Source organism: Malania oleifera, chromosome 10 (assembly GCF_029873635.1).
Source record: "Malania oleifera isolate guangnan ecotype guangnan chromosome 10, ASM2987363v1, whole genome shotgun sequence".
NCBI classification, from domain to species: Eukaryota; Viridiplantae; Streptophyta; class Magnoliopsida; order Santalales; family Ximeniaceae; genus Malania; species Malania oleifera.
Window position 1 is genome coordinate 11,560,674 of NC_080426.1, and position 144,179 is coordinate 11,704,852.

General features: G+C 37.4%; 2 protein-coding genes and 1 non-coding gene across 3 annotated transcripts; 2 read left to right on the top strand and 1 right to left on the bottom strand.

The window, feature by feature from the left end:
• Positions 1–32,297: 32,297 nt before the first annotated feature.
• Positions 32,298–33,178, top strand: LOC131167060 (uncharacterized). Its single transcript, XM_058125827.1, has one exon. The coding sequence runs from the start codon at positions 32,551–32,553 to the stop codon at positions 33,121–33,123; it is 573 nt and encodes a 190-aa protein (XP_057981810.1). The 5' UTR covers positions 32,298–32,550; the 3' UTR covers positions 33,124–33,178.
• A 580-nt stretch (positions 33,179–33,758) lies between these two features.
• On the bottom strand, positions 33,759–90,366 carry LOC131167062 (SAC3 family protein A). The gene is made up of 14 exons (XM_058125828.1): positions 89,921–90,366; positions 89,710–89,781; positions 83,141–84,001; positions 73,733–74,170; positions 70,842–70,943; positions 68,953–69,050; positions 50,094–50,271; positions 42,305–42,799; positions 42,036–42,176; positions 41,776–41,835; positions 41,012–41,142; positions 35,437–35,570; positions 35,095–35,330; positions 33,759–34,240 (listed from the first exon to the last, which is right to left on the bottom strand). Exons 2-14 carry the CDS (start codon positions 89,767–89,769, stop codon positions 34,139–34,141), a joined length of 3,036 nt encoding a protein of 1,011 aa, XP_057981811.1. The 5' UTR covers positions 89,770–89,781; positions 89,921–90,366; the 3' UTR covers positions 33,759–34,138.
• A 33,899-nt stretch (positions 90,367–124,265) lies between these two features.
• Positions 124,266–124,372, top strand: LOC131167223 (small nucleolar RNA R71). The gene has a single exon (XR_009140077.1). It is a non-coding gene; the product is annotated as a small nucleolar RNA R71 (small nucleolar RNA).
• Positions 124,373–144,179: the final 19,807 nt, after the last annotated feature.

A 144,179-nucleotide genomic window follows, 5' to 3' on the forward strand; every position in this document is an offset into this window, starting at 1 on the left:
ATGGTTTATAAGCAAGCACAACAATTGGAGGTGTTTGACAGTCTCTCGCCATATGCCTGGGCTGATGACATTTATAACAGACAATTTCCCTAATCCGACACTCTCCTAGGTGTCTCCTGTAACATATGAGACAAGAAGGAGGCAAATGTTTGCCATGTACTACCCGATCTCCCACTCCCTATCACTATTATCCTTTGTTATCTTGCCTCCTCCAAGGTCCTCGGCTGGATCCTACCTGGAAATTTGGAGTCACGATCCTCTTTCCCTGACTCTGTGCTGCGGTGCCTCTTTGCAGGCCACTTTATCCACTACCTCTACAAATGTCTGGACCCGAAAGCCTATAACCCATTCAAAAAGACTCTGTCTCAGACCCTACTCAAACTTCCTCTCCTCATCCGGTACCAAATACGGAACAAACCGAGACAGCTCAATGAATCTAACTGCATATTGCTGTAGTGTCATTGATCCCTGCATCAAGTGCAGAAACTCCGCTGCCTTCGCACTCCTAATAGTAGAGGAAAAATATCTCTCGAAAAAATCTCCCTAAAGCGGCTCTATGTCACCGCTACAGGGTCGGGTCTCTGCTCCTCCAACAGTCTCGCTGATCTCCACCAGTGCTTTGCTTCCTTAGTCAGCTTAAATGTCGCAAACAGTACTTTCTGCTCATCTGTATATGAGAGAACTGCCAACATATCCTCTATATCCTGGACCGAGTTCTCAGCCATAAGTGGGTAAGCTCTTCTAGAGAATGATGGAGGTCTTATACGCGTGAACTGCTTAATCGTGCAGCTCCGCTCTGCTGAACCTCTATCCATCTCTACCATCACCTGTTGGGTGACACTATGTAATACAACATCAGGGTCTCTGCCACCCATATTGGAAGGCTCTGCATCGTCCCCTCTAGCCTGAGCACTACTACTCCCTGAATCCATCCTACAAATGGTATAAAACCATCTTAGAACTCTATCATCATAGCTCACTAACACACCCAGCATACTAAAACCCACAAGATATTCCGCTACAAACATTTCTCTTAACATTCTCAATCCTTATTTAAGATTCAATCCTACCACTTAGAAATAAGAACCGGTGATAGTATCCATGGTTTTCTAGAAGTCATTACCCCAGGAAAAATACAAAAACAACCACGTAACTCCTATTTTTAAGTCGCAAGATAGAACCCTAAATTCCAATCTCATCCTCTAACAACAACTGACTCATATCTCATTAATATCCATTCTTATACTCTGGTATTGTATTCCCCTGTTTACTAAAGTCTGTAGAACCTAGTAACCTAGACTCTGATACCAAACTGTGACGCCCCGATTTTTCATACCAATTTTTTTTTTCCATTATAAATAAAACATACCTGTCACATATCGGCCACATCAATACCTCTGATACCATATATACATAACTCAACCTGAAGTGAGTACGAGGTACACAGTCATTCTCATATACACAAACCTAACATCAGAAGTTATCATATATATACGTACCACAATGAATACACATACCAGAGTACTAATTCATCCATAAATAAATGTCTAACACATTCCCAAAAAGAAATACAAAATGCTCTAGGGGAATCCTCCATCCCTAACTTAGAACACTCACCCTGTATACGTAGGGTATCAACTTCCCTCTATCTCGGAGCTCTATCACCAGGTCTATCTCGGTTTCTTAAAATATTTAAATGATTAGGTGAAACACATCTCAGTAAGACGGAATAAATTATCTATAGTGTGTGGCAGTATAAGTTTCATTATATCATAACATACATTTATTTCAGTGATAATATCTTTTGGGAATACACCAATTCCACATTCATAATCATATAGATATAAAACACAAACTTTCATAAGCTTTTAATTCAATTTCAAAATTCATTCACATGCAACTCATATTTACTAGCGAAATTCCCGAGAATAGGGGAGATCATACGCCCATACATGTAGCTCCCCTTTGCTTTGATATCGTTTGTATTCTTACCTAATTAACTTGGGTTTGGCTACAACGGATACTTATCAGGGCACTCACCTTACTCAGTATGTAACGACTCGAAGAATAATGGTATTAAGATAGTAAAAATAAAATAGAAATGGAAACAGAAACAGAAGGAGACAGTAGAAATAACTGAGGAATTTAATCAAGGACTCATCAACGAATACAGGGGATTCATCGACAAGGATAACATAGGGTCTTGTCGACGAGGGTATGTATCGTCGACGAGAAAATATCGAGAGAATTTTTGGGCTACTCTGAATTTCGTTGACAAAGGGGAGAGTTCGTCGACGAATTTTGTGTTGACCTCATCAACGAGGTGACGTGGCTCGTCGACGAATCCCAATGTATAAATAGGGCCAACTTTCATTTTTAGATGAAAACCTGCGCAAAAGCTCCTCCTTCTCTCTCCTCTATGCCCCTCCTCCCTTCTCTTTAAGATCTCGAGTCGATTTTCTGCCGATTCGATGATCTGAAATCACCACAACGCTCCTAGGAAAGTTCTTTACAAGTCTGCCGGAGCGAATCGTTGGTGGGGCTAAGTTAGAAACCACCATAAATCCAGGGTAAGACTTTCTACTCAGTATTTGGTTATTTGATAGTTGTAGAAAGCGTAGTACGTGTAGTAATATTGAACTTTAGTTCTAGGAAATGTAGTTTTCAGGGTGTTGAACGGGAAACCCTGCGGGTGCGGGGCTGTTTGTTTTAAGAGCTTCTCAGGACTCAGGTAAGGGGATAAACTAAGTTAGTAATTTTATGAAAAATATGTATATTGTTACAACATTTGATTTCAGGAAAATAAATATATTTATATATGATTTATATTTGGGAAATACTGTTGAAAATGATGGTATGTTAGAAATATGAAAAACCTATTTTGTGTGGCATAAGTAGAAATTATAATGAAAAACTATTTTCTGGGAATGTGTTAATGATACAGATTTTTATAAAGGAAAACCGGCGTATGGGCCAAGATTTTGATATATTTTCCGGTGTACGGGCCGAGCTATGTATATGATTTGCCAGCGTACGGGCTGAGCTATGGATATATTTTGCCGGCGTAATGGTCGTGCTATGTATATGATTTGCCGGCGTACGAGCCGAGTTATGGATATGAAATTCCAGGGTACGAGCTGAGCTATGTATATGATTTGTTGGCATATGGGCCAAGCTATGGATGTGATTTGTTCGCGTACGGGCCGAGCTATGGTAAAATGTGAAATACCAGTGTACGGGCCGTGGTTTTCATGATATACGTATATATGCAAAATGATATGATTGATTTGATAATTAATGATATGAAATATCGATGTATCATAGTTTTAGGATATGTTATATGATATCAGAACCTAGTTGGCTTGGTCTAGGCTAGCACTTGCACGGTACCGCTGCTATGTGTCCATGGTCATCATGATCGTGATATTTGTGTTAACGCCGTTGTACGGAGTGGTGTGAGATTGGATGGTCGATGTGGTTTTAAGAAGTGTGTGAGCGTCCCTGGTGTATGGATCAAGTCTGACAGACCCATCGGACTTACAGACTATACTTTTGGCATGGTAGTGGTCGGCTAACCATTGTCAAGTCTTACCTTCGGGCCACACAACCCAATCATGTGGGGGTAATACATGACAACAACCAGCTAACCTACTAGAAATGTTTTTGTATTATTATTTATATGAGATGAATTATGCTATGGAAACCATTATGTTCTCACCCCGAATTTCATAAACATTTCAGGAGCCCCTAATAAGAGAGCGGGTAAAGCCCTGCTGATCTATTACGGTTGATCTGCTGTTCCAGAAGGGTAAGTGTTTTGATAGGGTCGGATGTATTTTGTGCGATGGCCCTAAGACATCTTTTGGGTTGTGTACTGTGTATATATAAATATAGTGGTTGTAGTAACTCTGGTATTGTGATGTATGGTATAATGAGATGTATATGATTGTATGTTTCCTGCTGCTTAGGCTTCCGCACTGTGTTTCTGATGTATCCTTGGTACCCACGGGTCCAGGTGGATATGATCTGCTAAGTTTTGTGATATTGATTTTATTATATTATGGAAAAAATATGGAAATTAAGTAGGTCGTCACACAGTAAGCCCTCAGGTGGAGTGTTTTATTTCAATTTAATTATTTATGTTATTAACTCACGCTATTCCATTTCTCATTTCCGTTTCCATTTCAATTTCATTTCCATTTCACATCTAGCACATGAGTGTCCTCAGTAACCGATACATCTGCGTTTGTGACTCATGGCTACCCTGAGGATATTTTCTACGCCATGCTTCATCCCATGGTCGAGGTCACTCTCCATACTCTACTCCATGTTTCCCTCCATGGTTAGGGTTGTGCGGTATGAAGGCTGGATCTAACCACAGTTGGCCTACCTGGTTAGATCAAAATAAACATACCATATACTCGTCTGTAGTACGAATGACCTACCATATACCTTGATCCAGACTCAGGGGGAAACACTACCTTTTTTACTGGCTCATTCAAACTGTCATGCCACACGCTCCATGAGTCCGTGTGGTTGCACTTAATCACCACTAGCAACGGTACCGTGCTTATTACAACAATACATCAAGGTATTTTACCCATGAGATTACCTAAGGATACGGGTTATTACCCGCCCATACAAGTACCCCTTTGCTATGATACATTAGGCAATCCAAAGGTCAGAACTAAAGCATATCAGAGCACTCCCCTTACTTAGTAAGCCCTCAAGTGATAAATTAATCTCGTACTCACACAGTTCATACAAAAGTTTACCGACAAAAGGCTCCCAAGAATAGGAAAATATACCCGCCCATACAAGTAGTTTCCCTCTGCCCTAGCACGTTATGCAGCCTACTGCTACGCTTGATACAACCAGGGCACTCGCCTTTCTCAGCAAGCCCTTGGGAAAAAAGTTTACCTCACCCAAACGTAACATGTTCTACTAGCATAAATACTGATAATATCATAATACATTATTTTGTTTGCCATTATTCTGCATCTCTTAACTGCTCATGTTTTCACCTTTTACTTTTCATTTCATTTCACTTTACGTGACTCTTTCTCATTTTACATTGTTCACATTTCACATTTCATTTCCCTTTCATTCATTTCCATTTTCATTTCATTTCATTTCATACCCAGCATCTTTCAGTTGTTTTATCCAACATTTTTCAGTTGTTTAACCCAGCCTCTTTCAACTGTTTTACCCAGTATGACCATTTTGAATTTATGGTTATGCCTTTTGGTTTGTATAATGCACCTGCAACCTTTATGGATTTGATGAACAGGGTCTTCCGTGAATATCTAGACCAGTTCATTGTAGTATTTATCGATGATATCCTAGTGTATTCTAGGAGTGCTGCAGAGTGTGAAATTCATTTGAGACTGGTATTGCAAGTGCTTAGAGACAAGGGATTGTATGCTAAACTGAAAAAGTGCGAATTCTGGCTTGAACAGATTGCATTTCTAAGGCACGTAGTGTCAAAAGAAGGTATATCAGTGGACCCGAGTAAGATAGAAGTAGTAGTGGACTGGATAAGACCGAAGAATGTTCAGGAGATCAGAAGTTTTCTGGGTCTTGCAGGTTACTACCATCGATTTGTTGAAGGGTTCTTCAATTTAGCAGGACCTTTGATGAAACTCAAGCGAAGGAGCGTGAGGTATGATTGGACGGATGAGTGCGAGCTGAGTTTCCAGGAGCTGAAACAGCAGCTGGTCACTGCTCCAGTTCTGACTTTTCTATCCAGCGATGATGGTTTTGTTATTTATAGTGATGATCGAGAGGTGGATTTCTCTATTGATCTACTTCTAGGTACAACGCCTATCTCTAAAGCACCGTACCGAATGGCGCCAACAGAGTTGGCTGAATTGAAAGACCAGCTACAAGATTTGCTTGATAAAGGTTTCATACGACCCAATGTATCGTCGTGGGGAGCCCCAGTGTTGTTTGTAAAGAAAAAGGATGGGTCCATGAGGATGTGCATAGATTACAGAGAGATTAATAAAGTGACAATCAAGAATAAGTATCCTCTACCCCGTATCGATGATTTGTTTGACAAGCTCCAGGGTACACGGGTGTATTCCAAGATCGACCTCAGGTTAGGTTACCTTCAGGTAAAGGTGAGAGCAGAAGATGTATCGAAGACGGCTTTTAGGACTAGATATGGGCATTATGAGTTTTTGGTTATGCCATTTGGTCTGACGAATGCTCCTGCGGTATTTATGGACTTGATAAACAAAGTCTTCCACCAATACTTAGATCAGTTTGTTGTTGGTTTTATTAATGATATACTGGTCTATTCGAGGAGCTATGAGGAGTACAAGATACATTTGAGGCAGGTCTTGCAGATGCTCAAGGAAAAGAAGTAGTATGCAAAATTCAGTAAATGCGACTTTTGGCTCGAGAAAGTTATGTTTTTGGGGCATGTTATCTTAGGAGACGAAATTTCTGTAGATCCCAGTAAGATTAAGGCGGTAGTGAATTGGGCTAGACTGAGGAACGTCCAGGAGATCAGGAGTTTCTTGGGGTTAGCCGGTTATTATCGTCATTTTGTCGAGGGGTTCTCAGCTTTGTCAGGACCTTTGACACGATTGACGAAGAATAATGCTAGATTTGAATGTGACGACAGCTGTGAGTAGAGTTTTCAAGAGCTGAAGCAGAGGTTAGTCACAGCGCCAGTCTTGATCATCCCGTCTGGGGGTGAGGGTTACACTATTTACAGTGATGCGTCCTTGAAGGGACTTGGCTGTGTACTGATGCAGCATAGTAGGGTGGTGGCATATGCGTCTATACAGTTGAAATAGTAAGAAAAGAACAACCTTACCCACGATCTTGAGTTGGCAGAAGTGGTACACGCATTGAAAATTTGGAGGCATTATTTGTACGGTGAGTAGTGCGAGATTTTCTCCGACTACAAGAGTTTAAAATATTTCTTCACCTAGAAGGAATTGAATATGAGACAGAGAAGGTGGTTAGAGTTGATTAAGGATTTTGATTGTACTATTAGTTACCACCCAGTGAAAGCAAATGTGGTAGCTGATGCACTGAGCAGAAAGTTTGGAGTATCAGCGTTGACAGCTAAGGAGATCCAGCATCCGATTATTATGGATCTGGAGAGACTCGGTATAGAGTTAATGGAGAGTAATACTCCAGTATGTATCGCCAGCCTAGTGGTACAGCCTACTTTGCAGGAAAGAATAAAAGCTGCCCAGAAAGAAGATCTAAAATTGGTAGAGGTAATGGACAGAGTGCAGAGTGGTTAGGGAGATGAATTCTGCATTTTAGATGATGAAACTTTACGGTTCCGTTCCAGACTGTGTGTTCCTGCTGATGCTGACATTAGGAGGACTATTTTAGATGAGGCTCACAGATCTTTGTATACGGTTCATCCCTGCAGTATGAAAATGTACAGGGATCTGCGACAGTTCTACTGGTGGAGTGGAATGAAGAGGGAGATTGCTGAATATGTAGCCCAGTGCTTAACGTGCCAACAGGTAAAAGCTGGGCACTAGAGGCCGCAGGCCAGTTGCAGCCGCTATTTATCCCAGAGTGGAAGTGGGATCATATATCCAGGGGTTTCATTTCAGGGCTGCCGTTGACATCGCATGGCCAAAACGCAATTTGGATGATAGTAGACCAGTTGACTAAGTCCGCCCATTTTCTTCCTATCAAGATAAGCTATTCCCTTAACCATTTAGTGAAGATTTACGTTCAGGAGATAGTTCATTCTCATGGAGTTCTAGTGTCTATAGTGTCAGATCGAGACCTGCGTTTCATGTCATGGTTCTAGAGAAGCTTACAGGAAGCTTTAGGGTCTTAGCTATCTTTTAGCACGACATTCCATCCTCAGTCAGATGGGTAGACTGAGAGGACGATACAGATACTAGAAGATATGCTCCGAGCATATGTATTAGATATTGGGGGTAGCTGGACTTAGTTCATGCCGCTAGTAGAGTTCGCCTATAATAATAGTTACTAGTCCAATATTCGTATGACACCGTTTGAGGCACTATACGGTAGGAGATGTCGATCTCCTTTGTATTGGGACGAGATGGGTGAGCGGTGATTTGCGGGACTAGAGTTGGTATAGCAGGCCTACGATAAGGTTCGGCTCATCAGGCAAAGAATCAGTGCAGCTTAGAGCCGACAAAAGAGTTATGCCGATAATCATCGCAGGAATTTAGAGTTTGATGTGGTGGTCACGTATTTTTGATGATAGCTCCTTTAAAAGGAGTTATGAGGTTTGGTAAGAAGGGTAAACTTAGCCCTAGGTTTATCAGTCCATTTGAAATTTTAGAGAAAGTGGGGTCAGTGGCCTACACACTAGCTTTACCACCTACACTATCCAGAATACATGACGTATTCCACGTATCTATGTTGAGGAAATATGTCCCATATCCTTCTCATATTATCAGCTATGCTAAGTTAGAGCTCAGTGACTCGCTAGTTTATGAGGAGGTACTAGTGTAGATTCTGGACAGAAGGGAACGAGAATTACGTAGTAAGAAGATTCCTTTGGTAAAAGTTCTATGGAGGAATCATGCAGTAGAAGAGGTTTCTTGGGAGCTTGAGGAACAGATCAGACAGAAATATCCGCAACTATTCCAAGAAGCTTAAATGTAATTAGAAATGTAAGTAAAATATGTAATGTTTCTTGCACAGGTACATGTAATGTTATAGGCAGTATGAGATATTTAGTTTTTGGAAGAATTTTCTTTTAGTATATGTAATCTCCCAGAACTTGAGTTCTAACCACAGTATTCCTCCACCATAAGTGAGGGTAAGTAATAAAATGAGTAGACCATTTTTCCTAAGGGATGATAAAGTATGTGAGTGATAAATTTTGAGGACAAAATTTTATAAGGGGGGGGGGGGGGGAGAATGTGACAACCCGAATAAATATGAAATTTAAATAGTAAAGAGGAAATGAAATACCCAAAGGACTCATCGACGAACATAGGGGATTCGTCGACGAGGGTAGAAGAGAATTCGTTGACAAAGACTGAATTTCGTCGACGAAAAAATACCGAGAGAAGGATTCGTTGACGAGTGATGTCGCTCGTCGACGAATTTCCCTATTCTATAAATATCAAAATCCGAGTTTTAACTTTCCTATTAAGCTAACTCTCTCCTCTCTCCATCTTCCCTTCGGTCCTCTCTCTCTCTCTCTCTCTCTCTCTCTCACATTGATTTTGGGCCGGATTTACACCGGATCGACAATCCGAAGTCACCACGACGCTCCTAAGGAAGTTCTCTCCAAATCTGCCGGAGCGGATCGTTGGTGAAAGTAAGTTGGAAATCATCCCTAAGTTGAGGTAAGGCTTTTTAAGCCAAATTTGGTCTTATGGTAGTTATAAGAAATGATGTACATGAAGAAATACTAAAATTTAATACTGAGAGTTTTCAATCTCAGGGTATTGATTAGGAAATCCTACGAGTGTGAGACCAGAGTTTTTAGGGACTTTCTCAGTAGTCAGGTAAAGGAATAAACTAAAACAGTTACTTTCTTACAAATTATTGTTATTTATAAGAAAAGTTATTTTCAGAAAAAGCATATGTTATATTTGTATATTATGGATGAAATGTATGTTTGGGAAATATTGTTATTATGTTGAAATGTATATGTATGTATGAGATGCCAGAAAATTACGATTTTAGAATAAGAAGTATGATTTTATCCAGCGCATGTGTGACATGAATATTATTTTATGTGAAATGTATTATGATATGAAAGATTTTATAAGCAAAGTATGTTTTCAGGTATTATGAAAAGATATGTTATGTTATGATAATTTTGACGAATACATGATAATTGATTTATTTTTAGAATGTATATACCTGAAATGATTCCAGAGCGAGGCCATGTAATTATGTTATGTTCGGCACGAGGCCGTAATTATGATATGTTTGACATGAGGCCGTAATTATGTTATGTTCGGCACAAGGCCATAAATATGATATGTTCGGCACGAGGCCGTAATTATGTTATGTTCAGCACGAGGCCGTAATTACGATATGTTCGGCACGAGGCCGTAATGATGTTATCTATGATCATGTACTATATGTTTTTAGAACCCGGATGTTAGTTTAGTTCAATTCAGGGGTTTGGTACCATAGCTTATAAATCAGATGTTTATGATCAGATTAGTGCTAACCACCCCACGACGGGGTGGGAGATGGATAGTCGATGTGGCTTTCAGAAGAGTGTGGACGTCCACCTGGTAGTCTAGACCAGGGTGTGACAGGCTCATCGTACTTACAGACATTTTTGACTCTGTAGTGGTCGGCCAGCCATTGTCGGGTCCCGCCTTCAGGCTGCACAACCCGTTATGGGGGGTAATACATGACATTAGCTAACTATTCATCCTGGGTATATTTTCAGTATTACAGTTATAATAGATGTTTTATGTATGTTATGATTTATTAACAATAGTATATGATTATCTAGTATGATATGATGAATATTTATAGAGTTATGAAATGTATTATATATGTATAAGTGCCTTAAATATTCATGTTGTCACACAACTGTATTTAGTTTATTTTCCCTTACTGAGAAATGTCTCACCCCCGAACATTAAATGATTTTCAGGAAACCTAGAGAGACTGGCAAGTCAGGGCGTCGTTGAGTGATTGGAGCTTCCCTACTAGAAGGGTAAGCGTTGAACTAGGATCAGGGGATTTTTTTTGTTTGATCTTAGTGTTATTTTTAATTTTTGGTGGTTGTATATAGGAACTGTATTTTGATGATATCATAAACTCTGGTATTATGTTTTATGGTTGTCCATTTGAGATTTTATACTTACTGCTGCTTAGGTTTCCGCTGTGATTGACAGGTGTCCCCGTTACCCACGGGTTCGGGTTGACTTTTCCATTTATTATCTTTCATTTTATATTAAGGAAATTGAGGTCGTTACATTATCTCTGGAACTTTGTATGTCATGATTTGACCCCTCATGACAGGGTTGTGCAGCCCGTAGGTGAGACTTAATTTGGTTGGCCCTCTAGATAAGTCAATATACTCTACACTACCTCAGTCTGGCCAAACTGCATCCACTCCTAGGCTCGGAACTGGCTGCTACCTCGTCAAATCGGCCTCCTCCACCTAGTGAACTGGGGAGTTGCATACTCTCCGAGCACGGTTGACGGTACCCACATACTATCTGAGATATGTGGTTGTACTCTATCTGTATATAGCAACAGTACCGTACTCTGTATTTTATATATATATATATATATATACTCTTTTACTGTTTTCATCATGTTTCCAAAATTACCATAACGCTATCTTTCTGTATTGTAAATACTGTAATTTCTGTATACTGTATCTGTAGCATCTTGATGCTATCTCTGTATATCTGTCTGTATACTCTGTCTATATACTCTTTCTGTATACTCTGTATGTTATGGTAATAGGAAACATGACATACTATAAACACTATATATATTGTTCTGTATAAAGTTGTAATATATACTGATCTGAGTAAAGCTGTAATATACTAATTTGGATAAATATTTGTGATATACTAATTTGTATAAAACTATAACATACTGATCTGAGTAAAACTGTAGTATACTGTTCTGGATAAAATATCTATAAAAACTATACAAGTTTTTCATCACATAAATATCTACTCAGGCCACACAAGTATTTAAAACTCATATTCTATAAAAATGGGTAATAAACTAGTACGCATATATGTGTAAAATCTTTAATAACATTATTAAAATTCCTAGCATAGCATATTTTCTTTACCTTAGCTCTGAAAAGCCCTAACTACATTCTGGCCCTATACCCGCAGAGTTCTCCACTCAACACCCTGAAAATCAAATCCCCCAGAACAAAACATCAGTATTTTTTCGTGTATTATATTTCTTATAACTGAGGGAAAGGCAAATACTGAATAAAATGTCTTACCTTGAGATTGGGACGAATTGAAACCAACTCCACCAACGATCAGCTCTAGCAGACTTGTAGAGAATTTTGTTAGAAGCGTCGTGGTGGCTTCAGATTGTTGATTCGGTGTAAAACGGGCTTGAAATCGAAGAGAGAAGGGGATGGAGTCGTAGGAGGGGGAGAGAGAGAGAGAGAGAGAGAGAGAGAGAGAGAGAGAGAGAGAGATAGAGAGAGAAGGGTTCTGCATTGATTTTTCATAAAAAAATCTGGGTTATCACTATTTATAGAGCCGGATTCATTGACGAGACACGTCACCTCGTCAACGAGTTCTTCAATAATTTTGTCGACGAACTTCTTCCCTTGTCGATGAATTTCAGTCTGTCCCAAAAACCCTTCTTGGTATCTTCTCGTCGACGATTCATAGCTTTGTCAACGAGGTCCCCTTGTACACTCATCGACGAATTCCCTGTGTTCGTCGATGAGGCCCTATGTAAGAATATTGGGTTATTATCTCCAAAGTGCAATTTCATCAACGAATGCAGAGCGTTCGTCGTCGAAGCCTACTGTCTCTTTCTATTTGTGTTTCCATTTCGCTCTCTCTTATTATTTAAATATCATTATTTTTCAGGTCGTTACATACTCTCTGAATAGGCTGGCAGAACTTTATCTGCAGGAGGTGGTACGACTCCATGGTGTCCTTATATGTATTGTTTCAGATCGGGATCCACATTTTACATCTCATTTCTATAAGAGTTTACAGGATGCCTTGGGATCGCAATTGATGTTCAATACGTCTTTTCACTCGCAGACGGATGGACAGTTAGAGAAGACTATTCAGACGTTAGAGGATATGTTGCGGACTTGTGTACTAGATTTTGGTGATAGTTGGATACGATATCTACCGCTTGTTGAATTTGCATATAACAACAATTACTAGGTGAGCATAGAGATGGCACCTTATGAGGCTTTGTATGGTCGTCGGTGTCGATCTCCGTTGTACTAGGATCAGGTAGGTGAGCGAAAGATACTGGGTCTAGAATTAATTCAGCAGACCTCTACAAAGGTCAAATTGATTAGGGAAAGAATTAAAGCAGCTCAGAGTCTACAGAAAAGTTATGCTGATACTCGTCGATGAGAGTTGGAATTCAAGGTAAGAGATATGGTATTCCTGAGAATCACTCCGATGAAAATGGTGATGAGGTTCGAGAAGAAGGGGAAGCTAAGTCTTCGGTATATCGGGCCTTTTAAGATCCTTGAAAGGATAGGTTCAGTTGCTTATCGAGTGGCTTTACCTCCAACATTATTCAGAGTCCATGATGTATTTCATGTGTCTGTACTGAGGAAGCACATACCAGATCCATCCCACGTACTGAGTTACGAACCTATAGAGATCAGTGATACCTTATCGTATGAGGAAGTACTAGTGCAGATATTGGATTGGAAAGTGCAGTAGTTACGGACTAAGGAAATACCTTTCGTAAAGGTATTATGGCGTAACCATATAGTGGAAGAAGCTTCATGGGAATTAGAATCTGAAATACGCCAAAAGTACCCATAGTTATTTGATAGTACATAGTTACATAGTAGTATAGATAGTATGGGTTGAATAATATGATCTTCGGAAGAGTCTTGTTATATATGTAAGCTTCCTCCGCCATATGTGAGGGTATGTAATGAAATTTGGGCCAAAGTCACTCTGTAGGTGACGGTTGACTCTTTTGTAAAGCGATGTTGTAAGAAAAGATTATGTGAGCAATGGTTAGTAAATTTCAAGGATCAAATTTTTATAAGGAGGGGAGATTGTAGAGACCCAAACTAGTATAAGCTAGGTTCATCGATGAAGGGTCATGTTCGTTGACGAAGTCCTTCAGATCGTCATCGATGAAATTCAGAGCCTCGTCAACGAGCAAATACCGAGTGGATCTGAGAAATATCTGGAACTTGAACTCGGCGATGAAGGGATGGCCTCGTTGATGAGCTGTGTGGTGGATTTGTCAACGAAGACGCCGCCTCGTCGATGAGTTGGACTTGGTCAAAGGCCTTATAAATATCCATTTAGTTGCTTAGAAGCTAAGTTTGCTTCCAAACTCTCTCTCTCTCTCTCTCTCTACCAACGAAATTCCTCTCTCTCTCTCTCTCTCTCTCTAAGATTCTTCGTCGTTCATCGTCCATTTCCAAAAATGGAGGGTACTGCGTGGATCAGAAGAGAAAACTCTACAATCTTAGTGAATCGGATCATAGTTTCGGAGATTTTTGGGTTTTTCCAAAAATTAAGGTAAGGATATGATTTCAGTTTTGATTGGATATTTGAAAAGTAGTAGAAAATATAGTAAGATTATATTCTGTGGTTTTTAGGTTTTGAGGATCCCGGGTTGTCAATTTGGACCGTATTTGTACGAAGTTTTGTTTTGAGTTTAAGGTAAGGGAAAATTGATTACAATAGCATTTTTGAAAAAATAAATCATTAAAAAGCTAGTTTATATTTATATGTATGATTTAACTGCTTATTTGTTAAATTCTACCGAGAAGAAATGTCGATTTTATGATTTTATGGTTTTTGGTAGAAACGAGGATTTTGGCGTATGATCTCCAAATTTTACGAAAAATCATTTATTTGTACTTATATTGTAGTAGGAGATGCTTAAATGCTTTACTTTTTCATTTAAATGATGTTTACTGAATTTTATCATTTGGCAGATTTTTGGACTAAACTCATGTGATATATGTTGAAATGGAAATGTATGAATTTCTATACTATTGATGTTGATTATGGGAACAGAGTTCCAATTTTTTTATACTGAGTATGTGAAAACAGAGGCCAGTGATACACCGAGCTGTATCAGTAAACAAAAAGGGGTAAACTGAGTGGAAAGACACCGATTTGAACCTAATGTGATTATCTGAATTTGTGAAAATACTAGAATTGCACAGATTACTATATTTTGCTATAAATTGTATATATGATACTGAAATCACAGTTTGTGGCAAAAAAAAGTTGAAAGAAACTTAAGAAAAAGGGGTTGAAAGATACTCCAGTTCGGGGGTTGAAATAAACTCCTAGGGCTAGGTACCGATGCTGGTAGTGCAACCATACATGCTTAAAATCAGTATGGGTGTATTAGATTGTCGACCTGCAAGGAGTTAGTAAGTTGCTGGTAAAAATAAACTAGGGGGCGGTCGGACTATAAAGATGCTCGGTTTTGTCTGCACGAACAGAACACTGTCAGAGGCAATCAGTGCACAACCCGTACCACAGGGTAAATAGGCAAATTGTCATACTAAGCTGGAGGTGTTCTAATAATCATATGCATGATCTAAGTACTTGATGTGCAGATATATGTTATATGATATAGTATTATAAACAAATGTTTCAAACGTATGAGTTTGTATGAAAATGTGCATATATGCAGTCACACACCGTTGTAACACTTTCTTCCTTAGTGAGAGGTGTCTCACCCTATTATACAACCTTTGTTTTCAGGTCCATCAGTACATCGGTCCTAGTAGCTAAAGGGCCTGTGGAGACTATTTTTGGTCTAGCTTACGTAAGCATTTGAATCCTGTACTAAACTTAGATGAAGTTCTTTTCTGGAGGATTTTAATAACAGGATTTATTATATGTCTGAATTTATGTAATTGTGGATGTATTAGTAAGCTCTGGTATAAGACTAACAGAAATTTCAATGGATGTTTATGTTTTTCCGCAACATATACATCAAAATTATGTATGATTTTTACCCGTATATCCCTGGTTAGGGCGGGTTGTTTACGTATCTTGAACAGGTACATGTATTTAGTATGCGTAAGTGACATCTGGGTCCATATATAGGGCTGGGTCGTTACATAATTTGAAATTAGGAATAGCTTCCCAAGAGGGGGGGTGAATTGGCTTTTAAAACTTTCTTTTAACTTCTTTTAAGAATCCTTAACTTCTTTAAACACTTAACCAATTCTTTAACTTATTTGTTTAATTTCACCAATCACACAACAACTTAATTAAACAACCAATTATAAGTCAAACAACAAACAACCAAACCAAGATATAAAGTATTTAGCACTTTGGTAATATAATAACTCAAGATGGTTGTTTGTTTATATTTGCCAAATTTGAACCAAACCCTGTAGTGAATGAGAATTTATGCTTGCTGATGTAAAGCCCTGTATAGATGAATCAAATCACTCTTTTCAAATATTTAGAACTCAAATAAACTCTTGGTAATTTTATCTTTAGGATGTTAACCAAGTAACGTACTCCCGTAAGGTTTTCGCAAGATATGGTGTCACCAACGTACTCTCTTTCGGTTTCCGCAACCCAAATCAAAATTAAACCTTAAGTTTGTTTGATTTTCCAAATATATGTAGTTTATATGATTCCCAAATTTTAAACCATCCACACAATTTAAATATGCTGAAAATAAAGAGTAAGGGAAGGAGAGAATGAGACGGAGATTTTTACGAGGTTCGGCTACGTCCTCGCCTTTGGCAAACCACCAAAGGATTCACTAGTTCAGTTCCATTGATGGGTGGAACAATACCGATTACAACACTCCTTGGTTAAGGCTAGAGCCCGCCTTCTCCAAACGATATTCCCTCGTTCGGTCACTCCTTACATAGGCTAGAGCCTGCCTCTCTAAGCAATATTTCCTTGTTTAGCCAACGATCCAAACAACCCTTGGAATCGTCAAAGAACTACAAGAAATAAGATATAATCTGTATACAAGTATACTCTTTTAGAGAGTAAGTTAGTACAATTTCAGCACTATGTACTTTGAATGTAAAATACCAATATGAAATACAATGAAGCTCAAGTGTAGAATTCACCAATATCCTTATTAGATAAGGATTAGAAATAGGAACTCAGAGAAAGAAGGATCAGCACTTCAGAATTCTCAGCAAAATAATTATTCAATGAGTGAACAAGAAAGCTTTAGAAGAACAAGAATACCAGCTTTACAAGCATATTTTTCAATTCTTGGATGAGTTTTGATTTGCAAAACCATGTATTTATAGGCTTTCAAACTTGTTTCCATGTTGCAAAAGTTTCCTTTAAGTGTTTCCCAAAATTTTAGAACGTTTGGAGCTCAAATGGCTATATTATAAAATATTAGAATTTTAAAAAATTTTCCCGTTGAACAGTGTTCAGTTGACTGAAATGTCATGGTCAGTCAACTGAAGTTTCTTAACCCCTTAAAAATATAGAACTAGATACAGGGTTAGTTGACTGAAATCAGGGTTCAGTCATTTGATGTTGCAAGTTCAGTCGAATGAAGTCACAAGTTCAGTCATATGAACCACTACTGCCTGCTGTATATTCTATCCAACAAATTTTCAGTCAACTAAACTTAATCTTCAGTCGTCTGAAGTCATCTGTTCAGTCATCTGAAGTCGCACCCGTGAACAGTGTTCAACTAACTGACAGTAGTGACCCATCTTCAGTTTTTTAATCATAACTTTTTATGTATAACTCCAAATTAGGTGTTCTTGGTTTCAAAAGAAAGTTAAGAAAAAATACTAAAACTTTCATGTTCATCACTTTTTAAAATAATGAAGTTTTGATAGTGAAAAATACACCTGAATACGGCTATATCAAAATTAACAGTAAACAGAAAAACCCTTTTTAGTGCTTTTTATTCCAAAAATGATTCTAACCCTTTTAAAATGATTTTTGACTTTATAAAATTATTTTACAGATATTTTAAAAGGTATTTAGGTCCAAGAAGTTAACCTAAGAGTTTCAAAATATTGCAAACTATATTTTAAACATTTAAAGTACTTACATGAAAACTCTTAAAACTTTTCTCATTCTTAAGTCTTCATGTTTTGTTTCTTCAAGCTTCCATCTTCTTTGAGCTTTATCACTTTGCCTTTCTTTGGATCTTTTAGTATTCCTTGGCTTTCAACAACTCATTCATGTCTTCATATTCTTCAGGATTTAATATATCATCTTTAAATCCATGCTTGAACTCTTTTAAGCTTCATTTGATCCTCTTGAACACTTTGACCTTTGCTTTCTCATATATAAGCCCTGAAATATCATTACTCACACAAATACATTAAATATCACTTGTTTGTTAGCATCAAAACAAGATAACAAGATTTTAAGCCTTGTAAGGCCAATATAATTATTATTTAATTAATGTAGATTTATAAATATTGGAATATTAAGCATTCTGAGGTTGAATTTGGGTTATTGAATTCAGGGTTTGGCTAAACGCCGCAGGTGTAATTTTGGGACCATGCAGGCATAGTTTAGAAAATTAGGTAAGGGTGTTAAATATTAGTTTAAATGTTAATTTGGAGTATATGGAGTTTGGGGAAGGTTATATGGGTATTATTTTGGGAAATAAGTTAATTATTCTAAGGAAAACACGAATTGCGGGATTTGAGTTTCAGGCGCCAGGGGCGTAGGATTTAGGTTTTAACGAAACTCTCAGTAAGTTAGGTAAGGGGAATAAATTATAGCAATTTTTTTGAAAATTTATGGTAGGAAATTTATGTGAAAATGAATTACAGTATTTTACTTGAAATTATTATGATAGAAATATCAAATGAGAAATTGTGTGGCTTATGATATATGCTGAAAATTATACCTGATGATGAGTGTTTTCTGAGAAAATGATGAAATGAGAACTATCGATGTGTTTACTGGAAACAATGAAAATGATATATAAATAGGTGTATAGAAATGATTTTTTTATGAAAATGGGAAAGTATGCATATTGATTTGAGTATGTTGAGAAGTATTGAAAAACGTGAAATAAGTTATATGCTAGTATGAGAATGAAATGAATGTGAAGTGAGATACATGTGTATTAATATGAAATGAATTTTGAAATGTGAACTCTAAGATATGTAAATTCTGTAATATGAATACTGAATTGTGAGAATTGAAATATGAATATTGAAATATGAGCATTGAAATGAGTATATTGAAATGTGATATTGGCAAAAATGTATGTTGAATTGAGAATGAGAAAATGAGAATATTGTAACGTGAATAATGCAATATAGGAATTGAAATACAATGATTGAGATGAGAGTACTGATAATAAATGCTGGGAAATGTGAACATTGTAAAGTGCGAAAGCTGCAATGGGATCATTGATATGTGATTGATGAAATGTCAGTACTGCATAATGATTGCGGGTATGTGGTAATGATAACCCTAATGGATGGATATGGAAACCCTAATGATAGGTTGTGATATTGAGCACGGTACCGTTGCTAGTGGTGTTAGTGCAACCACACAGACTCGTGGAGCATGTGGCGTGGCAGTCGACTAAATTGTTTAGTAGGGTTGTTGTGCCCCTTGAGTCCGGATTAGGGCTATAAGCCGGTCATTCGTACTACAAACGCGAGATATATGATATGATATTTTGATCGAACTGAGTCGGCCAACCGCGGTTAGATCCAGCCTTCGGGCTGCACAACCCTGATCATGGGGGGAAGCATAGCATGGAAAGAAAGATCCTCAAGGTAGCCATGAGTTAGAGATGCGATGTTTGTCACGCCCCGAACCCGCAAATGGGTCCCAGGTGTGAAAATAGTAACTTAACCTGTCTTTGTATCAATTAAACATATATGATACAATACTGGAAGAGGGTCTGACCCCACGGGGTATACGAAAGCCCTAAAAGCAACATACACATACACATCCATACTCATCAAATAGACAGTGGAAACTGTTCAATCTATCCATATAACATACCATACTAGAGTCTATACAACACTAGGATATACGTTCCCATAATTACAAAACATACTCCGGGTGTCTACAAAACCCATCACGACAACCCGATTACAAAACTCCTACCTATCCAAGCACTAACTGTAGCTAAACGAAACCCCCGCTTCCGGATGCTAGGATGTTAGTTTCGGCTACCCGAAGGACCTAAAAACATTTGTATATACATTCAGGGTGAGACACCTCTCAATAAGGAAGAAAGCATGTTATATCAGTGTGTGACATACCAGTGTTATTTTACGTAAAATATAACACCATATAATGCGATACAGTTTCGAAATATTTCCATACAGTTTCATATATAGTTCCAGTATTTTTACAAATCCATTCCAGTACATATGATACCCAAACATACGATTAGTGTCGTCACACTCAAGCAACCGATACCCTGTGATAACCGAAGCCTCATAGCGGTACATCGCTAATACAGTGTAGCTCACACCCATCGGTGACTAGCCGGAACACATTGGTGATATTTCACACCCTCGGATATAGAGCCGGACACTCTCGCCCACGGTAATGAACTGGAAGATGGCGGAGTGTATGGTAATTAGCCGCTACATAGTTGTTTCAGCGTACAGTAATTTTCCGCCACTAGCTTATTTCACAAAATCTGAAATCATTTTGGAACTCATGTTCCTATACTCATCAGCATACGATAATTAGTTGCCACTAGCTGTTTTACAAAATACTTGGAACAATTACATACAACCATAGATTCCACACTTATTTGATATATTGTAAATTATATCATTTTCCAACTCAAGCATACAGTTTTATACAAATAGGGATACGGTCACCTCAATAATATAGTTTAAATACCACATACAGTTTTCCAAACAAAGTAGAGATGATACACAAAAATCTCGATTTTTTTGAAGATTTTAACCCGAAAATCTTGCATTTTACCTGATAGATTTCCCCAAATAAGTAGTCAAAACATACATTCAATCGTAACCTACAGGTTTACCGATCTTGATTTCAAAAATAAACTGATATAAACAGAATCCCCTAACCTTAACCCGAAATCGAACCACGAACTCTACGGCTCCTAAAACTACGAACCAAGACACCAAAACCTAAACAACGCAGAACAATACTTCTTACAATTCGTACTACTACACATATTTCAAAACAGAAATAGAAAACGAGCCTTATCTCGATTTTGGATCAAAACCCGAAACTGCTCGAAACAAGATTCCGATCCACTATTCGCGAAGAGAATCCTGCCTTGATCTACACAGTAACGTTTGATTTACGAATCAGGCGACGAACAGCGAAGGAATCTAGAGAGAGTGATCTTTAAGTTTTAGAGAGAGAGAGAGAGAGAGAGAGGAGATTTTTTTAGATTTCTTAGCTTGGAAGTAAGGAAATTGATATTTATAGCCCCTTTGACTCGGCCGCCCTCGTCGACGAATGGCGTCCTCGTCGATGAGGTCATATAGATAGCTCATCGATGAGACAAGGACCTCGTCGATGAACCTGATATTATCAGTTTTCCAAAATTTCTCGGCTTCTCCTCGTCAATGAGTCTCTAAATTTCGTCAACGAGTAGCACCTAGACTTCGTCGATGAACTCTGCTCAATTACCAATTTACCTTTCTTTTACATAATTAATCCATATATCACAGTTCGGGTTCTTACAATGTTGGTACTAGATACCAAGGATACTCATGAGTTGGATAGTGAAATGGAAATGGAAAGTAAAAGAATGATAAAAATGGGCTAAAATGAGAAATGAAAGAAATAATGGAAAATGAGAAATAGAGAATGATAAACTTGAGAAATGGATTCGTGTAAGTTAATAATATAAATAATTGAGGTAAAATGAAACTCTCCACCTACGGGCTTACTGAGTAAGGTGAGTGCCCTAATAAGTATTAGATGTGGTCATACCTAACTGCATAATGTGTTAGGGCAGAGGGAAGCTACCTGTATAGGCGGCTAATCTTCTCTATTCTCAAGAACTTCGTGGGTAAATATATATTGAAAATGAATGAACCTGAGAAATGGTTTTAAAACTTATAAAAGTTAGTGTTGTATATCTATATGATTATGAGAATATATATATATATATATATATATATATATATATCAGTGTATTTTCTCAGATGAAATGATGATTTGAAAAGTAATGTGTGTTATAGCTGAACTCATATTGCCACACACTGTAAATAATTTATTCCTTCTTACTGAGATGTGTCTCACCCAAATTATCTAAACTTTTCAAAGAACAGAGATAGGTCAGGTGATAAAGCTCCGAGACCGTAGGGAGTTGAGACCCTGATACACAGGGTGAGTTCTTGGACTAGGGTGGTGTAATTCCCCTAGGGTTGTGTTGTTTTTGGGTATGTGATGGTAATGTATATATATATATATATATATATATATATTGATACTCTGGGTATTGTATTATAATAGTTATGTATATACTATCTTCTACTGTTAGGTTGTATAAATGAAATGACTATTTACCCGATACCCAATGCGGGTCGGGTCATATAGGTGGTAACAGGGTTGTTGACGTGGTCGATTTATGAATATTGTTGATGATATGTGAATATTTATTATTGTTTATAAAAAGAATTGGTACGAAAATCGAGGCGTCAATGTTACACCCCGAACCCGCAGATTGGTCCCAAGTGTGCTTATAGTAACCTAACATGTCTCTGTATTAATTAAAACATACATGATACAATACAATAAGAGGGTTCGACCTCGTGAGGTATACAGATGCCCTATACACAAACACATATACATCCATACTCATCAAACACACAGCGGAATATGGTCTTTCTATACATGTACAGTACCATACCAGAGTCTATACAAAGTTAGGATATGCGACCCTATAGTTACAAAACATACCCCGGGTGTATACAAAACCATCACGACAACCCGATAACAAAAACTCGTACCTAGATAGACACTAACAACAGCTAACGACACCCTCGCTTACGATGGCTAGGATGTTAATTACGGCTACTTGAAGGACCTGAAAAAAAATATTTGTACGTACATTCGAGGTGAGACACCTCTCAGTAAGGAAGAAAGTAGGTTATATCAGTGTGTGGCATACTAGTGTTATTTTACGTAAAACATAACACCATACAATACGATAAAGTTTAAAAACATTTTTATACAGTTCCAGTATTTTCATAAATCCATTCCAGTACATACGATACCCAAAACATACGGTCAGTTTCGTCACACTAATACGCAACTACGCTATGAAACCCGAAGCTTCATAGTGATTACATTGCCAATACGATATAGCTCACACTAATACGCAACTACTCCATGAAACCCAAAGCTTCACAACGATTACATTGCCATTACAGTGTAGCTCACACCCCTCGGTGACCAGCTGGGACACATGGTGATATTTCACACCCTCGGATATAGAGTTGGACACTCTCTGTAACGACCTGCTTAATTAACTGGGTTTTTTTATAAAAAAAAAAAAAAAAAATACAATGCTCTGATACCATACTAACTAAACCCAATTATCAACCTAAACAGCGAGAAGTAGAAATCACATAGACATAACCATATGTAAATATATATACAATACCAGAGTACTAACATGTTTCCCAAAATATACACATATATCTATTACCCAAAATACCCTTAACTATGCTGGGATATACAAAAATCCTCCACAATACTCACTTCACTAACAGGGCACTACTGAAGCCCTCTATCTGCGAGTCTGGTTTACTCGCTATTACTAGTGTGTGGCAAATGAGTTACAATATTATGAAAATCTATTTTCATATAATCATGTATAACTGAATATGTAATACAGTACAAGTGATAAAATCCACCACCCTTCCCATGTTGCTTAAACATAACAGTATTGTAGGTCACTATTCAAAATACTTCTAGTGTACATAAATATGTTCCCTATTTCTGTAAATCTGTATATACGTAATAGCAACTGAAAACTTTCCCTGTGGATAACTGAGTGTCATGATTTAACCCCTCATGATAGGGTTGTGTAGCCCATAGGCGGGATCTACACTGGCTCGCCGACCAGGGTAAATCACTATACTCCATCGATCTGATCTACCCACCTCAACTCATATCTGATGGGGAGCCTATCCACGTCAAAGGCTTAGGTGATCGACCTACTACCACGTATTATCTAAATAGGTGGTTGCACTCATAACATAAATATCTGTAGCAACGATATCGTGCTTTGTAACTGCATAGTCCAGTAGGGTCTGATACTATATAATATATTTCTATATACAACTATCTGATTTACCATGATTCTGAAATAAATGTCATAACCATGATACTGAATAAACTGTAATTGTAATCCATACGTCATGGTACTGAAAACTGTATAGTCATAATACCAAAAACTGCATAATCATAGTACTGAAATTCGTATAATCATGGTACTGAGATTCGTATAATCATGATACTAGAATTCGTATAATCATGGTACTGAAATTTGTAAAATCATGGTACTGAAATTTGTAAAACATATCTCCATACTATATTCATATTCTCAAGCCACACCATACTTTAATACATAATTTTCATAATTTAATAAACTGTATAATATTTTAAAATTACCTAGCATAGCATATTTCTCTTACCTGTTTACTGAAAAGCCCCTATGGTACACTAGCGTAACATCCGCAAGGCCCCTACATAACATCCTGAAAACAATATTTTTCAGAACAAAATATCAGTATTTCTTCGCTTACATCATTTTCTATAACTGTTAGAAGGCCAAAAATGGACTAAAAGGTTTTACTCTAAATTTGGGATGAAATCCAACTTTGTTTCACCAACGATCCACTCCGGCAAACTTACAGAGAACTTTGTTAGGAGTATCATGGTAGCTTCGGATCGTCGATTCGGCGACTGGTGGGGCTAAAATTGAAGAGTTAAGGGAGAGGGATCGTAGGAGAGAGAGAGAGAGAGAGAGAGAGCACTGAAAATGTGATAAAAATCCGAGTTTTCACTATTTATAGGGTCAGATTCGTCGATGAGTCCTTCAGTAAATTCGTCGATGAATCCTACCCTTCGTCAACGAAATTCAGAGTAGCCCATCGCTTGCTCAGTATTTTCTCGTCGACGAAACGGGACCTCGTCCACGAAATCTTGCATTCGTCGACGAAGCCTGGTAGTTTCCTGAAATTATATTCTCCAAAATGCAATGTCGTTGACAAACACAAAGCGTTCGTCGATGAAGTCTACTGCCTCTTTCTATTTCTGTTCCCATTTTCCTCCCTCTTATTATTTAAATACTATTATTTTTTGGGTCACTACACTCTCGCCCATGGTTTTGACACTGATACATGGTGCAGCGTACGATATTTAGCCACCACATAGTTGTTTCGACGTACGGTAATTAGCTGCCACTAGCCGATTTCACGAACCTAGAATCATTTTGGAGCTCACACTCCTATACATATCAGCGTACGGTAATTAGCCGCCACTAGCTGTTTTACAAAATACCTAGAACAATTACATACAACCATTCATACCACACTTATTTGGATTACGACAATTCATATCGCTTCCAATTCAAGTATATAGTTTTATACAAATATGGATAACTATCATCTCAATAATACAGTTTAAACAAAACAGAAAGTTTTCCAAACAAAGCAGAGATAATACCCTAAATCCCCAAATTTTTTCGAAAACTGTAACCCTAAAATCCCATATTTTACCCGATAGATTTCCCTAAATAAGTTACCAAAACATATATACAATCGTAGCCTACATGCTTACTGATCCCGATTTCAAAAAGTAATTGATATAAACTAAATCCCTTTACCTTAACCAGAATTCCAGTTACGAACTCTACAGTCCCCAAAACTATGAACCAAAACTCCAAAACCTACAAACCATAGTACAATACATGCTTACAACTCATACTACTACACATATTTCAAATCAAAAAGGAAAACCGAGCCTTACCTCAATTTTGGCTGGAAACCCAAAACTGCTCGAAATGAGATTCCGATCCGCTAGAAATGTAGAGAATCCTTCCCTGATCCTCATAGTAATGTTGGATTTATGAATCAGACGACAACCAGCGAAGAAATAGAAAAAGAGAGAGAGAGAGAGAGAGAGAGAGAGCTTCAAATTTTAGAGAGAGAGAGAGAGAGAGAGTGAAGATATTAAGCAAACTTAACTTGGAAGCAACTCATTTGGATATTTATAGCCCTTTGACTTGAGTGGATTCGTTGACGAATTGGCGTCCTCGTCGACGAGTCCGCCATTACCTTCATCGATGAGACGGTGGCCTCGTCGACGAGCCGGATATTTCCATTTTTTCTGAACCTCTTGGCATTCCCTTGTCGACGAGCCTTTGAATTTCATTGATGAGGAGCCACTAGCCTTCGTCGACGAAGTCTGCATAGTTACCTTTTTACCCCTCTCTTAATCAATTTAATCTATTTATCACGAATCGGGTTCTTACAGTCACACCCTGTGTATATCAGAGATATGTTATGAGCATGGTACCAGGGTCATAATGTGGAGAGAGGTGCAACCACACGTCTCGGTTAGAGTGTGGATATGGAAAGGTGATTGGTGACCTGGGTAAAGCACTCCCCAATGTAGAAATTTTGGGGCCCTATCCAATGTAGTAATTCTGGATGACTCGGCCTTCGGGTAGCCTTCGGGCACAGAAAGAGAAGGCACCATCGTACTACTATAGAGATTGCCTTAGCTATAGTCGACCAGCTATATGCTAGGTCCCGCCTTCGGGCCGCACAACCCGTCATGGTGGGAAGCATGTCAGAGTAGAGTATGTGAACGTGTGTGACGACGCTAGTTCTACAGACCAGGTTGCATCTTTTAGGCTTATATGGGCACATTTACTATAGAAAGGGCTATATTGAACCAACCGTATGTTAGTATAAAAGTATGTATTTTCATATATACATTCCAGTACAGTTTTAAAATGTCAGTTAAATGATTAATGTTAGTAGAGTATGTACATACGAAATCTCATGCTAACCACACACTGATAATAAAATAGTCCGTCTTTTAGAGAGGTGTCTCACGCTAACATACAAATGTACGTTGTTTTAGGTCTTTCGAGGGATTGAGCCTAGTGTGTTGTCGGGCTGAGTTTAGATAGTAGACAGTCTTTGTTAGAGCTAGTGAGATATTAAACAATGTCTGTCTCTTTTGGGGCATTGTAATAGAAAATTATGTTTTTAGTTATGTATGGATGTATATGGGAAACAATTAGAGACTCTAGTAAGTATTAAATGATGTATGTATTTTTCGCTGTGTATGCTTATACAGATTAGTATGGAACACCCGTTTTTCCTTATTTGGGCTGGTTGTATATGTATGGTATTAGAAAAATGTATGTTATGCACCTGGGTTGCGAGCAGTTTTTTTGAATTTTGAATTTAAAGGGTGGTTGGGTATTCGGAGGAAAACCTCCAAGGGACTATTATATATGTCATTCTGGGCATATATTGATAGAGAGAGTGATCATTTGTGAAGTGTATTGTGCACTTTGTGATTTCCATAGTGAAATTTGTATGTCATTACTTTTATTGATATAAGCTTTATCGAACCACGTAAATCTTATTGTTGTTCCTATTGTTTATCATTTTTATGGTTATGTTTCATATACTTGTTGTATTTATTTCGCTGTGCGTCTTAATTATTCGATCCATATTACAACATATACGCTTCGCGCAGTATGCATTGCTTACTTGTAAAAGTGTGTCCAAATTAATTTCAATATTTGCGTACATAATTAACTCAAAAAGAAAAAGAAAAATATTGTGAAGGAAATAAAATAATATATAATCATACACATATAATTAATGATAAGGGCATAGTTCTTACCTGATAACAATGATAATGATGATGAGAATAGACAAGTAACACGAAATTTGTCATTTAAAGGAAAAAAAAAAAAAAAAGGAAAAATTAAGTGTACATTGCAAGTACGGTGTTCACGCTTCTTGGCTTGTGAAAGATAATAGTTGAGTATAATAGAATACGAGGTACAAACGGTGTGTAGGTATAAGGTAGAAGATGGAAATTAATTACGAGGCATATCATAGATGCAATGTGGGGAGGAGAGAGGGATGGAGGGATGGGAGTGGTTGCTTTTGGTTTGACTGTTGAATATTGTTCATGTAATATTAATTGAGACATGAGTTTGGCGTTGTCCGTGTTGACACATACAAATCGTGCATGTAAAATTTTTGAGGAATAATTAATTTTCCAGTATGTATAAAGCCAGGGGACGCAGCAGAGAGGAGGGAGCACGAGAATGGAACTTTGTTGGCGTTTAGGCTTTACGGGATTTTGTTTTGGAGAAGGCAGCTTTTCAGCTTTGCGTACAGACGCACACGCATTCTCTCTGTCGTCAGCCCTTTCCTTTCTCATCATCAATCATCATCATCATTTTCCTGCTGCAGACTTTTCCTCTAATTTTAACTCTGCCCGATCTTCTTTCCATCTTTTTTCCTCCTCTCTTTCAACTTTATGCAATTATGCTCTTACTCTTTATTTAGAAAAAATATATATATATACTTAAATTTGTAAAATTTTAAATAAATTATATTATAAAATCATGTCAAATTTGATTTAAATTAGCCTAGATTTAAATTTAAAACTCAAAATTCATTCTTTCTGATATAATTTTTATCCTTTTATCAATCTAGTTCTCTCTCTCCATGTGAGGAGCTAGAAGTAGAAGAGTTGACAAAAATGTGAACAAAAAATGAAATAAAAAAAATTAGGTCTATTTCATTGTGGGAAATGTTTATCTTTCTCCTTTAACTTTTAAATAATTATAAAATACCATCTTACTTATGTGTTTTATTTTTTAACATTTGTGTAAAAAAGGTTAAAATAAAATCTTTTTATTATCTTTTAAATGTTGGAGAAGCGTTAAAAACAAGGCGATAATTCTATAGTTTAACACAAATTTGAAAATAAAAATAAAAAAGAATAGTTATAATCAATCTTTAGGGTTGATTATGATTGTCTATACAAGAATCAGAGTCAGCTTAATTGCCCCGTACAATGTGCCTACCATACCCAGCAAAATGTTCGCTCAGAATTCAACCAAGTACACTTCTGCCCCATTCAAATTGGGTTTGCATTTGTACACCTACCTTTTACCAGAAAGTAGCTAGTGGCAAGGAACAATTCATCAATATTGGATGCAGTGGACAGTCTGGGCTATACTAGCTAACCCCCCACCAAAAAAAAACCTGCAAAACTTTGACTTGCCATAGTTAACACAACTGGCAAGAGATCAAAATGAAGGGTCGATCTTTCATGACTTCCTATCGGGACCATAATTTGGACTTCATTCATATATTATTTATGTCATAAAATTGTGAGATGTAATTGGTCAAAGCAGATAATATAATACGTTATATGTAATAGTACATATGTTATACATGACTGCTACATACGTTATGTGTGATATCTAGTTTGCAAGTTGCCAAATAACCTTGTAGATGATCCCGTACTTCGGACACATAAATCCCTTGAAGTATTTTCACAAGATTTTATCTAAACTTAACAAGCTAAAGTGTGTTGGATTTATTCAATATTTTTCGTCAACAAAAATGTTTTCATTCGCGAAATGCAAATCTTAGATGCATCATTATACCATGCTAAACAAAATGATTCCAAATTTTCTTTGCAAGCTTGATTCGGGAAACGCTTTCAACAAATTAGTTGGGATTTTTTTTTAAAGTATTGTTGTTGTCGCCTCGCCTTTTTTTTTACCAATGATGAGTTAATTTCTGTAACATTCTCATGCAAAGTGAGTTATGTAGGAAATTTTTTGTTAAGTTTGGGTTACGGAGTAATCGTGCAAAGAGCAAATTGTTTCCTCTATAGCTTCATTGATAATGGACAAGAATCAGTTATTAATTTAAATTTTCAATTGAATATATTCATATAACATATCTAGGTCCTCCCCTTTAGGCCTTTCTTATAATTAAGTTGAGCATGAGATGATATTGTATTGCATTTTGAGAAACATTGGACTCCTTAGAAATTGACCCTTTATCCATTTGATAGATTAATCTTGATAAATAGTATTCCTTTTCTCAATGTCTTTTCCTTTAGTTGAGAGAATAAGAAAACTCAATAAACTTTTTTGTGACAATTTAATTTATTAATTAGCCGATGCCAAATATTTATTTCTTACAATAAGATAGAATATAGTTAATTGAGAATTAAATGAATAATTATTTCTTATATATTTTTAATTATTTCATTCAACATGTAATAAAAAAGTAATAGACATCTTGTTAGACGTCTCTCGGGAGTATATAGTCCAAGAGGGGGGTGAATGGACTCTTTTCGCGTGTGTAACGTTTTCTCTATAAAATGAAATTCGTGACAAGATTCAAACAATTAAATCACAACATACAATATATAAATCATACACAAGACAAATAAAATAAAGAGTAGGGAGAGAAAAGCTTAACATCAATAGTTAACGTGGTTCGGCACCATGCCTATGTTCACGCCTTAACACCAAGACAAGGATTCCACAATCCACTATCAATATTCCTTCACCGGCGGAGCAAGTCTTACAACTCGGGAACAAATCCCTACACTCAGAAACAAATCTCTACCCTCTCACAAAGAGTCTTCAGTTCACAAAGAATCTTCACCAACAACGGTTCACAAAGAACCTTTACACCAAAAAGATGATTGACAAAAAGAATGCTTCTTATTGAGCTAATGTCAAATACAATTCAAACCTCACACTAGTACACTACTCTCTCAAGGAATGATTCAAACAAGGTAAATGAATAAGAGAGATTGAGCACTTGTGAATGAAAAACAAAGATGCAGAGTGCTAAGTGCTTAGGTTTTGGATAAAATGATATTTTTCACCAATACGATCAATAATGCTCAAAACCATGTCTAAATAAGTCTAATAGTTTGTATTTATAGTCAAAACACCCTAACTAGTCATTATTGGACCGTTGGAACAGTTCCCAAACAAAACTAACCATTTTTGCCCATTAGGGTCATTCTACCCGTTGGACTCGTTGACTAGTACATGCATGCGACTCGTTGACTAGTGTTTTGCACTCGTCGAACGAGTTCCCTGAATTAGAAAAAGTCATCAACATGAAAGTTGTGAGATTTTTTCTTAACTTTTCAGGGACATCAAGATCGTTCCTTTTAGACTTTTCTAATTAAAGTTATGCCCCAAATACCGAAAAGTATTCAAAACTCAAGATTGCACTACGTTAGTTGACGATTGCTCTACTTATCCTTATCAAAAAGTCTTTTAATGACTTAAAACATTATTGGACAAAAGTATATGAAATATATTAAGTCTAATAACGTTTAATACTTGTCCAAGTAAGTTTTCCCTTAAATATAAGATATCTTGATTTATGAAAACACATTTGAAAGTTCGTTTCGATATCTTATATACTTAGTATATCCTTTATAAAAATATACTTGACTTTCTTGAGTTTTTAGAACATAAAATATGTTTTAACAAAGTTGGAACTAAGTATAAAAACGTTCTTAAAACTAGAATGTTAAAAACTTGTCCCTTTGAAAACATATTTTGAGTGTAGGATATTTTAATAAACTCTTTGATTTTAATTGTGAAAACTATTAAAGTTGAGTTTGTAACTTTAGGTGAAATCATATTTACTCATGCGTCCTAGTATGCATGCATTTACTTAACTCTTACTTAGAAATCATGTACGAAACAAAACTGCAAGAGTTACAAAATAGACTGCCTCAAACACTCCCCAAATACATATAAGACTACATTTAAGCTTCTTTTGGTTGTGCTTGGGTTCTTCTGAGTACGTGTTCATTTGATCTTCCTACTCGACGTCAATTCGATCCGATCTTTGCCTTTGATCCAAAATTTCATGAATGTGTCACTTGTACTTATAATAAACATGATTGAAAAACATTATGAACAATAAATAGATTAATATCATCAAAACACATTAAATCATGATAGTATAGCTACCAAGGCTAACACATCTCATGATGAAATTTAAAAATATTTTTTTCTTATCTATTCCTTATTATGAACTAATAAAATATTTTATATTATTATTCATTCAATAGTAACAACATAATTTCTTTTATAACTAATTGTAGTTAGCCTACTAAAATTAATTTATTCTTAAGAATAGATATTTCTCAAACCAAACATAACCTAAGTTTTTACTTTTTATAAGATCTCATTTGGATCAAGACTTTTGGTTGAGAAAAGGAAAATAAGAAGAAAATTCATTTTTCTTTATATTTTTTTTAATACCAAATACTACTAAAAATAAATATTTATTTTAATATGATTAGAAGTTGAGAAAAATCAAATGTAAATAGTATAAAATTAGATTTTTATTAATTAATTTAGCGTATTTTTTATTGTATATTTTACTTTCTTTAATAATTAAATATGAAAACATAAATTTCTTTATAATTTTCTTTTCATTTTTAAAAATTTTTCAAGATCTAAGCGAGCACTAAATGAAACTTTCGTTATAGAACGTGTTATTTTATTTTGATTATGAAGGAGTATGTATTTTTTCTAACACATTCTCAACTTGTACTACTTGATTTGAAAATGAGCGAGAAACTTAGATTCTGTTTCATTAAAAAAGATAATGTTTTTTATTCTAATTTTTGGAAAATTTAACCAACTTTTATTTTTATAATACTTATATAAAATGAATAGATATAAAAAAAAAAATGGAAGTAAATTGTAAACCACACAAATAATTTTTGAAAAAATAAATAAAATAAAAATAAAGATGTGACCGTGTGCGAGACAGGAGCAGTACAGAGAGAGAGAGACTGAAGGAGTGCCGCTGGCTTCTCTTATCCAGAGGAAACTGAGTAAAGACTCAAGTCTTCAATAGTGAAATTAACAAAAAGAGAAATGGCGATCCTTCCATCTCCGTCTCCACCACTGAAACTTCAGCTGATATCCCCATTCCCATCCCCATTCGCTTCCACCTCGCGCAGACCTCACGCGCTTCAGTCACCGCCCAGAGCCACCACCGAACCCTCTGGTCCGACGGACCAATCCGAACCTGAACCAAAGCCATCGGATCCAGACGCCTTCGAGGCCCGCCTCGACCAGGTCCGGTTCCGGTACCGGAGTGGGAAGGGCAAGAAAGCGGAGCGCCGAAAGAGCCGAAAATCCAGATCCAGCTCCGGCGCCAGCGTGTTCCTTCCGCCTGTGGCCCTAAAGGAGGCGGTGTCGAGGGGATTGAAGGTTGAGTTCGGATTCAGCCGGTATTCGGAGCGGCTGAACGGGCGAATAGCGATTCTGGGACTGACCGCTCTGGTGCTGGTGGAGGTGGCCACGGGGAAGGGCGTGATAAGCTTCCACACGCCGGCGGTTGTGTTGGTTCAGATATATTTTGTTGCAGCAGTTTCTGCTTTGTATGCGAAGTATGAGAAGGAGAGGATTAGTGTTTGGCCTCCATCTTCGCCATCAAAGGGATGATGACGAATTGATATTTCCAAAAAATAAAATACTATATAATTTTGTTGGAAGATAATTCAAGTTTTAAATTGTGGACCTGATTTTGTTGAATTAACGTCCTCGATTATAGTTTGATACTGCAAACATTATTTTTTATTTATGTTTTCTCATCGAGTACCCAGTGCAAGAATACGAAGGCAAAAGTTCACTTTATATTTATATCAAATTATTGATAGGTTACTGTGAAAGACATTGAAAATAGTGGGATTATTTTGCGTTAAAACGTTTATTTGAGAGAATATATTTGAAATTTTTAGTGGGCATTAGAGAGATTTGCATTTGAAAATGCTTTTTGGAAAGTCCATGAAATAGGAGTGCAGTAAGCTAGCAATTTCGGCAGAAGTGTACAAAGGAAGAATGGTTTGGTGCAATAGCGGAGATGCACATAGAGTCATCCATCAATCAAGAACCTTTGGTCCTTTTCCTGGCAACCAAACTAAATGGCCCTCAATTATACAAGCGAGAGACGACCCGTGTTTACAAATAAATTAGAAAAATTAACAGCAAAACACAAACCGAGTTAAACCCATATCAACAATCAGCACTGCAGGTGAAAGTAGAAAAATAACTGTGAAATGATTTTCTAAACGAATGCATTGAGCAATTAACAATACAAGTTAAATTTCCTTATTATTTTTCTTCATTTCTTGCAAGTATATTTACCATAACATCACCAGAAAACAATGAATTGAGGTTGCTCAGAACAGAGGACATCTAATCAAACACGACAGTTCAGGCATTTTTTTCACGGGAACTCTTCATTTCCCATTTCGCACATCCACAGATTATCCATCCCTTCACTAATATTACAGGCGGATCCCCACTGGCTAGACCATTTCTGAATTGACATTCAATCCAGTGATAGCATGATTTTCTTTTCTTGTACATAGGAGGAGCTGCGTTTGCGTGAATTTCCTCTATTTCCTCAATTTAAAAACCTAATACTTTCCCATACACTTGGATACAATCAACTAGACTAAGAGGATGTCCGAGTCAAAAAATCATTAACAGCAAGATTGGAATCTCCATGGGCCACTGCATCTTCTGATTCTGGCATGTAGAGACTAGAAGATGAAGCCTGCAAGTCCAAACATCACCAAATCAGCCATTTAATATTTTTCAAAACCCCAGGAAAACTCGACATGTATATATATATATATATAACTAAAGCTAAAACATCTGAGTGGCACAGGCGTGGCTCGTGTTAAACTAAATTGATTCTCCATGTTATATATGGAAGGTGATTCTTGGAATGTGATCGTTGATTCAAGACAACCCATCAAAGTAGAAACCCTCACTGCTGGCATAGAAAGCTGTGAAACATTTGCATGGAAAAAAACCCAAAAAAAAAAAAAAAGAAGCTATTTTACACTATCAAAATGCTTATGTAATATTTGGGAGTATAAATTTTGGCCATTGAATTAAAATTTATGTGAATTTGGAAGAAATTTAATATTACATTTTGCCAAAATTTACACAAATCCAAATTCAAGATCCAAAATTCATGCTCCCAAACACAGGGTTAGAGTCTTTAAATTTTTCCACACAGAGCTCTAACCCCAGGTAAAGAAGCGTTAGGCAGCTTAACACCAACATAAAACTTGTCAAGTACCTGATATGATCCTCTATCAGCCCATCACCTAGGATGTTGTCCTAAATCATATGAAATAACCAGGAAAAAAGAAAAGATTCATATAGCCCAAGTCCACCTAGAAACTTAAAAGACTCGCTATCTAAACAATCATATAAATAGCGTGATACGAACTTTTGCAACATCTCTTTCAATATCAATGCACAAGTAGAAAAGATATGTGCCTACAAATGACTGAAAAGCAAGACTAGGGATTTTCCTGTCTAAATGCAAAAACATTTTTGTCTCAATTTGATCCAGAACCCAATAGATGTGAGTTAATATCAGAAGATTTCACATACCTTCGTATCAAGCTGCGTCTCTCCAATGCTGTCTCCAACAAGGCATGCACCATGTGCCTTCAACCATTCCACACATTCCTCCAGTCCATCAGCATCCCTTACCTCGCTTCCTTCAACTGGGGACAAGACACTAATGAAGCCGAGGACCTTAGCAATGTATGAAACAGGAACCATGGGGCGGTATGAACGAGACATACATCTCACAGCTGCATAGCGCATCTTTTCAACATAAAGATCTGCCAAAAAATTTATGCATGAACTCTACATTCTTTTTGATATATTTGCATTTCATGATAAAACAGTTCGTGGAATTTGTAGATAATGAAAAAAATATAAACCCACCCATAAGACAGGTATTCAAGTTAGGAGCGGTCTTGTAAAGTCTGAAGAACATGACATAATTCCCTGAAGTGACAGCTGCTCGAACCGCAAGAGCATGTTTCACAGCTTCATCCTTTTTCGCTGTGTCTGACAATCTAATCACACAACAGAAAATGGTAAACAGATGACTGAGTTAGAATAAGCATGTGACAATCCCATTTTATTTGCAGTTTGCAAAGTCAAAGCAAGCACATGTGGGAAAAAATAAAAATAAAAAGAAAAAGAAAAAAAGAGGTTCAGTAAGAGCACTCTAGCAGTCCGGCTGCACTCAATTACTTTTTCAGAACTCATAAAGCATGACCCAACATCCCTTTTTTGGCTAGCAACCCTACAACAATATATGCAGCACCCAAGAATTTGCCTAGTAATTTGCCAGCCTGTTAGTGTCTCATCAGTCATCACTAGTGGCAAATCCATCAAGTGACTAGTGCTGAAAGGTCAACTACAATCTTCATCCCAGTATATTGGTGGAATTGCCAGGGCTCTACCCGAAAAAAATCCTGCCATAATCTCATGTTTCAGCTATGGTGCAACAATGTTAGCAGCATATTTTCCGCAATGTCACAAGTTGACCTTTCCTTTTCCGCACTCTTTTTAATCCCCTTGGGTTTTTTTTTTTTTTGGATAAGGAAACTTTATTGAAAAGGCATCAAGGGGATGCCAGCCCATGATACAATATGTAATATCTCAACTTCGCATCAAGATCAACCAATACCTTTATAAAATTGAGCAAAACCGGGTAAGATTCAAAACCAAGTCAACTCTCCAAAGTTTTAAATAAAAAACAACCATAACAAAAATCTCACCAACTCATCAATGTGGAACGAGGTTCTTTCATTAAATTGACCACAGAAACCCAGCAACATCATGAAACCAAAAGATTTTTCTTACATGTCTTATTAAGTAAATTCCCATACAGGTCTCTGGATTTCATCCAAGCTGACAAGGGTCACCTTCAACTTTCAAACAAACCTTGAAATGTTTAAAATACAAGTATGAAGATATTCAAGTGAATATTAGTCTCTGACATCAGAATATCTACATGACCACCCCCATATGTTTATCTTATTCATTGTCCTAGAAAATATGCCTATTATGCACTTGAGTTCCTAATCTTTTCACACACAGCCGATCCCAAGCCCGGGTAAAGGAGGAGGGTTGCGTTAGGTAGTTTGACAGCCAACGTAAAATTTTTCAGATTATTATGATATGAATCCTTACCCAATATTTGCTGGGGCATCCCCAACAAGCAATGTGTTGCTCTTTATACTACTCAAGTGTAGCGAAAAGTGGGTGAGAGTGGGCTAAGTCGTCACCCTGAAACGACGCGCCACGTCAGCATCGGGGCATGGTGTCAAATATGCGAGGGTTCCCACCTCATTTTGGATGTGGGTAGATAAAGAAGTTAATTCATGAGACTAGGATTAGATTAACTTGGAATATAGGGACACAAACAAGTAAAAGCATGGAAATTGTGGACAATGATTAGAAGAAAAATTAATATAATCTGCCAACAAGAAACTAAGTGGGGCTGGAGGAGAAGGCTAAAGAAATTGATAAATTAGGATTTAAACTTTGGTATATTGAGGAAAAAAAAAACAAAAGAATGGGGTAGGAATTATTATAGACATTATTGTAGACAAAAACTTAAAAAAAGTGTTGTTGATCTAAATAGTGTAGGGGATAGAATTATAAAAATCAAGATGGTCTTAGGCCAAGAGATAATAAATATCATTAGTGCTTACGCTCTCAAGTAGGCTTAGTATAAAATTTTAAGAGACAATTCTAGGAGGATATGGATAGTATTATACAAGGCATATCAGGGACTGAGAAAATATTCATACGAACAAATCTGAATGGATACGTTGGAATAGATAATAAAGGTTATGAGAGGATATAAGGAGGATATGAATATGGAGACAAAAATGAGCATAGGAAGATAATCTTAGACTTTGCTATGTCATATGATTTTATGACAATAAATACTTGCTTTAAGAAAAGATAACACTTAATAACTTTTAAAAAATGGACAAAAGAAAAGTCAAATAGATTTTTCTTAACTAAAAAGATGAATCATTTATCATGTAAGGATTGTAAACTTATCTCAGGCGAAAGCTTAACGACAAAACATAGATTTTTAGTATTAGATATATGTATTAAAAAATGGAAAAGAAACATGAAATAAACCAGTATACGGTGGTGGAACCTAAAGGGAGAAAACATAATAAAATTTAAAGGTAAAATGATCAAAGATGGTGATTGGACTATAGATGATGATATAGATACAAATACTCTTTGGAGTAGAATAGTTAGTCCTATTAAAAATATAGTAAAAGAGATTTTAAGTGAATCAAGAGGAAGATTATCGAATAACAAAGAAAGTTGGTGGTGAGATCAAGATGTCTAAAAAGTCATAAATAAAAAGAATTTGGTATAAAACATGGTAAAAATGCAGAAACATGAATAACTTTGAAAAGTATAAAGAGACGAGAAAAGATGTAAAAAAGATCGTTAGTGAAGCTAAACATAGATCATTTAATAAATTTATATGATAGATTAGATATAAAAGAAAGGGAAAGAGATATATTTAAACTTGTTAAGAGTTAAAGAAAGAAAGAGTAAAGACTTAGGTAATGTAAAATGTATAAGTGAGGATGATATTGTCTTGGTTAAGGAAAAAGACATAAAAGAAAGATGGCAAAGGTATTTTAGTAAACTATTTAATGAAAACCAAATATAAGGCTTAGACTTAGAATTGACATATGAGAAAAGAAAAACACTAAAAATATGAGATTTATTCATAAGATTAGAATTAAAAAAATTAAGTTTGCACTAAAAAATATGAAAAATGAAAAATCTATAGTACTAGATAAAATCCCAATTGAAGTTTAGAAATGCTAGGATGATAATGGAATTATATGGTTAACTAATTTATTTAACACAAATATAAAAATAAAGAAAATGTCAAATGAATGGTGAAAAGGCACTTTAATACATATACACAAAAATAAAGAAGATATTCAAAATTGTAATAATCATAGTGTAATTAAACTTATGAGCCATACCATGAAACTATGGAAAAGGGTAATTGAACAAAGATTAAGGCTAGAAATGAAGAATTCAAAAAATCAATTTGATTTTATGCTTGGGAGATCATCTACAAAAGCTATTTATCTTTTAAGAAGATTAATAGAAAAGTTTAGGGGAAAAAAAAAAGACTTGCATATGGTATTTATTAATTTAGAAAAAGCGTATGATAGGATACCTAGGGAAGTTCTATGGTGGGTTTTAGAAAAAAATGGTGTATATAATAGGTATATTAATATCATTAAGGATATGTACAATGGAGTAATGATTAGTGTAAGGACTATAGGTGGAGAGACTAGAGAATTTTCAATCACAATAAATGTACATCAAGGATATGTTTTCAATTCTTATCTTTTTTTCTTTAGTGATGGATCAACTGATTAAGAGTATCCAAAATGAGATTTCATGATGTATGTTGTTTGTAGATGATATTGTATTGATTAATGAAACTAGAGGTGGAGTAGAGTTAAAATTATGAAGAGAAATTTTAAAATTTAGAGGCTTTCGGATAAGTAGAAATAAAACAGAATATATGAAATGTAATTTTAATAATTAGAAGGAATATTGGAGACAAAGTTAAACTTGATGATGAAGAAATAAATAGCACTTATAGATTTCGATACCTTGCATCTATTATGCAAGCTAAAGAATAAATTGAAGAGAATGTAATGCATAGAGTTAAAGCAAGTTGGGTAAACTGGAGAAGTGTTTCAAGTGTGCTTTATGATCGTAGAATACCCTTAAAATTAAAAAGAAAATTTTATAGGACAACTATAAGACCAGCTATGCTATATGGATCAGAATGTTGGGCAACTAAGAAATAGCATATCCAAAAAGTAAAAGTTGAGATGAGAATGCTTAGATGGATGAATGACAAAACATTGAAAAATAAATTAAGAAATAAACATATTTGTGATAAGTTAGGGATAGCTCCTATAGAATATAAGATAAGGGAGAGATGACTCAGATGGTTTTGGTACTTGCAATGTAAGTCACATAATGCATAGTAAGGAAGAGTGAGTCAGTTACAACGAGGGGCTATAGAAATAGTAGGAGGTAAACTTAAAATAACTTGAAATGAGATAGAGAGTAATGATCTAATAGCCCTGAATTTGTCGAAAGAAATTTTCGATGATCACATAAATTGACCAAAAAGGATTCTTGTAGCCGACCTCACCTATTGGGACTTAAGTCTTAATTTTGTGGTTGTTGTTGTATCGTCCTAAAAAATCAATGCATTTAATAGTTTTCCCCAATGGGTATGTGTATAAGTCACTTGAAATAGTCCTGGGAATTGACAGAACTCAATCCAACAGGTCCAAAGTGCTTATCCTCCCCCATAAAAACCAAGCTTGAGACCTATTGATGCTAAGACAATGAGGGAAGAAAGCGACAGGAGAGAGAAATTGAAAAGAGAAGAATGATAGATGAGAAAAAGTGAACATGAGAAAGAGAAAGGAATGAGGAAATAGGAAGTTCAAACTCAAAATCTATTGCAAATTAAACATTTAGTTACACAAACCTAGAAGTTGAATTAAACTGACCCTAAATAAAGATTAAAACTAAAAAATTACCAAATTTTAACATCTAACATTCCCAAAACAGTTAAAGGCCCGTTTAGTTATAAAAAACACTTTTCATTTTCCATTTTAGTAAATTTTTCAGTTTCACAATATAGCAATATACTCAGCATTTGTAAAGAAAGAAGTCGTACTGCAAAAAAAAATATAAACAAAAAGATTTGGCAGTATTTGTTTGTCAAAATAGTTTTAGTTTTCATTTCTAATTTTTTAATTACAAAAATGTCACCTTATTTTCCAATTTTCTAATTATATAGAAGAAGTTAGAAAGCATCTTTTTTATTTCCTTCTAGATTTCTGATTTCTTAGTCTACATTTGGGAGCACAGAATATAGATCTTGAATTTTGATTTTTGTGGATTATGGTAAAATATAGTACAAAATTATATTGAGTTTCTTCCAAATCCACATAAATTCAAATTTAAGCCCCAAATCCATAATACCAAATACCACCTTATATAATTTTTAGAAAACTGAAAAATATCTCTTTGTAATTATTTCGAAATCTAGAAATAAAAAATAAAACCTGCTTTGCACAACTAAACAAAACTCATTATTTTCTACCTTCTTGGAAAACTAAAAAATAATTTAAAATTTTCATAACTTTATAGAAAACTAAAGATGGAAAATGTTTTCCACAACTAAATGAGACCTAAATTTCCCAAATCAAATTAAAATCATTATTTCTTAAGCTAGTGCCAAAACTAGGGTACTGTGCACGGAACTGCTTTCCAACAAAAATCATTTTAGAGAACCTCATCATGAATTGAGAACACATTACAATATGGTGGGCAGGTATGATTTAATAAGGAAGCTCAAAGAAGTAGGAAAACAAATAACAAAAAACAATTTCTGACTTGTGTTACTAACCTTGACATGGACGATAGAAGATCTCTGTTGTTATTAGAGTGCATAATAACACAAAGTAAGTTGTAAGCAGAAAACTCCATATAGCATCCCTCAATTCCTTCAGCATAAAGGGCTTTCAACTGGGACTGGCACTGCAAATCAAGGAGAAAAATGTTGAAGAATGATTTAGTCAGTTTCAAAATCTTAACAGCTTCCGGCATTCAATTAAATGAATTCCACAGCACTGTATTGAACATTATTTATACTCATCAAATTACAACCATGACAGTATTGTCAACCTAAAGATTAAGAATAGGTAGCAGAAAAAGTTTAGGTACGATGCAACACATGATTCCTCACTGCCAGTTAAGATGGGAAAAATGATTTATCTTACAGAGCTAATGTTCAGTGCTCCACTGTGTTTGACATTATTTGAAAGCATCAAATTACAATTACCTATGAAAATATTGTTACCTCTAAAATTCAGAATATGCAAAAGCAAAAGTTAAAATGCATAAACGAAAATTTTTACAGTACAACACATGATTCCTCAAAGGCCAATTAAGATGTTGACACTTGACACAGCATTCAGACAATGGTAAATTGGAAACAGTTTCTAGAGTAACTCAAGAAAATATGTGGATTTTTAACAAGCAAATCAATCAGTTTTTGTCCCAAAAAGATGACCATGAAAAGAATGGAACAGTGAAAAACAACTTCCACACGCAAAGTTGCAACCCATGACAAAGAAGAAAACTTTCAAATAACATATGGAGGCAGCCAACCTGATTATACTCTGGCAGGTCTCCAACTTCCAAAGCCAATCGAGCATGGGTCTCATAGACCTAAACCAGATATGAGGAACAAATAGCATATAAATACCCTCAGAAAACATGTATGACAACAGCAGGATATCATCTTCATAAAAACATAGGCATAATGCCATCTATATGGCCATATAACAAACATCCTGTAATATTAAAAAAATGTTATATTCACCCGCATGACCCATGACACATAAGGAAATGTCAACAATGAAATATACCTGGACTGTCAACTTATTGTGTATCCGTTGTACAGTTAGATCTTGACGAATAGATTTCAACTGATCACATTTATAAAGGTAATTCTTTTGAGAATTTTGAACCATATCTAAAGCCTTTTCCAACACTTCTTCAGGTCTCACCTGCAAGAAAGTAAGTTTTTCTGTTTCAGAGTGTCAGGTATACTATGAGCGGAAACCAAACAAGTCATAATTTCAAGTCTCTCTGACTCATACTATCCAGAGTGAAGGAATAAAGCAATGGCAATTACAGTGGAAGGATCAGGTGCAGAAGTAAGGCGCAAGTAGCGTTTCTCTATTTCCTGGCAGGTCCCCTTGACAGTGAGGGAATCCCAGTCAATATCTTCAACAGCCCTACTGCTACCATCTTCAAAGCCCTTGCTAAGCACCAAGGCAGTAGCTCTTTTGGTGTACAAATTTCCCACACCAACACCCTTTGGCCTAAAGTGATTGATTTCTGCTCGATGCCCATGCCCCTTTTCAAAACGTTTGGAGCGATTTTCACGTTTCTTTCTTTCCTCTGGTGAATTTGCAAGTGCCATTGCACCAGAGTAATATGCTGTCAAGCTCTGTTCCTTGTCACTATCACTAGATGCATCACCATCAGCAGCAGCGCGCAAATCATCACCAAGACATTGCCTCTTAACTGGCCTCTGGGAATTTTTATTTGCAGTCCTTGGTTCCGACAAGAGAAATTTTGTATTGTTCAAATCATCCTCCTTGCCATCAGACTTTCCACTTGAAAACTGCAATAGCATTTATTTAAAAAGGGAACTTAAAGAATGATCATTAACAAATGGGCAATCTCAATGTCCATTGTTGCAAATAGCCAGTGCAACAGAAAACAGTGGTATGGAAATTATGCAGACAATGCCAAGATCCTAAGTTGAATGAAACAGTGTGTGTGCATGCACATTTGTAGCAGGTACCTTTCTCTTTTTGAAGAAAAGGGAGAATATACAATAACATGATCAGCGTATGGACACAAATAAATAAAATAAAATTTGTGTGTGCTCGCACGCGCATACATGCAAGTGTGTGAATGTATGTTAAGACATCCTCCTCAGTTAACACTTAATTATGTGCTTTCCTATTTGCCTCCAATTAAATCATGTACTCTTCTTTACAATGCCTTTACTTACAAAAAGCTATATCCAAAAACATCCATTGCATGCCTAGTTTGTTCTGACTGACAGGGAAAAAAAATTATACCTTTTTGTTTTAAATCATGAAAATATCAAAGAAATGTTCAAGAAATTTCTGGAATTCAAAGATAGGATCACTAAGAAAAATGTACAACAAAAAATGCAAAAAGGAACACAAAAGGGCTCATTAAGGCCTCTGAAAAAAGTACAGAAAGCTAGTACAATTTCTAGTCGTGGTGAGAAACCAGTCCTTTCCCACACGAAAAAACAACTAAAAATTCTACTACTTCCAAAGCATAAAGGCTTTTTTTTTTTTTTTTAAAGGGTCCTTTGTGAACAACCTTTAAAGTACCAATTTCATCCTCATCAATTCTTTGTTTCACTTTTTAAATTTCCTTTGTATTCTTATGTGACTTTCCAACTTCAAGTTTCTAATAAGTTTGTCTTTTCTATGAGAGCATTAAAAGATGCGAACTTTTCAGTTCACAAACTTCAGTCATGTCGTAGATCCATCTTTGCCTTCCCCAATTTCACTTCAACTTCTCTTCGTGTTGTGTGCCTTTCCCTATAATTTTATGTCATGCATGCCTTCTTAGATGATCCAATATCTCACCACCCCAAATGTTATTGTTTACTGATGTCCTTAGGGGATCCTCAATTTCTGTAAATTTTTCTTCATAAATCAAGCATCGAAATTTGAACATGATTCAGAAATTGCTACATGATTCAGATACTTGAATAACATCATTATCCTATCCTCCTTCAAACCCCCACTCCCCATTTACCAAATGTCTCCTGATGTTTTAAGATTTGTGTTACCTTTTGGTTTAAGGCAACTATACTCCAAGATATAACAATAGAAATTTTTCTCCAGAATCATTCAATCCAAATGAGACATTTCTATACTAGAGTGAAACGCCAGTGAATTAAAAAGAGGAAAGAAAGAAAGAAAGAAAAAACCATCTTTCCACTCAAAGTGTCATTGTTGCTATCTTACAAAACCACATTTGTCAAATCACCCCAGCTTCTCTTTAGATATTATCTCTTCCAATGTCATGCCTAAGTTGAAGATAACCGCATTTTTAAAGTGTCCAATTGCAAGTACTTAACCCCAAAATACCATGGATTGTTGCAACCCTAGAATGTGGCACATTGAACACATGCATGTTCAGTTGAATGGACTTACAAGTTTTCTCTTGCATCATGATCATTGTCATATAATTATTTTTTACCCCCTCTTCTTTCCCTTATATGGTACCAAAAGGGATTTTTAAAATTCATTTAGAAATTTTTCATTAGACTTCTTTAAAAAATACACCGTGCCATGTAATTCTCATGATTAGGGCTGTTATTTTAAAATCTAATTTAGGAGCCTTATGTTTAATTGAGGAGTTTGCTTTCAGATATGGAGACGAAAGATATATTCAGTGGGTAAACAAAAAGCACTTCAATTACCTTTAAAAGAAAAGTAAACAAATGGATGCAAGCTTATGCAATGATGAAAAATAAAGGGAAAACTACAAAACAAGAAGCAATGGTATCGATAAAATGATAAATTTTCTGAAGATTAACGAAATATATGTATTTTGCACAATAATTTAAAGGTATGAAATCTGAAAAAGGATTGAATAGTTCACATGAAAGCAAAGTGTCATCAACAGGAACCCCACATCCTATTCCTACAGCTCTTCTTCATTGCAACCATGCATATAACAGCTCTCATCCCTAAACTAGCTTCCTTCATCAGAGTTCCTTCAACCTAGAATCCCTACACATGAGCTTCTCATCCTCACCTAGAATTAAAGTGTTATCCCTGTACCCTAACCCTCTTCAAACCCTTGTTTATTAAGTATGAACCAACTGGGTATCAAGAGGGACATGTATGGACCAACAAAAAACGCTTTGTCTTCAAGGAAAAAGGAAGACCTTTGCACATAACTGAAAAAACTAACCGTCGCCTCTTCTGCATCTCTCTGCTGAAGGAGGAACGATGATGGTTGTTGAAGGAAATGTGCCTCTCCTTTTTCTAATAAACACCAAACTGATGGTGAAGACTACAAGAACACCCAATCACTTCATCGTGATTTGACTACAAGTGAATCCTTTTGGTCAATTATATCAGCAAACAGAATACCAGTTAAGGAGCTATACAAATGATCTATGCTCCTGATGGAGAAGAGGTTGAAGAAGTTTTGGGGATTTTGGGAACCAATACAGAGATCACTGGAGGAAAGCAAATCAAACAACCTAAAGCGGATGTTGCGGTGCTTCCATTGCAGCTTCTGAAGTGTGGGGAGGGACCATGAACAACAGTCACTTTTCACAACCAGCCCATTATGATGAAATTCCTCAGGGAACCTCAAGATGTTTGCCCTCCAAAACCTCCCAGCTCTCCTTAAAAAATGTCATCGTGAATCCATCAAGGCCTAGAGCTTTCTCTTTACTATACCAGTTAAGGGGCTATTCAGATTATCTATGCTCCTGATGGAGTAGAGGCGGAACAAGTTTTGGGAATTTTAGGAAACAATAAAGAGATCAGTGGAGTAAAGCAAATTAAACAACCTAAAGCAGATGCTGGGGTGCTTCCATTGCAGCTTCTGGAATGTGGGAAGGGACCATGAACAACAGTCAATTATCACGACCACCCCATTGTGATGAAATTCCTCAGGGAAACTCATGATGTTCCTTCCAAAGCCTCCCAGCTCTCCTTAAAAAATGTCATCTTGAATCCATCAAGGCCTAGATCTTTCTCCTTACTCATCTCACACTTTTTTTTTTAAATAATTTCTTTGGTTTTCAAAAGGCCTTCCAAGCAACTGCGCTGAGCACAACTCAATGGGACTCTAATCAAGTCCCCCACAGTCAAGTCCCATCAGCATCAATATGCTTGGGAGCTCCTCAATATAGACATTCTTTAAAATAAAAAAAAATTAATTTGATCTCCAATCTGAGTGTTACCCCTCAGAAAGCTCCCTGACACTACTTCCAGATCCTTGATAATACTTATCCTCCTACTTCCCCCAATGCCCTATGAAAAAAGCCCGAATTGCAATCCACTTATTTAACCCATTCATCCTTGATTTCTGGAGCCAACTCATGTACTCAATAACAACACCTCCAATTTATTACAGCAAACGGTCATTCTAGCCCTATCCTCCTCGACTAATAGACCACACTCCTAACATATCCAGGAGCATTATTTCAAATAATTTGTTTTTCTCCACTTTGACATTTGCAAAGATCTCTTTGCTCCATTTTTTCAACTTCAATTTAATGAAATTCAATTTTTTTTTTTTTCAATTTATAGCCCTCATGGCCTTAAAACTCCCCCAGCAGAGCCTCAAATACTCCCTGAAAGTGGGATTGTGGGCTGTGCTAACCACATGTTCTCAAATCTAGAGTGGGTGGGGACTGGGAGCCAGGTGCATCAGATCGGAATCTAGAAGCATGTGGCAATAATCATAACCAAGCCTAACAAGGATCTCATGTGAAACATCTCACACAGTGAACAGGCTTCTTCTCCATGAAACCTATGTGAACTGACCATTGCTTCAACGAATGTCCCTAAAACCACAATCCCGAATAAAGAAATCAAACCTCCTCGTGCCACTAGAAACTCTACAACCCCTTCCCTCCCCCCCCCCCCCCCCAAATCACCGCCACCAGCCACCGCCAACTACACAGCCCAGATACTACACACACATCAAAGAAAGAATTCCGGAAGGAAGATGAGTTTGGTCCATAGACTGACTGAACCAACGCTCTCCCAAAAGACCTCTTAAGGTCTAGCATAACTGACAGAGAGGAAGACCCCACTAGACAATTCTTGATAGAAGCAACCCTAGTATTTAACTTCACTATCGGACCCCTAGAACACCAGAAGAAACCGCAAATCTAGAGACCTAGAATCCCAAATGCTTCAGATCAGAAATGTGTCTTCTCCTGACTTAGTCTCCTGTAGAAACAAGATATCAGAGGTGATCTTATTAACTAAGTCCTTCACCACTCTCCTCCTGCCAGCTCCTGTACACCTCGAACATTCAAAGAAAGAATCTTCATCCAACACTGTGGCAGACCCCGGCAGCCTTTCCTCCTTTGTTGTAACTAACCAATGACATAACCTATCCAATTCACTACTCATATTCTTAGCCAATTTTTCCCCATGTTCCTGTCTTCAAACTCACCAATCTCTGCACTAGAATTTTCCAAATACAGACCCAACTCATCTAGGAGATAATGAGCTGCCAGCTTTTCACTCTCATCTCTTATAAAGGTCCATAGTATTGATTGGAAGAGCCCTCATTTTGTTAACTCCTTGTGCCACAAGGGTGACCCAAAGTTTTTGTGAAGCAACATCAAATCTGGAAAACCACTCTTGGTAGAAGCATTCTTTACTTGCTGACTTCTGGTTCACCATCTCAGAGACCCTTTGTAACCAAATTGGTGCAGAGCTGGGGACAACAGAATTACCTAGGAAGGCTGAGCTGTAGATCGGGTTTCCCCAGCAACTTGGCAAATTTCTTCTCGGTTCAGACCTTCATTTGAACTTGATTTTATTTATAAGGAAAAACTGCAAACTCTGTCTGATGGGAGACCCCAACAGCACTCACATCCTCTCTATATTTGTCTTCCCCCAAAGAGTCCATACTGCCCCTCTATTCCCCCACAATTGCACGATTAATAGTTCTTCATTTTCAGAATTATAATGTGGGAGAGGTGTTCTCTTCATCTTCCAAAAAAACTGAATAAAACACCTCCTCTTCTTTAGATCTATTGATTCTCCCAGTTCTCTCTCGTTGCTACCGTCTGAAACATAACATCGAGATACTTCTGGCCTTCAAGTGGTATTCCCCTGCTTATCCTGCGCCTTTGATGCCCAAGAAATATGGACCTTGGAAGAGTAACCTGCATTAGAATTGGATCCACCCAGCAGTAATGCCACCTTGTAAGTGAGATGAGCTCCATTATGGACCTCTGGTGATGGCCAATGAAGCTTTCCCCTTCAAGACTTAAGATTCTCATTTCCACTGGTCCAGGTTTTTGAGCAATGCTGGGCCTCATTAACATTGGGACCAAATACACCCCATGAATAGGTTTGGCATTTTCAGAATTCAAATTTGCTAATTTTCTGAAAGTGGAAATGGATTTCCTTCCTCAAAACCCCAAGCAATCTGCAAGGTCATAATTTCCTTTCCCATATCTCCTCCTTTCCCAACCACACTCACTCGAATTCCTCCATTGCCACCGAGATCAGGAGATCCTATAAGCCTCTCAGTCTCAACATCAGCTCCATGTGCCGCAAGTCAAATGAAACCAATGCTCATCTCTTCCTCAATTGTCATCTGGCGAACTGTTTACGGACTGCTCTTTTCTCTTGCTATGGTGAACCTTAGGTGGCGCCCAGGATTGTGGGGGACTTCTTACTGTGAAATTTTGGGATTTTGGGAAGAGCAGGAAAAGAAAAAAGCTATGGTGACATGCTGGACACTCAGGCTCGAGAGGAATGCTAGACCCTTTACGTGTCAATCTAGCTCTCCTAGCTTATTATGGGATAGAGTGGTGTTTTTGGCAACTTTGCAGGCTCTTTATTTCAATTTTTCTGGAGCTATCTCTAACCTTCAAAGAGATTCAAGGAAGACTAGCTAAATTTGATTGTATTATATGCACTTTGCATGCTGTTTTTTGGAGGTCGCCTCGTCCTCCTTCCCTTGTAATTGCATTCTGTTTTGTTAAATGAAATTTTCTATGAAAGCAAGCTACATTGAGGTGAATTTGGTCAACTCTGTAATTTGTTGAAGAAAAATCTAAACTTCGCAAAAAAAAAAAAAAAAAAACTCACGAGGTTATTCATTTTCTTTGTTGTTGTTGTAGTTGTTGTTGTTGTTGTTGTTGTTGTTGTTATTATTATTATTATTGATAGATTAAGAATGTACAAACAGGACAATAAGACATCTCCTTACCAAACTCTAGGTAACCCCAGAAAAAGTAATAAGGAAAAACTAAAAAAGCACGAAAAACAACCCAGAATAATCAGCTCGTCCTAACAAGACAACAAGGAATGCCAATTGCACTGAATATCCGAAAATCACACCCCCTTCAAGTCCCCATTACCCACACACAAAAGAGAAGTCAAATAGTGAATCTTCTCCCAAACCAATAGAAATGCAGCTCTTGCTTTATATTTATAGAAAAATAAGTAAACTATTGATTTGTCATTTTAATTTTTGTGCATCTATATAAAACATTTTAATATAAATGTTGTCAAAGAGTAAGAATTTTTATTATATTTTGTGAAACCATTTTTTCTAAGTGAGTTGAATTTTAAAAATTTTGTAAATCCAGAACTAATACTCTAGCAGATTAATATTTTTTTATGATTAGATTATAGAAATACTCATTATGATTCTGATCTGAAATAAACCAAATGTGCCCAAAAAGAGAAAGGTAGTAGAATAAATTATTTGTTACCATCCTAAGTATGTCATCTTTACCTTTCCTCCCATTCTTTGAGATTGTCCAAAATTTGCTTTTCTCATTATTTTATCATAACCCTTCCTAATTTAGCACTGCTGGAATCGTAAGGGCCTGGGCCTAAGGGGTTTTCTGTTGCGCAAAGAAATTTCTTAGCCATTTCTATTAGGCTTCTTGTAAATATTTTATACACTCTTAATTCTTAATAAGAATATTTAATAGTTAATACTTAATGCGCAATTTCCAAATGCATGGGGTTCATTGAGCTTTCTTGTTGGTTTTTGCTTAATATATCAACATCAGAATTTATTTAACTTTTAAAATAATCTACTTGTTTAAAACTAAGAAAAGAAAAGAAAACAAACTTATCTACAGGGATTCCAATATAAATACACAGGATAAAACAAAATTAGAAGGGTAATACCTTTCTGTCCACTTCATTGAACTGAACCCAACCACTATATTTTATGGTACTGTGATTGGTAGGTGCAGGTTTGTCAATTAATTTCTCGTCTGCTATAGGCTCCCACCTACTTTTTGATCGCCTACTTGGACTTCTTTTGTATTTTGTCAATGAAGAAGCAGGGGTTGAAGACGGTGAACTGTTGTGAACACCAGAAAGGTCAATCAACAGAGAGAGAGAGAGAGAGAGAGAGAGAGAGATTCTTGAATGATACAAGAGAGTGCTTAGAAATTAAATATTTATATATCTAAAACAATGAATTGGAATGCAAGCAAGAGTAGAAACATGACCCATTTAAATTACTAAGCTGACACACAAATCTGAGCACATATCTACCAGACAGGGTATATAGACAGGTCCATTCCATGATACGTCGATAATAGAAGTACAATAAACTATTTTATAACAAAGAAATTCCATTGTTGGAGAAAATGTATAAATAAACCAGAATGATTTCCATCTTAAAAAACCATGGATAATTATGTCTCATTTACCCATTATTTGGATAAACAAGATAACAACAGTGAGTAATATAAATTTATCCAGAGCTCAAATACGTGTCTGTATAACTGCAAGATATCAAGGGGGGGCGGGGGGAACAAAAAGCAAAAAATAGACATTTGTGAGGGTGCCAGGTGTTAGGGAGCGACAATGTAATGGGGAAAAGGGTGAGAGAGATACTACTCTAATTGTATCCTCCAGGGATTTATAATGAGTCTATGATTATTTGGGTTAATGTTTGTATGGTTATTCTCTTGGATCAGAATAATACAAGTAGTCCTTTTCATTATGGTGTTTCGTTGCCTTGGATTGGGATATATCTGATTGTTGTTGCATTATTCAGTGTATGTGAATATCTTACTCGTGTGATATCATATTGTTCCTTGTTTCTTTTGAGTATTTAGACTCACCTGGTACTCGTGCCTGCAGGCTTGAACGTGTGATTGTTGGATGACTCGTTGGGGGAGAGCTCTCAACGAGTGTCGCACGACCCTTACTTGAGTCCTATTTTGGGGGTCCGTGACAGTTGGTAACAGAGCACAGTGTGTGCGAGCACCATGAGTGGTAACATGAGGAACAAGTCTAGAAAAGTAGAGCGCATTGAGGTGCTTGAGACAAAACTTGTAACCTTGGAGACAACTTGCTTTGACCTCCAAGGCTTGGTGGCAAAATTGATAAAAGAGAAAGGCGTGCTACCATCGCTTGAGGCCACCAAAGAAAACCCTAAAGGAAATCTCTATGGGGTTTCAAAATTTGAGGAGAGAATTGTGGAACTTGAAAAATTCATTCCATAGGTAAAATCCCTAGAGAAAAGGCCAATAGAGCTTGAGGCCTTCTGGAGGAGTATCGAGCAGTTGGAAGCCTTTGAGAGTAGACTGGAACATATTGAGGCATATTGTCATCTCTAACATCCCAACAGGGAGGGCCAATAGAGCTTGAGGCCTCCTTACGGGAGCTAACGGATAATTTCAATTTCCTTGCAGAAAATGTTAAGGAGTCCATCAGTGCTTTAAAGGAAGATTTGAAGGCGATGGGCAATGTCCAGAGTGCTGTGGACCAGGTTCAGAGGGATTTATAAGAGATGACGGTGAAAGTGAATGCAATGGAGCAAATAGCCCGAAGGCCGATTGCGGAACCAAGTGAGGGTATTCGATTAAAGGTACCGGAACCTAAAAATTTTGGGGGTACCCAAGATGCAAAGGAATTGGGTAATTTCTTATTTGATATGAAGCACTACTTCATGCGTTCAAGAGTTGGTCTGGAGGCGGTCCGAGTAAATATCGCAACCGTATACCTTGTTGGGGATGCTAAATTGTCGTGAAAAACTAAATGAAATGATATTCAGCACAATAGGTGTGTCATTAATACCTGGGATGGTTTGAAATAGGCGTTGAAGACCCAATTTTATCCATAAAATGTAAAGTACATAGCACAGTGCAAAATAGTTGAATTGCAACAAATCGGCTCAATAAGGAGTTATATACGGGAATTTCAGGCCCTAATGTTAGACATCATAGACATGACCGAATCAGATAGGCTATTTCATTTTCTCTAGGGTTTGAAGACACGGCCGAAGAATGAATTGCGTCGGCAAGGGGCTAGTGACCTCTTTTCCACCCTCGCTGCGGTTGAATAGTTAGATGCTTTTTCAGACAGTTCTAGAAAGCAAAATTTCCCAATATCCACCAATAATGATTCCAGGCCCAATAAAGTGTATAAGCCCACAAATGGGGGAAGGGAAAGAGAAATGAATAGTTCTCGGAAAGATAGAAGAGCGCCCATGACTAGGGAGTGGAGGGATGGACGAACAAGGGGTGGGCAGTGTCGGCTACAGGTCTCATGTTTCCTTTGCATGGGACCGCATCGAGTGGTGGAGTGCCCTGAACGAAAGGCATTGAATGCTCTGAAGGCCCTTCGAGGGGAAACCAAAACCCCGACAGAAACCCCAAAAGAAAAATAGAATATGGTGGGAGCATTGAGATTTTTGGGGCATTAGAGCGGCAAGTAGGTACCAACAAATCTCAGGAAAAGGACTTAATGTACGTTGATCTACTTTTGAATGGAAAGAAAATCAAAGCCATGATTGATACAGGGGCCACCATAATTTCATTGTTGACACAGAAACTCAGTGGTTAGAATTACAAGTAGACAAGGATGTGGAAAAGTTGAAAGTAGTGAATTTTGAAGCGTTAACCACGCCACGAGTGGCACCTAAAGTTGCCTACCAAATGGGGTCGTTGTCTGGAACAATTGATTTCACCGTGGCACTCTTCGATGACTTTGATATGGTATTGGGGATGGATTTTCTTAAAATGACACGCTCAATGCCGATCCCAACTGCGGACTGCCTTGTGATAATGGGAGATACACCTTGTGCAATTCCCGCAGCCTACAACACTTTTGATGAGAGGAAATTACTTTTAGCCCTATAGTTCAAGAAGGGAGTAAAAAGGGGAGAACCTTCTTTCGTGGTACTACCAGTAGTTTCAGAAAATGAAGAAATAGACGAATATCCAGTTGAAATTAAGGAAGTGTTGGAAGAATTCAAGGAGGTAAACCACCTGCAAGTGCCGCTTATCGAATGTCGCCGCCTTAGTTAGCTAAACTTAGAAGGCAACCAAATGATCTAATAGTAACAGGACTCATCCGCCCATCAAAAGCACCTTTTGGGGCCCCAGTGTTATTCCAAAAGAAATAAGATGGAAGTTTGCGTTTGTGCGTAGATTATCGAACTCTTAATAAGGCAACGGTTCGCAACAAGTATCCCATCCTGTTAATTGCCAATATTTTTTACTAGTTAAGAACAGCTAAATATTTCTCTAAACTGGACTTGAGATCGGGATACCACCAGGTGCGCATTGCAAAGGAAGATGAACCTAAGACCACTTGTGTTACCCGATTTGGAGCATTTGAATTCCTTGTCATGCCTTTTGGGTTAACAAATGCACCTACTACCTTTTGTACCTTAATGAATTAGGTTTTTTGGGACTACCTTGATCGATTTGTAGTCATTTACCTTGATGACATAGTGGTTTTCAGCTCATCCTTAGCAAAACATAAAGACCACCTTCGGTAGGTCTTTCAAAAACTCCGAGAAAATCAGTTATATGTAAAGGGGGAGAAGTGTGCTTTCGCTCAAAAGCATATTAAATTCTTGGGGCATATCATTGAAGAAGGCCAGATACGGATGGATCCGGAAAAGGTACAAACCATCAATGAATAGCGAGCACCTACATCCGTTAGAGAACTGAGATTCTTCTTTGGGCTAGCCAACTACTATCGGAAGTTTATAGAGGGGTACTCTAGAAGAATTGTGTCATTAACAAATTTATTGAGGAAAGGGGTACCATGGGGGTGGTCAGAAAAGTGTCAATTAGCATTTGTTAAATTAAAGAAAAAAATTGTAGGAGATCCTGTACTAATCCTTCCTGATGTGACAAAGTCATTTGAAGTGCAAGCAGACGCCTCAGACTTTGCATTAGGGGGTGTTCTTTTGCACGAAGGGCATCCAGTTGCTTTTGAAAGTAGAAAATTAACGGGTGCCGAATATAACTATACAGCGCACGAAAAGGAGCTTCTAACTGTGGTACACTATCTCCGGGTGTGGAAGCACTGTCTCTTGGGGTCCAAATTTGTGGTAAAAACAGATAATGTGACAGTTACTCACTTCTCGTCACAACTAAGACTAACCTCAAAACAAGCCCGTTGGCAGGAGAAGCTAACTAAATTTCATTTTGATTTTGAATACAAAGCAGGGAAGATGAATGAAGTGGTTGATGCTTTTAAGCAGAAAACCCGAATTGGCAGCATTGAAACTCATTAGTCATTTATCAACTAGTAGGGTGGCGTTACCCTTGAAAGAACTTATCACGGAACATTTAAATACAGACCAGCACGTGCAGACATTGAGCAAATTGATAGAAGAAGGGAAGACACGACAATTCTGGGTAGAAGATGGGCTGATAATAACTAAAAACAGGAGAGTCTACATGCCCAAAGCTGGGAACTTGAGGAAAACCTTACTAAAAGTGTTATGATACATTGTCGGCTGGACATCCCGGATGGCGAAGAACTCATGCATTGATTGCACAGGGGTACTATTGGCCGAATATACAAGACGATGTGATGAGTTATACCAAAACTTGCTTAATCTATCAACAAGACAAGGTAGAAAGAAAGAAGACCTCAGGTTTGTTGGAGCCATTGCTAGTACCTGCAAGGCCATAGGAGAGTGTCTCTTTAGACTTCATTTCCTCATTTGCCAAAAGTAGAGGAGTATGACACGATTCTGGTGGTGATTGATCGGTTTTTAAAATATGCAACTTTTGTACCAGTTTCGAAGTCATGCTCAGCAAAGAAGACAGCTCAACTATTCTTCAAACATGTAGTGAAATATTGGGGTGTTCCAAAGAGCCTAATCAGTGATAGGGATGCAAGATTCACGGGGGGATTTTGGGGCGAGCTCTTTCATTTGATGGGGTCAAACCTTAATCTTTCCACCAGCTATCACTCCCAGACAGATGGTCAAACAGAGCGTTTTAATGGGATGCTGGAAGAATACTTACGACATTTTGTAAACTCAAATCAGAAAACTTTGGTTTCCTTACTGGACACAGCACAATTTTGTTTTAATTCTATGAAATCCTCTGCGACTAACAAAAGATCTTTTGAGATTGTGACAGGTCAACAACCGACTCTCCCACACACTCTTGATGGTCCATACAGGGGAAATTGCCCGAAAGCATACCAATTCACAAAGAATTGGTTACAAAACATAGAAGTCACTCAAGCTCAGTTAGAAAAAGCATCAAAGCGCATGAAGAAATGAGCAGATAAAGGGCAACGACCACAACAATTTGAAATAGGAGATCTGGTTCTTGTAAAGGTGCCACTAGAGACATTTCGATTTCTTTGTGGCAAAGATAAAAGGCTTTTACGCCGCTACGAAGGTCCAATCAAGGTGATCGAAAAGGTGGGGCATGCATCTTATCCGCTTGAACAACCAGAGTGGATGAATAGCCATAGACAACCAGTCCAACCGGTGTTTCACGTCAACAACTTAAAGCCATTTCACACTGATAAAGCGGATCCGCACCAACAACAGTTAAGGAGATCAACAATTTCTAGAAGGCAGACTGTAGACAGAGATGTCCAGGAGATCCTTGTAGATAGAATCATCAACAAAGATGGTCGTCAACAGCAACAATATTTGGTTCAGTGGATGGGGCTGGGGGAAGAAGAGAACAGTTGGGAAAAGGCAGAGAATCTCTAGCATGTCATGCAGAAGATTGAAGATTTCAGAAATTCGAAAACAACAACACCAACATCAGAAGATTGAAGAGACCTTCTACAACACACTGACGAGGACGTCGATAAAATGAGTGGGGAAGGATGCTAGGGAGTGACAATGTAATGGAAAAAAGGGAGAGATACTGCTCTAATTGTATCCTCCAGGGATTTATAATGAGTCTATGATTATTTGTGTTAATGTTTGTATGGTTATTCTTTTGGATCAGAATAATACAAGTAGTCCTTTTCATTATGGTGTTTTGTTGCCTTGGATTGTGATATATTTGATTGTTGTAGCATTATTCAATGCATGTGAATAACGTGCTCGGGTGATTTCATATTGTTCCTTGTTTCTTTCGAGTATTGAGACTCACCTGGTACTCGTGCCTACAGGCTTGAACGTGTGATTGTTGGATGACTCGTTGGGGGAGAGCTCTCAACGAGTGCCGCACGACCCTTACTTGAGTCCTATTTTGGGGGTCCGTGATAGTTGGTATCAGAGCACAGTGTGTGCGAGCACCATGAGTCGTAACATGAGAAACAAGTCCAGAAAAGTAGAGCGCATTGAGGCGCTTGAGACAAAACTCGTAACCTTGGAGACAACGCGCTTTGAACTCCAAGGGTTGGTGGCAAAATTGATAAAAGATAAAGGCATGCTACCAGAGCTTGAGGCCGCTGAAGAAAACCCTAGAGGAAATCTCCATAGGGTTTCAAAATTTGAGGAGAGAAATGTGGAACTTAATAAATGCATTGCACGGGTAAAATCCCTAGAGAAAAGGCCAATAGAGCTTCAAGCATTCCGAAGGAGTATCCGAGCAATTGGAAGCCCTTGAGAGTAGGCTGGAACATATTTATGGCATATTACCATCTCTAACATCCCAACAAGGAGAGCCAATAGAGCTTGAGGCCTCCTTACGGAAGCTAACGGATAATTTCGATTTCCTTGCAAGAAATGTTAAGGAGTCCATCAGTGTTAATGAATCTATGATTATTTGTGTCAATGTTTGTATGGTTATTCTCTTGGATTGGAATAATACAAGTAGTCCTTTTCATTATGGTGTTTTGTTACCTTGGATTGTGATATATCTTATTGTTGTAGCATTATTCAGTGTATGTGAATATCTTGCTCATGTGATATCATATTGTTCCTTATTTCTTTTGAATATTGAGACTCACCTGATGCTCATGTCTGCAGGCTTGAACGTATGATTGTTGGCTGACTCGTCGGGGGAGAGTTCTCAACGAGTGCCGCACAACCCTTACTTGAGTCCTATTTTAGGAGTCCGTGACACTAGGCATGTCTAGTGACAGATGCATCACTCCTTTCCCTCACATTAAGCCCATTTGGGCTGTAACCCAATCCAATTTGTCCCTCCTCTCCAACCCCTCCTGCCCCAACAAAACAGCACCTTAATTGGGCGTAGCATCACCCAAAGTCACTCCACAATGATAACAACTCCATTACTGCCCTACGAAAAAGAAAATGTGGCTTCAGATTCTAAGCCTCTCCCTTCTCAACTTAACTGTTATTTGAATAGCCTCCTAGCAAACAACACACACACACACACACACACACAAGGCTACTTTTCTAATTGCTTAAGAATGCCAAATTATCCTCCGACGAAAATTTTCATTGCCCTTCCCACTAATAACCTGGAAAAATGACTTGACTGAAAAGTTCTCGATGTCTGGCCTTTTTTCAATAAATGAACTATTATCACTTTATCTAATATAAGTCTATCCGCTTGGTCGCAATCTATCCCAACCCCTTCTTCAAAGGACCAAAAGAGTTCCCACACAATGCGATTCCACAACTTGAAGGGCTCTACAAAACATTCAGAACCAGACTACCTCAAAACCATTAACAATGAATACACCAGCTATGGAACCTTCCTTGGTGACTACCAATTAGAAAAGCTCCAGAGAAGACTCCATCAATGTTCAAAGCCACATCCCTACATCATATATCCCGCTCAAACATGACCTATTTACAATGCCCACACAAGAGCTTTCATGCACTGGAGGATCAGGCTACAGTGGTCAATGTTAACTTGGATCTAAGGTGAATTTTGAGTAGCATAAGTCCAAGTTAGTGACCCAGAAAATTCATGTTAATAGTAGTTGTTAAAAGTTATTTTAGTCTTTTAGTATTATTAAATGTGTTAGTTTGTTAATTAGTGAGAATTAGTAAGGGTATTATAGTCATTAGAATGTTCTAGATTTGTACTATAAATAGAGGGAGAGACCTATCTTCAAGTTCGGTCATTCATTTAATCAAAATCTCAACATGGCATCAAAGCATGATCCAACGTAAACCCTACCACACACAAACATCGCTGGAAAAAACCTTCCTGTTGCCGAACTTCTTAGAACCACCCCTTCATTTTACAAAACCAACCATAGCCAAAAACAAAACCCCTTGAAACCTAACCCTACAAAATCCCATTTTTCGAAAGTTCCCCACATGCCACCATGCGCCGACCAACTACCAGCAATCCCCACCCCACCCATCAGTCCGTGAGAGAGATTTCTGCCACCTTTTTCTGATTTTTTCCTCCACCATGTTCTGCCTCCTTCCCTAGTATTATCAAGATGTTGGGCATGTTTTTTGCTCAAAACCCCAACCTTTTTCGACCATGCACTAGTGGTAATCCGTAAGTTGTTCCGTGTTTATAAAGGCATTTTTATAAGTTTCTTGGAGCAGTGGCAGTGTTCATAAGTTGATTTGTGAGGTTGTGGCAGTGCTATATTAGTTTGTAGGTGGTTCACCTCATTTGTGGTTGTTTCGGTGCTTCACATCGTTTGCGGTTGTCCTAATTAGTTTTGATTGTTCTTCTTGTTTGACATTGGTGTGGCTGTTGGCTTGTAATTATTGGGATGGAATCTAATCCCAAAACATGTTTCCTTCATCACTACCACAAATAACAACTCAAAAGTTGGATTGAACAAATTATGTTCAATTGTCAAAAGTTGTTCGAGTTTATTTAGCAGGATTAGGAAAAATTGACCACTTGCTCCAATCTGATCCTTCTGATGAGAAGAGAGTAGTGTGGATTTAGGAGATGCCTTCATTGCTTCCCTCTTGCTCCAATCATAGCACAAGCTGGATCCTCGTGCTATAAAATGTATCTTTCTAAGCTACTTATATCCTCAAAAGGGATATCAGTGTCATAGCCCTACACTGCATTGCTTCTTTATTTCTACAGATGTTACTTTCTTTGTGTCTACACCTTACTACACTAGTCCCTGAGTGCTTCTAATCTCAATGAGTCTCTTCCTCTATCCAATCTTCCAGATTCTAATTTGCTATCCTCGCCCAATCAACCACCTGTGTCTCCAAGTAGTTTGAGTCCTTCTCATCGTCTCGATCATCCTAATTTGCAGGTGTATTCACGTCGGCAGCTCCAAGGAAGAGAGTCCCCTCTAACTTCTACTACCACAACTTTGGTTTCCTCATCTGATGATCATATTTCCCACGATGTTGATCCTCCCATTGCTGTCCAAAAAAGTAAATGCACATGTACACAACATCCCATTACCAACTATGTTTTCTATGACGTCTTAACACCCTCCTATTATTGTTTTGTTACTAATTTGTCATCTGCTACCCTTCCTAAAATAGTTTCAGAAGCCATAGCCCACTCTGGGTGGAGGAATGCCATGATTGAAAAGATGAATGCTTTATAGGACAATGATACTTGGGACTTTGTACCTTTTCCTCCTGAGAAGCATGTGGTTGGTTGTCACTAGGTATACACAGTGAAAGTCAACTGTCATGGTTCTATGGCTCATATGAAGCACATCTTGTTGCTAAGGGGTATACTCAGGTATATGGTTTGGATTATTCTAACACTTTTTCTCCAGTTGCCAAACTTACATTAGTGCATCTATTCATCTCTTTGGCTACCACTTGTCACTAACCTCTACATCAATTAGATGTGAAGAATGTCATTTTGCATGGTGACCTTGAGGAGGAGGTCTATATGGAGCAACCGCTTGGGTTTGTTGCTCAGAGGTAGTCAAGCTTAGTGTGTAGATTGAAAAAGGCACTATATGGTTTAAAAAAATCTCCTAGAGCATGGTCTTGTCGATTCAATGCTATAGTACCTGAGTTTGGTCTTTGACGGTGTGCAATGGAACACTCAATGTTTTATCGTCATACTTCATCAGGTAGGATCCTTCTTATTGTGTATGTAGATGATATTGTTATTACAACTAATGATGATAAAGGTATTTAGAGTCTTAAACATTTTCTATAGACTACGTTTCAAACCAAAGATTTGGGATCGTTAAAATACTTCTTGGGTATAGAAGTATCTAGATCTTGTATGGGAACTACTTTGTCACAAAGGAAGTATGTTCTTGAACTTTTGGATAAGATTGGACTGCTGGGATCCAAACCGGTTGATACAACCATGGATCCTAATAGCAAGTTTGTGTCAAGTATGGGTGATATGTTGCCTAATCTTGGAAGATACCGAAGACTAGTTGGAAATTTGAAATCCCATAGTCACTCAGTCGGGCATATCTTTTGCAACAAGTGTTATAAGTCAATTTTTAAATTCTCTGAGGACAAGTCATTGGGATGCAGTAATTTGCATCTTGAGAAATCTCAGAAGTGCACCTAGGCGAGGTATTTTATATCGAGATTACAGTCACACTTGTATTCAAGGATATATAGATGCAGATTGGGTCAGGTCACCTTCTGATCGAAGATCCACAACCGGGTACTATATCTTGGTTTGTGATAATTTGATTTCTTGAAAGAGTAAGAAACAAACTATGGTGGCTAGGTCACATGTTGAATCAGAGTATAGAGTTGTGGCTCACACTACTTATGAACTTGCTTGGTTGAAGAACATGCTGGAAGAATTAGTTTTTCACATTCTCAGTCAATGGAGTTGACGTGGGATGATCAAGTTGCTCTTCATATTTCCTCCAACCCGATTTTTCATGAGCGAATGAAACACATTGAAATTGATTGCTTGATTGCCATTTTGTTCGGGAGAAACTTCTATAGAAGTTCATTACTACCACTTATGTGAACTATGATCAACAGCTTGCTAATTTGTTTACCAAAGCTTCGGGGGGTGCTCGTGTTAAATTTATTTATAACAAGCTAGGAGCATATGATATTTATGCTCCAGCCTGAGGGGTAATATTAAAGGTTATTTTATCCTTTTATTATTATTGTGTTAGTATGTTAATTAGTGAGAGTTAGTAAGGAAATTATGGTCATTAGAATGTATTTGATTTGTATTATAAATAGAGGGAGAGACCTATCTTCAAGTTAGGTCATTCATTTAATTGAAATCTCAACAGTAGTAACAAATTCCAACAGTTTAAGTGATATGAGCCATGGTGCCCACAGTAATGGTTAGTTATTTCCAAGGTTTATTTATATGGTTTAAGTGGGTAGCAACTAAAGGAAAGCCAGAGACCCAGTGTTTCTTTGCAGGAGGATCAGCCCAAGTGCTTAATGAAGCAAGTTCCTAATACTTCAATTGGGTCTTCATCAAAAGAGAGGCAGAAGCTGCAGCAGATTGGTCTCTTCTTTGTGGCAGCATCAAATCTGGGTTATTTCAGCACATGCATGTGCAGCTAACAGTTAAGGTGTGGCTGACAAGTTGGTGATACGAAGTGGAAAAGGAAGCGACAGCATAGAGTTATCAAATCAATCTCCGGTTAATGGAAGCCCTGCAGCTCCAAGGGTTTTTCCAACAAAGAAATTTATTAGAGGGAGGGAAATATTAGAAAAATGAAAAGGGAAGAGAAAGGAGGAGGACAAGATATCCACCCAAAACAAAAGAAAAGGAACAAAAAATAACTACTCCAGAAAACAAAGATTACAAATCAGCTCTAATCAAGTGAAGCCACCCAGTCCTGTTGTAAATCTTCCAGAGGAAGATGAGAAAAGAATTCATTCACCAAAACACACAGTGATGCTAGGAAAACCACTTTAATCGAAAGCACATTAACAGTAAATTTCAAATTCTTAAAAATTCTGGCATTTCTCTCTAACCAAATACACTATCAAATAGCCATAATCGAACACAGCCATAAACCCTTTCTCTCCTTACCCTTTCCAAACCCCTTAAAATTCACAGAGTAATATGCCTCCATAGAGGAAGGGCAAATCCAATTCTCCCCAAAAACACCAAGCAACTTGCTCCAAAGGGACCAAGAGAAGTGACAGTGTATGGACATGTGAGAGCAAGTTTTTCCACTTTTTAGGGCACACACATCAGGTGATAGAACCTCGTAAGCTCTACGTTAGAACCATCCAATTAAACTTCATTCCCTCCCAGGTCAGGCAGCCACAGTCCCATTTCAGAATTTTTTGAACACCAACATCCTGCGCACTAATCTCCTCCACTGAAGTAATAACCCATCCCCACAATGGTTAGTCACAGTCAAGTCTACACCCCACTCCCCCTCAAAAATAGAAACATCCTCTAAGCCTTCAAGCAGAGAAGGCGGTACATAAGAACATCCCCAAGAGCGTCAAACGAATCGGAAATATAATCCATATTTTCACAGATCTCATCCAACAAAAGCAATATCACAAATAAAGTCACTGACATACTCCCTATCTTCCTCAGAGATTTAAAAAAGAAAAAAAAGCCAGCCCGGTGCACAAAGCTCCTGCATATGCGGGGTCCAGGGTATCTTCCTCAGAGATACCCTCCCAAATTTTTTTCCCCTGAGAATAATTACCTCCTTTGTCTAAGCCACTTACAACAATTCTAAGATTCCAGAACATAAAACTTTCCAGCATCATCAATTTTTAAAAAATTTCCTCCCTGCTAACTTGAGTTCTTACAACTGTTATGAAACAAATTTTTCATACCTTTCCATTCCTTTCTTGCTGATCAACGCTTATACACCTTCATTTCCACCGCCTTTGTACATTCTTTTTCCTCTATCCCCAGAAGTACTTGACACGTCTCGCACGACCCATTTCCCAAGCTTTCTTCATTCTGTCCTCCATCTGATTGCATCTCCTACTTCTCATGAGAATTATTGACAATTTGTTCACCCCCAGTTCCTGACAATCAAAAGTTCTGATTTTGCAAAGAAAATTCTGGAAAAAGACTAGCTACAATTGAATAAGAAGTTTCCAACTCATAATTTCTCCTCTTATCCACTTGCATAGCATCCATATTATCGTAGGGCAAAACCCCTTTATCTATACGAGAGCCCCACTACAAGGCATATCTGGGACTCTGTTTGTTTTCTCAAAAAGAGAACGCTACCTCTTTAATCCCCTCCGTCCGATTAACCTATGCCACTTCAGTAAAAAGGCCACAATAATCACCAAATGGGCTGTCTATTGAAATCTTTAAAGCATGCCCAACTCTCTCCCAGCAATCCCACAAAACATTACCTATACTCAAAAATCCACCACTCTAAAGCCCATCAATCATAGGCCCAATATCTTGATGAGATCCATTACCTAGTAAATCTATAGTACAAGGAATAGAAGGCCCACCACTCTCGCCCAATGTTCACCTCCATGGCTGATTGTTCACTCGTAGGAAACCCTAGTTTTGCATCTCGCCGCATCGCCGTCTAGGGATGTGTAGTCAGCTAGTTCATCCAATTCGGTCAATTAACCGAATTAACCAAAAAATTTTGGTTAACTATTCATAATAACCGAACCGACCGAACTACCCTTCTTACCCGAACCTTACCCAACAAAACCGAATTTCAGTTATTTCGATTTTCACCAAATTATGCACACCCCTACATATGCAACAAAGATTAATTGTACAAAATGCAGAAATGGCATAAATCTCAAATCTAATGACTTTTAACAACCTGCGACAGCCACAGCAAAGGCTAGGGCGACAATCACAGACTCACGGCGAGGTCTAGGGCAACGGCATGGCGATTGGCGACGGCTTGGGCAACGACAAAGGGCTAAGGGCAAGGCGATTCAAACTCTCGAAGGGCGGAGGCTGGTTGGTCGGCGATTGGCGTGGAGGCTCGCTAGAGCTGGATCAGGATGTCTAGACGCTAAAGGGTGGAGGGTCTGGACTCTGGAGGCTAGAAGTATCGATTCTAGAAGACTCGATAGAGTGATGGACGCTAGTCGCTCGTCGGCTAGTAAGTCATTGCTGGCCGAATGGAAAGTTAGGAGCTTGGGAACCCTAATTCCCAAAGGCAAAGTGTGGAATGGGAAGTCTGAAATCGTGGAATCTATGGAGTGGACTCAGTGGAGTGCCGACTACCGAGTGTGGAGTGGAGTAATGGACTGTGGAACCCTAATTATAATTTATATAATTTATATTCAATTATTAATTAATTATATAATTGTGTTAAATCGGTTAACCAAAATGTAATTTCTCCATAACCGAACCTAAAATCGAGTAACGATTTTACCAAGATATAAAACCGAACCGAACCAACCGAATTTGGTCGGATATTTCGATTAATTCGATTTTCACTGAATTATGCACACCCCTACTGCCATCACTCTTCTTCTCGATCACACTGTGCTATTGCCACTAGACTACCTTCACAATGGAAGCCTTCTTTGTTCCTGCAATTCAAGCACCCCTATCCATGCGCTAAGACTCCAAGGAGATTTTCCTTCAATGACCTCGCTCCACAAAATCTTCCCCTTTTTTGTCTTTTCTATATCAACCCTCTCAAGCTTAAAATAAATCGATACAATTCTCCCTACCTAATCATGTAGCACATCCACAAAGCTTCTCCAGCTACCTCCTTTCAATCTGTTGGGAACAAGAATCGAAGATTGCTAAACTCCTAACTTGAGAAATTTGTCAAGCCAAATCGTCCCTAATTGCCACCACACAATCAAAGCATTCAAATCTCTTTATTTCAACAAATCTACTAAACCAAGACCACATCAAAATCACATTCTACAAAATCCATTGTATCACTGACATAGAAGCCCTCACCCATCGATTTTTTTTTCTCATTCCTCTCGATCAAAACCACAAAATTTCCTACCCTCTCTACCACTTTATTCTCAGATCGAAGGGTTTGCCTTCAATATGTACTAATCGCTGAGGTTCTTCTACATCATGACTCTTGAACAATTTCATGGTCGATCAAAAAAGAGGACACCATGTGGGAGAGAGAGAAAAAGAAGGGGGGGAAGAGTGTTTAACTGTCAATGTCCTCTCCCCATTACCAACATTGAATCGAACATGAAGGAAAAAAAAAAAAAAAGGTCAAGAGCCTCCCTAATCCAAGTATTTTAGTTATGGGAGTTTGTCAAAAATCATGAAAAGAAAAACAAGATTCACAACTCTAGTAGGAATTAAGCTGATAATGTCGTTGTGGGATCAAAAGGCCAAGGGAACGATAGGAGGTACCATGGATTTTCTTGGTGCTAGAAAGAATTGTGATTAGTCTAGATTATCTAAAGTTTACATTTGGCAAGCAGGGTGCTGAAATGCAAAAAATCTTGTTGTAATTCTCATATGCAGATAATGAAATCTTTAGAGAGGAATAATGACTATAACTACTACTGTGGAGAGCAAGGCGGATATGAAAGATGGATCAAGTGAAAAAGTTAGTGAGGGAGGTCTTAAAAAGAAATGGGCTGATGTATCTGATTAGTAAGTAATTGTCTGGTGAGTTTGCATGTAATGGCATTTGCTACTAGATGAATTTCGCAAGCAATATGAATACATTTTTAACTCCTCATACTTAATGGCTATTATTTCCCATGTCTCACCAAATACTTTAGAAGATTTAGAAGGTGTTCCTATTTTTGAAGATGATGAGAGGGGCAAATAAAGATCAGTGAATGATCATAAAAGGGATGGTATTTTGCCCATCCTCATTTCACTCACGAAGATAGATAGGGAGAAGGACTTCTTTGTGTATTAACAAAAATAAATAGTGGGAAGGATATTGATCCTCCAATAAATAAGAGGGGGGTGTGGTTGTCTAACCCTATAGGAAATGAAAGTTTGGTTGGATGGCTGTAATTTGAAGCGTTCATTTAGTCATGATGGAAAAGGGTTAAAAAGGGGCCTTTCAATTTAGTTGCATTAGGTTCTTTCCTTTCAATTGTCCTTCCATTTTTACTTTTATTCTTATTTTTTCCTTTTGAGGAATTCTCGTCCTCCTTTTGATTGCAATTTAATAAATTTTTTTATTAAAAAAATGATTACGTAATGAGGGAATCAACGATCTATTTCAGCCATAAATTTGGAAATAATGACCTTGCAAATAACCACCTCTTACACCACAAACCACCATATCTATTTCCAAAAAATGCTTTGATGAAATCCTCAAGATAATGACCTACAAACCCACCAAACCAAAAAGTGCACAATATTATGGAAAAACTTCCTTCCATCCCATAAACAACTTAACACAAAATCCCTTTTAAGGTTCCTCTACCCTATGGGCAAGAGACCCAGGAAGAGTAAAGCAGGATGCAAAGTAGGTGAGAAAAAAAACTTTCAGAAAAAGAAAACTAAAAATGAGAACAAAAAAAAAATTAGAAAAAGACCTGACAAACAAATTGAGATCTCAATAGTTTTTCAGAATAAAATATAATAAATAAAAGATATATTAGAAGACAAAAAGGAAAAACAATAGACATGAGATCTTCCAAAAAAAAAACTAAAATTGAGAACTAAAAAAACAAACCAAAAATAAATCACAAAAAGACCTGAGTCCTAAAAAAGGGTAAATATAAAACCTCTTTTTAACCCCTTCCCGTCATAGTTAGTAGAGCGCTTCAAACTCACTATTGTCGGTTGCCCCTCCTCAGCCTTACTTTTTCCGCCTCCCGAACAAACTTCTTTTTACCCACCCAGGTCAGATAACCATAATACATCTTATCCAGCAATTATTGAGCCTCTATCCTTCTCATTATGTTCACCTGCACAAGACCTATGGGTGGGCAAAATATCAGCCTCAGTCTACTCAAACTTCTCTCTTTCCTTGCTTATTCCATCAACCCAAAAAAAGAAACAAAACTCCAAACCATCCAGTAGAGATAAAGACACATGGGAAATATCATTCAAAAAATCAGAGGATTCCAATCCATATCATAAATTTTTTTATAAAGGAAAATATACTAACAGAAGACAAAAATACAATGACAGGGGAACAAGATGTCCTCCAAAGAAACGGAAAAAACAAAAAAGTATAAAACAATTACATGAGAGCTGCCCTCCAATCCCTTTGCAGGTCAGGCAGCGGCAACCTCCAGAACTAGAAAAATTGAAAAACTCAAAAAAATGAACCCAGAAGGAGGCAAGCAACACAACTTATCACATAACAAATGACAGGAAGCTGTATCAGTCCTAGAAGCTGCTCCGTACCAAAATTGATCAACCTCCTACAAGCAGCTTGACAGCCCCTCTGAGGCCAGACATAATTTCCATGGAAAGCCATTTGGAAAATTTTTGCACCACCCGAAGTTACTTTTTAATTCTTATGAGGAAACTTTGGGAAAGATCCTTACTCTTAATAACCTTCAAAGAAGGGGTTTCACCTTGGTCAATAGATGCTCTCTTTGCAAAGAAGATGCTGAAAACAGTGAAACTGTAGACTGCTCCACTGCTCAATACCCAATTTTTTGGAATCTGGCCACTGCTCTAATAGGACAGAATCAGGTCACAGTTGAAACTGTGGGAAAGGAAATCTGGGCTTGGAAGGGTATCTCTAAGAATAGAGAAAACAAAAAAGCCCTTCTTTTTTATCCCTCTCACTACAACATCAGAAGCATCTCCCTATTTGTTCTCCTTATATATATGTTTTCCTCACTGACCTTATTTGTTGAATATATCTTCAACCTATTGGTCCTCAATATAAAAATGTCATCGCTATTTCTTTTCAAAAATTTACCCACTCAGTACCCCCACGCCAGCATCAAAATATCCTCTTCCTCCCTATGCGGCCACTGGACAAGTTCTCACAATGCGCACTAGCATTTTTATCTCTTGCCAGAGAAGATGACAACCCACGATCTGCTACTCCTGCACCTGCACACTCTGCTGCGGCCCAGCTGTATCCCTCCTCTTCAAAGCATCCACCGAACCACCCTCACCTACACTCCGTCCAGCTGTAATATTTGCTGGGCTTGTAATGTACCCATCTGTGCACCCTCTCCAATTGTACATTGGAACACTGAATTCAGGTGGAGAGCAGCATGGGCCTTCACAACAATAACTTGATCTTGAAGCCCATTTCTAGAGCAATCTGCTTGTTCACTTGAAAGACCCTAGCCCACACGAGAATTGATTTCTACCTATATACTACCCAATATTCGGCCAAAGCCCAGAACAATAATTACACAACCCAGCCTATTCCATTCCACCTTCTTCGCAAGACCATCCGATGAAGATACCATAGTTACATATGACACATGCCTTATTCCCCATACGCAGATGGTTGGCAAATTCCGATGCACGTACCGGTTTCACAGCATGCAACACACTCCTGCACACTACATCAATCACAAAGCTAAGTACATACCGCCGTGACTGCATGGCTCAACAATCAAACATTTTTCTGTACCTCTTCACCATCTACAAGGACGAAAACCCCAATTCAACAAATGAAACTTCAGCATGAAACCTCACAACCCACTCCCTTTAGAAATTTCCCTATCTAAAATTCAAGATAAGAAACATACAAAACATTCCCCCTCCCCTCACCCTTCCCTCCCACAATCCCCAGTTTGTGCATATGTGTTTTATTTATATTCATTTATAAATTAAAAAATGATGCCTATGTTTGCCATGCAAAATATTTAGATGGGATACACCAAAAGAAAAAGCCATTTTCTCCAAAGAGCAGGTTGATTTCAAGCTCCAAATATTATTAGATTGTAAGCTAATCATTTTAGGGTCAGGAAAACAAAATAAGACCCCAATGATGCTCCCTAAAATTAACAGGGAACTGTTCAGCTAATTACACTTTCCCAAAAAAGGACACTCTAGAAAAATTACAAATGTCAAGGCAAAAACAGATACTATATATTGCACATTAAGTTTTGTTCTGCGGGGCCAGGGAAGCAGAGAATACATACTCCTTGTTAATGGGATCGGAATTTGGTAGTGGGAAAAGAGGCTCAATATCCCAGTCTCGTGTGTAAAGAGTACCATCAGCAGTTGCCTTGGTAATCACCTGAAAACAAAGAAACTTTAATCAAGCTAAAATGTATCGAAAACCACAATAGAATACTCTGAAAGATTATTCCAGCAACATACAAATGAAACTCTGCAACAAAATAATCAGTTGTAGGAAATAGATAATGCACAGCAACAAACAAATTGTAGATGCACCATCACAAAATAGACACAAATTTCCTTCCAATCGCTACAGATGGGCTGTATGTGTCGCTCGCATTCCTCTTGCCCCTTCCACTCAGCACATGCTTCAAAAGACACCCAAAGCTAGACAGGACGAGCTAACTCCTCAAATTCTAGCATGATTTTTAAAAGCAAAAGGTTCCATAATAAATAATTTTTTTACCATTTTAAAAGCCTAAAAATAATTTTAGAAGGATAAAAAAGCTTCAATTTGGACTTGCAATAACAACCAAATGCTTTTTAGAGGGAAAGATAATGGATGCCCAACAAAATTAAAAGTAGGTTACATTATTAATCTAATATATTTTTATTTTTCTTATGTATATAAGTTAGTAACTCTGCCTGTAATGCACTCTGTGACATTTAGCTCACGGAATCAAATATCGCTAATGGCATTCCTAAGAATGGGATGCCTAAAAATTTTTGGTTGGTTCATGTTGTAAGATTCCCAAGAATGTACAGAGGATGCTCATGTTAGTGTTCAGTTCAACACGGGTACCAAATTAAATCAACAATATGAAGAATATCAGTACCATGTCCAAAATGTACAGGTCAATATCATGTCAATGTAGAGAGTATGCTTGGAAGATCCTAAAATCGATTGTGGCATAGAATGCTTTAAAATTCCCAAAAAAAGGATTGAGATTGAACCTAAATTAAATGAAATTAAAACTCTAATAAACTAATTCAACGACGGACCCTCAAGGTGGTGTATTTTGCATACCTTTGAAGATCTTGAGGTGAGGCAATTGCCGTCTTGTGCAGGATTGACCCAATATCTAATGGAGGGTAAATATAAATCAAAGCACATTCACATAATAAAATTTATTCGAAGATAGACCTTATGGTGGTGTCTTGCGCATACCTTCGAGGATCTCGAGGTAAGTATAATAAAATATCTGATATATTAATGGTCAGTAAATGTCAAAATAAAAGGATTTTAAGTTTTGACGAGTTGAATTTGAAGGAAATCACAGGTTAATTAGGAATCGTTGGTAGAACAGGTGTGTAGGGGTGCTAGTACCTTCCATTTACATAATCACACTTCCAAACTTGGCTACGGTGCATACTTGGGACCCTAGATTAGCTAGTTAACCAATTAATAGATAGCAGCTAATTCGGTATTTTAACCTCACCTAAGATAAAAGTAGGTTAGTTGCGACTTCATCAGTATAAATTTTGACTCATATCTAAACCTCATTTAAAAATTTCATTTCAAGTTCGCCATTTGTGCCAAGGCAGTCCAATGATTCACCCTGAAAGAGGTGAGCTTTTGGAATGTGTTGACACACTAGGATTTTTTTTTATAGTAAATATCACAGACTGCAAACTCTAAACCCCTCGAATGTGTGACTGCAAATTCTGATCCCCTCGAATATGCATCCAAATTTGCATCTTTTGATAATTTGTTTGAAATTCCTGTACATTGTTTGCACATCACAATCTATTGTTCAATTTCAAGTTAAAAACAGAGCCACTGATGCAATAACTAAATGTAATACCGAAAAAAAAAGGGGTAAAGGAAAAAGTAACAACCACATATAACGTTATGCAGTTAAAAAGCGAGAAAAATCAACCACCTGAACCTTGAAACTATATGGCTTACCTCCTTCATGACAATCTGACAAGCTGCCATTTGTGTATCATCTTTACATCGAGCCAAAGCCCTTTCCACATAACCACGTAGTGATGGAGGAAACATACCAGTCTGCATGCAACCCAAAAAAAAAAAAACAGTAACAACTTTTTCTGTATGAAAACAATAAGTAATGAACTACCCCTGCAACTCAAGAATGATTGTTCATGCAACAGCATGAAGCAAGACCAACCATAGTCTTAGAATTTAAAAATTCACCAAAATTTCAAGTTTGGGAAATTTTGAAAGGAAATCAGGTTTCAATTTCCACTTGGAAAATTCCAGCCAAAATTTGAGAATTTTTTAAATTTCAGCTGAAATTCCAAAAAAAAAAAATTGGTTATTTTAAATGGGCATTCTAGTTCGATGTAGCCCATTTGATATCTTCATATTCAAGAATCACAATTTCAACTCCGCATCACAAAATTTCAAGTCTTCTTCTTCATCTCCAATTACTCGATAATTTCCAAAAATGCAAACTCAACTTTTATAGACCCAAAAGTTCTCACAGAAAAAAAAAAAGAAAAAAAGCAAGTTTTACAATGATAAGTATAGAGTTTTCTCGCCCCGTCCAACCATCTCTCCAGTAGGTAAGATTTTATTGGCCTAAGCACATATTTAATTTTGGATTTCAGCAGAAATTTCATAAATTTAAAAGAAAAACTGGAAAAAAGAAAAGGAGAAAATTATGAGGTTATTCATTTGTTTCTAAATTATTCAAAATCATCTATTTTAATATCTCTAAGTTTCATTCATTATAATTTTCCACTTCTTCCTAAAGCAAAATTGAAAGTTCTAAACAAATCAAAAAAAATTTTGAAATTTTCACAAATTTAGACCCTCAAATTTTCCATTGGAATTGAAATTTAGTCCTTGATCATCAAGCAATTCCATCCAATCTTGCTTAAATTCAGTAAAGCTAACAAGCATTTATTGAGCATGGATCCAAAAGGAAGCAAGGGAAAAAACATAAAAAATATTCTGTCCTCAAAGCAACAAGAAAGATAAAAACTGCCGCTTGAAAATCCAAGAGCGCCACATGAGCAACCATCTTAGCCAACCTCAATTGGGGCACACTCCAAATTCTGCCCAAAATCTCTGTTTGGTTGGGGGGACAGGGATTTCTTTTTGATTATAATTTCCCCATTTCCCTTGACTCTTTAGATTGTCTAGGTTACACAACTCTCCAATTATTGATTTCTACAATTTTGAAGGGGGTCTCTCTCTTGGGATTTTCACTTTTGCAGCAATCTTAATGAGAGAGGTTGATGATTTAACTATTAAATTGAGTGTTGGAATTTTTTCCTCCCATGGTGGGAGATGGCTTGAGGATTTGGGTAGGGGATTTCCTCTGGTTCTTTTTCCATAAGATCTTTTTTCTCTCAACTTATGAAATCCTCAAATCTTGTAATTTCCCTCTGAATAATTTTATATGGAAGGCAAAAGGTTCCCTTCAAAATTAGAGCTTTCATGTGGATGTTGGTGCTTTAGTGGCTTAATACCAATGATTTGTTGCAGAAAAGGAGGCCTCACAAAGCTATAAGCCCAGATATATGAATCTTGTGCCATGAATCAAATGAAATTATCAACCATTTGTTCCTACATCACAGGATGGCTAAGCAGCTTTGGTTTATGTTGTTTTCAGTCTTTGGCGAAGCTGACCCCATGGACAATTGAAGCTTTCTTTAGAGTGTGTTACAGAGGCTCCAGGTGAAGAAGGGATGGCTCTCTAGATATAGATATGTGCTATCTTAGCCCTCCCTTGGACTCTTTGGACGGAAAGGAATGCAAGAATTTTTTAATGGCGAATCAAATCCACCTTGTTTCCTTTGGGATAGAGTGGTTGTCCTTGCATCTTTTAGGGCTCATTCTCTTGTTTTTTTTTTTTGGAGTTTACTTTTGTCAAATCTTCGGAGGAGCAAGAAGGGAGCCCTATTGTAGTCTCTTTTACTTTCTTGTTTCATTAGGAGAATCTCTTGTCCTCCACTCATTGTAAATTCTTCCCTCTTGTTAATGAAATTCTTTTTCTATGAAAAAAAATTATTTTTATTGGAAAGGGGTTGAATGTTTCTTTGATGTGGGACAGGATACAGTATATTGCATCTCAATGGGTTTTTGCAGCATGGTGTCTTAAGGGGATGTGTTTTTCAGATGTACAACAAGACTGAAGTAGGAGGATTTCTTATCCTTCCAACTGTGCAAGTGCAATATTGGAGAACAAATCGACTCCATAAAATTATATTATATATAAAAAATAAAACTATAAATTATATTATATGCGTGTGTACGGGGAGAGAGAGAGAGAGAGAGAGAGAGAGAATGGCTAGGAAATGACGACATTGCATGCTTGGAACCCAAAAAAAACACTGATGCAAACAACCACCAAAAGTGTGAAGCATCATACATTACTCGATAAGTATGAGCTAATGTAACCAACTGTCTTGGCATAAACCATGAGCTGTTCTCATATTGCAGAATCTTATAATAAACAAGTATCAGAAAGCTAAATGCCTAAAAGAACTTTAAAAGACAAACTAATAATACAACAAATTTAGAATATAGATTTTAACAGTTTCCAGTTTGTTATGAAGCAATAGCCAGTGTGAAATTTCATCACACGGATAAACCATATACACTTCTTTCACTATTGCATAATACTACATAAATAGATCAACGCAATGGAAAATAAAACCGTTTATGCATTACAAGTAACATATAGACATTTTAAGTATATCAAGCAGATGTTCTGCGAAGTATCGCACAGTCACAAAATTCACACATCAATTCAAACAAATCAATCTGTTTTTCAAATACTGCAAATGCTATTTAACAGAACAAGTGAACAACCAAAATAGTCTTACCTTAAGTATAGAATCAGCAGCATCACGAGGCAACACCTTGTCATTTGGCTTCGGCAATGAAACACTAATGTAGGCAGGTTTTGCTGCAGGACTGATTGCAGAGGTATCCTTCTCGGTTTTTGGTAAACCTAAGGCCAAATTTGAAGCAATTCTAGGGTTTGTTGGAATCTGCAGTTTGCTAACCCTACGAGTATCTATTGATGAAACAGTTTGTAGGGGTGTTTGATAACTCTGGGCCACCTGATGAGTAGCAGGATGTTGTGGGTTGGGGCCTTGAGGACAGGCTGGAATCTGTTGATCTTGGAAGTTGTCATAAGTTGGTTTTGAATCCAAAGGCTTTTGAAAATGTGGTTGCAAAGGGCTAACATGGTTGTTTGGAAAACCTAGAGATCCCTGTTTCCAATAACCATCATGAGCATCACTCATAACCGCGCTAGGCTGACAAGAAAAACAAGAAAAATACCAAGTTGAGTTCAAAATACTGAATATAGAAAACCAACCTTACTTAGGTTGAATAGCCAAAATTAGAAATATGTTAAAATCTTCATTATAGACAGTCTATGCTGGTCAATGATTTCAAGAACTATTGCAACACTACTTACAAGTTTGTATATGTACTAAATGAAGATTCTAGAGATTTTCAAAAAAAATATACCAGAACTTAATATAATTTTCCCCTATCTTTAATTATTGAATCACGCATATAAGAACCCCATTAAAACAACAATGCCACGCATAAAATTGGTATATAAAAAAGTTTGATTAAATTAGTTAAGAGTTCATTTATGTCGCTGATTTGGTGAAAAAAAAAATAGTTCCTCCTATGATGCATGTATTTTTTATACCCATATCCCCCCCCCCCTCCTTTTCCTCCTAAGAAAGAGCAAACAAAAAATGGCATGAAATCAAAAAGTCGTGGCATCCTTTGGACCATTCGAACATAAAACAAACTGTAGCCAAATAAATTTTGTACAAACATAAAGACAGACAACTAATGCCTCACAGATTAGTTAAATAACTACAAAATCGAAAATAGTCCTAATATGCAACAAAAATAAAACAAAACTAAACAAACCACGACAATAATAAGGAAACACAAATCTAAGAGCTGCTGATACAATGAAAAATGTCTATCAAAGTGAAAGGAGAAAAAATTTCAAAGGGGAAAGGCCCAAAAGCACAACACTGTCAACACATATGGGTGTGACTGGAGCAGACTGAACCCAACCCAGACCAACCTAAGCTCAATCTGAAAATTTTACAAATTTTGACCTATGTTCGCAAATTTACAGTTAAGTTTTTTCTTTTCCTTTTTTTTATAGCAAAAGAAGATTTTATAGGGAAAAAACTAAAAACAACAAAGAAAAAACAGTCATCAAACCAGCATATTCCTCCAATCTCGCTGAAAATTTGGAAAACTCACTCCCCTAAAAATCCCAAAACCAACACACCACAAAGAGACCATATAATGAATCTTTTCCCAAACCAGCAGCCAATTCAACTTCTTCCCAAAAATATCCGTGCATTACTCTGCAAGTCTCCAACCATAACCCCACAAAAGTGCAAAGAAACCACATTTCCCACACGCAGCCCTATCCTTCCTCCTTTCCAAACCTGCAAATGAAGTAGCTAACAATTCCCCCACCGAAATAGGATAAGCCTAACTCTCAGCCAGAACACTAAATAACTTGCTCCAAATCCTCCCTGCAAAACTGCAATGCAAAAGAAAGTGACAAGCTGTTTCAGAGTTCTTATAACAAAGCACACAAACGTCTGGAGAAAGAGCCTTCAAAGGAGGTCTCCTGATCCGCAACACTGGTATTAATTTTATTAAACACAACCAACCAAATAAAAGCCTTAATTTTGGGGGGTACTTTGGCCTTCCAATAATAGAACAGAGGAAACAAAGAATTAAAATGGGTCAAGGATTCAAAGAATGATTTACAAGAGTACTCCATAAGGTTGAGCTGTCTTTACTCCTCCCAAAACCTAAAAAAGAAATGGCCACCATATTCTGCTTTGCAACAAATTGTTAGTGTTAAGTGTTAACTCTATTAAGAACAACCAACCAAACAAGAGTCTTAATTTAGGGGGACTTTTGGCCTTCCAAAAATTACGATAGAATGAAAAAGTCATCTTATCCCAGATCAAAAAATAAAGGAAAGAAAGACTTGCAAGAAAAGTCCCCTGGATCCAGAACCCACTCCCACACATCCTCCCTATTGGAAGGACGGACACCCTCCAAAAAACACTACAAAGATGATAGTTCCTCCACCTCCCTATCATTAAAAGACCTATGCAAATGGAAATCAAACGAAAATTCTCACATCAGATAGCAAAAAAAGAAGAAACAGTCCCATTATGAAACAATAAAAATTACCTAAACGAGGAAATGACATGAGAAATGTTGAATCCCTCACCCATGGGTCTTCAGAAATGAATGTGAAGCCCATCATCTATGCTAACTTTGATATATGGAAACATGGGTAAAGTTGTGATATACATCTCCAAGGACTCTCAAAAGAAAATCTAAAAGCCACATCAGCGTCCCACCCATTTACCTGCAACCCAAATTTACTTTGAATCACTTTGCCAAAAGGAGTTCTCCTCTAAAGGAAACCCCCATAACCATTTACTTATCAAAGCAATGTTTTTAGACACCAACTTCCTCAGACCAACACCCCTCCCCCCTCCCCCCTTTTTTGACCTACCCGCAATACCTCCTAACTGACCAAAAGATCTTAATTAGTCCCAACCATAGACCAAAGAAAATCTCTCATGATTCTCTCAACAGTCCTAGCCACCCTCAAGAAAAGCCAAAACATAAAGGGGGATACTAAAAAGATAATAAAAGTGATACAATCATTTAAAGAAAAAAAACAACCCTTCCACCCATCCAGACACTAAGCCACCTTCTCCATAGGAGCCAAGAAACCCACCAACCTAGGATTACCACCCAAAGGAATCCCTAAGTAAGTCAAAGCCTCAAAGGCCACTATAGGGTACCACGCCCAGCTTAAGAACCCAACTCCATTGATCTAGCAACTGCCAAATTAATACTTGCATTCCCACTCTTCCTTTAATTTAATTTAAACTCTGAAACACACTCAAAAAAGTTATAGATGATGAGCACATTTAAAAAAGTAGTAGATGATGAGCACATTTAAGGAAGGCTCCCTATAATCCTCTAAGAAAGATAGCATTGTCAATAAAGTGAACTGATGATGAGACACTATGACCGTCTAATTTGCCACCCTCAATCCCTCTTACAAACCCTCTATCGACAGCCTTATATATCATTCTACTCAAAAAGTCCAGTACAAGAACGAACATAAACGGGGAGAACAGTTCCCCTTGCCAAACACCCCTCAAAGCCAAAAACCAAGATTTAGGTTCTCCATTAATAATATAGAAAGGGAAGCAGTAGAAGAGTGACCCTCGTCCAAGCCCTCCACCTATACTCCAAACCATTTGACTCCCACATCTAGAAACTTCCAATTGACTCAATCATAAACCTTTTCAAAATAAAATTCAAACCCCACATTTTTCTCCTTCCCACATCCTCCAACACCTCCCCAGCCACTCACTAAAATAGCATCCACAATCTGTCTGCACCCCACCAAAGCACATTGTGCCTGAGAAATAGTATCTTCTTACTAAAATAAGCCCATTTGCAAGCACCTTAATCTTATACACACTAGTAACCAGACTTTTAGTATGAAAATCAGAAACTTTAATTAATCTACTCTTCTTAGGCACTAAAGTGATGAAAGTCAAATTAATGTTCTTACCGAAAACTCCACCAAAAAGAACTCCTTAAATATCTTCAATATATCCATCCGACTACATCCCAATAATCCTGGAAAAATCATCTCATCAATTAAGGGCCTGAAGTTTAAAAAACCAACTGGTTGTCAGTTTTGGGCCTGGCAGAGAAGGGCACCAAACCCAAAGCCTGCACTGCCCTGTTGAATTAAAAAGAACAGAGAAGCACCAAGCCTATTTCTACCCTCGGAAGCCTGGCTCAACTAGGGCACAAGCAGGGGGAAGCGATTCTTGCAGAAGGAAAAAGGTAAAGAGGTAAGAAGGGAGGACTCTTCCTCTGAAGGAAGTCCTCCAAGTAGAGAAAAGGAGAGTCTATAAGGCAAACACAATGCTCAAACCTCTTTTATTGCATATGATTTCTGGCGGCAAATGAGGAAGCTTAGCAGATGAGGCGGCATGTTGCAGGGGAGAAGATTTCAAAAGTGACGATCTACAAAGTTATGATAGTAAAGTTAGACCATGGAGAAAATTGGGTGGCACAACAGACTACTTATGATTTCATATCAGTACAGTTTTAGGGCTATGGAATGAAGAAAAAAAAAGGTTTTGGTTGTTTTTGCTGTATTGTGGATTCTTTGGCTTTAAAGGAAGGGCCAGGATGTTCAGAGATGAGAAGACTTCAATACATTCAACTTGGGAGAAAGCTCTGTTTTTTTGCTGCATTTTGAGCTTATTCTTTTGGGGTTTTGGTTAATGGCTGTTTAGTCATTTAGCATATTATTATGTGTTAGAGTTTTGTTAGTAATACGTGTGAGTTAGTAAGGGTATTATGGACATTCCTATTGTACTTGACATGTATTATAAATAGAGGGAGAGACCAATCATTGAGGCTAGGTCTTCCATTTTACCCAATTATTCAACATGGTATCAGAGCATGATTCTGAAACCTAAACCCTAATTGCTACCACCACCAACAAAACGGAAGCCTAAAACCAATAATCCGCTGCATGTCTACCATCATAGAAGAATTCCAGCAACACTAAAGCCCTAGAAAACAGCCAGCAGCAGCCAAAAGTCAGACCAGTCACTGGAAATTTTCTGGGGCGACACTGCCAGCTCAAGAACACAAAATCTACTATAGATTTCACAAAAACAACACCAGCGTCAGCCAGACACTGCCGATCTGCCCCCCACTGAAACCCATCTCCTGGAAGGGTTCCATGTGCCCTCATGCACCTGTCAAAGGCTGTCAGGGCTGAACCCACACTCCGGCGCATGAAGCTACATTCAGGCATGTTTTTTACCAGAAATCATCCAGCAGTTATCCAATCCCTCTATAAACATGTTATTGGAGTTTTTTGTGATGTTTTTTGTCCAAAGATCTCACCTTTTTTAATTGCTCATGTGTGGCACCCAAGGAATGGTTGTTTGATGCTTCATGAAGCTGTTTATCAATGGTTATTGAGTTTAGTGGGTCTGAAACAGTGGGGTTTGCTGTGTTTTTTATTCAATGTTCTAATTCCTTCCATAGACCAAAATATCAAGATGTTGGGCATGTGTTTTGCTCAAAGATCAAATCTTTGTTGTGACCATGCACTCTTGGTAATTTGTTAGTTATTGTTCAGTGTTAGTAACAATCGTTGGTGACTCTCTTAGAGCAGTGGCAGTGCTAAAAAGGATGTTTTTTTGTGAGGCTGTGGCAGTGCTATATAAGTTTGTTGGTGATTGGTCCTTGGTAGTTTGGGTGGTTCACCTCTCCAATTGTTCCAGTGCTGTGTGTTGCTTTCTTGGGGCTGCATCTGAGTTTCTTGGTACTGTGGCAACCTTGTACTGATTTATTTGTAACTTGTTCATGGTGAGCCACCTTTTTCGTGATTGTTCCAATTGTTCCAGTAATTAATCTTGTGATCATTGGTCTGAGTTTGTGAATGTTGGGATGGAGTTTGCAAATCCCAAAAGTATGGTTCCCGCATTAGTGTCACTTGTTAGAGTGAACCGCATACTATGACTATATCAGAGGAGGAGTATTCAAGGTTTCTATAGTATCAATTGTCTCAAAAGCATCTTAACACATTGCGTATTTTGCCTAGAAAAGTAATCCTCCAGTCTATATGTCATTTGGTATCTTTCCCACTAGTCCTTGGGTTATCGATTCTGCTGCCACTAACAGTATAACAGTTGCAACCAACTTCCTATCTAACCTCCAGTATCCTAAAAACCTACCTTAAGTTACCATTGCTAATGGGCCCACTATTGCTCTTAAGTGGATAGGAACAGTAAATCCTACTCCTTCCATCTCTCTTCCTTCTGCTTTATACATTCCTAAATCTCCTCTCAATCTCATGTCAATTAGTAAGATTACGAAGTCACAAAATTGTTCTATCACATTCTTTCCTGATTCTATGGTTATTCGGGATCTGAAGACTAAAAAGACAATTGGCACAAGACGTGAGGCTTGTGGACTTAATTACTTTGAGTCACTTTCTCCACCCATTGCCAGCACAGTCGTAGCTACACCACTTCAAATCCATTGTCGCCTTGGTCATCGTCCTTCGACAAATTGAAACAGCTAATTCCTACATTGAGTTCTCTGTCTAATCTTGAGTGTGAGTCTTGTCAATGGGACAAGCATCATTGTGTTCCCTTTGCTTCCCAAGTGGACAAACAGGTACTTAGTCCGTTCATGCTAGTCCATTCCGATATTTGGGGTCCTAGTTGTGTCACATCAAAGTTGGGGTTTCGATGTTTTGTTACATTTGTTGATGATTACCCTAGGATAGCTTGGTTATATTTAATGAAATATTGTTCCTAGTTGCTTGATATCTTTTTTGCCTTCTGTTCCCAAATAAAGACTCAATTTGATATGCCAGTCAAGATATTTCATAAAGATAATGCTAAGGAGTACTTCAGTACCCAATTCAGTACCTATATGACTAACTCTGGTATGATCCATCAATCCTCTTGTGCCCACACTCTATAAAAAAATGAAGTTGTGGAGCAGAAAAACAGACATTCTTGAAGTTACTCGTACCCTATTGTATCAAATGAATGTCCTCAAAGTTTTTTGGAGTGATGTTGTGCTCACACATGCAAACATGCTCCCTTATCAATTAAATGCCATCCTCTATCATTGGCGGTAAAATCCCATATTCAATTATCTTCCCTAAGACTCCTTTGTTCTCCCTTCCTCCTCGTATATTCGGCTGTGTGTGCTTTGTCCATCAGTTAACTCCAAGAGTGGATAAGTTGGATCCTCATGCTATCAAATGAATTTTTCTGGGCTATTCCTATATTCAAAAGTGATATTAATGTTATAGTCCTACTTTACATAGATTCTTTGTTTTTGTCTCGGTTGATGCCACCTTTTTTGAGTTTACACCATAGTACTCTGACTCCTTGATTCTGTTGACCTTGATGAGTCTCTTCCCCTGCCTTGCCTTCCATATCTAAATCTATTATCTATGTCCAATCCTCCTACATCTTCATCTAGTTTGAGTCCTCGTCGCTTGGATCATCCCAATTTGCAAGTATACACATGGCGATGCAAGGGGGAAGTGACTCCTCCAGCTTCTACTACTGTGCTTCTAGTTCCCTCATTAGAAAATCTTATTTCCCATGGCGTTGATCTTCCTATAGTAGTTCGAAAAGGTAAACACACTTGTACCCAGATCTATAATTTTGTTTGTTATGATTTTTTGTCACCCTCTTATTACTGCTTTGTTAGTACTCCATCGTTTGTTGCTCTTCCAAAATCTATTTTTGAAGCCCCATTCCATCCTAGGTGGAGGACAACAATGGTTGAACCGATGCGTGCACTACATGATAATGATACTTGGGATATGGTAACTCTTCCTCCTCAAGTCTGTGGTTGATTGTCACTGGGTGTATGATGTGAAAGTTAATCCTAATGGTTTTGTGGCTCATTTGAAGGTCTGCCTTGTTGCTAAGGGGTATACTCGGGTGTATGATTTGGATTATTCAAACACATTCTCTATGATCGCTAAACTTGTTTCCAAGCAAGTTTGCTCATTCCTTTTGCCACCTCTTGTCATTGGCCTCTACGCCAGTTAGATGCAAAGAATGCTTTCATACATGGTGATCTTCATGAGGAGGTATATATCGAGCAACCCCTTAGGTTTGTTGCTCAAGGAGAGTCGGGCTCAATATGTCAGTTTAAGAAATCATTATATGGATTAAAACAATCTCCAAGAGCATGGTTTGGCTGGTTTAGTGCTTTAATACTTGAGTTTGGCTTCCGTCGGTGTGCAGTAGATCACTTGTATTTTATCGTCATACTCTATCTAGCAAGATTTTGCTTATTGTGTATATGGATGATGATGATCGAGGCTTCTTGGACCTTAACTTTTTCCTGCAGAGTAAGTTTCAAACCAAGGACTTGGGACCATTGAAGTGCTTATTGGGTATAGAAGTATCAAGATCGTGTACAAGAACTATCTTATCACAAAGGAAGCATGTTCTTGATCTTTTGGATGAGACGGGGCTGTTAGGATCCAAACCTATTGATACAATCATTGATCCCAATAGTAAGTTAGTGCTAGATATGGGTGATTTGTTGCCTAACCCAGGTTGGTACCAAAGACTTGTTGGAAAGTTGAATTATTTCACAACCACTCAACCAAATATATCCTTCGCAACAAGTATTATCAATCAGTTTTTCAATTCCTCGAAAATAAGTCATTGGGATGTAGTAATTTGCAACTTGAGATATCTCAAAGGTGCACCAGGGAAAAGACTCTTATATCAAGATCGAGGTCATACTCATATTCAGGGATATACAAATGCAATTAAACCAATTCACCTTCCAACCGAAGATCCACAACTGGGTATTGTATCTTTGTCAATGGTAATTTGGTGTATTGGAAAAGTAAGAAACAAACTGTGGCACCCAGGTCAAGTGTTGAATCAGAGTATAGGGCTATGGTGCACACTACATGTGAACTTATTTGATAGAAAAACATGTTGGGCTAAACCTGCAATGAGTCCTGCTGATAATGTAGACGCCAATTTTCACAAACACTGGCATCCCATCCATTCTCAACCAACCCATACTTCTAATCACTCTATGCCAGATGAATGATCTACTCAGGGAAAACACCATAACATTTAGCTAAGAGGGCAATGTTTTTAGACACCAATTTTCCAAGACCCAGCTGTCCCTCCGATTTAGATCAGCAAACCTCATCCCACATTACTAAATGACCCCAACTCCAAACCACAAGAAATCTCTCATAATTTTCTCAAACTTGTTGCAATCCCCACTGGAATCCTAAAGACAGACAAAAAGGATAACGGGATACTTGATAGACAGACTTGGATAAAGGCTGATTCTATCTCCGAAGGAAAAAAAAAATTCCCCCTTCCAACCATCAAGAGCACATAAAAATTGTATATAGATCATCTCAGAAACAGCATTACATCTTAGCAAAACAAGCAAATAGAAATAAGTATAGTGCAACTAAGCTCTCAAGATGCAGTCAGGCAAACATTAATAACTCAAACAAGCCCAGAAAGAAATAATTAAGGTTATACACACATATCTACATATTCATTTTGCTTATTCAAGTTTATTTTTTAATGGGCATGTAACTCATCCTTAATTGCACAGAAGGTGAGACACCAAACCTGCAATGAAGGCAGTTGAGACGAAATGGGTTCAGGCCTCCAAGATGGGTTGTAAGGTTGGGGTGGCTGGCTGTTGGAGGTTAGATATCCACTAGAAACACCAGCAATTGGAGAGGTCAAATTAGACGTACTAGTAACCGAGATGTTTTCTGTCCCTGGAGCACAGCTAACTTCTGTTTGACTGTAATAATCCGCCCATTGCTTATAGTCTTGCTGATAATGTAGTGGGGTCGCAGTAGCAGTATTAGAACTATAAGTACCATTTGAATCTGGAGTATAGTTTGGATATTGATGAGAAGTATAGTTTGCATAGTGTCCATTCCACAAGTTTGTCTGATTAGAGTAACCGCTGCTCTGGTATCCTCCAGAAGTCTGGTAATCAGCAGGATTGTAGTAAGTGCTTGAATAACTTGCAGGCCCAGCATAAGACCCTGTATTCTGAAATGAAGAAAGAGGCTGATAAGGAGCACCTGTGTTTTGATATGCTCCTACAGGCTGAGTGTATGAATGGTTAGATTGCTGTGGGTAGCTGCTGTAGTAACCCGCATATCCCGCATTGGCATAACCATATGGATCAGAAGAACCTTGGTATGATGCATAACCATTATATTCTTGTTGTACATTCGCTGCGACCAAACTCGATGAATTCCCACCAAGAGATGCAACATTTGAGCCATCTTGAAAATTCCTCAGATGTGGTTCTGTACGCTGATCATGGTGATAACTGGAATTTGTAAGAATTCCATTCTCCACAGAGCAATTATCTACCCTATGCATGGCCCATGAAGCAGCTTCAGAACCAGTTGTTGAAGGAAGGTATGAAGATGCATGTCCTTGGCTTGTACCAACAGCCTGGTGTTTCTGAAAAAAAAAATGTGAAATATTTTACAAATTAAGATTTCTACTTAATTATTAGAAGAACAGAAATAAGTATTATGTAAATTTTTAACAAAACAGCACTCAGTCGTAGGCATTTTAAGAAGTTTACATGTGCTTTGGGTATTTGAGAAGTTGTACTCGCGGAAAGTAAAAAATAAGGGACAGGTGCATAGCACGTTAAATCTTTGCCCAGAACAAACAAAGATTTGAAAATATTTAAACTGAAAAATGCTCCAAAAAATTCAGTACTTCCATCATATCAGCTGAAATAAGCATGTCAATACTTAAGCAGGCAATAGATTGACCTTTCAAGACAAATAACTCAGCTGCAACATCAATCCAAACTCGACAACTAGGACTGTTTAAGTAATCCACAGGTGCCCATAAAAATTTAGTTAATATGAGATATAGACTAACACTGCAGTTAAAACAAATTCATGAACTTTACGTGCTAAAATGATAAAGCATATCCCATTACAGCACTTGAAATACAGTCAGAAACTCTGGATAAAGGTTGCTGAGTCCTTCAATATGATCACCCATGCTTTAGAGCTTTAAAGCACTCACAAAATCAATTCAAATACACGTTCAACATGTACTACAAACCAGACTTTGCTAGAAAAGATAGTTTTAAAAATTAACCACTCTCCCTACGTAATGCCGTAATGTAATGGTATAAGTGGCTTCCAATACGGTCCACTATGGAGTCATAATGGACACTATGCCATAAGCCATTACAATCTTCTTTTATGCCTTCAACCCAGTTACAAACTACTCTTAAACATTGTTGACTCTAATTTTGTACTTCTATTAAAACACTTCAAGTTTTTAAAACTTGAAACAGGAATTATAAACCATATTCATCATATCTACTATCAAATAACCAGAATTTAACTCAAGTTAATTGAAGACAACAAATTTTCTAAGAGTAAAAATCATATTTTAGAATTTTTTTAAACTATTGGTTAGAAAATAATATTTGTGCATATATCTACATCCTTCAATTGCTAAAAAAATCATATCAAAACTCAAGTTTGAAACCACATAGTCCTTAGTCTTTGCCCCAAACCACTTATTCTTTGATAAGATGTTTATGCTTTAGTGTGGTTATGCTGTCAAATACAAACTACAAATATGTTCCGTTATTTATCATTTTATCATATATGTATTACTATCATGTATTACAATAAAGGAGGATTTTCAATGCGAGATCTAAAAACATATCTCTCAGTAGCACCGCTACAAAGTACTTTATGGTTTGGGTTTTTGGCAGGTTTATTGATCGAGATCAATCGCTTTTTCCCCCGATGCACTGGCATTCCCTTTTTTTTCATTTTCTCAAAATTTCAAAAGGTGCAGAGTTGGAATCCCATTCTAACTAAGGATTCTTGTGGTTCTGGAGGGGGCAGCTAGAGGAGAACCAAGAAGGGAGAGCTTTCCCCCCTTTTCCGCCTAACTCTTTCATTGGTCTTAAGAATGCGGGTTTTAAGAATGAGTGATTGCCCTTATCCGACATGTATGCAAGAAGGAAGTTTGAGCTTGAAGCAAATGGCTAAAATCGCTTCTGTTTTACATGATTATCAATCGAATAAAAAGTTATTGTATGTATCAATCCTTACATCCCCCCACAACACATGGGATGACAGCTAGTTTTGGTATGTTGGGGGATATCATTATTGTTGAACCCAATGCCTACATTGCATTTGCAGGTAAAAGAGTAATTGAACAAATATTGAATACAACAGTACCTAAAGACAAGGTTAATCTTTCTAAAAAAAACTCTCAAAAAAAAAAACCCGATATACAAATAATAAAAAAAAAATAAGGAATCCGCTTTTTTTGACATGAAATAGATATATCCGTATATCTCTAACTCATATTTATGAAATGATAAAATACAGCAAAGCCTATACCAAGAATTGGTTCATGTAGGAATGGACTTACGAATTCCAAGGTACTCCTTTAAGGGAATTTTTTATTCGAAGGAAAGCAGACTTCTCAAGAATTTCACATTTCATTTATAGCAATGTCGTAATTGAATAAAGAATTCAAAAAATCTAAAGAAAGAAAGTAAGAATGAATCAATGAAATGTTATTCGGTCTTTATACTCAATAAAATGGTGACTAGTAACAGCTACAGGATTTCTCCCCTTTAGCAGCAAAGGAACCAATGTAACGTTCAACATATTTAGCATATGTCACGAGTACTTGACTCAAAATAATCACTCAAAACATGGTATGCAAGATTTTTGAGTCAAAATATGTAAAACAATAAGTTTTAACAAGTTTTCTAATTACATAAATGTATTCATGGATGCGGCATCCATTACATGCCATGTGACATTCAACACAACCGTGACTGTTATGGCTATGTTAAGGAAAAGAAAAAGAAAATACATAAAAAGCAAGGACAGGAGTCCTAAAGAGAAAATATAGAAGAAACATTCTCCAATCTCTTTGCATATTATTCAAGAAAATAGTCCTAAAAAACCACAAATTAAGAACCCAAAAAAAAAAAAAAAGCACTAAAAACCAAATATCCTACAGTAAATGCCCAGGCATTCATTGATCTGAAAAATGCTGCAGAATCATTTAAAAACTCCAACATCTTTCATATACTATTTTAGATAGTCTTTCCCAAAAACTCTACATAAACAGGTTTAGCCATGTTGAAACTCTTTGCATATGATCCAACAAAATACCCCTAAAAAACTTGAAATTAAAATCCAAGCAGAAGCAAGGAAAACCAAACAATCCCCCACAGTAATTGCCCAGGCATTAATTAATCTGAAAAATGCCTTTTTGCATAATCATTTAACGATAAAACCAAACAATCCCACAATAAATGCCCAGACATTAATTGATCTGAAAAATGCCAACTTGAACACCGTTTGCATACCATTTTAAATAGTTTTTTCCAGAAGTTTTACATGAACAGATTAGCAATGTTGGATTTCAGTCAACCCCAGAAATGACTGATTCAGACTGGATTTTGTTTCACACGTATAATTGAAGCAGGATCGAGTTAGCTAGCCTAGAATCCATTACAAAACCCCCACCCTATCATTCTTTTGTTTTTTTGTTCCAGTCATAACTGCCCCACTTCTTGTCTCTTGCATGTAGAGAGAGAGATAGAGAGTGCTGCATAACTTGATTTCAATGATTCTTATTTTGAAAGCAAAATATTTTTAATAACAAAGAAAAATGACAAAGGCCACAATAAATAACTATGATGTAATTGCATTATAGGGTCATAGCCATGTATTAATACACAAGTGAAAAACTAGACGAACAAAGACAAAATATTGTTCTAAAAAACTCAATTCGACATCAAAATATTAATAAATAGTCCAAATACAAAGTTTAAAACTTTAAATTGCATCCAATACAATGAAGCATGCATACAAATCCTTTTTAAATATGAACCAAATAAAATGCTCACTAAGAAAATAATTTTTTTATCACATTTAGGTGTCTGAATGCAAGACAATATAGAAGGAAGATGAATGGTGCACTGGTCACCAATAATCCTGGCAAGAACACGACCCCTTGCTAAAGTGATGGAAACGATTTCTATCCCGCACAATAATTTCTCTGTCAAATATGTCTGAAACAAGCTTCATGAAACAATGACAGTCATGACAAATACGAAGATTCTTCATGATCCTTATGGTCCTTCTATCCTTAAAACTAAGAATTGCAAAAGCAACAGCCAACTTCTCACTATGGTAACTAAGGGTATGCTCCTTCTCCTCCTCTTCAACATCAAACAGCACATTGGATGTATGGGGAATATACCCTGCGACTCTCAAACTATCAATTACTGAGATTAAGAATTCTCTAATTCTCTCAAACTGCGGATGAGTAGTGTCGCCCGCAACAAACTCATGTATCACTTGGTCCACATTAATCAAACTATATCCTGGTTTCTTGCTAATTCTTTTTTCTCTCATTGAATTCCTTATACCAGCTTTCTCAACCCATCGACCAACTCCACCATATGCATTTGATAGAAGAACATAGTCACCATCGTGATAAGGATCAAGCTTGTAGATCCTCTCCTTTACTTTGTCCACCAACTCAATATAGTGATGATTTACGCATGCCGCCAGAAGAGTCCTCCAAATAATAGAATTTGGCCTCATTGGCATTCTTTTCACGAATTCATAAGCTTCATATACCAAACCTGCACGGCCAAGGAGGTCAACCATACAACCATAATGCTCCAGCTTTGGTTCCATGCCATATTCATCTCTAATGCTTTCAAAAACTCGCCAGCCATCCTCGAGAAGACCGCCATGACTACAAGCCACCAAAACTCCACTAAAAGTAATATTATCAGGCTGTAACCCAGATTTCTTCATCTCAGAAAATAACACCAGTGCTTCTTTACTGCGCCCATGTACTGCTAGCCCATTAATTAGTGCAGTCCATGTCAATACATTTCTCACAGGCATGCCATCAAACACTCTTATTGACTCATCGATGGATCCACACCGCGAATACATGTCAATTAGAGCAGTACCCAATGAAACAGTAAAATACAACCCACTTCTGTGAATATACAAGTGAATCCACCTACCTATTTCTAAAGCACCTAAACTTGAAATAGCAGCTAACAAGCTGAGAACTGTAATCTCATCAGGTTTAATATTCCCTGCCAACTGCATTTGCTGAAACACAGACAAAGCCTTGTACCCGAAACCATTGTTAACAAAACAAGCAATCAAGGAAGACCATGTCACTATGTCTCTGTTCAGAACTTCATCGAACACTTTCAGTGCAAGCTCCACAGATCCACAACACCCATAAACATTAATCAGTGCATTCTGCACAAAAATATTAGAATCAAAACCAAGTTTCACTATGAGCGAGTGGAACTCCTGCCCCCTTTGGAGACGAGCACAAGCCCCGAGAATGGATGGGAATGTGAAATGATCTAGCAAGACACCCCTCACACGCATTTTAGAAAAGAGTGAAAGGGCATCCACAGGGGATGCAAGCGCATGAGCTCTTATGATGGTGTTCCAAGAAAAAGTATCAGGAGATAAAATTCTATTAAAAACCAAGCGAGCATATGGCAAGCTTTCAGGTGCTAGCGCAGCACACGACAGAAGAAGCTCTCTAATGGAGACAGGATCCTTGTATCCAGATTTAATGAGGCAAACATGGAGCTTGTAAACATGATTCATAGTATCAAACTGCTGCTATTGCTTGTCTATCTTATATTTCCATTTTCAATGACCTTTCTTCTGATGTACAGAACCATTTTCCCTTGTTGGAATGCTGAGAAAGCTGAGAAATGGGGAAAAATATAATGCATTGATCGTAACTTGGTGGACCATAAGCTTTCAGTTTTTACCAATACAAGGTAGCAGATAAAGTGAATAAAGTGGTAGTGAAATACACCAACAAATGCCAAATACATTCTCACTAATAAGTTATGCCCATTTAATCGTGCTCGCCACAAACAACAAAGAAAGCAATGACATTGGTGGAATGTTAAAAGTTTAAACCCATGCCAATATAACAAAAGGCTACTTCATCCACACTAAACTGTAGACGGTCCAACTATTGCTTCACCTAATAGTTTAGATGTTAAAAAGCACAAACATAAAAATCAACATATTCAATTATGGGCGCACGTGTACAGGGGAGAGAGAGAGAGAGAGAGAGAGAGCGAGTATTACCTCGAGCGAATTTGGGTCCAGTGAACTTATGGTGTCGGTATTGCCTCCTTGGTTCATCATATCATTAACATCCTAATTCATCACAACGAAACAACACAACACACTCAGCAAACACACAAAATCAATAATTTTCTCCCCTAAATTACACAAACCCCCCCCCCCCAACCCTAGAACAGTTAGCTCCTAATCGGGAAGCGCAACAAACGCATACCTCCAAAGCACTCGAGCGAACACTCGAAATCGACCACGGTATCTTGCGGGAGATTCAATAGATTGGGATCACCAGAGAATCATACAGAAACAAAAACAAAATAGAGAAAATAATACGTACGTATGTGCATAAACAGAGAAACAAGCTGCTGTGAACAAATAATTTCACCCAAAAAAAAAAGGAGAGAGATAGAGAGATTCAAAGGCAAATCGTAGGAGCACCGGCAGATAAACGCGGAGGGAATTTCAGAGCGAGAAAGTGAGAGAAAATCGAGAGAGAATGAAAGAAAGAAAGAGAGAGAGAAAGAGATTCAACCCTTCGTCTCCGTTGGGTCATGTTTGGAGGGTGGAATGGTCTTTGGAATGTTGGCGTGGGGGAGAGAGAGAGCGAAAGAGAAAGAGGGGGTAATTAAGAAAACTTATCACTGCGCACTTTATTTTTTCCTTAGTACGCGCTAGGAGGAATCATAACTCATAAGAGGCTCTGACAAAGCTATGTGTCATTGTCCCCTTGGTGAGTCTCTGTTCTTTCTCCACATTCTTACTATTTTAAATGGAAAGATTGGAGCCTTGACAGTTTTTTCTCTTTTCCAATCATATTTTTAAAAAATACCCTCTTCCTCCGACCTCAGAATTTAAATTTTATATTAATTTTAAAAATAATTGAAAATATATTAATTAGTTATAAATTTCTTGAATCCATATTAAACTCAAAATCTATTATCTCAATTTGTGAGTAATTTTATAATCAACATATTTATAAATCATAATATATAAATAACATAGGATGCTACTTAAAATTTATATAAAGATTCATAATTTTTTATTATTTTTTAACTCCCTATCATCCCTTTAAAATAATAAATTTGAAGGTGTAAATGTTTATGTTCCACACCTAATGTATTTATATAACATGAGATTTTTTTATCAACTATTAAACCACCATCTCTTAAAATTTTTATTTTAGAATTTTAAAAATAATTATGCTCATTTTGTTGGAAAAATGTTTTTCATTATCTATTTTTTAGTTTTTAAAATAATTATAAAAATTTCAGCTTATTTATTAATTTTTTTAACACTCATTTAGTAGTGTAGAAAATAAAAAAGTTTATTTAAGTGTACGAAACAGTCTTTCATTTTTTATTTATAGATTTCAAAATAATTTTTAAAACGAGACAACTTGCTATTCAATTTTAGAAAATTTATGTAAGGTGCTTTTTACGATGATGAATTTATAGACTTAAATTTGAATTTAAGTGATTTAAAAGAAACTAAGCACATAATTTGCAAAAATTAAAGTCCAAGATTTGAATTGTAGACTCTCACAATGTATGAGTTAGAAGTTTTAAAATTTAATAAAAAGTCGTTTTTGAACATTCTTACATAATTTAGAAAATTTAAAAAAAAAATAAGGTGTTATTTATATAATAATTTTTAAAAAATTATAAATGAAAAATAAAACTATCCCCATTAGGGGTGTAATTGGTTAGGCTCAGCTATGGGCTAAATCGAACCGAATCTTGCGATTTTTGGAATGCCATAACTGAAATCGAAACTAAACCAAATTTATTATTCCATGGAGAATCAAACATTCAGCGGTTCGGTTACAATCTTTTCGATTTTTTACCGATTTTCTAAATATTCAACAATTATTTTTCATAAGTACTTTTGAGAATCTATTAGACATTTTGAGTTTTTATAATGTTTCATAATTTTAACAAAATTAAATCTGTTAAATAGTTTAGATGGCTGTGAACGTGTTGGTCTTGTTAGATCTTTTCTTTTTGTTCCTAATTCCTACTAGTTTAGTGGTTTAGTAGCTCCTACAAATCATCATAATGCAAACTACATATCAATTAACCACAATTAAGTAATCTCAACTAACTTACTATATGGACCAATCATAATTAAATAATCATATTAATTTATATATATAATTTAAATTAAAATCAGTTTTTCGGTTCGGTTTTACTTTGAAAACCAAAATCGAAAATGTATACTTTCTAAAACCAAAACCAAAACTGAATACCGCAAAACAAACCGCTTGTGATTTTGATTCGGTTTCGGTGTGATTTTTCAATTTTGTGCAAGCAAATATTATGGTTTTAAAACATTCTATTAATGTTCGTTTGTTTTATACAAATGTTTTAAAAATTAAAATTTTGTGTAATTATTTTTAAATTAAAAATAAAAACTCTAATGACCCCAAAAATTGTATGCATGGAAATGTATATATATATATATATATATATATATATATATATAATATATTAATTAAACTAAATTAAATTAAAAATAAAATTCAAAAATAAATTAATTAATGTTTAATTTTAATTTAATAATTATTATTAATTAAATAATATTATATTATATTATAATATAAGATTATATATATATAAAAGCAAATGTTTCTTGAAGAAGATTTTTTTTTTTATCTTCTCCTGAGAATAGAACTGAGAGGGCCCCTGAATTTCTCGTGTTCATCTCCATCCTCCTTCTCTCACACTTTCCTCAATTTCTTCTCTAATATTCGGCCGATGGAAAAACGAAAAGTACCGTTGGGTTACATTCCTACTAGAGCGGATTTGTCGTGGGAGTAACGTAAGCATATCTCCTGGTGTAAGGTAAATCCTCACTTTTACCTCAATTTTTCTTAAATCTTAAGTCCAATTGACGAACGGAAACTGTCAAGAGATTCGTGGGGAGATTCTCTACAATATAGTCAAAGCGGATTTTCGAGTTTGAGTTTCGAGACACCAACCCTAAATTAGAGTAAGTTTAATAATTTTAACTTTTGTAGGCTATTTAGGTGTTCAAAACCTTGGGGGATTTTAGAAAAAGTTACTATGGGGATTGTGATGAATAATATGGTAAAGTTTGAATTTCAGGGTTCAGGGGTTTTGAACGTCATGGGCTGTAGGTCGGGGTTTTATCGGGCTTTTCATGAATCAGGTAAGGGGATTATGTAAGCACCCGACCCGAGAAATGTGGATTAAACAAATAAGAAAAGGGGAAAGAATTTAAAAATGTGAAAACAGCAGGGTTCGTCGACAAGGCTCCTTCTCTCGTAGACGAAGTCTCTTTTGTGGCTCGTCGGTGAGGTTCAAAGGATCGTCGACGAGTGGATGCCAAGAGATTTCTGGAATTTTGGAATCTCGGGTTTGTCAATGAGGCCAACTTTGTCGTCTACGAATGCCCTTCTTATGCTCGTCAGTGTGTCTAGCCGGGTCAACTAAATTATAAATATGTATTCATTGCTTCGTGGTTAAGAAACTCAAACTCTCTCTCTCTCTCTCTCTCTCTCTCTCTCTCTCTCTCTCTCTCTCTCTTCAATCCTCCGCTATTCGTCACCCGAATCCATGAACCGATGTTACTACGTGGATCAGGGGGAAAACCTCTATGATTATAGCGGTTCGGATCTTCGTTTTTAGGATTTCCGAGTTTCATCTCGAAATCGAGGTAAGGGTCTAAGTTTGTTTTTGGTTTGGTAGATTTGTAGTAAATAGGATTGTGTTGAAGTACTGTTCTTTAGTTTATAGGTTCTGAGAACTCAGTTCGCTGTTTTGGAACCTTATAGTTCGTGTTTCAGTATTCGAGTAAAGGTAAGGGGATTTGTTTACATTAGTCTTTTTGGAAAACTAGACCACTAAAAAGTTAGCTCATGTTTATATGTACGATATGACTACTCATTTACAAAGTTTCACTGGTTAAAAATGTCGGTTTTACGATTTTACTATTTTGGTAAAAAGTCAGGCTTTGGCATATGATCTCCAAACTTTCCAAAACTACTTTATTTGTATCAAACCTAAACGTAGGAGATGCTTGGAACCTTCATTTTCTATTAAAATGATGTTTTTCGAACTATATACTACGTATGGTCTTTTTTACCCAAATGAGTGTGGCATATGTTATGGAATGGAATATATGTGGAATTGATTAATACGTATATGAACTATGGGAACTGAAGTTCCAAATTGTTATTAGGAAATATGGAAAATAGGTGTCGATTAGATACCGAGCTCTATATGTGAAAGGGTTAAACTAAGAGTGTGTGTGCCGGTTTATACCACGGTTTGAATGAAAGAAAGAATGTATGAATGAGATTGTGAAAAATACTAGAATTGCACAGGTTAATGTGTTTTATTGTAAATCGTATATATAATATTGGGACCACAGCTTGTTACTATGATAGTCTTAAAAAACTCAACGTTATTATGAAAGCCTTAAAAGCTTAATGTTATTATGTAAGTGTGGTATCATTGTGAGAATATGAGATACAGTGCAACCACACCTATGTTCTCAGTGTGGGTATCTATGCAGTCATCTTGGTACGAAGGGCCACTGATTGATCACGGATCAGGGTGGTGATGGCCAAGACGGACTGAAGTAAATTACGATGCCTGATAATGCTTGCACAAACAGGGCTCGATCAGTGCTTTATTATCGCACAACCCACGCCACAGGGTAGCGTTGGCATAGTTATTATTGTCTCAAAGCTAGACGATGTTCTAAATATGCATATACATGATTTAAAAACAAAAATGGGCAAAGTCACAGGTCTGAGTACCGGGCGAGGGATTGTATAGTGTATGGGCCTGTATCCTACCCTAACCTCAAGAACTCTCGCTTGTTATGATGCTAAACTATCTATTGCAGGATTTATATCTATATATCTCCTATATTACAGTATTGAGAATATGTTATATACGTAACTGCTTGCAACTGGTTTAAACACATGTTGTCACACACAGACTATAAGCATATCACCCTTTGAAAATTCTTTCAACACACAATGTATATCAACAATAGGTTTATAATGTTCATAATTCAAATTAACTTTCATTCTTATGTCAGAGTGTAAATCATGTATGTGCTTTGAAAATGTATCAGATTGCTCACACACTCTAGACTTAGATGGTAGATTAGGCAAAGATGAATAAGGAACAAGGATAATGACATATTGAATCTATTTTATGAAAGGTAATTCACTAGGTGGCTTAGAGATGACATCCTCAAATTTGGAAAGTATAGGTGATACTTCCAGTGGTGTTTTGTTCCCAAGTTAGGGCATTTCAGTCTCCTTAGTAACAACCACTGACACTTCTTGTGTATCTTGACTTTTATGCTCAACGAATCTTCACTTATGATATTCAAGGTTTCTCCACTTGTTTCTTTCTTTTCTTTTTTCTTTTTCTCACCATCTTCCTTATCAAGCGCCAAGTTCCTAGTGAGACATTATTTGGGAAAGTGTCCTTGTTTATGGCACCTAAAGCACACTGCACTGCTAGAACTCTGGTGAGAGGATCCAATCATAGGTGCTTTCCCTTTGTCCATAGGTTTTTGGTCTGTGCGATTGCTCCCTTGGGAAGCGACTTGACTTGATTGCGCTGGTCGAGACTTTTCATAACTCTGAATCTGGTGAGAGTATGATTCATTAGAAGAGGTATCAAATCGTTTTCCCATATGCCCTTTAGTCATTTGCTCAAATTCATAAGCTAAACTATAGGCATGTTCAAGGGACTCAATGTGATATGGGAACAGTTTTCTCCTCAGTTCAGGTTTTAATCCTAGGCAAAATCGGGAGGTCTGTTGACTATCAGTCTCATAGACACCACATCTTACAGTCAGCTTATCGAATTGATTCATATATTCTAGAATAGTCATGCTACCTTGACGCAAGTCATAAAGCTTATCTATAAGGTGCTCTCTATAACTAAGGGGTGCATACTTCTCCATTAATCTATCCTTCATTAGATCCCAATGCTCAATGGGTCTATGGTTTAACCTCGTTTCTTGCCTCTCAACATTTATCCAATGGAGTTTGGCTTGCCCGATTAGTCTCATTTTTGCAAACCTCATTCGGTGTGAGTCATGCATCTTACACCACTCAAAATAGGCATCCATTCCAGTCAACCAATCTTGGAAGACTTTAGGATCCTTTTGTCCATCAAATTTGGGGGCTTCTATCCTCATTTCATCATTGTAAGGATCACGACGGTCCCTACGGCAAGGCCTCCTAATATAAAGGTCATCAACGTCATAGTCCTCATCATCCCAATGTTGGGCATAGGGCTCATGACGTGGGGGTATCCTAGCAATGTCATATTGGCAACTCACTTGCCTTTGTGGAGGGAGGGAAGGTCTTTCTCTAGGATTCATAAGTGGCTCTCTCTCAACATGAATCCTACGACCTCGGTAAGGATTCCCAACTTGAGTAAACATCCTAGGAGTTGGAAAAGGATTCGGAGAGCACTAGGGCAGCCATTTGGAATGGTGTTTGGTTGCACAAGGTAAGGTCAAGTGTAAACGTAACATAACTAAGGTCCAAATACCCAAAATTCAGAGTATAGGTGGGCTGTTCTTGGCAAAACCGTCACCCATTTTTCTGGGAAACCGAGAGCTGCTAAAGGATTTTTAGCTGCAAACACCTTTCTCTATTTGGGGCATAACTTTTGCTATAGAACTCCAAACAAGGCAATCTTGGTGTCAAAAGAAAGCTAAGAACATTTTCCACAACTCTTTTGTTTAAGGTTTTTGAGGATGGTAAGGTTTTGATAGTGAAAATCGCACATCAATTTGGTAGATGGAAAATGAAGATGTTGGGACTTAGAGGGTTTGCCTAATTCGAACTAGGCTCTGATACCAAGATGATGTAGGACGGGAATGGTCGACCTATATCCTACGATTCAACCCTCACACAAGAACATACACTTAAACACTTTAATTTAAGAATTTAATTATCCGAACATAAACACAATAAATCATGCTTTATTTCACATGTTCAAGGATTTTGAAAAGGTGTATGACTTGTCCGGCAATTAAGTCCCGATTGGTTCTTTCACAAAGGAATCAAGTTATACGCTAAAAAGTTGTTATTTCAAAGATTCAAGAATAAAAGCTCTATGTTAGCAAATTAATATTCATGCAATTGATTTCAACTAACAAGTACCAATATTGCAATTTATGGATCAAATGGGCTATTCAAAGATGTGATTTTAATCTACTAGCAAGGGTTCACAAAATATAGCAAAGGATTCAAACACAAGTCCTGAAGTTACCAAGAGATTGGTTTGGATGACTTGACGTTGTTCCACACGTAGTTAGGTCACACCGTAGGTCCTTCGTACAAGCTTTGAATCACAAGATGAACGCAGCAATGAAGCGTAGATGATGATCGTCGTGTGGGTGTATGAAGGTGCTAGTCGTATGGTGTTGATGGTGGCCGTGAGAGTATTAGATGGAGGAGGGGTTGATGGAGTCATTGGATAGTTTAGTGGTCTCTCACCACTTAATCTCCAAAGAGAACGCCATAGCCTCACACTACTCACTCACAAGGAGAGGAACAACCTTTACAAGCTCAAGCAAAGAGATGCTTCTTCAATATTCAACTTCAACTTCATGTCTTTTTTTCTTACAATAAGAAGGCTATTTATAGGCATAGCCTGGGAGACAAAGCTTTAAACACTCAACAACTTTCAACAACAACTCTTAACTTTCAACAAAAACTCTCAATAACTTTCAACAACTATTAACCTAACACAATTAATACTTACTAAAAAAACAAGGAACTCCAACTCAAAGCACACCAAGTCAAGCTTAGTTGTCTTGCATTGTTACAATTCAAATTTGAAATTTAAACACATTCCAAAATGAAGGTCAAAACCATGTGGGACCCATTGGATCCATGTGGGGCACACATGGGTTTTGAGTTGGACTTTGCTTCAATACTTCACTTGGGTCTTCAAGCATGGTCTTCAAGCACCTAATAATCTTGAAATAACATGTCCACGAAAAATTTAAATTAACACAATAGCAAGGTCTTCACATAAAAAAAGTCTTCCATCAAAGAAGTAGAAGATCTTCAATTAATCTCATGTGTTCCTACAAAATAGATACAAACAATAGTGGACATCTGGAGGTCGTCCATGTGTCACCATGTCAACAAAATAGTGAACATTGGGAGGTCGTCCATGTGTCATCATATTAGTAAAAGGGATACATAAGGCATGTTGATCCCCATCAGTCTCACCCCAACTTACAACCTTTATTTCAGGTCCTTCAGGAAACCGGTCCTAGGCTTTTAGAGGGACGTCGAAGCTTAGTAATGTTTTTAACTTATGTAAGTGCTTTGTACGAGTACTAGGTTGTTAGCGAGAATGGCTTTTTGGGAATGTATTACAGTTATGTTTTAAGTATGATCATATGTATGTAAGAATTCAGTTAGAAACTCTGATAAGTCTACTAGATGAAGTATGAATGTTTATGTTTTCTGCAATGTATGAAAGCACGAATCTATATGAATACACCTGTATGTCCCTGTTTAGGGCGGGTAGTTTATGTATGTTATCAAATATGTGCATACTATGTATGAATAGTAGCACTTCGGGCCCACCTATTGGGTCGGGACGTTACAAGATGGTACTAGAGCCCTAACCAGCCGGAAGTGTGATGTGAATTACATGGCCTAGTTACGGGGAAATGCTCAAAGCTTAGGTTGCTAAGTTTCGTAGACTAGACGTTATCAAAGTTTAGGATGAATTAAGACTCTTGGGTTTTGCTTAGTAGACATGGAGACGGAAATCCATTGACAGACTTCTATGTTTTTCTAGATCAATCGAAAGGTTCAGAAAATCACGGTAATCCATCGATGGTTTTTGTTTCCGAGTGGAGGGGCGGAACTTGAGTTAGAATGAGAATGTTAAATTATTGGAGTACGTCAGTGTTAGAGATGTGGATTTGGGGAAGTGAGTTTATAGTATTGTGGTATTAGCTGATATGTAGGTTATTAAGCTTCGAATCAATGTTCACAATTGCTTTTCAGGATGGGGTCTAGGGACAATACTGCCAGTGTTGGAGGCAGTAGTAGTGAGGGTGCCGGCCATGAGGCTGCCAGCGACTCCCCAAGTGTGCTACGAGATTTCGCACAATAGCTAATGGCTTAGGCGGTGCAAATTAATAGGGGGCAGGACCGTCCCATAGCTGAGATGGGATGCTTCATTAACCAGTTCACTAGGCTGAAGCCTCCTGTTTTCATTGGAAGTGCAGATCCGATTCGAGCTGAGAATTGGATCTAGGAGATCAAGAAGATCCTAGATGTTCTGAACTACACAGATAAGTAGAGGGTAACCTTTGCAATGTTCAAGTTGTCCAGGGAGGCGGAGAGATGGTGGGTGTCGGTAAATACGTTGGAGAAGCATCGACCGATACCAGTAGCGATGACATGGGCCCATTTTAGAGAGTTATTCTTTGAACGATACGTCCCAGCCACAATCAAAAATGTAAAGATGGAGGAATTCATGAGTCTGATGCAGGAGTCGCTGACAGTACAGTAGTACGCTGCCCGATTCCAGAAGCTATCCCAATTTGCTCCATTCCTGATTTCGGACGAGGCAATGAAGGCCTAGAAGTTTTAGAGGGATTTGAAGAAGGAGATACGGAAGCAGACAGTGATCTTGTAGTTACTGGACTTTGCTACCCTAGTAGACAAAGCCATTGTAGTATAGGAGAGCCGATAAGAGGATGCAGAAGTTTTATATTTCGAAGAAGAGGCCAGCGCCTCCCAATTCTTATTCAGGCGCGAAGCAGGGCGTGTAACGACCTCAACATTAAATCATTTTTTTTATAAACACATGAACTATTCTGATATCCCCGCTATGAAATTTCAGTCCTTAGAGAGGCACTGGGGGGAATCCTATATATAATAACCATACCTACGCAGCAGAAACATAAATCATACAACCATATATACCATACAATACTAGAAATCAGTATTTCCAAACCATAGTCATATAATACATCTCTCTCCAATATCAACTAACCAAAATACCTTACTCTGTAAAAACTTACCCTGTAAACAGGGCAATAAAGTAATCACGCTATCTGCAAGCTTGATCTGCTCGTCTAACTGGCTCACCTGAAAAATATTAAAGTAATGGAGTAAGTTGATGCTCAATAAGAGGAAATATGCTGTTACTAGTGTGTGGCGAATAAGTTGTATACTGTTTAAATAACATCTGAACTGTATGAAATGGTAAATTTGTAAAACATATCTTACATTTCACAGTTTAAAGTATAACTGTATTACCTGTATTTTCTACTTTTCATACTACTAATATTATACTATATTCATCAAATACTGTAAAACTGTAGACATATTGTAATAACCCGAAAAGAAAATTAATTAAAAAAAAGTTAAGAGTAATTATTAATTAATTAAACATTATTAAATTAATTAAATAAAAAAATAATATAAATTTTAATGATAAATTATTATGAATTAATTAAATAATTAAGTATTATTAAATCTGATGTATTAAATAAATAATATGATATACATATATATATATATAATGGTTAAAGTATATATGTATATATATATATATATATATATATATATAAAATATAATATTATTATGTTATATGTAAAGTAAGTAAAAGAAAAAAAATAAAAAAAGAAAGAAAGAAAGAAAGAAGCTTGAAGCTTCTGGGAGGAACAGAGAAAGCTCAGCTCTCAGTCTCCTTCTCCGTCGCCTCTCCGTCTCTGCCTTTCTCTCTCCCTTTATTTCTCGACGAATATTTGACCAATCGAAAAACAGAAGGTACCTTTAGATTTCTAACTCCGCCACCGACATTTCTACTAGAGCGGATTTGTCGTGGGAGCAGCGTAGGCACCATTCATGGGGTAAGGTAATTTTTTCCTAATTTCTCAATTTCTTGTTAAATCTGCTGTTGAATCGATGATCAGGCACCACCATGGGGTCTAGTCGTGATCGTCGTCATTTTGACATAAGTAAAGTTCCAATTGGGGTTTTCTAGACCCCACTCCAAAGCGAGAGTGAGATTTGGAAAATTTGGTAATTTGGCTATATTTAAGGGTATTATTATTTATTTAGAATTTATGGGTCTAGAAAATATTAAAATAATATTTTGATTTAGGGTTGATTTAATGGAATTAAGATTTTTATTTCAGGGTCCGGGTGAGCGCTACATGTATCTTTTTGGGGTCCCTGTTGGTGTAATTCAAGAAATCAGGTAAGAGGAAATTATATATTAAATCAGATTTTATGAAATTAAAGGTAACAATTTAAGTTATATTATTATGTATGTTTTGGTGTGAATTATTAAAATGCCAACCATGTAAAGCTATGATTTCTGAGCCTAAGATCACTTATTTAGTTATGTATTTGTGGAAATGAACTGAAGAAAGTGGAAGGAATTTTTTGGATAATTATGTAAAAAATGGAAAATGTATTTCCAGCATATAAATGTTAAATGTGGGTTGACCTATTTTATAGGAATATGTATGAATTTTTACTGTTAAATTGTGTGGCATGAGATTCTGTGCAAATATATGTTAAATGTATGAGATGCAAGTTAAGTAAGTAAGACATTTTGAATAAAATATGATATGGACAATGTTGCCTATGTATATTAAATGCAACCATGTAAATGTAAGATAGCTGAAAGACAACCATGTTAGCAGATCTAGCTCATTTCTATGTGGACTAACTGATGACAGCTAAAAGGAGCTATGTTAGCAGATTCTATCGCACTTCTATGTGGACAAACTGATGATAGCTAAAGACCAGCTGTAGTACAAAGGAATGAAATGACAATGGAATGACACTGCAATGAAATGAAATGTGAAACGTGAATGATACAAATGGGAAAGAGTCACTTAAAGTGAAATGCAATGCAATGTTAAGTTATGAATATAAACAAATGTGTATGATTGAATAATGATAGAAATAATGATGTATTATGATATTAGAAGTATGTATGTACGTAGAACATGTTACGATTGGGCGAGGCGTACCTTTCGCCTGAGGGCTTGCTGAGTAAGGTGAGGCACTAGTAACTACAGATGTGGTAGTAGCCGCATAACGTACTAGGGCAGAGGGAACCTACTTGTATGGGCGGGTAGATTTCCCTATCCTTAGGGCCTTTGCCGGTAAACTATTGTTTAACTGTGTGAGTACGAGATTAATCTTACACTTGAGGGCTTACTGAGTAAGGTGAGTGCTCTGGTATGTTTTAATTGTGACCTTAGGGTTACCTGAGTATCATAGCAGAGAGGTGCTACTTGTATGGATGGGTAACCACCCTTATCATTGGGTAATCTCGTGGGTTAAACCTTTTGCATGTGTTTGATTAGGCTCAGAGAATGATTTTAGTGTTTATGATAACATTTTGAAAATGTTATTAAAATGATATTTATCAAACTCATGTTAGCCATACACTGTTTTAATATATTGTTTATTCCCTTACTAAGATGTGTCTCACCCGAATATGATTATTTCTTTTTCAAGACATCCTCGAGGTCAGGCTTAAAGAGTTCGAGGGTTTTTAGACTTTTTGAGAAGTATTAAAAGAAAGGGTATATACTGATAATACTTTGGGGAAATGTAAATATTTATATTTTATGTATTTACGTTTTAAGGCTGTTGAGTAAGGAATGATTGTGAAAATACTGAAATGTTTTGGGAGTTATGTAAATTTATGGAAATGCAAGTGATGGGTGATTACTATGGATTATAGATAGGAATTAGTAAACTCTGGTATTATGGTATTATATGTATGGAGATTATATTTATGTTTTCCGCTACGTATATGTTGATTATGGATTATCAGGGATTTTATCAAGTATAACGCGCTGTACCTGGGTTTAAGGGTTTGGAGCGTTACACATATACATAACTGTGCTTTATTCCTAGAACTCTGTATGTCTTGATTTGACCTCTCATAACTGGGTTATGCGGCCTGTAGGCGGGACTTAACTCTGGTCAGCCCTCCAGGTAAGTCACTATACTCTACCCTTCCTCAGCCTGGTCAAACTACATACTCTTCTAGGCGCGAAACAGGCTGCTACCTTGTCAAATCGGCCCCCTTAACCCATAAACTGGGGAGTTGCATCCACTCCGAGCACGGCTGACGATACCCACACACTATATGAGATATGTGGTTGCACTCTATTTGTAATAGCAACGATACCGTGCTCTATCTTCTATATCTGTCTATAATCTTTTCACAAGGATCTGATATCATATATATATATATATATATAATACTATAATCTTTTTACTGTTTTCATCATGTTTCTAAAATAACCATAACACTATAATTCTATATTGTGAATACTGTAATATCCGAATCATATAACTGTAGCATCTTGATGCTATAACTATATAATTTATCTGTATAAACTGTCTGTATAAACTGAGTGTTATGGCTTTAGGAAAACATGGTATTCTGTAAATACTATATATATTGATCCGTATAAAAACTGTATAATACTTTATCTGAATAAAACTGTAACATATTGATCCGAATAAAGGTTGTGTTATACTAGTCTGAATAAAACTATAATATACTGATTTGAACAAATATCTATGTATATCAACCTATATTTGTATATACAATATAACATGATTTGCTGAAAAAAGCTGTATAAGTTCTATATTAGATAAATATCTACTTAGGCCACACAAACATTAAAACTCTCATTTTGTAAAACTGGATAGTAAACTGGTATATATATATAAAATCTCTGTAACATTGTTAAACTTCTAACATAGCATATTTCCCTTACCTAAATTCTGAAAAGTCCCTATTGTACTCTGGCCCTATACCCGCAGGATTCTCCACTTAACACCCTGAAAACCACATTCCCCATAACAAAATATCAGTATTTCTGCGTATACTATATTTCCTATAACCGTGGGAAAGACAAATACTGAGTAAAATGCCTAACCCTGAAATTGGGATGAAATGGGAACCACTCTCGTCAACAATCCGCTCCAGCAAACTTGTAGAGAACTTTCCCAGGAGCTTCGTGGTGGTCTCAGGCTGTCGATCCGGTAAGAAACGGGGTCTAGATCGAAGAGAGAAGGAGAGGGAGGCATTTAGAGAGAGAGAGAGAGGGTTTTGCGCCAAATTACACTAAAAATCTGGGTTTTTAACTATTTCTAGCCTTGGGTTCATCAACGAGACACGTCATCTCGTCAACGAGTCCCTAAAGAATTTCATCGACAAACCTTCATTCCTCATTGACGAATTTCAGACTACCCCAAACCACCTCTCAGTATCTTATCGTTGACGAAACCTGTCCTAGTCAACGAGATCCTCATGTACCTTCGTCGACAAATCCCTTGTATTCGTCAACGAGACCCTTATTAATTTCTTGGGTTATTACAGGGCGTGTGGAAGAAGTATGGAGGTGGTGAAGGCCAGCGGCGGGAGATGGGAGGTGGTACATCTCAGAGTACCACGTCCTTACTAGGTTGCCCCTTTTGTAGCAAACCTCATGTAGGGAAGTGTTTGCAGGTTTTAGGGGTTTGCTATTGGTGTGGCAAACCATGACATATGGCACACAATTGCTACACGTCAGGTGACAATGCACCCTCATAGCAACCATATAGAGGAGGTGCTCAGGTGCACCATGGTGGTCGTCAAGGGAGTACAGCCCAGGCAAGGGTGTATTCCCTAACTTCGGGCGATGCAGAGAATGCTGGTGATATAGTCATAGGTATCATTTACATGATTTCCAATAAAGTTGTTATATTATTGGATTCAAGGGAAATGCATTCCCTTATCTCCTGGGGATTCATTAAACTGTGTGGATTAGAGGTTCAACAGTTAAATTATGAACTGTTAGTGGCTACTCTGTCAAGGTCAGTAGTCGTATGTAGTAAAGTAATCTGTGACTTTCTAGTAGAAATTCAGGAGAGGGTATTACCAATCAGTCTTATCATATTTGACATGCATGACTTTGATATCATCCTTGTGATGGATTGGTTATCTGCCAGTTATGCCAGTATCAATTGCCATAGGAGAGAGGTGTTGTTTGGACCGCCAGGGAAGCAAGAATACAAGTTTTTGGGGTCGTGTGTGCCTTCAAAACCATGAATCCTTTCAACTATGCAGGCCAGGAAGTTACTCTTGGAGGGATGCCAAGGGTACCTAGCATTTGTGAAAGACATGCCGGAAGAAGAAGGTAAACTGGAGGGGATTCCTGTAGTGTGCGAGTTCCCAGACGTGTTTCTAAAGGACTTGTCAGGATTACCTCCAGATCGCGAGGTGGAGTTTGTTATAGAATTGATTCCAGGTACGACACCAATATTGAAAGCTCCATATCGTATGGCTCGAGCAAAATTGAGAGAATTGAAAGAGTAGCTTCAGGAACTACTAGATAAGGGGTACATTCGACCGAGTGTTTCACCCTGCGAAGCACCGGTGCTATTTGTAAAGAAGAAGGATGGGTTGATGAAGATGTGCATAGACTACAGAGAGCTTAATAAAGAACAAATACTCGTTACCTAGGATTTATGTTTTGTTTGACTAGTTTCAGGGCATGCAGATCTTCTTTAAGATCGATCTATGATCAGGGTATCACTAGATCAAGGTGAAAGCGGAGGACATTCTGAAGACAGCTTTCCGAACCCGATATGGCCATTACGAGTTCATGGCTATGTCATTTGGTTTGACGAATGCATCTACGACATTTATGGATCTGATGAATAGGATCTTTAACGAATACTTGGACTAGCTCATCATTGAATTTATAGATAACATCCTAGTGTAGTCTAAGAGTGCTGCAGAACATGAAGTTCATCTGAGTTTGGTACTGCAAATGCTCAGGGAAAATAGGTTATATGCTCAACTGAAGAAATGCGTGTTCTAGCTGGAACAGATTGCGTTTCTAGGGCATGTAGTGTCCAAAGAAGGGGTGTAAGTGGATCTGAGTAAAATAGAAGCGGTAGTGGACTTGGCGAGACCGAAGAATATTCAGGAGGTCAGAAGTTTTCTAGGTCTTACAAGATACTACCGACGATTCGTAGAAGGGTTCTCTAGTTTATTAGGTCCATTGAGGTTGTAACGCCCCGAACCCTTCAACCCGGGTCCGGTACGTTATACCTGATAAAATCTCTGATAATCCATAATCCATAATATATGTAGTGGAAAACATAACCATAATCTCCATATAACATAATACCAGAGTTTACTAATTATAACTACCAACCATAATAAATTAATCATCCACCAGTATTCAAATATATGCATGTCTCCAAACCATTATTCACTAATACCAGCATGTTTCACAACTATCCTTTCATAACTAACTTAAAACATAAATTATAAAACATAAAATATACATATCAAAATTAACATAAAGATATACCATTTTTTTTTATATCTTCCAAAAATGTTATAAAATCTCGAGCTCTCAAGCTCGATCCTGAGAAATGCTAAAAAAAATGAATTCATATTCGGGTGAGACACATCTCAGTAAGGGAAGAAACAATATATTAAACTCAGCGTGTGAGATTATACATATCATTTTATAATATTTGCAAATCATTAACATAATACTGAAAGTCATTTTCTGATCCTAAACAAACACATGCAAATGTTTAACCCACGAGATTACCAGAGGATAGGGGTGATTACCCGCCCACACAAGTAGCACCCTTCTGCTCTGATACCTAGTCAACCCAAAGGGCGCAACTAAAACATACCAAGGCACTCACCTTACTCAGTAAGCCCTCAAGTATTAAATTAATCCCGTACTCACGCATTCAACAATAGTTTACCGGCAAAGGCCCCAAGGATAGGGAATTCTACCCGCCCATACAAGTAGATTCCCTCTGCCCTAGTGCGTTATGCAGCTACTGCTACATTTGAAGCTACTAATGCACTCGCCTTACTCAGCAAGCCCTCAGGAAAAAGGTATGCCTCGCTCAATCGTAACATGTTCTACGTACATACATATTTCTATTATCATAATACGTCATTCTTTCCTATCATTATACATTCATGCACATTCATTCCTGTTCATAACTTAACTTTGCATTTCGTTTCACTTTAAGTGACTCTTTCCCATTTACATCATTTACATTTGTCATTTCATTTCATTGTCATTTCATCATCATTTCATTGCATAACATTTCATTTCATTACTTCGTACTACAGCTGGTCTTTAGCCATCATCAATTAGTCTACGTAGAAACGTGCTAAATCTGCTAACACAACACCTTTTAGCTGTTAGTTAGTCTACACAGAAGTGTGCTAGATCTGCTAACATGGCTCTCTTTCAGCTGTCTTACATTTACATGGTTGTATTTAACATACACAGGCAACATTGTCCATATCGTATTTTATTCTCATTGTTTTACTTACTTAGCCTGCATCTCATACATTTAACATATAATTTGCACAGATTCTCACGCCACACAATTTAGCAATAAAATTCATACACTGTCTGTAAAATAAGCCAACCAACATTTAGTATTTATATACTGAAAATACCTTTCATTTCTTACTTAATTATCCTGAAAATATTTTTTCCACTTTCATCAGTTCATTTTCGCATATACATATCTAATAAACAGCCCTAAACTCGAAAAAAATATAATTTAAATGGTTGGCATTTTACCCATACTGAAACATATACACGTACATATAACACAATTTATTTTTCCATTAAATTCATAAAAATTCTGATTTAATATATATTTTTCCCCTTACCTGGTTTCTTGAACTACGCCAACAGGGACTCCGAAAAATACCTGCGGTGCTCACCCGGACCCTGAATCAAAAATTTCTAACTCCAATAAATTATTCCCGTATAAAATATTATTTAAATATTTCCTAGGGTCATAATTCCTAAATAAATAGATATACCCTTAAATTTAGCCAAATTGCCAAATTTCCCAAATCCCACTCTCGCTTTGGAGTAGGGCCTAGAAAACCCCAATTAAAAAATTATCTACGTCAAAATGACGACAACGACGATTAGGACCCCGTGATGGTTCCTAATCGTCGATTCAACAACAGATTTAACCAGAAATTGGGGAAAAATTACCTTTCCCTAGGAGCAGTGCTTAAGCCGTTCCCACGACAAATCTACTACCGTAGAAATATCGATGGCGGAGTTACGAATCCAACGGCACCTTTCGTTTTCTGATTGGCGTTCATTAGACTGACGAAATCGAGGAGAGAAGGGAGGAGGACGAAGGCGAGAGGCGGGGACATGAGAGAAGCTGAGAGATTACAGAGAAATGCAGAGAGCCTCAACGCAGACAGGTAAGTGTCTTTAACCTTCTTCTTCTTTCTTTTTTTTTTTTTAACTTACTTTTAGATAACTTCTATATATATATATATAAATATATATATATTATACTTTAACTTTTATACATACATATATTAAACTTATATATATATATATATATATATATATCTTTATTCTAATTTTTTTTTACTATTCTTTTATTTATTTAATTAATTTAATAATAATTACTTTTTTTTATACTATATTTTTTTATTTGTTTATTTAATACATTAATTTAATATTGTTTAACCAATTAATTAATTAATTATTATTTTTTTTTTCAGGTTATTACAGACGTGGCTCACGAGAAAGAACATGACATATGATTGGATGGATGAGTGCGAGCTGAGTTTCCAGGAGCTGAAGCAGTGGCTGGTTTCTACTCTAGTGCTGACCATTCCATCTGGGGATGGTGGATTTGTCATCTTCAGCGATGCCTCTAAGAAAAGTCTCAGGTGTGTTCTAATGTAGCAGGGAAAGGTGATTGCTTATGCTTCCCGTCAACTCAAAGAGTACGAGAAGAACTACCTAACACATGATATGAAATTGGCGGCGGTGGTGTATGCATTGAAAATCTGGAGGCACTACCTGTACGGTGAAAGGTGCGAGATTTTTACTGATCATAAAAGTCTTAAGTACATTTTCATCCAGAAGGAGCTGAATATGAGACAACGTAGATGGTTTGAGTTGATAAAGGACTACGACTGTACTATTAGCTATCACCCAAGAAAAGCAAAAATGGTAGTTGATGCTCTGAGTCGGAAGTCCGTTGATGCGTCAGTCTCAGCAGTGGGAGTTCAACATTAGATTTGTATGGACCTGGAAAGGTTAGGCTTGGAAGTAGTGGAAGGAAATCACTGTTCTTGCTAACTTGGTGGTACAGCCGACCTTACAGGAGAGGATTCAAATAGCTTAGAAGGAAGACGAAGAGCTGGTAGAGGTTATGGAAAGGATACAGAGTGGTTTAAAACTGGATTTGAATATCTTTGATGATGGGATATTGAGATTCCACAGCAGGGATTGTGTACCGAATGACGTTAAGATTAAATGGGTCATTCTAGAGGAGGTACACCATTCACTCTACACCGTACATCTAGAAAGTACGAAAATGTATTGAAACATGAGAGAATCTTTTTGGTGGTCTAACATGAAAAGAGAGATTGCTCGTTTCGTAGAGCAGTGCCCGACATGTCAGTAGGTTAAGGCAGAGCACCAGAGGCTAGCAGGACCCCTTCAACCACTTGACATTCCTAAGTGGAAATGGGAGCATATCTCGATGGATTTCGTATTGGGGTTACCTACGGCGGTGCATGGACAGAATGTTATATGAGTTGTGGTTGATCGGCTGACAAAGACTACACATTTCATTCTAATCAAAGTCAGCTATTCTCTGAATAGGCTGGCAGAGCTATATGTACAAGAGATTATATGATTCCATGGTATCCCAGTTTCTATCATCTAAGATCGAGACTCACGTTTTACTTCTCGATTCTAGAAGAGTCTATAGGATGCCTTAGAATCGCAACTTACATTCAGTACGTCATTTCACCCGCAAATAGATTGACAATTTGAGAGGACTATTCAGACGTTAGAGGATATGTTGCGGCCATGTTGTAGAGACCCGAAGAATTATTGTAATTTAAATAATAAAGAAATGAGAGAAAAGAAGATTTGAAAAGGGATTTCAGCAGGGTTTTGTCAACGAGTGTAGAAGTGCTCGTCGACGAGCAGGGCCTTTGGGCTCGTCGATGGGAATGCATGTCTCGTCGATGAGAACTTACCAAGAGGCCTATTCCATAACCTAAAACTTGTTAACGAGGAGAAGGTGTTCGTCAACGAGCTCCTTTTATTGACTTGTCGACGAGGCGACGTGTGTCGTCGACAAGTCCATGTGGACAAGCTTTCTATATAAGGCCAAAAATCATTTTTTTGCAGAAAATTCAGGCGCAAATCTTCCCTCTCTCTCTAGAAAACGTATTCTCTCACTTCTCTCTAAGTTTCTGGCTCCGTCTCTCCCCGGTTCGATGATTAGAAACTACCACGGTGATCTTGGGGAGATTCTCTACAACATAGTCGGAGCAAAATGTTGAGTTGAGAAGTTTGGGAACTATCCCAAAACCAGGGTAAGTCGATTATTTGGGTATTATCGATATTACCAAGTTTATTTGAGCCTAGATTTTGTATTATATTAGAATATACTGGAGTTTTGTGAAGTAAAATCAGGGTATTACATTTTCAGGAATAGGGTGTTTTAGGGACCCGAGTGGGTGATATTTAAGGAACTCAAGTAAAATGATACATGGTTACAGCCTATAAATTGTGCATATGTGGATTTGGGGAATATGTATGTGATTATTATCTAAGTGAATTCAGTTGTTTGATTGGGAAAATTATACGTGTTTTATCTCAGGATGATGAAACTATGAACGCCGCATGTGTGAGGTTGTAAATATCATCTAGTACTTAGATAATCAAGTAAGGGAAATATGCTATGTCAGGAATTTTTAATATGGTTATCAGTAAAAATTATATGTTTTACTAGATTATTATTCAGATCATAAAATATTAGTACAACAGAAAATACAGATTTCAGAGCATGTGAATCTAATTATTTAATTGTGTGGCATGAGCTCGTAACAAATTGGTATAGTATTTTTAAAGTTTACAAATACCATGTTTTACAGTATATTAGCATCAAATATCATGGAATATACATGTTCTATAAAATGATGAAATTTCAGTATACATACAGATAGAAATTTTACAGAATACTCACAAACATGATTTATTGTATTTCTAAGATACCATGATTTACAGTATACTTACAGAAACATATATTTTCAGCGTTTTCAGAATACCATGATTTCAGAATCATAACACCAAGATACTTAGATATTCAGATATACAGATATTAAATATTTAGTTAGTTATTGAGATTTTCAAATTATTCATATCAGTTTTACAGTGTTATGATTATTTCAAAATCACAGTAAAACAGTAATACAGAAATATCAGTTATATATATATATATATATATATATATATATATATATCCAAATTTACAGAAACCGTAGACATACCTATGAATAATAGAAGTATTATGAATAAAATATTCAGAAAAATAGTTTATGTTAAGCAACATAGGTATAAGCTATACTATGTATTATCTATATATGTTTTCTCAGACTCAGTTATTTATAGTACTTCTAAATCAGATTTTACAACTATGTAAACTCATCTGCCACACACTAGCAATAACATATTTCATCTTACTGAACGTTGTCTCATCCTAGTAATTTAACATTTTTCAGGTGATCCAGTTAGGCGAGCAGATCAGGCTTGTAGATAGAGGGAGACAATAGTACTGCCCTATCTGTAGGATGATTGTTTTTGGGAAGTCTTTTTTTTTTTTTTTTTTTTTGTAGCCCTAGGTCCAGGTGAGGGCATTTTGGGAATGGCTATGTATGTATATTCTGGAAACTTATGACACTCTAATATTGTATATATTGACGTGGTTATATGTATTCTGCTTCCCGCTGTATAGATAGTTTATGGTTATACAGGTTCCACGGTCCTTACCTGGTCCGTGATTATGGTTTGATTTAAATTAGAAGGTATTAGAGCAATGAAATTTTATAGTGTATGTATGTGGAAAAAAATGGCATGAAATATCAGGTCGTTACACATGTGTACTGGATTTTGGGGATAGTTCGATACGGTATCTACTGCTGGTGGAATTTGTATATAATAACAGTTACTAGGACAGTATAGAGATGGCACCATATGAGGCATTGTATGATCGTCGGTGTCGATCTCCATTGTATTGGGATCAAGTAGGTGAGTGGTAGATACTAGGACCGGAACTGATTCAGCAGGCCTCTGTAAAGGTTGAGCTGATTAGAAAGAGAATTAGGGCAATTCAGAGTCGGCAGAAGAGTTATGTAGCTACTTGCCGATGAGAGCTAGAGTTCAAGGCAGGAGATATGGTATTCCTGAAGATTGCTCTAATGAAAGGAGAAACGAGGTTTGGGAAGAAAGGGAAACTAAGCCCTTGGTACATTGAGTCATTTGAGATCCTGGAAAGGGTAGGTCCAGTTGCTTATCGAGTGGTATTACCCCTAGCACTATCTAGAGTTCACGACGTGTTTCACGTGTCAGTACTGAGGAAGTACGCGTCAGACCCTTCGCACGTGTTGAGTTATGAACCTTTGGAGATCAGTGATCCATTCGTATACGAAGAGGTTCCGGTGCAAATATTAGATCAGAAGGTGCAGCAATTATGGACTATGGAGATACCATTGGTGAAGGTACTATGGTGTAATCACGTAATGGAGGAAGCTTCATGGGAATTAGAGTCAGAGACACGCTAGAAGTACCCTTAGTTATTTAGAGATAGTTAGAGTTAGACAAGTTAGTAAGAATGTATATATGTATGTATGGTAGAATAGGTGGTTCAAGTTATTTTAGATATGGTTTTCGGGAGAGTTTTGTATATGCATTGTAATCTCACGAAGCATCACATTGTAACCACGGTATTCCTCTGCCATATGTGAGGGTATGTAATAAACTTGGGTCGGAGCCTCTTTGTGGGTGGCTGCCGACTCTTCTGTAGAACTGAGTCATAAGGTAAGATTATGCTTAGAAATGGTTAACAAATTTCGAGGATGAAATTCTAATAAGGAGGGAAGGTTGTAAGGACCCAACCTGAGAAATGGGGATTAAACGAATAAGAAAAGGGAAAGGAATTTACAAAGGTGAAAATAGCAAGGTTCGTCGACGAGGCTCCTTCTCTCGTCGACGAAGTCTCTTCTGTGGCTAGTCAGTGAGGTTCAAAGGATCATCGATGAGTGGATGCCGAGAGATTTTTGGAATTTTAGAATCTCAAGCTCGTCAACGAGGCCAACTCTGTCGTTGATGAACGCACTTTTTCTGCTCGTCGACGAGCACTCCACTTCATCGACGAGTCTGGTCGGGTCAACTAAATTATAAATATCTATTCATTGTTTCATGGTTAAGAAACTCAATCTCTCTCTCTCTCTTTAGAACTTGAAGAAGACTCTCTCTCTCTAGGATCTCGGGTCGTCTGTTACCCGAATCAACGATCCGATGTTATTACGTGGATCAGAGGGAAAACCTCTATGGTTATAGTGGATCAGATCTTCGTTTTGAGGATTTCCGGGTTTCATCCCGTAATCGAGGTAAGGATCTAAGTTCATTTTTGGTTCGGTAGATTTGTAGTAAATAGGATTGTGTTGAAGTACTATTCTGTGGTTAATAGGCTATGAGAACTCGGTTCACTGTTTTGGAGCCGTATAGTTCGTGTTTCAGTATTCGAGAAAAAGGTAAGGGGATTTGTTTACATCAGTATTTTTGGAAAACTAAACCGCTAAAAAGTTAGCTTATGTTTATATGTACGATATGACTACTTATTTGCAAAGTTTCATCAGTTAAAAATGTCGGTTTTTTATGGTTTTGGTAAAAAGTTGGGTTTTGGCATATGATCTCCAAACTTTCCAAAACTACATTACTTGTATTAAATCTAACGTAAGAGATGCTTGGAACCTTTATTTTCTGTTTAAATGATGTTTTTCAGACTATATACTATGTATGGTCTGTTTTTACCCAAATAAGTGTGGTATATGACATGAAATGGTATGATAATGGAATATACTGATTCATATAAGTACGTATATGAAATATGGGGACTGAAGTCCCAAATGATTATCAAGAAAGGCAAAAAACATGTGTCGGTTAGATATCGAGCTCTATATGTGAAAAGGTTAAACCGAGAGTGTGTGTGTCGGTTTATATCTCAGTCTGAATGAAAGAAAGAATGTATGAAAGAATGCATGAATGAGATTGTGAAAATACTGGAATTGCACAGGTTAATGTGTTTTATTGAAAATCGTATATATAATATTGGGACCGCAGCTTGTTACTATGAGAGCCTTAAGAAACACAACGTTACTATGAAAGCCTTAAAAAGCTTAATGTTATTATGTAACCGTGGTACCGTTGCTAGAATATGAGATACAGTGCAACCACACCTATGTTCTCAGTGTGGGTATCTATGCAGTCGTCTTGGTACGAAGGGCCACTAGTTGATCACGGACCAAGGTGGTGGTGGCCAAGACGGACTGGAGTAAATTACGATGCCAGACAATGCCTGCACGAACAATATAGTGACTCGAAGAATTATAGTAATTAAATAATAAAGAAAATAGAGAAATAGGAAAATTTTAAAAAGGGAACTTACAGGGTCTCTTCGACGAAGGCAGGGCACTCATCGACGATCATCCCTCTTGGGTTCGTCGATGGGGACATTCATCTCGTCGACGATAAATTACTAGGAGGGTCGTTTTTAGGGCCTATGAATCTCGTCAACGAGGAGGAGGCACTCGTTGACGAGACTACTCCTTGGACTCGTCGACGAGGTGTCGTGCCTCATTGACGAGGCCATGTGAATAACATTTCATATATAGCCCTAAAATGGATTTTAATGAAAGAAATTCATTTTTACAGTCTCTCTCTCTCTCTCTCTCTCTCTCTCTCTCTCTCTACGGTTCCTCTGAATTCTCTCTAGAAATCTGGCTCCGTCTCTCCCCGGTTCAATGATCAGGAGCTACCACGGTGAGCCTAGAGAAATTCTCTACAACATAGCTGGAGCGAAATGTTGATTTGAGAAATTTGGGAACCATCCCAAAACCAAGGTAAGTGGATTATTTGAGTATTTTCAGTATTACCAAGTTCATTTGAGCTTAAATTTTGTATTATATGAGAATATACTTAAGTTTTGTGAAGTAAAATTAGGATATTAAATTTTTAGGAATAGGGTATTTTGGGACCCTGCAGGCAGGAGTTGAGGACCCCAGTGGGTGGTATTTCAGGAACTTAGGTAAAATGATATAAGGATTATACTTTAAGAATTGTGCATATGTGGATTTAGGGAAATATATATGCGATAATTCTTAGGTGAATTCAGTTGTTTGATTGGGAAATTATATGTGCATATCTCATGATGTTGAAATTATAAATGTCGCACGTGTGAAACTGTAAATAGCAGCTAGTGTTCAGATAGTCAAGTAAGGGAAATATGCTATGTTAAGAATTTTAGTATGATTATAAAAAAAATTGATTGGTGCAAATTGCAAGTGCACAGTATCGTAGTTTTATAATATAATAATGTGTAGAGTATCAACCTCAGGAATTGATGTCTTAATTTTACCAAGTATCGAATTTATAATAACCTTGATTTTATTTAGTAAAATTAATAATTTTAGACTGCAAAATTTAAACAAAGCTACTTTAAACAAACTATTCAAGAGAATTTAAAACTGGATGCCGCATATCAAATTACTAATGGTGAAAACTTCTAGGAAATTGATTTCACCTAGTTTCTCACTATGCTTTACTCATCTAGCTAATTCGAATTCGTTTTCTCTGTTTGTTAGCAAATTTTCAATTTTTCCAAAAGCCTCTTTCGATAGCTAATTAGAACCTATTCTTGATTATTATTTAATATAAGATTATGCAAATTCATAATGCAAGAACGCACTAAGACCTTTGATTTTTTATATGCTATGTAAGTTTGTACAAGTCTTTCGATCTCTAAATTTACTTATGCTGAATTATCCAAAATCTATCCTATAATCCCCCCTTTCGGTTGCAAATCACAAGACTAATATCATTTAATTAATGGTCAGTTAATTAGAAGCATTATGCGCATAATAACTCAAACAAACATAAAGGAAAACTACTTCAGATTAGCATCAACGAGTAAGTATAGTTTAAAATCAGGTTACATCGTTTTCCTAAAATACAAAAATTAGTTTATTATGAAAACTAAATCCAACAAAATTAGTTCAACCCTCTTTTTCCTCTTTAGTCCCCAGCACATGCTCCTCTTTGTAAACCTTCTTCGCTCTCTTATTCAACCCAGCGCACGGCTCTCTCTCTAAAAGCCCACGGCCAACATTTTGTGTTGCATGGCCGGGTCACATCGAGTGACCCGACCCACTCTCCTTTGAATTGCTTTAGTTCAATAACTCACACACACACATATAACCGAAAAGCCCAGCTCTCCTTTTAAATTGCCTGCAACCCACCAATTTTAACTTTTCAAAATTGGATTTTTCATCTAAAATGCAACCCACACATTTTGACTTTTCAAAATTAGTTTCAATTTGGAAGCCAAGCTACGTGGCCTTAGTCTTGCATGGATGCCTACGGGTTTCTCTCACTTTCTTTGAATGACACTATTCACATGCCAACTTGATTTAATTTTGAACCTCACTCTATGCACAATATATATATATATATATATATATATATTAAATGTCCAAGAGAGTCTTTGGCACATACTTTTGGTGCTCACATACACTACACCTCTACTTGCTCACGATCTTGATTCAGACTCCAGCTCACGTACACACATGTGCATTTTTGATTTCGATTTTAAGATCCAAAAATTATCCTACAATAATAAAACAAGAAGATCCATAAATTCACAATAGTATTGGGATAATTATGTTAAAATTAACAATTGAACTCGATGGTCAAAATATTATACATAATTAGACATTTAATTAAAATTAGGCTCTTTAATGCGTGAATTTCAAATGCCTAATTACGTAATTGTGATGCATAATCACACCCCCCAACTAGAGTTTTGCTGGTCTTTAGCAAATAACGTGATCACATACAGGAATATCACCAAATTACACACAAGTTCATTCATACACAATTCACACAACTCTAAAGCAAGTCATTTATGCAATTCTCATCATTATATAGCCATGAAGAACATTATACTCACATAAAATTAACCAGCAATCACAATTCAGAGTTAATGTAGCCCTATAAATTTGAGTATAGATAGGTGAATTCTCGAGGCGTGTGTAATGTGTGTAACTCATTACACCCAGGATATCCATGGATACCTAAAGAACTGTCGCTTTGACTTGGCCTAATTGGTACCCTAAAAAACACTCAAAAATGATGGTTTCACTCGTCGTATGTGAGAAGGAGTGTCATGATCAAACATCCTACATACTGCAAGAAACAAACGCTAAATGTACGGAGTGGACTAGTCTGAAAAGGATCCAGCCTATTTATGAGGTGTTGGGTCCTTCACCCTAACATCTTCTCACCTACTCGCCAAATCCAACCAAGGCCACCCTAGATCAACTTATTCACAAACCAAGCGTGAATACATATGAGGCATTAGGTGGGTGAAGAGTCTTCATATGTGGAGAACATATGTCATGTCCCTGACTTTTGTTGTAGTTGTGTGGAGTTGGTATTAATCTTTCACCTCTTCTGGGGTATTTCTATTTCTTTTTTTCTTTCTTCTGCTAATTTCTTTCTTTTCATGGTCAGTTAGGACAATCATAACACTTCTTTTATTATTTTCATACCACCCATGTACATTAAGCTCGAACAATAGTCCATAAAATAAGTCTATTTCTAGGGGTGACTCAACCTTCACATCTTGAGTAGGTTACAAGACCTAAGTTTCTATCTCCCCACTAGATGTCACCTCTAGGCTAGCAATTCAAAAATCTAAGACTAGTGTACAAAGAATATCCCGAGAAAATAGGGAAAGTTGAGTTTCATGAACTATGAGTTGACATCAAAAACTCAAAAGAACGATAAATGGCACAACAGTACCTCACAAGGTGTCACAGTCGCCCCGAGCGCTCTCTCAGTGTTCACAAGGAACCCTAAGCGCTACAAGTCACGTGAACGTGTATTTTTTAGCCTCAAGAGATACTATGTAGATGCAAGAGTTTATATAGCCAAATGAACACAATTGAACTACCAATCAACTTTCAATGAGTTACAATTCCTAGTTTAGCTATATAAAGAGAAACTACACATAAATGACCCAAGTGTGTACTCCTAGGTTATATGCAAGTATGTGAAGGGCAAAAGTAGTGTCACTCGTGGCCTAATCCTCCATATTCACATTTTTTTTTTTCAATGGTATTCAAAGATGAGAAATATCGAAGAAAAGAAAGAAACTTCCTTGGCTTCTTGGTGAATCCGTCGAGGAATTAAATTTCTAGTTCTGTACTCGTGCCAAATAAACCTACATAAAAAATATAGATTATTCAAAAGTGAATAGATAAATAAACAAAGTAATAAAGATAAAAGAAATAAACAAAAGAAAAACTCTTTGGGTTGCCTCCCATAAGCGCTTGTTTTAATGTCTCCAGCCAGAATTTTCAATCTTCATCAACCAGGATCTCCAACAGGGATGAATGCACAGTTCCTCTCCATTTGTTCTCCATAGTAGTGCTTCAGTTTCTGACCATTAACTCTAAATATTTTCCCTGTCTTGTCCTTCAACTCTATTTCTCCAAAAGGGAAAACTTGGTCAATTGTATAAGGACCTGTCCATCTTGATTGATCTCAACTTACCCGGGAGGAGTTTTAATCTTGATTTGAAGAGTAGAACCTGTTGTCCTGGAGCAAACTCACGCCTAAAAATCTGTTTGCCATGCCACTTCTTCATCTGCTATTTGTAGATTTTTGCATTTTCATACTGTTAGCCCTGTCAGCTACACTATCTTGGTTTATATGTTTTGATGATATTAACCTATTTGTTGTTTCTAGTATTTTCCATCCTTGCAGATCTTATCTAGTATAGGTACAAAGTGTCAGATACACAGAGGTACCAAATCAGGAGCAAAGATCGGACCTAGTAGACATCAAATAGAAAAGATCGGAAGGACACTAACTCAGAATCACCAAAGCACATCCCGGAGTTTTTATTGTGTATAAATTAATTGTAATAAGGGTTGTGTGAGTGAGTGCGTATTATAACTCTTACGATGTGTATCTTGCATGATTTATGAGTAAGAGTTGAGCCATTACATAAGCATACTAGGACACATGAGTTTATAGGATTGTACTAAAGACATAAACACAAACTCACCTTTCATGGTTTTCTAAGTTAAAATAAGAGTTTGTCAAATGAATCTTAAAACTCAAATATGTTTTTAAAGGGACAAGTTTTTAACATCCTAATTTTAAGAACATTTTTATACTTAGTCCCGATTGTGTTAAAACAAGTTTAATGTCCTAAAGGTTCAAAGAAAGTCAAGTATATTTACAAAAGGACATGCTAAGCATATGAGATATCAAAATGGATTTTCAAACGTGTTTTATTAATTAAAATATCTTATATTCAAAAGTAAACTCATTTGGATAAGTTTTAATCTTCATTAGACTTAATATGTTTCATATAATTTTGTCCAATAATGTTTTGAGTCATTAAAATACTTTTTGACAAGGAAAAACAAAGTAATCGTCATTGCCGTAGTGCAGTCTTGAGTCCTGAACATCTTACGGTATTTTGAACATAACTTTTTCTAGAAAAGTCCAAATGGTGCAATCTTGGTGTCCCTGGAAAGCTAAGACAAAATTTTACAACTTTTAGTTTGGTGACTTTTTCTGATTCAGGGACCTCGTCGATGAAATTCAGAGAATTTCGTCGACAAATTCAACGACCAGAAGAGCTCCAACGGCAGAAAACGGCTAGTTTGCCAAATAAAATATTTTTTATACCCCCCAACGACTAGTTAATGGCTCCTAAGGTTCTTGACCTATAAATACAAGCTTTTAGACTTGTATTAATATGGTTTTGAGCATTTTTGATCATTTTTGTGAAAAATATCATTTTATCCAAAACCTAAGCACTTTGCACTTTACATTTTAGTTATTCTTCACAAGTGCTCAATCCTCTCTTACTCACTTATCTTGTAAGATTCATTCCTTGAGAGAATAGAGTGAGGATTTTGTTGTGTTTCATATTGGCCCATTTAAGGAGCATTAAATTGTCTTTCCAATCTCTTGTAAGGTTCTTTGTGAACCATTGTTGTAAGGTTCTTTGTGAACCGAAGCGAAGGCTCTTGGTGAGCGCGGTAGGGGTTTGTTCCCAAGTATAGGGATTTGTTCTTGAGTTGTAAGGCTTCTCCGCTGGTGAAGGAGTATCTTTAGTGGATTGTGGAATCCTTGGCTTGGTGCTAAGGCGTGGACGTAGGCTTGGTTCCAAACCACGTAAAAATACCAATGTTGTTCTTTCTCTCCCTTATACTTTTTATTTTATTTTTTCTGCGTGATTTATATTTATATTACGATATAATTTCTTGTATCTTTCCAAGACTTTTTATTTTGTAGGAAAATACGTATTCCGCAAAAAGAGTCTATTCACCCCCCCTCTAGACTATATACTCCGGGTTGGGACTTCCAACACATACGCATCACCTGAGAACGCATAACAGAGATGCTCAGGGAATTGCTTCAACTCTAGAGATATAGGTTGCTGCATCTTTCCTTTAGAGATTATAAAATCTATCTTTGCTACCATAGGTTCTAGCCTCCCCACACGGTGTTGTGTTGTAATCTGCTGCAAGGATCATTCTAGGTGATCAGCTGGTACATCTTTTTGAAAGACTTTTTCTATACCTTACTGAATGACATCTACTCGAAAACAAGTGCTTGGATCTGCTGGGAATCTCATGTCTTGGTAGATGTTGAACATAACCTCTTCCTTGTCCACTCTCAATGTTAACTCACCCTTTTGTACATCAATTAAAGCCTTTCCAGTGGCCAAGAATGGTCGGCCAAGAATTAGTGACACTTCTTGGTCTTCCTCCATATCTAACACTACAAAATCAGCAAGAAAAATGAATTTGTCCACCTTTACCAATACATCTTCTATGATTCCACATGGATACTTGATGGATCGGTCTGCTAGTTGCAAAGAAATAGTTGTTTGTTTCATCTCTCCAAGTCCCAATTTCCTACAAACAGAAAGTGGCATAAGATTAATGCTAGCACTAAGATCACATAAAACTTTATCAAAAAATGAATTTCCAATAGTGCAAGGCAAAGTAAAACTCCCTGGATCTTTTAATTTTTTAGGCAATTTCTTTTGGAGAATAGCACTACACTCCTCAATAAGCTTCACTGTTTCGAACTCCTCCAACCTTCTTTTCTTGGAAATGATGTCCTTTAAGAATTTGACATAGTTTGACATTTGTTCTAAGGCATCTACAAAAGGAATATTTATGTGAATTTTCTTAAAAAATATCCAAAAACTTAATTAGAAAATTGCTTATCTAATTTTTGTTTTTGAAAATGTTGAGGATAAGGAAGTGGAGTAGAGAGAATAGGAGGATTGTCACGAATTGAAATTGCTGGTGATGTGTCAATCTCTCCTGGTGTATCATCTACAATCTCCTCTTATTTCCCTTTATTCTTGCTTTGGCCATTCTTTTCAGTTGTAGGTGTGGACATAGTTTCCTTTGCTGGTGACTTCTCAATTTCTCTTCCACTCCTAAGTGTGATGGCCTTGCATTGTTCCTTAGGATTCACTTCTGTGTTGTCAGGAATAGTTCCTCTTTGTTGGGAATTTATAGTCGTGGCTAGTTGCCTAATTTGCATTTCAAGATTCTTCATAGCGGCTCCCATATTGTTGCACTGAGTCTCGATGTTGTCCAACCGTGAATTAGTCTTTTTAAACCTTGCTTTTGTCTCCTCAACAAATGATATCATGGCATCCTCAAGTGACATCTTCTTCTCACCTTGATGACTATCAATTCCTGGAGGAGGTTGCAGCACATTCCTTGTATTTCCATAAGACAAATTATTATGATTTCGAAGCCCTGGATGGTAATATTGTGGCAAAGGATCACCACGAAAATTGTAGTTCCGATTGTTGATGTATTGAACCTGTTCTTGACTCGCTCCATTGCTCGGATCTGTCCTACTTGTAGTGGCCACATATTCTGCACTTTGTGGTATCCTTTGGGCGGTCAAAGCTGAAATCTGATGAGATAGAGAAGCAACTTAAGTTGAAAGTGCAGCAAACGACTCCAATTCATGAATCCCAGCAACTTTCTTAGCCATAGTTCTTTCGGTTGGCCATTGATAGTTATTTGAGGTCTTTTCTTCCAAAAGAGCAGTAGCGCCTTTAGGTGTCTTTGTGTGACAACCTAACAAAAAATAAAATGGAATTTGAATAATTAAGAGGGAGAGAAATAGAAACAAAAACAAAAGGAGGTCGTAGACTTCATCGACGACATTGCATTTGAGAAATAAAAATAATTTTAAAAGATTGGCTCGATTTGTCGACGAATACAAGGGTTCGTCAACGAGTGCAGAAGAAAATTCGTTGACGAATACAGGGATTTGTCGACAAGAAAATACCGAGCGGGGTTTTTGGCTGCTCTGAATTTCGTCGAAGAATACAGGGTCTCGTCGACGAATTCAATGAAAGACTCGTCAACGAGGTGATGTGTCTCATCGACGAATCTGGCCCTATAAATAACCAAAAATCCGATTTTTAACTTCATTTTTAAGCAATCTTCACCCTCTTTCTCTCCTCTTCAACTCTCTCTCTCTCTCTCTCTCATCATTTTTGGGCCAAATTTACGTCGGATCGACAATCTGAAGTCACCACGACTCTCCTGGGGAAGTTCTCTCCAAATCTGCAGGAGCAGATCGTTGGTGAAAGCGAGTTGGAAATCATCCCTGAGTTGAGGTAAGACTTTTTAAGCTAAATTTGGTCTTATGATAGTTATAGGAAATGATGTACGTATGAAAATATTGAAGTGTAATACTAAGAATTTTCAGTTTCAGGGTATTGATCAAGAAATCTTACAGGGGTCAGGCTAGGATATTTTAGGGGCTTTCTCAGTAGCCAGGTAAGGAAATAAACTAAAGCAGTTATCTTCCATGCAAATTATTATTAATTATGAGTAAATCTATTTTTAGAAAAGCATATGTTATATCTGTTTATTACGAATGAAATGTACGATTGGGAAAATACTGCTATGATGATTAAAATATATATGTATGTATGAGATGCCAGAAAATCATGATTTTAGAGTATGAAGTATGACTTTTAACAGCACATGTGTGGCATGAATATTATTTTACGTGAAATGTATTATGATATGAAAGATTTTACGAGCAAAACATGTTTTCAGGTATTATGAAAAGATGAGTTATGTTGTGATGATTTTGATGAATATATGATATATGATTTATCTTCAAAATGTATATACCTGAAACGATTCTGGCGTGAGGCCATGTATTTATGTTATCGGCACAAGGCCATATTTATGATATCGGCACGAGACCGTATTTATGTTATCGGCACGAGGCCATATTTATGATAACGGCCAAGCCGTATATATGTATGATTTCAGCACGAGGCCGTACCTAAGAAATTATGAAAGATGTTATAATACCATGTACTATATGTTATCAGAACTCGGATGTTAGTTTAGTTCAGTTCAGGAGCTCGGTACCGTAGCTATTATGTAGATCAAATATCTACGTTCAAATTAGTGCTAACCATCCCACGAGGGGATGAGAGATGGATAGTCAATGTGGATTTTAGTAGAGTGCAGACGTCCACCTGGCAGTCCGGACCAGGGTGTGGCGGACCCATCGTACTTACAGATATATTTGACTCGGCAGTCGTCGGCCAGCCATTATTGGGTCCCGCCTTCGGGCTGCACAACCCATCATGGGGGGTAATATATGATACCAGCTAGCTATTCATTCTGGGTATATTTTCAGTATTATAGTTATAACAAATGTTTTATGTATGTTATGATTTATTAACTAATATGAAATTATATGATTATCCAGTATGATATGATGAATGTTTACAGAATTATGAAATCTACTGTATACGTATAAGTGCCTTAAATATTCATGTTGCCACATAACTGTATTTAGTTTATTTTCCCTTACTGATAAGTGTCTCACCCCTAAATATTAAATGATTTTCAAGAAACCTAGAGGGACCAGCGGGTCAGGGCCGTCGTTAAGTGGGTTTCGCTTCCCTACTAGAAGGGTAAGCGTTGAACTAGGATAAGGAGATTTTTGTTGTACGATCCTAGTGTTATTTTGACTTTTTGGAAAATTGTAAATAAATACAGTATTTTGGGAATGTAAATAACTCTGGTATTATGTTTCATGGTTGAATGATTGAGACTTTATTTTACTGCTGCTTAGGTTTTCGCTGTGATTGACAGGTGTCCCCGTTACCCACGGGTTCGAGTTGACTTGTCCATTTATTATGTTATATTTCTTATTAAGAAATTGAGGTCGCTACACTTTGACATCAAAGTTCCCCTAGATGCAGCATCAACTAAAGTTTGAGTTTGCCTGTTTAACCCATTTTAGAACATCTGAATCTATAACCAATCCAACAATTAATCCATCTTGTGGGTAGTGTCAAATCAAATCCTTATACCTTTCCTATGCTTCATAGAGTGATTCAAAATCATGTTGCTTGAATTAATCAATCTCACTCCTGAGTTGAGCTGTTTTTGTAGGTGGAAAGAATTTAGCCAGAAATTTTTCTACCATGTCCTGCCAACTAGTGATAATTCTCGGTTGTAAGGATTGTAGCCAACCTCTTGTCTTGTCCCTCAGAGAGAAAGGAAACAATCTCAGTCTAATGGTGTCTTCAGTAACACCATTAATCTTTATAGTGTCACAAATCTCTAGAAACATTGCCAGATGGATATTGGAATTATCAAGTGGTGATCCACTGAATTAGGGCTGTTGCACCATGCTGATCAATGCGAGTTTGAGCTCAAAATTATTGGCATTAATGGGCTGGCATCTGATACCCGAATAGTTGTCATTTACAACTGGTCATACATAATCCTTCAAGGCGCGTGACTGCACGTTATCTTGTCCATTCTCCATGGCTAGTACCCTATTTTTTCTTAGTGCTCTGAGCGTTCTTTCAATCTCCGGATCAAAAGGAATAATGGCACGGGTTCTAGCACGGCGCATCCAACATAAAAAACACACCTGAAATAAAGAAGATAAAAAAAAATAAATAATAAAATAAAATAAAAAGAAAAGAAATAAATATATATATATAACTAAAATTCTAAATTAAAACCAAGATTACTTTGTATCTATATTGGCAAAAATAAGAAAAACTCAATCCCCGACAACGACGCCAAAAACTTGATCGGTGCAAACAACAAACGCACAATATCGTAGTTTTATAATATAATTAGGCTTGGCAAAACGGGTCATAACCCGTCGGGTCACCCGGACCCGTCCGTTTAAAACGGGTTCGGGTTTAAGAATATTAACCCAATTAATAATTGGGCGGGTCCGGATCAACCCGTTTATAAACGGGTTAAGTGGGTCTGGGCGGGTCACCCGCCGGGTGACCCGCTAATTTGCTATGCCTTCTGCGGCTCGGCCCTTCACGCGGCTCAGGCCTCAGTGCCGCACTGAGTCAGTGAGTCACGACTCACGGTTCCCTCTTCGTCTTCTTCGGTCTTCGACTCTTCAATCTTCCCAAACACAATCACACACACTTGAAAAAAAGAAACCCTAACCCTAACCAGCGCCGCGCCTCTCCACGGACCACAGTCCACTCCAGTCTCCAGTCTCCTCGTCTGGCGTCTGGATCGTCTCTGAGAGAGGCTCTCGGCTCTCGACTCTCGGCTCTCAGCTCTCACTCTCTCTGTCTCTCAGATTCTCCTCTCCCTCCGGCAGTCTTTCCTCTCCTCTGGTGACTGGTGCGCCGCTACGTGCCGGATCTGCCAGGCTACCAGTCGGCAGTCATCGTCTCCTTCGAACGAACCACAGACGCGCGGATCTGGTGTGGTGACTGTGTGTGTGTTTTTTTTAATTTTACATTTTTTAAAAATTGTATTCAGGATGTATTTTTTTTTACATTTTATGTTCTTTTTATTTAGAAATTAATAAATAAAATACAGTTTTTTTAAAAACAAAATGTCATTTTATATGAAATTTTTAAAATTTTTAAAATAAAAAAATCATATTTTTTAAACGGGTGACCCGTTACCCGCCCGTTTATTAAATGGGCGGGTTAGGGTTGGCATGTGTGTGATCCATTTAACATCAACCCGTTAATGACCCGCCCGTTTATGACCCGGCCCGTTAGTGACCCGCCCAAACCCGGCCCGCCCGCCCGTTTTGCCAGGCCTAAATATAATGATGTGTAAAGTATCGTCCTCAGGGATTGATGTCTTAATTTTACCAAATACCGAATTTATAATATTCTTGATTTTATTTAGAAAAATTAATAATTTTAGACTACGAAATTTAAACAAAACTACTTTAAATAAACTATTTGAGAGAATTTAAAACTGGATACCGCGTATCAAATTACTAATGGTGAAAACTTCTAGGAAACCGATTTCACCTAATTTCTCACTATGCTTTACTCGTCTACCTAATTCAAATTCGTTTTCTCTATTTGTTAGCAAATCCCCAATTTTTTCAAAAGCTTCTTTCGATAGTTAATCAAAACTTATTCTTAATTATTATTTAACATAAAATTATGCAAATTCATAACTCAAGAACGCACAAAGACCCTCGATTTTTTTTATGCTACGTAAGTTCATACAAGTATTTCGATTTCTATATTTACCTACGCTGAATTATCTAAAATCTATCCTATAATCCCCAATTTTGGTAGCAAATCACAAGACTAATATCATTTAATTAATGGTCAGTTAAGTAAAAGCATTAAACGCAGAATAACTCAAACAAACATAAAGGAAAACTATTTTAGATTAGCATCAATGAGCAAACATAATTTAAAATCGAGTTACATCGTTTTTCTAGAATACAAAAGTTAGTTCATTATGAAAATTAAACAATAAAGATTTCACCATGTTTTCTTTTATTTGGAGAGTAGAGGAAAAATCAACACTCGCAGCACTACTGTCGCTTGCTGCAAATACCCCGAGCACCGCCATGGTTCACCACCTCCCGATTCTGAAAAAATTTTAATTTGTTGTGCGCTGCCACCACTCCTTTGCTGGTCGTGTGTGTGTCTTCCAGCACCCCAAAAGAAACCAAAATAGGTCCCCTGCTATGGCTTCCCGCAGCTTATGGTCTACAGAAAAAGAAATTTTTTTTCAACCCTCCTTTTCCTCTTTAGTCCCCAGCACATGCTCCTCTTTGTAAACCTTCTCTGCCCTCTTATTCAACCCAGCGCACGACTCTCTCTCTAAAAGCCCGCGGCCAACTTTTTGTGTAGCACGGCCGGGTCACATCAAGTGACCCGGCTCACTGTGACCCGGCTCACTCTCCTTTGAATTGCTTTAGTTTAATAACACACACACACACACATATAACCGAAAAGCCCAGCTCTCCATTTAAATTGCCTGCAAACCACCAATTTTGACTTTTCAAAATTGGATTTTCCATCTAAAATGCAGCCCGCATATTTTGACTTTTCAAAAGTAGTTTCAATTTGGAAGCCAAGCTACATGGCCTTACTTTTGCATGGATGCCGACTAGTTTCTCTCACTTTATTTGCATGGCACTATTCACATGCCAACTTGATTTAATTTTGAAGCTCACTCTATGCACAATATATATTAAATGTCCAAGAGAGTCTTTGGCGCATACTTTTAGTGCTCACGTACATGGCACCTCTACTTGCTCACAATCTTGATTCGGACTCCAGCTCATGTATACACACGTGCATTTTTAATTTTGGTTTTAAGATTCAAAAATTATTATGCAATAATAAAACAAGAAGATCCGTAAATTCACGATAATTGGGATAATTATCTTAAAATTAACAATTGAATTCGATGGTCAAAATATTATACATAATTAGACATTTTGTAACGACCTGCTATTTAACTGTAGGTTTTTTTTTTTTTATACTATAACATTTAAAATACTCTAATACCAAATTGGATTAAACTCAACCATCAACCTAAACAGCGAGAAGCGGAAATCAAATAAACATATCCATATGTAATTATATATAATACCAGAGTACTAACAAGTTTCCCAAAATATACATATATGTCTGTTTCCCAGAATACCCTCAACTGACTAGGGCTATACAAAAATACTCTGAAAAATACTCACACTACTGTCAGGGTAATACCGAGACCCCTCTATCTGCGAGCCTGTTCTGCTCGCCTACCTGGATCACCTGAAAAATGTTAAAGTAATTGGGATGAGCCAACGCTCAGTAAGACGAAATATGCTATTGCTAGGGTGTGACAATTGAGTTACAATACTGTGAAAATCTATTACTATATAGACATGTATCACTGAATCTGTAAAGTACAATACCAGTAATATAATCTTCGTCTTTTACCTGCTTAACATTTCTGTACTTTAGGTTTCTACTCAAAATACTGCTAATATATATATATATATATATATATATATATATATATTTTCTGTTTCTGTAAACCTGTTTAAACATAGTATTAACTGTAAACTTCCCTATGGATAACTGTGTGTCATGATTTAACCCCTCATGACAAGGTTGTGCAACCCATAGGCGAGATTTACCCTGACTGGCCAACTAAGAATAAATCACTATACTCCATAGTCTGATCAGCCCTCCTCAACCCATATCTGATGAGAAGCCTGTCCACTCGTGGGCTCTATGCTATCGACCTTTATAACATGTATTATCTAAATAGGTGGTTGCACTCTATATATTGTATGTAGCTACGGTACCGTGCTCTGTAACTGTATGGTCCAACAGGGTCTGATACTATATAATACATCTCTATATATAACTATTTGTTTTACCATGATTTTGTAATAACTGTATAAACCATGACGTTGTAGAAAACTGTGTCTATATCAACTGTGTTTCTGTAATTAACTGTAAATCTGTATGTCATGGTACTGTAAAACTGTATAATCATGGTATTTCTATAATTGTTGTAAAATACATTCACTGTCTGTATATTCTGTAAAACACATCTCTGAAAAATACTGTAAAGCATGTTTCTATACTATATCTATATTCTCAAGTCACATAGTAATTTTAAAACATATTAATCATACTTGATAAACAGTATAAGTCTCTACTGTGAATAATACTCTGGTGGAACATTTAAAATTTTATACTGAAATCATACTCAAATAACCTAGCATAGCATATTTCCCTTACCTGTTTCCTGCTAAAAATCCCCTACTATAACGGGTCCAACACCCGTAGGGTTCTCCACTTAACACCCTGAAAATCATAAATCTCAGAACAAAACATTACTATTTCTACGTCTATTACATTTCTTACAACTGCTGAAAACTCAAATTCCGAATAAAAGACCTTACCCTGGATTTGGATGAATCCCAACTTCGTTCCACCGACGATCCTCTCCAGTAGACTTGAAGAGAACTCCGCCAGGAACATCGTGGTGGCCTCAGATCGTCGATCCAGCGACTGACGAGGCCAAAATCAAAGAAAGGAGAGGGAGAGGTCGTAGGAGAGAGAGAGAGAAGAGAGCAGCGCTGAAATTTTGCGTAAAACTGAGTTTAAGCACTGTATATACAGCGATATTTGTCGACGAGCCACGTCACCAGGTCGACGAGTCCTTCAATAATTTCGTCAACGAACTTCCTCCTTCGTCGACAGATTTCAATCTGTCCCAAAAACCCTTCTCGATATCTTCTCGTTGACGAGGCGTAGCTTCGTCAACAAGGTCCCCTTATGCACTCGTCCTTATGGAAAATCTTTCGGGTTATTCCATCTAAAATGTAATGTCATCGACGAATTAAAATACCATTATTTTCCAGGTCGTTACACATTTAATTAAAATTAGGCTATTTAATGCGTGAATTTCAAATGCCTAATTACGTAATTGTGATGCGTAATCAATTATCAGCATAAATTATATGTTTTACCATATTATTTTTACTCAGATTATAAAATATTTGTATAGCAATAAATACAGGTTTTAGAGCATGTGAATTTATTTATTTAAATCGTGTGGCATGAGCTTATAGCAAATTAGCACAATATTTATGTAGTTACAAATACCATGTTATACAGTATATTTGCAGAAAATATCATGGGATATATACATGTTTTATAGAACGATGACTTTTCAGTATACATATAAATATAAATTAAAAAGTATATTTAGAAACATGATTATAGTATTTCAAAAATATCATGATTTACATTATATGTACGGAAACATATATTTTTAGCAAATTCAGAATATCATAATTTCAGAACCATAACACTCAAACACTCAGATATTCATACTGATATTCAGTTATACAGATATAAAATATTCAGTTAGTTGTTCAGATTTTCAGATTTATTCAGATCAGTTTTACAATGTTATGGTTATTTCAAAATCATGGTAAAACAGTAATATAGAAATATCAGTTACATATATAGTATCGGACCCTGATGGACTAGATTCAGTCAGTAGAATACGGTACCGTAGCTATTTTCAGTTCAGAGTGCAACCACATAACTCAGATAGTATGAGGATATCAGCAGTCGATCGTGCTTATGTTGTGGACAGACTCCCCATCAGTTAGGGTTGAGGAGGCTAATCTGACTTTCGGAGTTCAGTTGACTTATCCTAGTTAGCCAGCCAAGATAGGTCCTGCCTTTGGGCCGTACAATCCTGTCATGAGGGGTTAAATTATGACTTTTAGTTATCCATTCAGGGAATTTTCTCAGTTATTATATTTATATCCAGATTTACAGAAACTGTAGACGTGTCTATGAATATTAGAAGTATATGAATAGAAAATTCAAAAAAACAATTTATGTTAAGTAACATAGGTATAAGTTATACTGTACATTATTTATACGTGTTTTCTTAGATTCAGTTATTTATGGTATTTCTAAATCAAATTTTACAAATATGTAAACTCACCTGCCACACACTAGCAATAGCATATTTCGTCTTACTGAGCATTGTCTCATCCCAGTGATTTAACATTAACTAAGCGAGCAGATCAGGCTTGCAGGTAGAGGGGATAGAGAATATTAGTGGAGTGATTCAAAAAAAAAAAAGTAATAATAATTAATTAATTAAATTTAAAATAAAAAACAAAAATAATAATAATAAAAATGTATTTTTATTTTTATGAATAAAAATATATTATTATTAATATTAATTAAATATATTATTATTATTATTATTATTATTATTATTATTATTATTATTATTATTATTATCATTATTTTATTACCCTCCTGAAGCTTCAAGCTTCAGGAGGTTTCTTTTCTTTTTCTTCAGAAGAAGCTGCGCAGCCCTTGAAGTCTCTCTCTCTCCTCTCATTCTCTCTTCCTCTCTCCTCAGTTTCGTGACGGATTTTCACCCGATCGAAAATCGGAAGATGCCGCTGGACTCCATTCTCTGCTGCCGTCATTTCTACCGGAGCGGATCGGTGGTAGGAGCGACATAGGCGTATCTCCTGGGGTCAGTTAATTTCCCCTTTTTCTTTAATTTCTTGCAAATTATGAGACCAATTGACGAATAGACACCACCACGAGAATCTAGGGATGATTCTTTACAAGTCTAGCGGGACGGAATTCTCGTTGGGTCGTCTTAGGCAAAACCCCAAATTTAGGGTACGGGGGTTATTAAGGGGCTTATTTTTAATTAATTATGATTAATTAAGAAATGCTAAAATGTTGAGCATCTAGAGTTGAAGTAGAATGTTCAGAATTTAGGACCCGAGTGAACGTCACGGGAATAATTTTGGGACCCACAGGCAAAATTCAGAAAATTAAGTAGGGGTGTTAAATATTAGTTTAAATGTTAATTAAGGTATATGGAGCCTAGGGAAGGTTAGATGGGTATTATTTTGGGGAAATAGGTTAATTAATCTGGAAAAAATACAAATTACAGGATTTGAATTTCGGGCGCCAAGGGCGTTGGATTTGGGTCTTAATAAGACTCTCAGTAAGTCAAGTAAGGGGAATAAATTATAACAGTATTTTTAGAATTACTGTTTAAATTAATATGTGAAAATGTGCTTATGGTATTTTGTCTGAAAGTTATTACGATATAAATATTAGATAAATTGTGTGGCATTTAAGTGATTTTAAATTGTGATATTTTGGAGTGTGAAAATAATATGTTATGAATATTAGATGAAAACTGTGTAGCACATGACATGTGTTGAAAAATGTGAAATATAACGATGGGTATTTTCTGAGAAAATATTAAAATGAGAATGATTGATATAATTAGTGGAAAATAATGAAATGTGACATTTATTTGTGAGTGAAAATTATTTGCATGAGAAATGAGTTTGTACAAATTATTGATATGAGTATTTTGAGAAAATGTGAAAAATACGTGAAATGTGATATATGTTATTACGAAAGGATGAAATGTGCACAGAAAATGATGAGAATATTTATATTGAACTGAATTGTGATATACTGGAATATGATTGATGAAATGCCAATACCGCATAATGATTGCAGGCATGTGGTATTGAACCCTGATGAATGACTATGATATTGAGCACGGTACCATTGCTAGTGGTGTTAGTGCAACGACACGGACTCTTGGAGCGTGTAGCGTGACAGTTGACTGTGCCATTTTGTAGGGTTGTGGGCCCCCTGAGTTCGAATCAGGGTTATGGGACATCCAATCATACTACATACGCAATATGTGATATGATATTTGATCTAATCAGGTTGGCCAACTACGGTTAAATCCAGCCTTCGGGCTACACAACCTTGACCATGGAGGGAAGCAGGGCGTGGATAGAAAGATCCTTAGGGTTTCCATGAGTTATAGACGCGATGTTGGCATTTGATATCAAGGATACTCATGAGCTGGAAAATAAAATGGAAATGGAAAGTGAAAGAATGATAAAATTGGCTAAAATGAAAAATGAAAGAAATAATGGAAATTGAGAAATAAAAAATGTTGAATATAAGAAATGTACTGTGTGAGTTAATGACATAAATAATTGAGGCAAAGTGAAACTCTCCGCCTGAGGGCTTACTGAGTAAGGTGAGTGCCCTGATAGGTATCAGATGTGGCCATACCCGGCTATATAACGTGTTAGGGCAGAGGGAAGCTACTTGTATAGGTGGGTAATCTTCCCTATTCTCGGGAAATTCGCAAGTAAATATGTGTTGGAAATCATTGAATTTGAGAAATGATTTTAAAGCTTATAAAAGTTTGTATTGTATATCTATATGACTTTAAGAATATATTTGCCAATGTCTTTTTTCAGGTGAAATGTTATTTTGAAAAGTAAAGCATGTTATAACTGAACTCATATGGCCACACACTGTAAATAATTTGTTCCTTCTTACTGAAATGTGTCTCACCCAAATTATCTAAATTTTTCAGGGAACAGGGATAGAACGTGTAACGACCCGAATAATAATGAGATTTAAATAATAAGAAGGAAGGGAAATGGAAACCGAAAATAGAAGGAGGCAGTCAATTTCTCTATTGACCTACCTTCTAGTACAACGTCGATTTCTAAAGTACCGTACCAGATGGCGCCAGTGGAGTTAGCAGAGTTGAAGAATCAGTTGCAAGATCTTCTTAATAAAGGCTTCATGCGACCGAGTGTATCCCCTTGGGGAGCTCCAGTTTTATTTGTGAAGAAGAAAGACGAGACTATAAGGATGTGTATAGACTATAGGGAAATTAATAAAGTGACAATCAAGAATAAATATCCTCTACCCCGTATCGACGATTTATTTGACCAGCTCTAGGGTACACGGGTGTATTCGAAGATTAACCTCAGATCCGGCTACCATCAAGTAAAGGTGAAAGCAGAAGACGTCTTAAAGACGGCCTTCAAGACAAGGTACGGGCATTACGAGTTTCTTGTTATGTCATTTGGTCTGACGAATGCTCCTATGGTATTTATGGACTTGATGAACAAAGTCTTCCACAAATCTAGACCATTTTGTTGTTGTTTTTATTGATGATGTACTGGTCTATTCGAAGAGCTATGAGGAGCATGAAACGCACTTGAGGCAGGTTTTGAAGACACTTTAGGAAAAAAAGTTGTACGCCAAGTTCAGTAAATGTGAATTTTGACTTGAGAAGGTCGTGTTCTTGGGGCATGTTGTATCTGGAGACGGTATTTCTGTAGATCCTAGCAAGATTGAGGTTGTAGTGAATTGGGCTAGACCGAGAAATGTCCAGGAGATCAGGAGTTTCTTGGGGCTAGCTGGCTATTACCGTCGCTTCGTTAAGAGATTCTTGGCTTTGTCAGGGCCTTTGACACGACTGACAAGGAAGAATGTCAGATTTGAGTGGGACGATAGCTGTGAGTAGAGTTTTCAGGAATTGAAGCAAAGATTAGTCACCGCACCAGTATTGGTTATCCCATCAGGGGGCGAGGGGTATGTTATTTACAGTGATGCGTCCTTGAAGGGACTTTGTTGTGTATTGATGCAGCATGGCAGGGTAGTGGCGTATGGATCCAGGCAATTGAAAGAATATGAAAAGAACTACCCTACACATGATCTTGAATTGGCTGTAGTGGTACACACATTGAAAATTTGGAGGCATTACCTGTACGGTGAGCAGTGTGAGATTTTCTCTGACCACAAGAGCTTAAAGTATTTCTTCATGTAGAAGGAACTGGATATGAGGCAGAGAAGGTGGTTGGAGCTGATAAAGGATTTTGATTGTACCATTAGTTATCACCAGGGGAAAGCAAATGTGGTAGTTGATGCATTGAGCTAGAAATCCAGGGAACCAGTGTTGGCAGCCATGGAGATCCAGCATTCGATCATGATGGATCTAGAGAGACTCTGCATAAAGTTGGTAGAGAGTGATCTCCTAGTGTGTATTGCCAGCCTGGTAGTACAACCTACTCTGCAGGAAAGAATTAAAGCCGCTCAGAAAGAAGATTCAGAATTAGTAGAGGTGATGGACAGAGTGCAGAGTGGTCAGGGGGAGGATTTCAGTATTGCAGATGACGAAGCTTTGTGGTTCCATTCCAGATTATGCGTTTCTGCCGATACTGAGATCAGAAGGACTATTTTAGAGGAGGCTCACAGATCTTTGTATATAGTCAATCCAGTTAGTATGAAGATGTACAAAGATCTGCGAGAGTCATATTGGTGGACTAGTATAAAGAGAGAGATCGCCGAGTATGTAGCCCAATGTTTGATGTACCAGCAGGTAAATACTGAGCACTAGAGGCCAGCAGGGCAATTGCAGCCATTATTTATCCCAGAGTGGAAGTGGGATCATATATCTATGGACTTCGTGTCAGGACTACCAACGACATTACATGGCCAAAACGACATTTGGGTGATTGTTGACCGTTCGACTAAGACCGCCCACTTTATACTTATCAAGATCAGCTATCCCCTCAGTCATTTAGCGGAGATCTACATTCAGGAGATAGTTCGTTCTCATGGGGTGCCAATATCGATTGTGTCAGATCGAGACCCACGTTTTACGTCATGTTTTTGGAAGAGCTTGCAGGAGGCTCCGGGGTCTCAGTTATCGTTTAGTACGTCATTCTATCCTTAGTCAGATGGGCAGACTGAGAGAACGATATAGATACTAGAGGATATGCTCCGGACGTGTGTATAAGACTTTGGGGGTAGTTGGACTCAGTTCATGCCACTAGTAGAGTTCGCGTATAATAATAGTTACCAGTCCAGTATTGGCATGGCACCGTTTAAGGCTTTATACAGTAGGAGATGCCGTTCTCTTTTATTTTGGGATGAAGTGGGTAAGTGGAAAGTAGTGGGGCCAGAGCTTGTGCAGCAGGCACGTGATAAAGTTCGACTTATCAGAGACAGGATCAGTGCAGCTTAGAGCCGACAGAAAAGTTATGCTGATAATCGCCGCAGAAATCTGGAGTTTGAAGTGGGTAATAATGTGTTTTTGAAGATAGCTCCAATGAAAGGGGTTATGCGATTTGGGAAGAAAGGTAAACTTAGTCCTAGGTTTATCGGTCCATTTGAGATTCTAGATAAAGTGGGGTCGATAGCCTATAGGCTAGCTTTACAACCTGTATTATCCAGGATCCACGACGTATTTCATGTTGCTATGTTGAGGAAATACGTCCCCGATCCTTCTCATATCATCAGTTATGATAAATTAGAGCTTAGTGATTCACTGGTGTATGAAGAGGTACCAGTACAGATTCTGGATAGGAAAGTACAAGAGTTACGTAACAAGAAGATTCCTCAGGTAAAGGTTTTGTGGAGGAATCATGTGGTAGAAGAGGCTTCTTAGAAATCCGAGGAGCAGAGGAGGCAGAATTATCTGCATCTATTCCCAGAAGTTTAATTTGGTAAAATGTAAGTAGTTAAGTTATATTTCCTATTGCAGGTACATGTAATCAATTAATTAGTGTAACATTTTAGTGATGGGAGAATTTTTCTTGTATATATGTAATCTCCCATGACTCGGAATGTAACCACGGTATTCCTCCGCTATAAGTGAGGGTAAGTAATAAAATAAGAAGACCATTTTGCCTAAGGGATGATAAATTACATGAATAGTAAATTTCGAGGACGAAATTTTATAAGGAGGGGAGAATGTAATGACCCGAATAATAATGAGATTTAAATAATAAGAAAGAAGGGAAATGGAAACCGGAAATAGAAGGAGGCAGGCGTTCATCGACGACATTGCATTTTGGAAGGAAAAACAAAAAGGGGATCATCAGGGCTTCGTCGACGAATCCCCTGTATTCGTCGACGAAGGCTTAAGAAAATTCATCGACGAAGACTGAATTTTGTCGATGAAGAAATACCGAGAGGCATTTTGAGCTGACTGAATTTCGTTGACAAAATTACTGAAGGATTCTTCAATGAATGATGTGGCTTGTCGACGAAATCCCCTATCTATAAATAGAAAAATTCGGATTTTATCTTCACTATTAAGCAAGTTTCCTTCTCTCTCTCTCCTCTTCAGTTCTTTCTCTTTCTTTCATCGATTTTGGGCCAGATCTTCGTCGGATTGACAATCTGAAGTCACCACGACGCTCCTGGGGAAGTTCTCTCCAAATCTGCCGGAGCGGATCGTTGGTGAAAGCGAGGTGGAAACCATCCCAAATCCAGGGTAAGACTTTTTAAGCCAATTTTGGTCTCATGGTAGTTATAAGAAATGTTGTGCGCATGAAAATACTGAAGTTTAATACTGGGAGTTTTCACTTTCAGGGTATTGGTCAGGAAATCCTATATGAGTTAGACTAGATTATTTTGGGGGCTTTCTCGGTAGCCAGGTAAGGGGATAAACTAAGCTGGTTCTTTTGAGAAAATGCATGTATATATATGTATATAGCATTTGTTTCCAAGAAATAAATATATTTATATATATATGTTTTATAAATGGAAAAATATGGTTAAAATGATGGTACGTTAAATATGAGGAAAATCTGTTTAGTGTGGCATGAGTATAAATTGTTTTGAAATACTGTTTTCTGAGAATGTGATTATGATATGGAGTTTATGATGGAAAACCGGCTTATGGGCCGAGATTTTATATATGTGGTTGCCGACGTACGGGCCGTGTTATGTTGTGATTTGCCAGCGTACGAGCTGTGCTATGATGTGGTTTGCTGGCATACGGGCCGTGCTATGATAAAATGTGTAATACCGGCGTACGGGCCGATGATTTTCCTGGGATATGTATATATGAAAAATGATATGATTGATGTGAGAATAAATGATATGAGATATCTATGTATCACAGTTTTAGTATATGTTATATGATATTAGAACTTGGTTGGCTTGGCCTAGGCTAGCACTTGCATGGTACCGTTATTATGTGTCCATGGTTTTCGTGATCATAATATTTGTGTTAACGCCGCTGTACGGAGTGGTGTGAGATTGGATGGTCGATGTGGCTTTAAGAAGAGTGTGTGATCGCCCCTGGTGTACGGACCAGGTCAGGCAGGCCCATCGGACTTACAGACTGTATGTTTGACTTGGCAGTGGTCGGCCAACCATTGTCAGGTCCCCCTTTTGGGCCACACAACCCAGTCATATGGGAGTAATACATGACAACAGCCAGCTAACCTATCAGAATTGTTTTTATGTTATTATTACTATATAAGATGAGATAAGTTTATGAAAATGCAATATATTTTGCCATGATTTGATATATACATGTTTTCCCAGATTTGACAAAACAGTTATTGAATATGTTATGTATGATATATGTACAACACAGAATACTCATGTTGTCACACACTAGTATTAGTTTATTTCCCTTACTGAGAGGTGTCTCACCCCTAAATCTTGTTAACTTTTCAAGAGCCCCAGATAGGAGAGCGGGAAAAGCCCCGCTGACATAGTACTGTTTATCTGCCTTTTTTGAAGGGTAAGTTTTTGTAGGGACAGTTAGATTTTGTGGGGAATGTCCCTAGATTTGATTTTTGAGATGTATATACTGAGATATAGTGATTGTAGTAACTCTGGTGTTGTAATGCATGTTATGATGAGATGTATATGATTATACTGCTGCTTAGGCTTCTGCTATATATTTTGTTATATCTCTGGTACCCACGGGTCCAGGTGGATGGTGACCTATTGAGCTGGTATGTATGACGTTGATACTATTATTAAAAAAAATGTGGAAAATGAGCAGCTCCTGACAGATCAGGTGATAGAGCTCCGTGATCATAACGAGCTGGGACCCTGATATACAAGGTGAGTTTGGATTAGGGGGGTGTGATTCCCTATGGTTGTATTGTTTTTGAATATGAGATAGTATTGTGTATTTATGTATGTTGATACTCTGGGTATTGTATTCTGGATGTTATAAATATACTATCTTCCACTGTTAGGTTTTATAAATAAAATGACTTTTTACCCGATACCCAATGCGGGTCAGGTTGTATGAATAATAATAGGGTTGTTGACATGGCCGATTTTTGGACGTGGTTAATGACGAGTGATTATTCATTTATTATTGATTATTGAAAACAAAACTTTGTATGAAAATCGGGGCGTCACAGTTTGGTATCAGAACCTAGGTTGCTAGGTTCTGTAGACTTTAGTAGATAGCGAAATACAATGCCGGAGTATAGGAGTGGATTTTGAGGGAAATAGGAGATGGGTAGATTGAAATGGGAGTTAGTGGTTGTTAGAGGATGAGGTGAGAATTTAGGATTCTATCTTGCGGCCTAGAAACAGGAGTACCAGGGTTGTTTTTGTGTTTTTCCTGGGGTGACGATTTCAGGAAAACCATGGATACTATCGCTGGGTCATGTTTCTAAGTGGTAGGACTGAGTCTTAAATGGGGATTAAATATGTGGATAGAAAAGTAATTTATGAGTTATAGCAGTGTATGGGTTGTGTGATAGTAATTGTACGCTGAGATTAGTTGTTTCCTTTGCAGGATGGATCTAGGAAACAGCAACACGAATGCAAAAGGTGATGGAGTAGGACCTTCCGGTATGGGTGGTGCAAACCTTGACGCAGTGTTGCGTAGCATCACTCAACAGGTGATGGCTGAGATGGTCAGGAGCTCGGGGGAGCGAAGTTGCACGATCGAGCAGTTCACACGTATGCGACCCCCATCTTTTGCTGGAGGAGCGGACCCATTAGTAGCAAAGAATTGGGTTTAGGACATAGAGGATATACTGGCAGTACTCTCATATATAGACGAGCAGAGGGTGTTATTTGCCACATTTAAATTGACCGGGGAGGCAAAGCGCTGGTGGAGGTCAGTGAGAGTACTGGAGAAGCAGAGGCCGGATCCTATAGCAATGACATAGAGTCGCTTTAGGGAGATTTTCTTTGAGCAATACTTTCTCGCTATGGTCAGGAGTGTGAAGGCATCAGAGTTTCTATATCTAACATAGGGGTCTATGACGGTGTTGCAGTACGCAGCGAGGTTTGATGAGCTGTCCCGGTTCACCCCGTATGGTGCCAAATGAGGAGAGAAAGGCGAGGCAGTTTGAGGAGGGCTTGAGGCAGAAGCTGTATGAGCAGGTGGTAGGTTTTCGAGCTCAGACTTTCTCAGACATAGTGGATAAGGCTGCGGTGATTGACAGCAGCATACAGATAGGTGCAGCAGCCCAGAGCCACAGGAAGAGGCCCGCGCCTTCTAATTTTCAGGCAGGGCCTAGTCGAGAGCCATGGAGGAGATATGATAGCAGAGGGGGACGACGACAGGGAGGAGGAGATCGAGAAATACAGGGGGCAGAAAAATGCCCCCTCCTTTCCCAGATGTTTGAGAAGACACCCAAGAGAGTGCAGAACGAAAGAGGTTGTTTGCTATCAGAGCCATCAGCCTGGGCATATTGCGAGGAACTGCCAGGCACGGCCAGTGGTAGCGGCTTCTCCTCGACCGTATAGAAGAGGCTACCAGGCACCTCGAGGTGGACAACAGAGGAATATTGCTCCGGCGCGAGTTTATGCACTGATGCCGGGAGATGCTGAGGCGGTAAGAGATGTGGTGACAGGTACTGTTTCAATACTGTCATTTAAAGCTATTGTCCTTTTTGATTCTGAGGCAACACATTCTTTTATAGCCCGGGATTATGTGAAGTTGTGTGGATTTGAGCCTCAACAGTTAGATATTAGTTTGTCTGTTGCTTTGCCGACTAGGGCTGTAGGGATATGTAGAAAGGTACTCAGAGACTGTCCAGTGGGTGTTCAGGGGAGGTCTTTGCCAGCTAATCTAGTGGTTTTAGATATGCTTGGATTTGAGGTAATCTCTGGAATGGACTGACTAGCTACCCACTATGCTAGCATTGATTGCCATAAGAGAGAGGTTGTATTCAAACCTTCAGAGGGACAGGAGTATAGATTCATGGGATCACGTGTGCGCACCCCACCTCAGTTACTATCCGCTATTTAGGCACGTGGATTGCTATCATAAGGTTGTCAGGGATATTTAGCCTGTGTGAAGGCAGTATCAGAAGGGGAGCTGAGGGTGAAGGATATTCCAGTGGTGAGGGATTTTCCTGATGTATTTTCTGAGGATTTTTCGGGACTACCTCTTGATCGTAAGGTAGAGTTCGTTATTAATTTGGTTCTGAGAACAGCACCGATTTCGAAGGCGCCATATAGAATGGCACTGATAGAACTGAAAGAGCAGTTACAGAAACTGTTAGATAAGGGGTTTATTCAGCCCAGTGCGTCGCCCTCGGGAGCACCGATTTTATTTGTGAGGAAGAAGGATGGGTTGATGAGGTTGTGCATCGACTATTGAGAAATAAACAAAGTAACTATCAAGAATAAATACCCGCTCCCGCGTATCGATGATTTGTTTGACTAGTTACAGGGGACGTAGATCTTCTCGAAGATAGACTTACGCTCTGGGTACCATTAGGTGAAAGTCAGGACGAAAGATGTTCCGAAGACGGCATTTAGAACACGGTATGACCATTATGAATTTCTAGTTATGCCGTTCGGTTTGACAAATGATCCTGCGGTGTTTATGGATTTGATGAACAGGGTCTTTCACCAGTATTTGGATCGATTTGTGGTAGTGTTTATTGATGATATACTGGTGTATTCGAAAAGCCCGGAGGAGCATGAGAAACATCTAGGTATAGTGTTGCAGTTGTTGCGAGAGAAGAAGCTATATGCGAAGCTCAAAAAGTGCGAGTTCTGGTTGGAACATGTTACCTTCCTTGGACACGTTATATCCAGGGGTGGTATTTCTGTTGATCCGAGTAAGATTGAGGCGGTAATAGACTGGGTACAACCAAAGAACGTGCATGAGATCAGGAGTTTCCTAGGATTGGCTGGGTACTACCGTAGGTTTGTTAAAGGCTTTTCAAGACTGTCAGGCCCATTGACCAGACTTACCAGGAAAGGAGTGAAGTTTGAGTGGTCTGATGAATGTTAACAGAGCTTCCAAGAATTGAAGCAGCGACTCATCACTGTGCCTGTGTTGACGATTCCTTCAAGAGAAGAGGGGTTTGTGATTTACAATGATGCATCCCATAAAGGGCTCGGATGCGTGTTGATGCAGCGAGGGAGAGTGATACCCTATGCCTCATGACATTTGAAAGAATATGAGAAGAACTACCCTACCCACGATCTGGAGTTGGCAGCGGTTGTTTACGCGCTGAAGATTTGGAAGCACTATCTATATTAGGGTAGGTGTGAGATATTTACTGACCATAAGAGTTTAAAGTATTTCTTAACGTAGAAGCAATTGAATATGAGGCAGAGGAGATGGCTTGAGCTAATAAAGGATTACGAATGCACTATCAGCTAGCACCCAAAGAAGGCTAATGTGCTCGCTGATGCTTTGAGCTAGAAATCAGTGGATTCATCTATGTCTGCAGTGGAGATTCAGCATCCGATTCAGGTGGATCTAGGGAGGCTCGGTGCAGAGTTGGTAGAGGGAGATCACTAGACATTTATTGCTGACTTGGTTTTGCAGCCGACTCTATAGGAGAGGATTAAAGTAACTTAGAGGAATGATGCAGAACTAGTAGAGCTTATGAGGAAGGTACAGAATGGTCAGGAAACAGGGTTCAGCATCTCAGATGATGGAGCCTTGAGGTTTCGTACTAGGTATGCGTTCGTGCCGATCCTGAGATCAAGAAAGTTATTCTGGAGGAAGCGCATCGGTCCTTATATACTGTACATCCAGGTAGCACTAAAATGTACAGGGATCTTCGAGAGTCCTTCTGGTAGAGCAACATGAAGAGGGAGATAGCCCAGTATGTGGATCAGTGTTTGACGTGCCAGCAAGTGAAGACTGAGCATTAGAGACCAGCGGGATCATTGCAGCCACTTCACATTCTTGAGTGGAAGTGGGAGCATATAGTGATGGATTTCGTCTCAGGATTGCCACTGACATTGCATGAACATAACGTTATCTGGGTAGTGGTGGATCGACTGATGAAGACTTCCCACTTTTTGCCGATCAGAGTTAGCTACTCCATGGACAGATTGGATGAGTTATACATCTAGGAGATAGTTAGGCTCCACGACGTCCCAGTGTGCATAGTTTCAGACAGAGACCCACGGTTCACATCTCGTTTTTGGAAGAGTCTACAAAGGGCCATAGGTTCTCAATTGTCGTTCAACATAGCTTTTCATTTTCAGATAGATAGCCAAACGGAGAGGACGATACAGATTCTGGAGGATATGATGCGAGCATGTGTGCTGGACTTTGGAGGTTGTTGGATGCAGTATTTGCCATTAGTTGAGTTTGCGTATAACAACAGCTACTAGGCTAGCATTGGGATGGCATCGTATGAGGTGTTGTATGGCAGGAAGTGTCGATCCCCGTTGTACTGGGATGAGGTTGGAAAGAGATAGGTATTGGGGCCAGAGCTGATATAGCAGACTCAAGATAAAGTCAGACTCATCAGAGACAGGATCAGGACAGCGCAGAGCCGGAAGAAGAGTTATGCTGATACTCATCGGTGAGAATTGGACTTTGACGCAGCAGATCACGTGTTCCTGAAGGTGGCACCGATGAAGGGAGTTATGAGGTTCGGGAGGAAGGGTAAGCTGAGCCCTAGGTATATTGGACCATTCGAGATTATTGAAAGAGTGGGTCAACTTGCCTATCATTTGGCATTACCACTAGTCCTATCTAGGATCCATGACGTATTCCACATTTCTATGTTGAGGAAATACGTCCCTCACCCCTCCCATGTGATCAGCTATGAAGCACTGGAGTTAACAAACACTTTAGCTTATGAGGAAGTGCCAGTGTAGATTCTTGACTAGAAGGAACAGAAGCTACGTACGAAGAAGTTTCCACTGTTGAAAGTTTTGTAGCGCAATCATGCAGTTGAGGAAGCTTCTTTAGAACTAAAAGATTAGATGCGCAAGAAATATCCACACTTATTCGGTGGAGTTTAGAGTTGAGCTAGTTAAGTGAAAGGAATAATATTGTATATTTTTATTCGTATAGTGTAACGTAGGATAGATAGAGTTTTAATTTTGAAATATGAATGACTTTGGGAGAATTTTGGAAAAGTTGTAATCTCCCAAAACTCTCGTTGTAACCACGGTATTCATTCACCATAAGTGAGGGTAATTTCTCTCAAAAGATGGAAAACTGATGAATAAGCAAATTTCGAGGACGAAATTTTTATAAGGAGGGGAGAATGTAATAACCCCAAAAAGGGATATAGAAGATTAGTGGAGTAATTCAAAAAAAAAAAAAACTAATTAATTAATTAAATTTAAAATAAAAAAAACAAATAATAATAATAATTAAAATGTATTTTTATTTTTATTAATAAAAATATATTATTATTACTATTAATTAAATTTATTATTATTATTATTATTACCCTCTTGTAGCTTCACCTAAAGCTTGAAGTTTCAGGAGGTTTCTTTTTTTCAGAAGAAGAAGAAGCTGCGCAGCCCTTGAAGTCTCTCTCTCTCCTCTCATTCTCTCTCCCACTCTCCTCAGTTTCGTGATGGATTTTCGCCCGA

What these genes read in the sequence shown, in the direction of transcription:
- LOC131167060 (XM_058125827.1), top strand. Translation starts at nt 32,551, where the DNA reads ATGGCGATCCTTCCATCTCCGTCTCCACCACTGAAACTTCAGCTGATA.
- LOC131167062 (XM_058125828.1), bottom strand. Translation starts at nt 89,769, where the DNA reads ATGATGAACCAAGGAGGCAATACCGACACCATAAGTTCACTGGACCCA. An exon ending in CTGCTGATTCTATACTTAAG is followed by an intron (nt 70,944 to 73,732) that starts GTAAGACTATTT and finishes GGTTGCATGCAG; the next exon opens with ACTGGTATGTTTCCTCCATC. An exon ending in TCCGATCCCATTAACAAGGA is followed by an intron (nt 50,272 to 68,952) that starts GTATGTATTCTC and finishes TGTTCACAACAG; the next exon opens with TTCACCGTCTTCAACCCCTG.